We start from the raw sequence: 144179 nt of genomic DNA on the forward strand, positions 1-144179 counted from the left end.
CTAAGGTCCAGATCAGCGAGTGCACCATCTTCTCATGGTCTGCAATACACCAAATAATCCCATAGTTGACCAGACCACTTCTATGGTCCAGATACACATGCGCACCAAAGTTTTATGCGCCGCGATGCACCATATCAATTCACATAAGTTTAATTAATCAAATGGCCCTAATTGGCGTATACACCCTATTATCCTACACCGCGCCGCACTGGATCAATTCTTTATTGTGCCGCCGCTCCACATGCGCCAGTTACCTAGTATATATATATATATATAATTATTTTCCTAACAAATAATAGGAAAATAAATCCTAATAAATTCCTAAAAATATCAGAAAAATTCCAGAAAATTACAGAACAATTCTAGAAAATAAAGAAACCATAATTAACTCTCTTGGGTCACAAATCCACCTATAGATTGATTTTAAAATATACATAACACCTATATATATATCAATTAAAATCCAATAATCTAAAAATCAAATATAATAGTTTATACTTTTTAATTATTCCGATCTAACCATAATTTTTAAACAAATAAATTTAATTAAAGCCTTGATACTCAAGGTGAAATCCTTATGAGTTCTAAGAGGAAAGTTAGAGAAAACTTGCCTGAAGGTTTCGAAACGAAACCGACGCTTTAAGCTTTAATTATCTCTTCCAATTCCGACGTCCTCCTTTTCAGATCCGACCTCCTCCTTGTCAGCCCTTCTTCTTCCTCTCTCTCTGTCTGTTTTATTTTTCTAACGTGTAAAACCTTTAACCCTAAAGCCTTATGTGTATTTTTATACACCTTAAATTCCAAATCCTATTCCAACTAGTATTATGAATTAAAATAATAATCTTTAAATAATTTATATCTATAAACATATATATATATAAATATATATTCCTTCCATAATTAACTCATTAGTTAATTAAATCATATATACTTATAAATATCAATAAATATATATCTATATATATATCTTTCCATAACAATTATTAATTAATTATATTTATATATAATTATATATATATATATATATATATATATATAATTGATACAAAAGTGATCATTTAAATAATTAAATAACTACGGACCTTCATTAATTAACCCAATAAGGTTTCATACAAGCCCAAGACCACATCTTTTGGTCCAACTTTCCTTAAGTCCAATCCAATTAATTTAAATAAATAAGATAATTAATTAAATACAGAAATTAAAATAACTAATTACATGAAGCACATAAACAAACAAGAATTTACAACTAAGTCATATAATACCAATAAAATCAACACACCAATAATTCAATCAATAATCAACCACACAAACAATCAATCATCATACATAATCACGAAATATAACTTAATTAAAATAAGATAATTAATCTAGCACTCAATAAAATAAAATAAATCATTGAAAAATAAAATAAAATAATTAATCCTAATTAATAAATCTTTTAAAATTATCGGGGTATTACAGTTGTTGTCACACATTTCCTCCATTGACTGAAACTAAGCTTTCCTTGTAATCGAAGACTAAAGTGAGAACTGATATTGTATTTCCAATTCCAAGTTCATTAATTTCTTGGGTACCATGATCGTAAAGGAACAACTTGCTAGATCTACATAGGAGAAACAAACCATTCTTCCAAAATCCCAACGGTCTATACAATTCCGGAAAAGGGCCAAAAGATAATAGTCTAGTGCAGGACCCCTCAACACCACCAAATTCATTACTCATCCATATGTCGTATGATTTCTGTTCAGTTAGAGTATACACAATCACTGCAATGGAGTCATGATCGAAAGGCACAATCGCCCTTGTATGCTTATCCTTGAAGAAAAGATCCATATGAGTTGATGGCACTGGTGTGGTAAAGAAGACTTCATCAGAAACATCAAATGAAAGGATCACCCCACCAATGTCTTTTACACGGGCCCACTAGCAAATGATCCTATTGTTGCTACATACTGAGCTCCAGGAATGGTGTCCAATTTTAGCTGGCACATTACTGATATCAAATTTTCTCCAACGATTGGTATTCAAGCTGTAAATCTCAACTTGCCTAGCCTTGATGCCATAATCTTTACAACGCAAGATATGTACAACCCTGAAGTCGTTAGTTTTGGAATCGAAACCAAATCCAACACTGCCTCTCAATTTATGAAAGTGTGGCGGACGAGGTATTTCGGATTTGGGTAGAATCTTGAAATATCTAATTGTAGGGTTCCATAGAACAATGTTATCGGGTGAAGAACCAAACACGCCGGCTGAAGAACCATACAAACAAACTATGCCGGCACTGTTAGGAAACATGCTAGTTTTAAAAACTTTTCGAGAGATTTTAATTCATAGATCTTGATTCATTACATAGAGACAAGTTTTATACAAAAATAAAACATGATGTATCATTCAATTAAAAGATTGAATACTTACATCAAGGTTTGAGTAAACCTTAGATCTCTCCTCTAAAGTGAATGTTCTCACTTATTGTAGATCCCTTTTGCTAGACACCTTTTCCATGGATCTCCATCTTCTTGGTAATGGTCTTGCCTTTAGGAATCACTCATAAGCCTCCATGAATGACCTTGAAAAACTAGGTTTGTGGGAGCCTCCATTAGATGAGAACACTAACCCTAATTTACTAGAGAGAGAAAATTTATTCCTTTTTTTCCTTCTCATAAAAAAATCATCCCCAAAATATACATAGACCATGTATATTTATAGGTAACAAAAAAATAAAGAAAATGAAACAACAAATCCTTCTCAATCTCTAATTCACATGTCTCAAATCTAATATGATTCCAATATCAAGTTGGGCTATGAGTGAGAATCCATTGGGCCTATTATTTTATTGGCTACAATGAATTAATAATTGGCCCGGTCCATGGACCCAATTCAATTAATTCATAAATTAATTTTTACTCCACTAAAAGAAATTAATTGAACTCCAATTAAATAATAAATAACCACTAAGTCAATATTGCACTTTGACCCCTCTATGCATAATTAGTTATCGGATAAATAAAGCCATCAATCCGACTACTTAATTAATATATTTATTTTCGTACCATTGATTATTTCTGACTCGATCACAATAAAAACATTTGTTTGACAAAAATAATAATTTAAATAAATAAATATATAATAAATCATTTTGTCTAAAAACATACGAAGGCTTTCGAATTTACTTTGTGATCAACCATAATCAATACAAAATAAATACAAGTAGTAATGATGCAAATATTGAAAATATAACCCTCTAACTATTAATTACATAACAACCCAAAGTGTCGGTCTAAGGATTCCGAAGAATCCGCCGAATAAATCAAAGTAATTATTAATTAATAAAAGAGTCTATAATTTTCTCATACTTAAGAGTCAAATGCCATGACGATGATAGGGAGCAATTGCATACGACGGCTCTCGCAATATATCTCAACCTAACGTGGATCCAGTTCAAGTCTTAATTAATTATGAGTCCATCCATAATTACCGACTATGAACCATTTATGATTACTATTTATATTCATGTATTGATCGCCATCACATACATATATAAATATCTCTTGTAATCAAGTGGACACTATCAATTCTATAATGAATCGAAATATAATACATTGAATTCACCAATTGTATAAAAACATAAATATTTCAGAAACGTCATGAACTTATGTCACTTTATTCCAAATAGGAATTTGCTATGCCAGGGCATATAAATCCCAACAGCTCCCACTTGCCCTTATAGCCAATTCAAATTGCACCTAACACCAATGTAATCCAGATGATGATTAAAATTGTTGATCAATGACACCTTTGATAATGGATCAACAAAGTTGTGTTCCAATGCAATGTTCTGGCTACAAGTACATTTTCTTGCCAGACAATATCATGTAGAACATGATACTTCCTCTCAGTGTATCTTGTTCCTCTATAGAACCTTGGGTCATTGGTTTGGACTAATTCTGCACTATTGTAGCAACATAGCTCAATAGGCAGGCTAGTATACTCTACAACCTCTAAATCAGTGAGATCAAACCAATAGGCTTCATTTGCCGCCTTTAAGGCTGCAATGTATTCCACCTGCAGGTTTGAGTCAGCAGTTGAAATCTGTTTAACAATCTACCAACTGATTTCCCTTCCATTAAATGAACATACACTGAGTCATAAACCTCATAGTATCTACTTCTAATTGAAAATCAGAACTAGCATACCTGACTAGGACCATATCATCACATCCATAACTGAGTATGATATCCTTGGTCCTCCTTAGATACTTAATGATATTTTTCACAACAGACCAGTTATCAAGTCCAGGATTGGACTGATATCATCTGACTATCCCTACAATGTAGCGGATGTCCTATTTGGTATAGACCATGGCATATATGAGACTCTCATATGCCAAAGCATATAGTTTTAGTCTCATTTGCTCAATCTCCTCTGCTAGTCTTGGAAAACTACTTAATAGAGAGAGCAATCCATATCAATTAAGCAAGAACTCATTCTTTGAGTTATGCATACCAAACTTGGTCAAAACTTTATCATGTAGGATTATTAAGATAAGCCTATTTTCCTTTTAACCTGATCTTGCAAAAGCTTGATCCTAGGAATATAGCTTACATCTTGAGAATCTTTCATTTAAAAGTAATTGAACAACTACTTTTTTATTGATGACAAAACTTCCACGTCATTATAAATGAGTAGGATGTCATCAATATATATAGAATCAGAAAAATAATGACATTCCCTTGTACACTCATGATTTATGCACTAAGAAATTTTCTGGTATCTTTTTGTAGATTAACTTGCCTTCCATAGATATCACCCTACTAGAAAGTTCTACAAAATTCCAAAATTTATTAGAATACATAAATTCTGTGATACCCCTCGGATCCGAGACACGGGTTGATCAGGCCCAGGCCCAAACCCGAGGGAATATCAAACAATTAAAGTATTTTAAAACGAATACAGATGACAAAAAGAACAATAAAGATAGAATAAAACTGCAAGAAATAATAATTATAAAATCCTCCATGTGCAACTGAAAATTGAAACTCCAATCCTTCAAAATTTCAAAGTTACAACTTGGGAATCCGCTGATGGACCCCTAACTAAAAATTCAACTGAGACTGAAACTGAAAATAGATAATACTAGAAACATCGGGGAAAGTCCTACGTAATCCGGTGAAAGTGAGACTGTCCTCGACAAGCACGATCAAGCTCTAAGGCTGGAACCGTCCTGTACCTGAAAAGAATAATAAAGGAGTGGGTCAGACCCACAAGCAAGTTCTAATCTAACTGCAATCCATACAGTGACCCGATACGCAGATACACCGTAGACATCTCACAATATCTATCTAGTCCATACGTATAAATATATCCACACTAAGGGACATTCACTAGTCTATAATAGGGGTCTCAACCTGAATAGAAGGCAACATGCGAATACGCACCCAAAGGTGGGCATGAGTACCTAGACCTAACAGGGTACACCTCAACCTATTATAACCACCTACGCATCCATTGCATATACGCACCCTAACCAACGAGTCTGAGACTCAAGCTCAACTTGTGGTACCATAAACATATATATAAAGTCTGTCCAAATCCAGGGTAAGCAGTTTATCAATTTATTAAACTGACCTACAATAAACCAACTAGTTAGTCACTCAACTTATTCAGTGGATATGACTTAACTACCATCCGTTAATCCAGGAAGTCATCCAACTTGGTTACAGCTGATCTGACTTAGTCACAATTAGGATTCGATATCTTACAATCCATTCCATTAATCCATTAGGTTAGGTCTTAGCGTTTTGAAGCTAAACCATCCCTAGTATGCCACCGTCCCATACCGGTGCATCTAATCCTCCATATCAATGCCAATTACAATATAGAAATCATAATTTAGTAAATTACATTCCAAAACATTATCCAAATAATTGCAGGAAGATATTTGATGTTCTAGCAATTAAAAATCCAAACGATAATCCATATCATTGCAGAAAGTATTTACTATTTCAACAATTAGCCTCCAAAGCATGCATAGGTCAACTTCAATACATCAATGACCCTATAATGTATTTAGAACAATTTATAAACATATTAGATCCCACTGGAATGCTCAAAAATAAGCTTGAGCAATTAAGTCTTCTTCCATCCCTTAATCGTGTACAATGTGCATAAATTTTATACAGTTTGTTCCGTTAATTTAGAGGTAAACTTTAATCAATTAAAAGACCTCTTAATACCCAAAGTTAACTTCTTAATCACCATGGCAAGTCCCAATATTTTTTTTTAAACAGTTCCAACACACAACAGCTTCAAACAGTGCATTAAACACCTTCCGGAAGCAAACTGAGCGAGAACAGGTTATGAACAAAGGTGGAGCCAGCTCCAATTTTTATTGGAGCCTGCTCTACTTGGGTAGAGCCGGCTCTACACCTCCTAGAGCCGGCTCTACACTAGGGGGGAGCCGGCTCCCTCCTCCATGGAGCCGGCTCTCTCCCTCTCTGAGAGCCGTCTGTCCATCTGTGACTTCTGCGACCTTCGTCTTCAACGCCGGCCGCTTCCCATCCATTTTATTTAGTTTTAAACTGTTCCTAAGGGTCCTAACTATGTCCAGTATAATCCCCATGGAGTGTTTACAACAGTTGAAATCAAAAACAAAAACTACAAGTTCCACAGACAAATCATGCTTAGGAAAACAACTACTGTAATGAACTTTAAAAAACCATCACCGAATGTATTCAAGGCAAAGATAAGGTTAAATTGACATATAAAAACATGCTTATTTCAATTATTGATCCATTAGAACCCTAGAGTATGTCTAGGTGCACAGAACACAGGCCAACGGGAAGGAGGAAGAAAAGAACTTGCCTGAAGTTTTGGACTCAAAACTTGTCGCCGTCTTCCCAACGTCCGGTAACCACTGCAATACTGTCTAGCCTCCTAATACCTCTGCCCTTCCCTTCTCCTAGGTCCAACCCTAAAATCCCCGTCGAATCCCACACCAAACAAAAGCTGTTCTCTCAAAACCTCACTCTGTATCTCTCTGTTTTTATGTTACGCGAGTAGAGTCTTTTTTTCCAATCCTTAATACCAAGAAGCATGTATATATATAGGCGTACAAATCCCAAACCCTAATCCTTGTTTAATAGAGACAGAGCCCTCCTTGGCCCATAAACTGACATATGATATACACATTGCCGGCTATAACTGAAACCCTAATATAACTATATGTGTCCCATACAGTCCCGTGAAAACCAAATTAAACAAAACAAATAAATTTACCACTTAAATAATTAACTATAATTAAATAAATTAAATCAAAACAATTAACTCAAATAAATTAAAACAATTAAATCAATTTACTACCACTTAAATAATTAACTAGAATTAAATATATTAAATCAAAACAATTAACGCAAATAAATTAAAACAATTAAATCAATTTACTAATTAAAACACTTAAACAATTAAATAATCAAATTAATTCAACTAATCACACATAATCAAATAAAATGCAATTAACTACTAAATTAAAATCCCCGGGATATCCTTTTTAAAATTAGGGGTATTACAAATTCCAACTCTGATTTCATAGTAACTCGCCAAAACGATCTGTATCCATATCGGTTCACGCTTCCGTGTAGCTTACTGGGTCCAACTCATGTTTAACAGGAATGTCCATAACGGTCTCACCTAAAAACATGATTCTGTCGAATTGGATAATTAGCCTCCCACTACATCAATGTACCGATGAAGAAATCTGTGTACTAGATGATGCTGACGCATCAATAGGGAATTCATCTATAATTCTAAATTTTATACTAAGTGTGTTCATATGTGGTACATCTGGTACTCTTACCATATTCTCTAACACTATGCCACTAGGTATGTGATTCATAATATGATTCTCCTATAGATAAACAGTGAGTGTAAACAATCAAATTTTATCATTGAGATTATAAAATAATCCGTCTTAGTGACATTTTAGAGTAGCTATCAAATCTATCATGCGTATGATTTGTTTCCAACTTACTTGTCCACATCAAGCGCACATGTGCAAGACTATCCCATATGTGCATGTGATTCAAACTAAGATTTAGTCAAAAACATAGCTTAACGGTATCCTTGAGACAGACTAAGATGGAATGCAGTTTATAATACGCATCGATGTCATTAACGCTAAACTCTTAAATGAAAGAGATAATGTGGCATAACTGATCATAGATCTAACCCTGTTAAGTGGAATTCTGTTATTCCTATTTGATACCTAAATTAATTTAGCGTCAATTGCAGAAAACTGGTACACAATACCCTCATTGACCATATAGTCTTTGCACTATCCCAAAAAATACTCATATCTTCGATCAGATCGAAGTGTCTTGATAAGTTTACCTAATCTGTGGTCCAGATCAGTCTTGACCCTCTCAGAATATACCAAAAGTATAAGACTTGTGTCGCAACAGGTAAATTTATCCAAAACGTGAGTAATCTTGATTGGATGTTCATAAGACCACACGTGTCCGTGTGTACCGACTCCAATTGTTCTTTATGTCTATTTCATTTGGCTGATTAAGCCCTTAGAGTTATCTATCATTCAAAACAGGATTCACAAGTTTGGTTTAGGCTCCTCTGCCTCACTAGGTAATAAACCTTCTTTGACCAATCTTTGAATCTCATTTTGATTGATTACAACCCAAAAATAGACACCAAAAAAATACAATGAGTCAGGAATAACAAATTTTCTCTTAACATTTAATCTAGAAGATGCAACATTAGTTTCTACATCCTGCAAATCATAAGAGCTTATGATTATAGTATATTAACCATCTTTCAATACACCAGAAGCAATCGCATATCTATTCAATCTTATAAAACCATTTTTACAAAATAACAATCTAGTTTTTATAAACTACAAGTGAAACAAGAATTAGATAGCGTCTAACTTCTGTGCATAAAGATAGTTCTCTAATACTAATATCATCATACTATCTTATTTCAGATGTAATACTCCCACTGACTTTGCTACAACCTTGGCATCAGGTTAAAAGACAAATATATATCCACATCATCGAGACTTCTGGATTCCTGAAATCCTTGCAACGAATTGCAAACATGTTTAGTGGCTCCAGAATCTATCCATCAGGAATTAATAGATGCAACCACATAACATGGCTCAATGATTAAATATATATTCTCTTATGCCACGTCATTGCTTAGACAGTTCGTTCTTGAGTGTCTTAGTTAACGGCAAAAGAAACAATTTCCTTCGCCATCAACATACACTGCCTTATTCCTTTTAACCTTTTTTGAATACCCATGTTTTGTGCTAGCCTAGTCCTATTATCATCCTTCTTCTTTACTTTACCCTTCCACTTGGGCCTAGAAGAAGATGGTATAGACTAGGTTGATTAATAAGAACACCTATACTTTTGATTATCCCTTTATCTGTTACCAATTCTATAAGAATATCAACGAGTGTAAACTCAAACTGATTCCTTATTTAGTCTACTCTGAAAGAGCCGAACGAATTTGGTAACAAGGCAATAATCATGTCAATTTGAAACTTACCATTCAAGTCAGCCCTATTGACCTCCAGTTCAATTTTTAAATAATAAACAATCATTTTTCAAAATCCGATATCAAACTGGAGATCCTCAGGCTATCTTGATGGTATTTAAATTTGACACAGTACTTAGACATATGCCCTATCTAATCTCACTAAAACATCTCATTAAGTATCTGAAAATAAAGGAATTAGGTATAGGAGTATTAAATACATTTTGTACTCTTACGTTGTGAATAAAATATCTAAGTTCCTTTTCCAGTCATTATAAAAAAGATCCACATACATTGAATATGTAAGCAAGCAGATAAACTGGATTATACATAATTAATCTGAATATAAATGCATTCATACAATATGCAAGGTGAATTATTAATACTATCATGCATATTTAAAATTAAAATGAGTTTGTTAGCCACATAATATAACAAATCTCAAATAGAATAAGAGATCATTATCATTATTGGCAAACAATCCATTTTAATTAATGTGAGTCCCTCAACTTCGTAGCATAATAAATCATCCAATCAATACGTCAATAACTTATCCTGATGGAGGAGTTCATTATTACTATTGTTGGGATTTATTTGTTATTAGGTGAGCACTTCCATTAAAATAATAATATGTGGGTCCCTTAACCACTGCATGAAAAATCAGATAACCAATACGCCAATAACTTATTCGGTTGGCGAAGTTATTATTACTATTGGCGGGCAAATCCCATCATCTCCATAACTTTTAAGACAATGCCTTGTCTATCTATATGAAATGATTCCCAATTATGTTTAGCCTTTCTAAAATTATCTAGTGTAGACCACTCCGTTGGGGAGCTAACACTATTGATTTTAGATTGAGTGTATAACGTTATTAAAACTCTAATGAAAAATAAAAATATTAAATATCTTGTCATTATAATCTAGACTCTTTAAATCATGCGTAGGGCCTTATTTTTAAAGATCTAATTACAATGAACATTTAATATTATTGTTTTCATGAGACAACCATTCTTGTAATATTAAGACTCTTCAAATCATGCGTGGGGCCTTATTTTTGAAGATCTAATTACAATGGTTTTAATAATGAAGGCCATGGGGTAATGTATAAAAATCCCCGCTCCCACTCAATTTTTAATCATTCATAATTAGGGTTTTGAATTTATTTATTTACATGATATAATGCATGCAAAACGTCTTGATTTTAATCCAATTAAATTTAGAAAATATTTGGACTTTAAACGATTCACTAATATTTAATTTGAAGCACACTTTAAAATAATTTACAAAAATAATTTTGCGTTTCCCAATAGGTGCCCTCAAATTAATTAGTAATCAAATCCAATTAATTTTCATAACTTAATTAATATAAATCAAGCCATTTAAATAAATATCATGGATCCAATGCATGAATAATAATTAATTAACAATTATATATTTTATGCATTTCATACATCGCATAAATAAATAAATGACAGATAAAGCAAATAAAATGGCCAATGGATTTAGCTTTTAACATTAAAAACTAAATAATTATTAAGTGTTATAATTATTGCACCCTATTAAACTCCCACTATCTTTAAATAATGGAGAATAATATTAAAATTCACTTTAGGGCAATAATTAACTCCCTAATGAGCGATAACAGCACAAAATAATCATTAAAATAAGCCTGGAGGTCATCTGTAAGTATCTCTACGCCTGAAAAAGACAAAATCCGGTCATATGCAGTCTCACGCACCACCACGCGCGGCTCACGCGCTCTCCACGCTCCTCACGCGCTTAGACGCGCTTGGGAAAGATTGTGGCGCGTGGCACGCGCTGCCACGCGCCAAGTGGCGTTGATTTGGCTTGTCCGGCGCGTGTTCCTCACGCGCCGGAATGGTCGACTTTTCTGGCGCGTGGAACCCACGCGCCAGATTCCATTCTTCACCTACCACTTCTGGCACGTGTTCCTCACGCGCCAAATTCATTATTGGTGCGCTGCACCAGATCCCAGCCTCCTCCAGTAGTTCTTCTCCCCGCCGGTGATGCTCCGGCCACCGGAAAAACGCCGAAAAATCCAGAAAAATTAATAAAAATTTCCAGAAATTAAATTAGGCCTTAAAAAATTCCAGAAAAATTCCGGAAAATTTCTAAAAAATCCCAGAAAATTCCTGAAGCCTAATTTAATCCTCTTGGACCTTCTTGAAGCTTCATAGCACCCTTTGATGAATATTACATGGCTTTAAATAAATTTACAATTTGAAATACAATGGAAAAAATTAAATTACATCATTGAACTTTCAAACGGCTAAATCAAAGCCTTAATTACATTTATCCAAAGATAAAATTACATTCAATTAACCTATAAGCTTCATCCATGGCCCAAACACACATCATCATCCATTCACAATTATACATACATCATCATGTATCAATATATATCAATATATTAATTCATACATCAACATACATTAATAAATAAATATATGCATATCAAAATTGGATCCGTGAATGATGATTTTCATAAAATCATGATCTCTAGTAATGAATCAAACCATGCTCTGATACCACTGTTAGGAAACGTGCTAGTTTTAAAAACTTTTCGAGAAATTTTAATTCATAGATCTTGATTCATTACATAGAGACAAGTTTTATGTAAAAAAAAACATGATGTATCATTCAATTAAAAAATTGAATACTTACATCAAGGTTTGAGTAAACCTTAGATCTCTCCTCTAAAGTGAATGTTCTCACTTATTGTATATCCCTTTTGCTAGACACCTTTTCCATGGATCTCCATCTTTTTGGTAATGGTCTTGCTTTTAGGAATCACTCATAAGCCTCCATGAATGACCTTGAAAAACTAGGCTTGTGGGAGCCTCCATTAGATGAGAACACTAACCCTAATTTACTAGAGAGAGAAAATTTATTCCTTTTTTTCCTTCTCATAAAAATAACATTCCCAAAATATACATAGACCATGTATATTTATAGGCAACAAAAAAATAAAGAAAAGGAAACAACAAATCCTTCTCAATCTCTAATTCACATGTCTCAAATCTAATATGATTCCAATATCAAGTTGGGTTATGAGTGAGAATCCATTGGGCCTATTATTTTATTGGCTACAATGAATTAATAATTGGCCCGGTCCATGGACCCAATTCAATTAATTCATAAATTAATTTCTAATCCACTAAAAGAAATTAATTGAACTCCAATTAAATAATAAATAACCACTAAGTCAATATTTCACTTTGACCCCTCTATGCATAATTAGTTATCGGATAAATAAAGCCATCAATCCGACTACTTAATTAATATATTTATTTTCGTACCATTGATTATTTCTGACTCGATCACAATAAAAACATTTGTTTGACAAAAATAATAATTTAAATAAATAAATATATAATAAATCATTTTGTCTAAAAACATACGAAGGCCTTCGAATTTACTTTGTGATCAACCATAATCAATACAAAATAAATACAAGTAGCAATGATGCAAATATTGAAAATATAACCCTCTAACTATTAATTACATAACAACCCAAAGTGTCGGTCTAAGAATCCCGAAGAATCCGCCGAATAAATTAAAGTAATTATTAATTAATAAAAAAGTCTATAATTTTCTCATACTTAAGAGTCACATGCCATGACGGTGATAGGGCTCCCGCAATATATCTCAACCTAACGTGGATCCAGTTCAAGTCTTAATTAATTATGAGTCCATCCATAATTACCGACTATGAACCATTTATGATTACTATTTATATTCATGTATTGATTGCCATCACATACATATATAAATATCTCTTGTAATCAAGTGGACACTATCAATTCTATAATGAATCGAAACATAATACATTGAATTCACCAATTGTATAAAAACATAAATATTTCAGAAACATCGTGAACTTATGTCACTTTAATCCAAATAGAAATTTGCTATGTCAGGGCATATAAATCCCAACACATGAGCCATACAACACGCCTCTGCGACGTCCCAAGTAGTCGGAGACGTTTAATGACGAGAAATCAAGTTTAACTTTCAGAAATATTCAGAGACATATTATTATCAAAGGAGATCAAAGAGAAGGTGTATTCTTCATCGTCATAGTTGAAGTGCATGGGCCCCACGACTAGTTGACCAAATGAGCTGCTGCTGCGAGTGTAATCGAACTTTGAGATGAAACTAGGGTAACTAGGGTTTGTGATCAGAGTGTTCCATGATTTGGAGACACACTTGAATCTCATGAGAGATTTCGCAGGCAATCTTGATAGAATCTTAATCAACACATCATCAGGTAGCAAACCTATTATTTTTCTTTTTCTTCTTATACTTGCTCTATTGTTCTTTTTTTTACGTTTTCCGTGCTTTTTTTCTTCTTCACAATTTGGATTCGCTTGCAACAATGATGTTTGTTCTTCTTCGACATTGCAAGGCAAAACAGGAGAAGCAGGAGGAGGAGGAGGAGGAGACCACCATGATGAACAGAAGAAGAAGAGCAAGAAACGGGCAATAAGAGTAGTGGTTGAAAGCAATAGCAAAAAATGAGACACCATGGCACGTACGTGTTTTGAAGATAAAACTAAACCTATAATATAAATAATGGTCCTCTCATTCAAGGACCGTGAAATTTGCTACATGAATGAGAATTTTATAAGGATAGTAGCAAATTGAGGGAGTCAAGTCCAATACAAATTGTGATTAGATGAATAGTAGCAATCTATATTGACTTTTAATTCAAGTGTAATTCAACTAGAATTCTTCATGTGAGTTAGCTACGGATGGTATAATCAAAATTGAAATTTTAATTAATCTCTGATTATTTCTTATTTGGATTACTTTTATATAATATGAAAATTTATAACATAACTCCTCTTTTGATACTACTTTATCGAATTTTGGAAAAATAAAGGGCAAATCCAGGGCTCCACCATTGCGAATTGAGGGAAAATGAATTTCAATAAAATAAAATGAAATAAAATAAAAAATTTGATCACTGATTATAAATATGTGTAATATAAATTTTACTAAAATATATTTTAAATATTAAAGTTGATTTAGAGTTAAGTTTTGTCCATTCATTGTTAACTAATGAAATTGAGTAATGGAATTCAGAATTATATACCAATTGCCACATATTAAAGTTAGTTGGTCTTTCTTAATGATCCACCTTCACAAATAATACTTTCTGCGAGATATACATACATTGTTGTTTAATTGTAACTTGGGCGGCCCAACCGAAATCAGTCAAGCCCACTCTGAAAGAGTTTGGGCAAATAGTTTTACAATTTGATCGGGTTCGAGTTGAAAAAAAGTGAAGGCTTCAAATTATTTCAATTGTATAAAAGTGAAGGTGTTTTTATCTTTGTCTTTAGGGTAATTAACGTGCATATTCATAAAGTCAATGTGGCATAGGATGTTTATAAATGTAAACGTGACAATCCAATTCTAATAATTCGACTTACAAACCTGAATTTAATTGGAGCAAACTTAACTCACATATGGGTTGCAATTAATTTGGTTGGCTCGAGTCAAGGTATAATTAGAGGTAATTTAGAGTTCAACATTTATAAAACGGATTGAGTCTAAATTGTTATGCCTAAATGCCTAATCCATGCATCTCTACGTGACTAAAATATTATTATATTTTGAATTAAATCCAATCCAATTAGTATTCTTCCTCTTAGTTAGCACTCAAATCGTTGAATCAGGTTAAGTCCCGTGATAAAATCCAAACTGAAAAATTAATTGATTTCGAAAGAGAATTGAATTGGACATATAGAAAAAATTACTCCCTTCAACTTATTTTACTTGTCCATTTTTAGAAATTTAAATATATTTTTATTGTATTGATTGTAAATAAATGATCAAATGTACTGGTGTTAGGTCCACTGTAATGACTTACTTTTTATAAGAACAAAAACAAGATATCAATTATTACCTGCTATTCATGCTCTTTCTTTTCTTTTTTTTCTTTTTATTTATTTAGTTAATTAGAAAGGAAGGTAAATTCGAATAGGGACCGAAAAGTTAGACACTCCACTAAATCACTAAATAATGCTCAAAATTCGTGACATTTGACCATCCTCTTAATTCAATAATTCCATGAAACTTTCATCATTGGAATACCCATTTATAGGACGCACCCATATATCAAATACTATTTATCAATATATATATCTATATATTAATTATGGTAAGTACTTTACCAAATCAAGTTTGTTACAGGTCTTCCCATCAATCATGTGAGTGGGTGCAAGTACACTATAAGAGTCAACCTAATGTGGCTCTGAGCCTCGCGAAGATGACCGTCAATTGAGCTCAAATCCACGTATTCTTCAAACCATTTTTTTCTTATTCGGAATTTAATAATATTCTTCAAACCATTGCTTTGTTTCTTGCACGCTTGTGTAAATGTATACTTGCACAAATAGATCTGAGACACGCTCTTATAAGAAATTAATAAATATAGGGCATGCTAACTTGAGCACGAGGCGCGACGACCCCTAGCCACATCTCAATAAACTCACGATTCTCAACTCACGTGGGTTTGCCTTTCCGCTCACCATGTGCACGTTAGCATGGATACCTAAAGATTTCCACACGCATAAAATTTTCCCACGTGCGTGGACCACCTATAAATGCAAAGAGACCACCATTTCACAGCTTCAGGAGAGAGAAATCAGTAAAGCTAGCAGAAGCTGGACGTCTCTCTCTTCACCGAGGTTCACTTCCATCCCCTCCTTATATATATATATATATATATATATATATATATACACATCACACTTTTAAGAATCGAAATCAAGGGCTCGATATAGTTGGATTCAAATCTTTACCAAACAGAAGTGGAGCTCTTCAAGAATCCCCTGATTCCACTGTTTTCTGTTACTATCCGACTATTTTCCTCCATTTTCCGGGAAAGTTACAGAGAATGAAGTGGAGCTCTTCACAGATGCTGGTCCTCTCATGCGTAATGTCTTTTTGATTGACTCTCGATCTTCGTTAAAGCTAGTGGTATTGTTTCATTTCTTAGCAATATTTATATTGATAAATTTCTTCTCAATTCGTCGATTTTTCTAAGCATATATACTAATTGAGACTGGTTTGAGATCCTGGGAGAGATATGGCTGGTTTTTCAAGCACTAGAGTTGCACATTTTGTGAATTTGCAAAAGGCAATTTTTTCAAGTGAGGTTCGGAGTCAGAAATTGATGATTGTAAAGCTTGAAGTTATGGATAATGTGAGAAAAAGTAGACATTTTTCATGTAACAAGAAGAAACAGAGTCTTGTGGTCATGAACATGTCGAATCCAGAGGTTGAGCCGCAATCTGCTGTTGTTGTTACCACGGTGTCGGAAGAAGCTGGTGCTACTTCTGTAGGAAAGGATGCTAGGGTTTTGGAAACTAAATATGTATCAAAAGGTGATAGTCAAAGTGGTGGTGGGACATTCAATGGTAATGGTGGTAATGGAAAATTTCTAGGTGGTGGTGGTGGTGGTGGAGGTGGTGGTGATGAAGGTGATGACGGGGAAGAAGACGAGTTTGGGCCAATAATGAAGTTTGAGGAGGTGATTAGAGAGACAGAGGCTCGAGGGGCGAGTCTTCCTTCTGATATGTTAGAGGCAGCCAAGAGTGTGGGAATCCGAAAATTGCTGCTTCTGAGATATTTGGATTTGCAGGTATATTTTTTACCAATGTTCAATCAGTGAACAATGTTAGGTAATTAATTTGTGCAAGACTTGCAAATTTTTTTTTTGGTTACTAGTATGATAACCGGTGTTACTGAATTTCTGATTGCAGGGGTCGGCGTGGCCTCTTGGTTTTGCAATGAGGTCATGCTCTATGCTTCGGAACCGGATGTTGGCTGATCCATCTTTTCTTTTCAAAGTTGGAACGGAGGTTAGTTAAGATTGTTTCTTACTATCATTGTGTAAACACTTAAATCTACAAACAATTAGATACAGTTGCTTGATATTCTAGTCCTATATGAGTAATGACTGCGATCAACTTATGTGTACCAGTGATAATTTATGTAGCATGTTAGTCCACTTTGTGTTTAGCTAACCCAGTTTTGTTCTTATTCCAATAAAATTTCAAGGAAATTAGGTTTGTAAAACTTGAATGACTGAAATTTTATGAGTTGCACTAGACTTATAGAATGCCTAGTGGGGCTTGTTGTTGCCTCTTTGTTCCGTGTTCCTTTGGTGTGTCAATAAAATGCTTGTTTAGGGGAAAAAATGTTATTTGTTAAAATCCAGGGTGTATTGTTTGAAAGTGATTCTGATGTTTTTTGTGCTTGGCATTCATATTTTTTTTATTTTCTTGATGCAGATAGTTATTGATTCTTGCTGTGCAACATTTGCGGAAGTTCAAAAGAGGGGCAAAGACTTCTGGGCTGAATTTGAGTTGTATGCTGCAGATCTTTTGGTTGGGGTGGTTGTTAATGTTGCATTAGTTGGTATGTTAGCACCCTATGCTCGTATCGGACAACTATCTGCCTCTAAAGGGTTCCTTGGGCGTTTGCAACATGCTTATGGTGCTCTTCCTAGCAGGTTGTTAGATCATGCTAGAACATCACATAAGACTTCTCCTGATATATAATTTGAATGAATGTTTTCAACTTTCTTGGATCCTAATATACTGTAATGTGCTTATCCTTACATGAGGTCTACATTTATTGTTGTTTCTTTTTATCTCATTTGCAGTTACATATTATAATCTATCCAGTTTTTGAAATGTTAATCTGATGCAGCGTATTTGAAGCTGAAAGGCCAGGATGCAGATTTACCATAAATCAGAGGGTTGCAACTTATTTTTACAAGGTAAGGTATTTGCATACATCTGTGTAAAACATTCAGATCATATCTTAGAAAAGAAATGTTAGATGTGCTCGCACATTTTCAATTTCTCATGCAGGCATTTGGTTTTTCCATTATCCTTTTGCTGAAATACATTCTTTGGTCACTTAACATTTTTTTGGCTACACAGAACGATATGTATATATAACAGGATTCTAGCGTTGGATTGTTTTTGTATATTTCCTTATGTGACCTATATCTCATTTCCTGTTATTTTCAGGGTCTTCTGTATGGATTAGTTGGGTTCGGATGTGGTCTTATTGGTCAAGGCATTGCAAATTTAATAATGACTGCCAAGCGGTATGATTCTATTTAGACACAATAATGTATGCATTCATGCACAGTATATATGTACTATGTGCTTGTTGTCACATCTTTTTATGGTTTTCTTCATCCCTGAACTATCAGCTCATAAATGAAATTGATACTTGAGAAAATTTGCTTAGTTTTTTTTTCCCCTATAATTCATAAATTATCAGCATTTTTTTCTTATACATGTCAATTGTTCTTCTAGAGATTTGTGTAAATCCCTGAGAAACTGGTTTCAATGCAATGAAGCAGTTGTTACTATAAATTTGTGTTTTGCGGTTAATTTCACAGTTCTTCATTACAGATTGGTTTGCTTGCATTTTCTGTCCCCAATATCTATTTGCCAAAAAGCTTTTGACACCTAATTTTCAAGGTACTCTGATTGATTTGATGCTAAGTCACAAGGACAGCACTCTACGCCTGTTTGTAAAGATAGAACCTGGTTTTTGTCTGGGTTAGACCAGATTGGCAACTAGTGGGGGTGAGAAAATCAACAAAAATTATGTGTGGTGGGATAAAATGTATAGGATAATCATGCAACCAGATCCTTCAAATTGGCTTGCTTTTCAAACATAGGAGCCAGCAAAACTAGTAAATTGTTAATCCATGTCTTTTTCGACCTATCTTTTTGAAAATGAACTTCCCTCTTCTATTATAACATCTCTTCTCGCTGCGTATTGTCTTGGCTTATTATGCTCAGTACTCTGTCCTTGAACTAGTATAAAGTTTTCCTATCTCTTTCCTCACCTGTTACTTAAATTAAACTGTTAGGGCTTCATTGATTATTCTAGAATGTATGCTTTAACACTGCCTCCTAGTTTTTTATGTTAGATTTTTATCTTTCTTGATTCATATTATCATTTTGCAGAAGTATCATAGGGCAATTTCTTTTTTAGTTTTTGTGAATCATCCTGCAGACATGGAATGAATGTAACTTGCTAGGGTTTGGAACAGTGAATTATTTACAGACATCCAGTAAAAAGAAGTGAGCTGAGGATTACTGCACCAAATTTAAGAAAATTAATACAACTTATGCTATGTTCCTTCAACAGCCTAATGTCAAGTCATACTAACCGATTCACACTCTAGCTGCAACTGTTTTCCCTTGTGTTATGTGTGGGCAGTGTAATCAGGAGCTGCAGATTCAATGGGATTTTATGTACGGTATTTGAAATTCTTACACGCGCCACAATTTATGGACTATGCAATTTAATTATGTTCTCTTGCCATGACCATGAAAATGTGATTTATGGACTCTTTGGACTGTGTATGACATGTTTTGTAGTCCTAGAGATTACTTATATTAATAGAAAATATACTGTTATCTTCTATAATATATGAAAAAAGAATGTTTGTGGAATAAGCTGCTCTTCTTTTTATTTTGAGTAATACGGAAAGCATCAGCATCATTAATGTGTTTATCCTTGTGGTGTGTATCATTTCTCATTATATTTCTTTTCTACATATTAGGAGCATAAAGAAATCAGAAGAGGACATACCTGTTCCACCTCTTGTGAAGAGTGCAGCTCTTTGGGGTAAGCCTCCGTTGTTAATGAAATTGCTTTTGGTTGAGCAACTTCTTGTCCTCTGTGCTCTTGCAATAAATTTTGGAATTAGGGGATTGATGGGACATTATCCATTAAACCAATTCGTTGCCAAATAGCATCTGTCGGTTATTCAGTTGTTTCAATACTTTGGGCTCCTGTTTGGTTATATATATGCTATCATTCATGATCTAGAAGTTCAACTCTTGAAAATATTGCCATCTAGTATTTATGGGCGTCTGTATCAGTTGTGGGTGAATACCAGTTTGATTTGATTAATGTCTTTCCCAACTGAATGCTCAGGCAGGCATGTAGGTGGGTGTTCTGTGTACCTGAGAAATACTTTTGAACATATTGGAAAAAAGATCTGTACAAATTGTGTTTTTGTTTGGTAGAGTTGTTTGTTGGGGTTATAAGTCTTTTGCCAGAGGATTGAGGAGAGGTTCATGAAATGTTTGTCATCCAACTAGTCTGCATTGACCTTTGTCCTTAAAGGGCGAGTCTAACTACCAAGCAGTGAATTGAGATATTTTCTACTATATATTTATTTTTCTTTTTAGTGCAGTTGTAGGTGTTATCATTTGACTGTTACTTTTACCTCAGGCATGAAGCATGTATTTACTGTAAAATGCCTCGGTAGTAGGTGTTATAATTACTGTAACTTCTTGATTGGTGACATCTGCTGAACGTTTACATTCATGCTCTGTGTTACCTGTATTTACTGTATATGCGTAGTTCATATGTCTTTTAGTTCAAAGCCTTCAATTTTCACCATAAAGGTTACATTTGAATTAAGTTATTAATTGCAACTGCTCTCCACTTTCCGCTAATTGATATGTTTCTTACCCCAACTTGCAGGAGTTTTCCTTGCAGTTTCTTCCAATACCCGATATCAGGTCGTAAACGGACTGGAACGCCTGGTAGAAGCATCTCCTTTGGCAAAGCAGGTTCCACCCGTAGCAATGGCTTTTACAGTTGGTGTGCGCTTTGCCAACAATATCTATGGTGGGATGCAATTTGTGGACTGGGCGAGGTGGAGTGGTGTGCAATGATTTTGGTGAGGTTTCTCTCTCTTCCGATTGTTCAATTGAAGATGAAACAAATAGTTTTTGGTGAATCATATTCGTAACATTAGCATGATGTGGAGATCTATAACTGTTTCTGCAAAGTTATTAAGGCGACCGGCCGTTTTGCAGTTGTATTTTTAGGGGTGAAATTTCATTTCGCAGACAATAATTCTGGAAAGACAATGACATCAGCTGATATATTAATATTCTAAGCCGAACTTTTACTATTGAGGTTCTCCATTTCATATATCAATGTATCATGAGAAATGGGTGCTTAGATTTTTTCTTGTATTGGCAATATGATATATATATATCACACACATACATATACACACTATTATTCGCCTGTTCCCCATTCCCATCCCTGTTTAGCATAAAAAGATTTTCAACATATCAGACTGGGATCTACGGTGAACACCCTACCCCCATCTGTCCAAAATGGGGCGGGGTGCGGCATGGTGAGGTGGAGTAATTAATTAATTATATTAAGAATCTAACAAAAGTAAATAATGAAATTATTTTTTAACCATGATAATAATTCATTTTTTGTTATGCTACTAAAAACAAAATTTAACTTTTCAATTGAAAGTTGACACTTAATATTGTTATAGCCTGTAAAAATATAAAACATAAAAATTCTCAAATAAAAATGATTTTTTTAATATATAAGAATAAAATTATAATGTATCACTCTATGGTGGGATAAAATTTTCATCATGCGGAATATATGCAATCATAGTAAACAAGGGCTCACATACAAGAGAATAGTTTTGCAATTATTTTGATGAGGTAGAACTGACTAGTCAATAATGAGCATAGACCTACTTTAATGCTGGAAAAGCCCAAATCACGTTGAAAAAGCAGATCTCCTTATCCCTTTTAACAATAGGATCAAAAGTGTCTTTAATCTTAAGACAGGTAAAGCGAATGTCTGTGTCTAACCTAACGTTTGCGACGGGTGCCCCATTTATGCAAAAAGGTGGACTCAAATTATTCACTCAACTAAACCAAATTAAACACCAAAGATATTGAATACAACGAGTTTGGCCACGCAAATGTTTGAGCTGACTATTAGCTACACTCACAAATAAGTTCCTTGTTGGTTGAAATAAAATCTCTCTCTCTCACACACACACACAAGAAGTTGGAATTTAGGTCGTGTATGTTTTTATCATTATACAAATCAATGGTCTCTAGGCCTTAATTCATTTGTGTTTTATTTAAAAATTAAATACAACACTATATCATGTACAAAAATCAATGTACAAGCAAAATGGATCCTTCAGATAGGTGTCTGTGCATACAGTATATATAACATATATATACATTCAGGTAAATTATGTAATTATGTGTTTCTTTTGCTGAAAAGAAAAAACGGTCCAGACGTGAAAATCAAAACAAACTGGAAGAATTTTACTTAAAAGTGCTCAAAACTATATAATAACAAAGAAAAAGAAAACGGAAAGCATGGCAAATACAAGGTCTTGTACTTCCTCAACGAGTGTAATAGGGCTTCCCAAAGAACCTAGTCTAGATTTACAGTGACAAAAAACAAGGAAAAAGTAAAGGATTCCAATTTCGCGACCAAAATGTAAACGTCCTTGCAATAATTTCGATTGTGTACACATCTAGAAAAAGTAGAACACATACGTATATATACCCAAAGAGTGAATTTGGAAAAATTATGACTATACATTCTACCACCAGAGTGGAGCAACCATTTAACTTCATCATGTCTGAAACAGACAGATTGATTTGAGTCCACCAACTGCAGCCCTTCTCATTACGTTATCTAGATTATCTAGAGAAGACAGCCCTAGAAAATGATATCTTCAGCCAACAAAATCATGAAAATGTTGCCCTCCAATAATGTCCCTTCCAAATCGCTGATTCTGTGCTCCAAGATTACCTGTTATATACCGCTCGTTATTTGCATCAAGGCTGAATTGGTGAGCTGCACTAATCGGAGAGTGTTCAGATAAACCAATCCCATTATTCTGATGGAGACCCAGTGTTAAAGAGACACCACTACTTCCACCTGCAGAGCTCAAACCGACACTGACATGTGGATGACGCAACAAATTGTCATAAGATAAATGCATTGGCTCCTCACTCTCCATGGGTGCATCAAGAAATTCAGTTCTGGTGCAGCTAGATGAGAGGTCTTCAGCCCTTTGGATAGAGGTACATGGGTTACCAGACGCACACAGGTTGGCTGTAGGCAAATGATCACTTGGCCTGTCGACAAGTTGTTCTTCCCTTTGCGAAGCTTTTTGATCTTGCCTTGTTTCAAGTGAATGTATTTCTTCCACCATTGGCTTCCAAAGTCTTACTCTTGCGTTTATGAACCAGTTGGAGACCTGGTTTCGACTTGCATTATCAATAAGATCACTCCAATTTGATATAATAAAAACATAAAAATATATTTTAAAATAAAAGCAAATATTGATGTTACTGAAATACTATAAGAAGTGAGTGCCCATGTAAACAATTGTGCAGTGTTGGTGGATTGGGTGCATTTTACTTGAAGTTATTTTGGCTGCAAATTAACCCTAACAATGATGATGCCTGCAAATAAACAGTGGTTCACCTGACTACGTGAGAGACCAGTCTGTTTAGCTAACATTAGCTTGTCCGTGTCCGTAGGGTAGCTGAAACATTAGACAGTAACAATTATGCTAATGTATTCAGACATATCCATGATTTTTCTCGATAAAGATGATACTAGAAAAAAAAATTGAGAGTATATTACTTCAGGAAGTATGATAAAAAAGAATGTCAAAGATTTGTCTATTGATTAAGCAAATAATTTCACTTACGGGTGCAGGAAGTGTTCAAACAACCATGCCCTGAGCACACTGACAGCACGCTCAGGAAGTCCTCTTTGGGGCCGCCAAACAGGTTGCTGTTCAAGAGATCCCAAGTTATGAACTGTTCTTGGGCTATAAAGACCTATATTGGAGTTTCCAAACCTTGTAGTTTCATCTTTTCTATAGCCTACATGACCATGAGCTTTCCTAGTGAACTGGAGCTGGTCAGTGATTGCATCCTTCAAGCACCTGAAGTGTTTAAACATGGCTTTTAAAGCCAAATTCACAAACGGAGCTGCATTGCCAAGCCCAGCAACAGATTCAAATGATGCTACAACTGCCTGCATCTGTTGGCAATAATGCTTGCACCTTTTGTAGACCTGATGAGAATGATGAGAAAGTGGTCAACAAATTATTGCAGATGCCAAAATTCACCAGCGGGACTGATATATCATACTTTACTAAATAACTGCAGTTAGAAAACTAGTTAATGCGCTAATCAATGGTAACTTGGCAAATTCTTTTAATAAATAACTATTAAACTGCCATATGTTGAAAAGTTTGATCCATTAAATCAATGAAATACCATAATATTATCGATATACTACACACTTTTCACAATATCAACCCTTTTCCTTTATTGCTCTACAGAAACATCTACCATCTTAATTTGATTAGAATAAAAATAATTTTAGCTTTACTTTACACGCATAAACAAATTTCTATCAGAATTTGAAGATCGATAATGCTTAGTGCATCATCAACAGTCCTAAAAAGTAAAAGCATCACAACACTAAGAATATCAAGTTAAGATTAAACATTAGTTGGTTATTTTATCAATGAATCTCGCTCTGTGCCTTAAACAAATGAGTAAAAGATGCTTTCATGCTTGAATATAAAACCAAACAAATTATTTTGATGCCAAGATTTTATTAGCGGGAAAGATTTTAGGACATTCTAACAAGGAAGTCTTCAGATGACAAAGGTGATTACTAACATTATTTACAAGTGCTTAGTGCTTACTGTGACATGCCCAGTGAAACCTTTCATTCTATAATCCACACAATAAGCCTTCCTACTGTAAGTATCATGCACACAGCCTTTTTCCATGTAGACGCTATGGAGGCAGCAATGACATCGACCTTCTGTGTCATACTAGGGTCAAGGGGGGCTTCGATACCTCAATATAGCAAGTGATTGCCTTGCCATTTCCACCTCGTGAGTCATTACTTAGCAATTGACTCCCTATCTCGACCTTGCAAGTGATTACCTTGCAGTCCCCCAAGACTGCACCGGTCTGATCTGCAGTTCACCTTCTATACAAATTTTTACTTACCAAAAAATAGGCAAAATTATCTTCTCTCAAATGTTAAACTTCATTAACTCACTAAATCCCAATTCACTCCTCTGTAAAGGCAAAATGCAAATAAAATAGGGGCAGACTAAGCATACATTCCATGCGTACTTTTATGGAGTATAAATCTTTTCAAATGCATTCCTTCAATCACTTTATGCACATTACACCCCCCAGATTACTGACAGACTCACCCACTAGAACTTTTTCCAATGTTGTCAGACACTTTATGGCACCAATCTCTGTGCATATATTCCCTCCTATAACCTTTTTCTCCAAAAGATGATATCTAACACCATACACTCCAAAAACAAAAGCATCTAGTTCACATAGAATACAATTAAGCAAACAATAAATTACAAAGAATTTATCAATCACAAATCACTAAAGTTGGATTGCATTTCTTTTGCCACTCCTTCATGCAACACCACACACTGCATGCTGGAACTAGCAATGAGCCAATGACAAAACCAACACTGGATAAACAATGCTACTCAGTTAATTATATTTTTTTCCCAACTTATTTAATTATATTGGTCACTTGGCTCTAAGGAATCAATAAAGGAGGGAATGCCAAATCACATCAAAGCATTATAATCAAAACAAATATAAGATACTTACACATAGTTTAAGACCCAATGATAAGAAACTCGAGTTTCGAAAAATTAAAAACAAGTAAAAAACTATACCTAAAATTAATACAGTATGAGTGCGAGTGCAGACCCAATATTAATCAGCATCCTATAGCTAAAAAGTAGAACCTAAATTGAACAATTTCATATACAAAAGATCATTTAACTAGAAATGCAAGTGAGAGAACACGCAAGAAGATTGTATAAAGTTAGAGAAGCATTTATACCTCATCCAGCAACGAAATTAGCCTCGATTTCTTCCTCCGGTGCTCGCCCTCATCTTCGAAACTGTGCCAATCATCAGCGATTCCAGTTCCGCTTAAACTTTCCAGTGAAGAATCCACCAAACTCGAGTCCACACTAATCTTTTCTGCGTAAATTCCCCTACCCACATCACAAAAATCCTCTAGCAATTGCTCTGCAGGCTTCAAGAACCTCGAACCCTTCAAAATCGAAGCATAACCAGTAAAGGGACCGAGAGGGACTGAACTCGGTCTCGATATGTCGTTTGAAGACAAACCACCACCACAAATGGTGGCCGGAAAATTATACCCACAACCAGGTGTAAGCTTTTCGTTCAACATTGAAGACTCGTATCTCTGTGGGATCATTTTCAGAGGAAGTTTGCTTTGGTTGGTATGATGTGAAGACAAAGACAGAGACAACCCTTGCCCATTGGTACTAACCGACTCATGAGTCATCAACAAAGCTTCTGGTTTAGACACCACAATTTCACCACCATGAAAGGACTGATCAAGAACTCTAAGGTTTTGAGGGGTGTAGAGAAAAGGGTTGTTGCTCATACTATCTTGAATCGAGTTAGGGTTTATGTGAATAGACGATTGTGGGTCCATATAGAGATGGTGTGAAGTGGAAGCTGATGACGAAGAAGCAACATTGAAGAAATTTCCAACATAACCCATCAAATTCACACCCTCGCCTTTAACAACCCCACAACTACTTGAGCTTGTGGTTTGGTTGGGGAGGCTGGTGCAAGTTAGCAAATCGGATGGATCGTAGAGAGGGGGGTAACCTGTGCACTCTTGGAGGTGTTCTGCGCATCGGGGGTGGTTCTGGACGACCTCTCTGAGTTTCTCTCTCCTGCTCTGTTGTGGGACATGGTAAGGTTCAAATCGCTCCGCCATGACTAAGACTATTCTATATTTAGAGAGAGAGAAAAGTTACGTAGAGAGAGAAAGAAAGTGGAGATGGTGGTTACTAGAGATAGAGAGATGTTTGGCGTTTAGAGAGAGAAAGAGAGAGAACAGTGAAAGTGAAAGTGATGTGGTAGTGATGAAATGAAAGGTTATGATGAACTCCAAACCTGCAAATATGAAATATGACAGGCCTGTGCAGGTTCTAATCAGACCAACAAAGCCAAACACTCTACGTTGAAGAGAGAGTATGTGTGAGATGGGGGTTTACTCCACGCAACTTCACACTCAATTCACTCTCTCTCTCTCACACACTATAACTTCTCTCTCTAGGGTTGAGAGAAACCAGATGACCATCGTAATAATTGAACTAACTGTACTTGTTTCTAGTTTTTGTATGACAAGAATTGGATTTTTGATAATAATAATACTCGTATTTATCTTTCTTTTTCTTTTACTTTTTTTGTCATTATGTATAATACAGTACGATTTTCGTAGAAAACTTTATAAAAATTTGATTTTTATTTTCTTTTACCATAAAATAATTAATTTGTCATATGGAAACGAATGATTTAATTAGAGTAACTATGATTTACAAAGAAATGAATTGATGATTTATATGTTTGTTTGGACAATTAAGTTGTTGATGATCGACTAATTCAATTATCATATATAAGATACTTTTTTTAACTGAGCGGATGCCAATGTTTGTGTGTTGCACTTATAATTAGAAGTGAAGTCTCGGACTAATTTTCCTCCTATTATTATAATTTTAAAGTGCTAATTTCATGTTTTAAATGTAAATGTCAATTATTAAATTTTTTTTTTTTTTTTTTTCATAGGTTCAAAGGCCAAGCTAAAGCGACAATACATAGGCATCAAGTCAAGTAAAAAAAAGGTATATAAATCTTGAAGCAAAGTAAATAAAATGAAGAACAAACTTTAGATTTGTGGAGGAAACAGTGTCCAAAATTCTGCAAACGGAATCATCATGAAAGAACGTAGCAAATAGGAGAAACTCAAAGGTCTAGCTATCGTCACGGTAATCGCTCCAAAATTACAGCCACAAGGCGCTCCAACACACACCCCTCACAAGATCAAATCAAAGAGAAAAAGATCCAATCTAAACGAAAAAACCCAATATCGACCCATATCAAAAATCTAATCGGAGAAAAATAACAGATTCACCCATGCGAGTTAAAAATGAACCAAATATGAGCAAAACTAGCCAAACAAAATAAAAAACGGGATAAAAAAAAATCCACAAAACATACTTATTGAAACATTGTAATCGTGAGAGGCAGCTAGCACCTCGCTACTCTGATGAAAGGGAGCAGCAGAAGGAATAAGACGACGCTGGGTTAGAGAGAGAAAGTTAGAGAGAGAGGGGGACCGTTTTCCGACGGCTGGGCTTTGTTCCAAAAGGTGATACACTATTATAAATGTCTATTAATTTGGTTGAACTATAAATGTCAGACTCTATGTAAAGATGTTAAGAGATGAATAATTGGAAATAGAAATAATCTGACATATTTTATGTTGTGCAAAGGAAAGGACAATACTTAGTTCTGATAGGCGGTACTAAATCAGATAATATGGGAAGAGAATCAGTGTATATATAAAGGGTTGAGATGATTCCAAGTGAATTCTAAGTTTTATAAATAGTGTGACTTCTAATTTAGAAATTAAATAATATGAAAAAATTAAAGGATCTGTGTATATATAAAAGGTATAGATGATTCCATGTGAATTGTGATTTTTATAAATAGTGTGAATTCTAATTTAGATGGAGTGATCTTGTAACAACTTTTAAGGGTGGCAAAATTTGATACGACTCGTCAACACGATTTGAACACGACATGAGTTAAACAAATTTGGATTGACAGTTCGGGTCATAAACAGGTTGACACACTTAACCCATTTAGTTAATCGTATCGTATTTGTGTCGAAGGGTTCAACCTATGTAACTTGTTTATAACCAATTAACTATACGTGTCATAAACAAATTTATATTTAAGTTTCAAAATAACTATCTTTATCTTATAATTTATTCTTTTGTAAATTAGAAATTATTTAGTAATTTGGTTGAATTAAAACTTATATTTTTCTAGTATTTAATATTTGATCGAGTATTATTAATAATTTAAATAATAAAATATTTGATTTTATTAAACGGATCATTAAACAGGTTATACGTATAACCCGTTTAATAAATAGGTCGGGTTAGTGTTAAGAGTTCGTGATACGATTATTAAACGGGTCGTGTTTGGGTTGAGTTGTTTAGTAGAATACCCTTAAATCGACACAACACGACATGATTACGACCCGCGAACACAAATTGACACCCCTAACAACTCCCACCATAGTAAGATAGGATATTGTTTGCTTTTGCCTTTTCCATTCAGAGACATGAGTTCACTTATCTTGGTACTAATTCAGGTTAAGAACACCCCATCCACACCAAGGCGATGTAAGATTCAAGCAACACTTGTCCCATCCACAGAATGCTTGTAGCTCGCCAAACATGGTAGCTTACTGGTATCACCTATACACACCCGTCCACAAAGTGAACATAATCACCCCCTTTTGGGGCCCAACGTCTCCGTTGGCCACATTTTCGATTGAGTCAGGTTCTGATACCATTTGTAGCAACTCCCACCCTAATCAGATACAATATTGAGAGAAACATATCGTGGTACTACTTTAGGTTAAACATGCTTAACTCTGGGGTTTTGTGGATTCACGGATTTAAAACCCGTTATATTATAGAATGTGTTGAATCTATATATAACACTTGCTCTATCCTCACCCAAACAATGTGAGATTATACACCTGTACCTCGCCTCGGTGTGGTAGCTTACTGATACTACTTAATACTACTTATACACACTCACACACACCCGTTCACAAGATCGCCACAAATTTTAACCCTTTCTTGTGCACAAGAGAGGATTCAAGTTCATTAGATTTAGTGAGCCCAAATTCTTCGCACAGTCGATTGTGATTTATATGTCACGAATTTCCATTCCATGCAAAACGTTTGGCATTTTTTAATACAAAATGGATGGAAGGAGAAGAACGAGACGAATAGAAGAGAGTCGGCTTGCTTCCATGATTTATAACGTATCTAAGAACTCTGAAAATAGGAGATAATTTTAAAAATTTACAAGAAAAAAATGTCCTTGGTTTTTTCATATGGTTTACAATTACATGGCACTTGTCATATCTTTATCTTTTATTTATTCTTAACTACTTTAATTTCTAATTCAATAGCCTTGAATCTCGTAATGTTAGTTTCTAATTGAGTTGTCTATAATCATTTAACTTAGTTTAAGTAATTGTAATTTGTCATATCTCATGTATTGCTAATGGAACTAGCCTTTGAATTCTTAGTTTAAGAACAAGAGACAGGAAAAATGACAACACGATTTTTCACATGAGAAGAAAAATCACAGAAGCTATGTGGCCTCCTACAAACTAATTCACTAAATCAAGAAAGAGTAAAAAGAAAATCAATTTTTATAGAAAGAAAAAGAGGAAATTTTCCTCTAAAAAACTTTCAATTGATTCTCTACACAATCTCAGATATTTTTCATGAAAAACGCTGTTTGGGTATCACAAAAAGTCTTTGCTTATGAATTGAAAAAGTCTCCTCAAACATTAGATAACGTTACATCAAACTATATTTCCTCAATGTGAATGTCTTTTAATATGTGAAAATTATTAAATTAGTCTCATATTTCACCAAAATGAGTACTTTTGGGCGTCCCTTTTTTTTGACACGTTTTTCACTAACTGATTTAGACAAATTATTTTGCAGTAAAAAAAAGGCGCTACTTTATATTCACCGGGAAAAAAAGGAAGGGTACAGTACTCCTTTATTCATAGCTTTAAACTAGCATGGATACATTATTTTAGATGTGCCATGCTAAGTGTAGCAATTTTTACAGTATTTTTTTTTTTTTTCAACACTCCGTGGTTATAAAAAGGAGATGATCTAGATGCATTGATTATTGAATTTATATATTAATTTCTTATAATTATCTCATCAAATATATATATATATATATATATATTTTACTAATGTGTAACCACAGAAGTCTCTACCTTATAATCACTATTAACGTGTAATCACTATCTTATAATCACGAGAGTCTCGTACAAATAACTGTAAAATTATGAATATTTTATAATCACTTAAGTCTCGTATAGTCATTCTAATCAAGAAAAACTTGACCCAAAACTGAGGCCTGTTCGGTGTCATATCTGAAATATAAAATTTAATAAAAGTAAAAAATTATTCAAAAAATAAATACATGGAAATAGAAGCAGGGGTTTTCCATAAAATCTTTTGACTGGCTTTCTCAATGATAGAGCAGATTAAACGCTTACAAGAGAATATTGTATATTTTCATGAAGCTTAAATTGCTGATTTGATTCTTCTTTCCCGATCAATCTCATACACATACATACATATATGATTGTGTATTAGTTTGCTTTCACTGTCCTCAATTTCTGAAGAGTAAAAGTTAATTTTTCTGATAAAATGGGCCCCCAACTCCAACCCCTACCCCAATCCTTTTCCCTGTGCACATTCAACTTTGAGATCTACTGTTTGGGCAGCACTGAACGAATCAATCCCACTTTTGTAGAAACGAAACAACGTACCTACTTTACTGCCCTTTGGCTTCCGCTTCTTAATTCACTTCTTCATCATCAACTCATTATTTATTATTTCTATAATTGCGTCTTAACTAAGCTGATATTAAACTCTTTTCCTCCACCCTTCTTTGTAAAGGGTATTTTTTTTATTTTTCAAAATAAAGCTTTAAAGGTTAAGTGTCGCAAATAAAAAAAAGGGTACAAACAATTTCAAATCCAAAGTATTTATTCGGTACTCCCCAGTCCCAATGATAACAATACCCATTTATTCTAAACGTAGAACATGTGCTGCATATAAATAAAGTGTTCATACTTCATACCTAAAATGGAAGTGACTCCTTAGAAGTTCAAGTCGGGTTGAAATCCCCCAAAGAGAGGACAAATGGGTAGGCGAACTTGGAAAACCCAATAAAAAATAAATGAAAGATGGGCCGAGCCCAGATTACAACCTACAGTCAAAGGGAGGGTAACCTACTTAAGTCAGTCAGAAAACAAATTGCGAGCAAGGCTTATGAAGGCCCTGATGCAGGCCCACCATTCATGGAGTAATGTGGACCTAACCATATAAGTAAAAGCCCAATTACATTTGGCCCAAAGTCACATTATTGAGTGGTGGTCTTTTGTGTTTGGGGTGTTTGACCGCATTACCATAATTGATTCCTACTAATCTTCCATTAATTCCAAATTTGTGCATTCTAAAGAAGAAAGGTGCTCTATGAGAATGAAACCAACTACCACTAAATTACAAAGTTTACCTCCAAAATGCATTCCAATGAGGACAACCACTTCGCACTCTTCCCTTATAAATACCCAAGTGGCAACTTCACTAAACTCAGGCAACACCACAAAAATAGAAAAAAAAAAAAAAAAGGAAGAAACCCCATAGTGAGACAGCTTCCAAAAACATGGCCAACTCACTTGCCCTTCTTGCCACCTTTGCCCTACTCTTCATCACCGCCATCCAAGCAGCTGACCCCGAGTTGATCTCCGACTTTGCTGTACCAGAAGGTGCCGATGAGGGCAAAGTTGACGGAGTATTTTTCACCTACACCGGCTTAAGAGGCGGTGCACCCTCTTCCACGACAGGCCTAGGCCGCAAGTCTGTGTCCATCAAGGAATTCCCAGCTCTTAATGGACAAGGTGTCTCATTGGAACTCCTTGAATTTGCACCGGGCTCGGTCAACGTACCCCACACCCACCCACGAGGGGGCGAGGTATTGTTCGTGGTGGAGGGGGCGTTGACGGTGGGCACAGTGGATGGGAATGGGAAGTTGTACAAGAATGTGGTGCAAAAGGGTGACGTGTTTGTGTTCCCCAAGGGGTTGCCTCACTACCAAGCTAATTTCGACAAGAACAACAAGGCTGTGGTTGTTTCCGCATTTGGAAGCTCTAATGCTGGGAATGTGGCTCTTCCTAAGAACTTGTTTGGTTCTAACATTCCCGATGAAGTTCTTGGCAAGGCCTTTAAGATTTCACCTGATACCATTCAACAACTCAGGAATGCCCAAAACTAGTTATACGGACAACAGTGTGCCTGAGACTTCCGTCACGTAACGCAGACTTGACTAAGTGAAATAAGGCTGGTCTAAGCTTTGCTTTGTTTGTTTTTTTCGGTTGTTGATGTTGGTAGTTAACTAGTTATGAAAAGTAAGAGAACCTTATAAAAGTAAAGGTTTTCTTTGTAATGAATGAATAAATAATGAAAATGCTTGTCTTGTGACATGTTGTCTAATGTGCAGGACGGTTTAATATAATTTGAGGTCTTAGACGAAAAATATAAAAGTGGCATTTTAATATCTAGTATATATAGTTAATCCAATTAATCTTTCTTGTTATATAATTGATCTTATCATCTTAGAGGTATACGACTTATATTTAATGAAAAAATGAGAAAAAATATGTTAGAAATACGAAAGAAAGACAAAAAAAAAGAAGATAAAAGTTAAAATAAGAATATGAAAAGTTTTACAAATTCTTGAAAAAAAAAGAAAAAAAAAAGGGTAAGATAAAGATAGAAATATTTTGTCATCTATTAAATTTCTATTGGATAGACTCTAATAATCGATAAAAATAAAAAAAAAAATTGAGATTATAATATAAAGGAAAAAAAAAAACTGAGGCCTTTCTATTGCGTAGAGTTTAATAATAAAAAAAGAAATAACATTTTTAGGAAGGTTATAATATAAAAAAATAAAAAAAAAATTAAAAGTTAAAATATAAGAAAATACAAATTTTGGGACCTTTATATTGACTGGAGTGATGACAAAAAGGAAATAAAAATTTTAAGAAGGATAAAAAAAAAAAAATTTAGAACCTTCTTATTGATTGAGACCTTAAGCAAGCGCTTAAGCCGCCTAAACATCCAGCCGCCCCCCGCCCCTGCTAATGTGTTCTATTGTACTTTGTTCCGATCCTTAGAATTGCAACAATACCACAGAGTAGCGATGATATATACCGAGTCTGATTCATACCAAGCGGAACACTCACAAGGACTTTGTGAGGCCCGCCAAATTTAGTTGCAAAAGTTAGACTTGACCTATCCATGATTCTCTGATCAATATATATGATATGATATAACTTCCAAATATGTGTGTGTATATATATATATATATATATTTCTTTGTAACAAAATTAAAAGTGTCAATTACAATGATACTTAATGAAAAATAATATGTTGTCCAATTTTTTATTCGAAATACCAAAACATTGTTTTTAGAAAAAAAAAAAAAAAAGAAAAAGAAAAAGAAAATTCTATGAGTTGTATTTTTATTTTTGAAAGAGTAATAAATACTAACAATTTTTCTTATTGATAAATATTTTTAGATTAATTAATTTACTATTTTGTTTTCAATTAATGAATATCTATTCTACTCTTAAACAATTAAATTATTTTTAAAAGAATAATATTTATCTTTTATGTGAAAAAAACCCAGAATTTTTTTTTGGGTATTTTTAGAAAATAGAGTTATTATTTAAATAGAAATTGACAAAAAAAAAAAAAAATCCAATTTATAACAAATATTAATTTGCAGATAACCCCTTACAATTTTTTATTTTATTTTGCAAAATGCCCTTGATGTTAAACCATAAGAAAGTTAATGGTGCATCTCTACTTTCCTATGTTTGCACTTCAATTTAAAACAAAAGGACTCTTCTAACCCTAACTTCATAAGTGAATAATTATTTATTTTCTTAGTCATTTAGTCTCTCCGGCCTCCTTCTTCCATCTTTAATATATTTTTTTTTGTCTCTTCGACATCTCGAACCCAAAAAAAAAAAAAAAAAAAATTATAAAAAAATGATCTGATTTAACAGTACCCATAAAAAAAAAAAAAAAAAAGGAACCGGAAAAGTTCTCTCTTAAATAAATTATTATTTTGACGGGACTCAAAAATAAAAAGAGTACAAAAACAACAAAGAACCCAAAAAAAAAAAAAAGGAAAAATTATCTCAATCGAATAAATTTTCTTTTTGCCATAATAAAAAAACACTTTTCTCTTTTGACTAACTTTTAAAATACATATATATATATATATAATACACACAAAAGCAAACCCGAAAAAAGTGTTATTATCTTTTTTGTCAAGGCCCCAAAAATAAGTTTTATGTGTTTAGTAAATTATCTCTTTTAACAAATCCTAAAAAGAAAAAACAAAATTACTAAAGAGAGTAAATATTAAAAAAATGTTAAAGTTTATAATATAAAGAATAATTATGATATTTTAAAATAAGGGGGATCATTAATGAGTTAAGAGATTTTTTTGTAATTTTATTTTAAGGAAAAATGCAAGTGGAGTGCAAGTAGAAATGTTGGGGTGCGTATACCTAGGATAAATTATGATAAAAATAACTTCATGTGGCGATTTCACCCTGCATCCGTTTAAAGTAATATATATTCTTCTATATTTCTCTCCGTAATCTCTGGCTGGGGTTTGGGTTTCGTTACTAGAAGTGAAAGACAAGGTTAGTATTTCTCTAATTTTCTTCTTTTAACAGTAGGGTTTTAAAATGTTAATGATGATTATGCTGCATGAAGTGTATCAATTTGTGAGTTCTCTGTAATTCCTTGATCTATTGGGTTTTAATTAGCCTTTCAGTCAAATGTCACCAAATAAATTTAATAATAAAAATCTAAGACCCGTAATTATAAAATTCTTGTTATTCATCCCACTGAGTTGGTTTGAACTTCAATTGACCATTGATTCTCATCACCATCCTGAGGATAAATAGTTCTGATTTTACTTTGTTTTTCTGTGAAGAATAGGATTTTGTTTAGTTAAGTATTTGGTTTTCCTTTATTTTCAAATCCCTTTGGAATTCGTTTTTGTTTGTTTCTTTGTTTTTGTGTTACTTGGGTCTCGGGAATTTTTATGTGTCCGGTGTTGAATTATGGGGGTGTTCTGGGAGAAGAAAAGGAAAAAAGAAAAATTATGTCATCACTTTCTGTACTTGCAAATTTTCATTTAGGACATATAGTTATATTCACACATACATGAATAGTATTGGGCATGTCATTTGGTTTAGTTGCGCATTGATCAATCATAAAAAGGCATCCTATGGAGCATGTGAATGACAATTTAAATTCTCCAGAAAAGCGTTGAGAATTCCATGCCAATGACAACAAAGCTTACAATCACAAACGTCTGCAAAAACAACCTTCAATTTATTAAACTTTGAGGAGTAACAAACTCTAAGTACACAATTTTGATCAAACGTTTCTGACGTATAATTAATCATTCAACTATCATCACTTTGATAGTTAAATGATTAATTTATCCAAATCGCAGTTGTTTGAACATCAAAATTTACTTTCTCCTCCTAAACAAAGTGGCAATGGGAAAAACCTAAACTCCACAAGAATTTCCGCATAACATGGCATGTCAACAAAAAAGAAACTTTCATTATTACATTGTAATCTAATTCACTTCTGACGTATGTTCGTAGTTCTGTAGGTTAGAACTCATTAGCTCACAATAATACTTCAGTAAAAAATAAAAAACCCTAATTTTGGGCCATTGGATGTCATTCTATTTTGAAAGGTATAATTAATCTAGAATAAGATCATAATGGTATTTTTGTGAATGTATTATAATACTGTATTCATTTGCTAAAGAACTATAAAACACTCTGTTTATAGGAATTCATGTTCAAATATCCTTCAATCCATTGAAGTGTATAAACAATTGATCACAGGTTTATAATTGAAACATTGGCAAATACACAGAACATGCACGCCTGCACACACATATGTATAAATTCAAGCATCATTATATGTGCAACAATACTATAAACTTCATTAATTATTGGATTACAGACATTAAACTGGAGCAGCATTGACATGCCATCTTAATGACAGAAAGACTATAATGTATCAAGCCATTGTCCCTACATTATCACCTTCGTAGCAGTCAGAATGAGCAACAACTGCCCTTCTCTGCACATTTTTGTAAGGGCATCGCCGAGCCAAGAACACATAGAAGCACAAGTTCACTGCAGTAATGCCAGCTAAAAGCCAGTAGAAATTATCCAACCGACTACTATTCAAATCCTTACCAAACCAGCTTCTCCCATGCTTTTCTGTTACGTGATCCACAATTGTTATCAAGAGACTACTAAGGAAGTTTGCAGCCCCCAGCACACTAAGGTAAAACGCTATACCCAAGCTTCTCATTGAATCCGGGACTTGGTCATAGAAGTACTCTTGCAGCCCCACTAGAGCAAATCCATCTCCTACACCAATGATGATAAATTGTGGAGCTAACCAGAACACACTCATTGACATTGAACCCTTCACTGGATCCTCCTTCACAAGAGCTAGTCTCTTTCTTTCAACCAAGGCCGCGACAACCATAGTTGCAACTGAGAAAATCATCCCAATACCAATCCTTTGGAGAATGTTGATGCCTCTTTCATTCTTTGTCATCCTTCTTAGTACAGGTACGAGAATCTTGTCATAAACAGTGACAGAAACTATCATTGCAATGGCAGCCAGAGAGTAGATGGAGGCCGGAGGGATCAGGAAACTGTGAGTGATCTTGCGGTCCAGAGTAGTACCTTGTTTGATGAAGAATGTTGAGGCTTGTGCTACACAAATTCCAAACGGCAATGTTGCTACCCATATGGGAATCATGTTGAGAAGAAGCTTCATTTCCTCAACCCTGGTAACAGTTGCAAGTCTCCATGCATTTTGTTGCTTCTCACCCGAAATTTGATCCTCTTCAAGGACTGCAGCCTTGTCAAGAAATCTAAAACACATGAAGATGCAACACATTAAAACTTTTGAAACTCCAGTCTCTATAACATCATAGTAGGTTTGTCCAAGAACAAAAATCAAAGTGATAGATATACTATAGCGATAAAATGGGAAAATGAGAGTTCACTAGCTTACTTGAGCTTGTCGGTGTGGCATAGAAGCCTTCCCCGAGTCTTCTCTGACTTGGGAACTTCATATAATTCAGCAGGATAGGAAGGATGAGGAAGATTTCTTTTCCTAATGGCTGCTACAAGAACTTGTAGCATTGGGGTTAAGGGACTCCCTGTGGGCATCCTATAGCGATAAAATGGCCTTCCAATTAAGACGATCACTATACTAAAAGCCATTACAGCAGTGAGGATAATGTCTGCAACACCCCAGCTCACATGGTCTTGCACATAAACAATCAGAGTTACACCAAGTAGTAGTCCAGAGCAAAGGCCAAAGTTCCACCAGTTGAAAAATGACATCTTCTTTCTTCTTTCTTCAGAATGATCATCATCGAACTGGTCTGCTCCGAAGCTTTCCAAAGCGGGTTTGTGCCCTCCAGTCCCTATAGAGATGGAGTAGATAGCTAGGAAGAAGACCACTTCATGAATCTTCCTAGTTTCATGACAAAGGCTGGTATCACAAGGCTTCAAGCTTGGGACTAGTCTAGACATGGTCAGGAAGATCAAACCCTGTTTTCCAAAACAATGAAAACACAAATTCACTCATTTATAAATTGACAATCTAACTTGATTAAATTATTCAACAACAATGGTGGTATCAGACTTGTCAAAATACCCCATAATCTACCAGAGAAAATAAAAAGTTGGTAAGAATTACTTATAATAATTGTCTTGAAATTTATATTTTTAAATCATTAATGGAATGCTAGAAAATTGAAATTAAGGTTAATCTTAATTATTATGTTCTCCAAAGTAAAAATTTGAAATTACCAAGAGGTAGACAACGGATGAAGCAAGTACGGTAGAAAAACGGCCCAAGTAAGCATCAGCTAAGAACCCTCCGAGGAGTGGCATCATAGTGGTCACCCCAGACCAGTAGTTGACACTTTTTGCTGCAGTTTTGAGGTCTTGATGGATGACTTTGGTGAGATATATAATTAAACTTGTTGCTAATCCAAAGTAACTCAACCTTTCGCTGAACTCAATTGCTGCAAAAGCATTTCAGAGTCACACGAGGACAGTAAGTGTCCAGAGTAAATAAAATAAAATATTGTGCTAAATATTAGAAACAGTGGAGTAAATCAACAATTTTCAATTTAATTAAGATCCTTTTTGGTTATTATTATTATTATTTTTACCAAATTTTTTGTTAGTCCCCTTCCCCACGCACCAAAGTCGCTTCATAGTATTGTGTGTAAGTGGGATATACATATTGGATTGTGCAAATTTTATTTTTTTATTTTTATTTTTATTTTATTTTTGTGTTTTGTTTTGGCTACATATTGTCAAAAAGTTTAGCAATTTAACCAAAATGTACCCAAAATCTACTTTATTTTATTATTATTATTATTTTTAATTAGGAGGTAAAAAGAAATGATAGGATGATGTTGAGGCATTTGACCATCTCATGTGGACAAACAACCGTGTGCTTTAGACCAAGATAGTAGGATGATCTTGTGTTTTTTGACTTTTGAGGCAATTGACCATCTACTTTTAATTGATAGAGTGTACTATGTCCCGTGGACAAACAACTGTGTACTTTAGAGTATGATAGTGTAGAATGATTGAGGATCTCAGAGTGGAACAAACCATATTGTTGAGTTGGGTGCATTTTCTAAACATTTGTGGCCTCTAATGGTTTTTTATTAATCTGTTCAACTGCAATTATGATATATCACACACAAAATTGTGATATATATACACACACCTTGTCCATATAACCAACAACTTTAGAGTAATGAAAGATGATGTCACACACCCACTTAATAGGCGTGGCCAATGGAATATGGAGATAGAACTAGGAAACAATATGATTGAAGCAAACAAATACCCTGACATGATGGGCATTTTAGTAGGGAGCATTATCACCAGGAACAACAACTAATGAACCATGCAATTGTTTTTGTTCCTGGCCTTGGCTTCATTTAGATGGACCTCTGTTCTGTTCAAGGGGGATTGATGCCTTTTCATTGAAAGAGAGGGATTATGGACAAGGGGATTGTGGATGGGTGGGTGTGTATATATATATATATATATATCCACTCACAAATAATGATTATAGGATTTATAGCGCTAATAATCCAATGGTATATTCCAACAGAGTCGTGTAAAATTGAAAAGACGCTTTCTTTCAATCAACTAGTCACAAGATTGCTTTTTTGTTTTTTGTTTTGGTTCTTGTCTAATGTGAAAAAAAGAAAAAGTAAAACAGGAGAAAATTTTTTTCCACGCAAAAGAATCAAAAAGTAAAAATAGTTTTCTGAAGTTAGAAGATGTTTAATGAATAGTAACACCGCCGCAAAGTTAGTGGAATCAAAAAGTAAAACTAACCTCCACACCTAGTAGATGCGCCCTTTTTTTATTTTTTTTATTTTATTTTTATCAAATATATATATATATATATATATATATATATATATATATTGTTGTTGTTGTAGTATACATAAAACGTCATAAAATAAACTTTAATGGCAAGTGTTATATCTTACACTGACCTTTTGCTCATTAGTTTTTACATTGAAGATGGTTATATCGCAATATCGCAAAACATTGATATACAAAACATATACCATCTTCAATGTAAAAACTAATAAGCAAAGGGTCACAGTGTAAGATATAACACTTACCATTAAAGTTTATTTTATGACGTTTAATGTATACTACAACAACAATAATCAATCTTCTTCTTCTTCTTCTTCTTCTTTTTTTTTTTTTTTTTTTTTTTCTTCTTCTTCTAATTATTTGGAGTCTGCTATATGAATGTTATGTTTTCATTCTTTGTTATTTAAGGTGGCAGCCTCTATGTAATGTACGTGTAATATTTGTTCGTAATCAAAAGTTACCATAAGTTGAAGACAATATATAAATGACATGAACAGAAAGAGCACCATGCAAAGCTTGTATGTGATGCAACATTTCACTCTTTGCTTTATTCATATGCTAAGCAGTTGGTTGAGGAATATTAATTAAGAGAAAAAGGTTAAGCACGAAAACAGCATCCAACAAGTTGACATTTTTATATTGCAAGGGAAAGAAAGAAGCAGGTGTTGGATAAAATTTATTAGTATGCTTTGTTTTGTTGCCTGGAAAGCAAAGGAGAAGTGAGAAAATTTGGAATATCATCAACTTTCTCAACAACCAAACTGAAGATAAAGAAGTGATTATTAATCTTGGACATGCAATGAGTTGAATGATATGTAGATCACAATATAAAAATGCATGAATCCTTACCTATAATAAACAGAGAGGCCTTCCATGCGCCGGTGGAAGCTCGGAGAGGAATGTTTCCTTTATGATCCACAGAAGAATCATAAACCCATTTCTCCTCCTCAACATCTACTGAATCTCCTCTCTTTGTTTGCTCCATCGATTATATGCTCAATAGTTGTCAAGTAGAGGAACAAGTGACAAAGCTCTAAGATAAGCACTGAGGATGGGGATAGAGATGGCAGGTCTGGTTGTACTTCCTTATATAGGGGAGATTTCTTTCTTGGGTCACCAAGTTTGGGAGTCTACAATTCTATTGGAATTGTTGACAAAGGAATGGAGGGAAATTTTCTTGACAATGATAGTGGGAGAGAAATTTGTCATTCCTTCCACTCACAAGTCTCATTGTTGGTCCCTAAAAGGGAATAGCATCCATGCCAATTAGAATTTTTTTACTTTACTTTTTGTTTTTGGTTTTTATTGACTCTGTCCCACAGTAAAAGCACAATCACTCTTTTCACAGATGAAATACATGAATATATAATAGATTCATTGTTTCTGTTTACTTACTGTCCAACATTGAGCACACTTGTGGTTGTGAAAGTGAGGGTGAAGTTGTGGTCCGAATTTTATTTTTCTTTCGGGTTGTGGACCTGAGTTTAGGATTTTCTTGTAACTTAATATACAAGAGGGTGTTTAGGAATTGTAATATGAGAAAAGAGAACATCAAAGTCATTAGAGAGAGAGAAATGGTTTGCCGGCTTAAAACTTGTAATATCCTTTGTTTCTTGTGTGGTGTATTTTTATTTTTTTATTTCTTGATTGTCTACTCATAGCGATCATAAACAGTTGAAGACAATTATTTTTAATTGTTGTTTTAGAAGTCTTTAATCTACAAATTGCCGGAATTTGTCCTAACAGTGATCTTTTAATTCTTATTTGTTGATGTTATACTTATCTACACTAGTTGATACCCTAAAACTAAGTCTTCTGTTCAGATGCGAATCCCAGTTAAAGCATAATATGTTTACGAATCTCTTTGCCACAATGAAAAGATCTAAAAGATACTAATAATGATAACTAAAGTCATTAATCCCTTTACAGCTGCTTTTATCCCCTGTTTTTGCTTTTTTTTTTTTAACTAAAATCTCTCTCCTTTAACTGAATCGGATCCGCTCCGAATAAATATTCGAGTGCGTCCGGCACCGGGTTACTTTGAGCCGCCGTTTGTGATGTGCACGCACTGGCACGTGTTGTGTACAGATAGCTCATATTAGCGGCCCGGTGCACTGGGTGCACCGAATATCTACTCCTATTTAAGGATCCTTACACAACTACATCATAAATTATCTACTCTTGTTTAGGGATTTATAATGCAACACAGTTACATCACAAATTACAATACTAATGCAATAACTTAAAAAAATGTTTTGCAATACATTTATATTGAAGATACATCACTCATGCAATACATTATATCGAGTTATAATGTTATGATATCATTAAATCAGAGAATTTAATACAATAATATCGTTCTTACCTTATCGTTTTAAACTAGTCGCATTTATGATGTCAAATTATTGCATTAGACAGATGACATGCAGATGGCAAAAACGACACACCGTAGGGTTCTGATTTCCATTAACTACCTATCTCGATCCCTCTGCACGGAATTCAACCTATTCCAAAAGCATTTCAAAAGAGGGGAATATATTTAAAACTGAACAACTATTATGGATTTGCTTTATTTTTGTTTAGCATATTGTAGTGGCCTAGTGATATGATCACCACTAATAGGACAAGTAAATCATACTGGCATAGGATAAAATTATGGAGATGGTTAGTGGACCATTTTCCCCCACGTACAATTAAACTAATAACTCTGCATAATCACGTGATTATATATGTTAACAATTGAACATAGAGATAGTGACACTATAACTTCTTGAATCAAAATATAGGCAAACAAGCTCCTAGGTAAAGGATTCAAGCCTCAATCGAGTTATTGTTTTATATATATATATATATATATATATATATATATATATATATGCATATAGGCAATGTGTAGTGTGTAAAATTTAGGGGGTGAATTATTCTTTGGGGTCACAACTGCGGACATAGTTCGAATTTTACTTGATTTGTATAGAAAGGTCACCTTACACGGGTCCCGTGGATTAGTGCCCTGGATTCCCCGATTATCGGAAAAATAAAAATAAAAATTTAGAGGGTGTGAATTATGAGGGCAGCTAATAAAGTTTGTAATGGGGTGAATTCAATGTCAATTTCAAGTATAAATCGTGAAAGTGAAGTTACGTATAGGGTTGGCTGTCTATGATGTGTTCCAGCAGCGAAATAGATCAATCACATATAAGTTGTGCGCTCAAAGTCTATAGGAACTTATTCCATGAAAATGACAACAAACCCTGTAACTTCAATTTCGTTACAGAGACGCGTGCCTGGTGGAGGCAACTTTGAGGAGGAACAAATTCTTCTAAACAAGAAACTATGGATTGAACTTTCCCGCCGAAATTCCTGTGTCATGATCAAGTTTGCAGGTGAAAGTAATATCAACGCGGAAGTAAGTGGTGACTGCACAATCTCCACTCAGAAATGGATAGGTTCAAAAACAAGGCAGGTCAAACACTCAAAGCTAAAAATAATCACTCTAATTGAATTGGAGTTGTATAATAATATTATTATTAATAAAATGATATTTTGCTCTTATGATCTAAAAAATTTGTGGTTAAGCTCTTACTTTTCAACTCTGCAATTAAACAATCAATGGCAATGTAACGGATTACTAATTGGTTGCAATTGTAGGGTTAATTATGGGTTTCAGTGGTTGTGGCTATGAGTTCATAACTTTTTTCATGGTGGTCAGAGCACTCTGTGAGTCTCAGCCATATATCATCATCAACGTTCCAAAATGGGTAAGATGATAGTGGTTATTACCCATTCTTTATATTTTTAATGTTTCCATAGTCAAACTAAATTTTCCTAAGCTATTTGGCAAATTTAGTGGGCAATCATTGTTGTTTTGCAATCGAAGGAATGTGAAAATTTGATGTTGGTGGTAATAACTCAATCTTGTTCAAAGTCATATGTGCTCTTCAATTGCTCTATAGTCTATTATCCTATACTCCTATTGGATTATGATGGTAAACCACTCTGTTCATTGTTGCATGTGTTTTTTATTTTTTGTTTTGTGTTCTTCTTTTTCTTGACAGATCCAATCAATGATATCTGGAAACCATTGCTCAAACAACAGAAGTGACGGATTGGCCAAGGACCAGACCCACCTTAGAGATAAGATTCATGAAGGCAAGAGCTTTGATGAAAAAGCTATTTAGCACATTTTGCTATCGCAGATTGTGGGAGTCCTCAATGTTTCAGCACTATGTTACACAATCCTTCTCAACGGGTGTCGCTTTCACACTCCAAATGCGCTCCCGCTCTCACGCTCTGCTTGCGCTCTGACTTTGTGTGACATAGATTTTGTCGCTCTCGTGCTCCCACTCTCGCTCCCGCCCTGTGTGACTTAGTTCCAACATATTTCATGCATGTTAAATTAGAGAACTTCTGAAAAAGCTATGTTTTCCGGTTCATTAATTGTTTTTTTTTTTTAATTTTTTTAAATTTTTATTCTTTTTGGGAAAATATTCCAACTTATGTAGAAACAGTGAATGTAAGCCTGAAACACATGTTAATGTGATGTCCCTTTTACTTGATTTAGAAGAATATAGTTGGGGTGGTTGAGATTTTGTTCTGTTTTTTACACTTTTGCTCAGTAGTGCAGTGTGTACCATGAAGGTGTTTGATACTATTCAATGTAGCATATTTCCAAGTTCTCGTGGCATAAAATTTTGACTATACAATAAAATCATCAAGAATGAGTCAAAAGATTAATTAGTATTGTTTAGCATATTTCCTTTAGAATAAAAACGCCAGGGTCAAAAGATTTTTTTATTTTATTTTTCAAAAGATTAATTAGTATGGTTGAATTTTCTATTACACGAATAGAAAATTTCATATTATGGTCAAGGACAAAGCCTTCTTTTTTTTACTTTTGATATACGGAGTTCAAACATGTACATGCAATTCATAAATGTTTCCAAAGTTTCCACCACCTTTGATGTCTTTTTACAGTAGGACTTGAACATTCAACTTTTATAAAAAAATATTACTAGGCTATAACATGATTTTACTATTATAATTTTTTTTTTTTTTTCCCTACAAATATAATTTAAAGATGATTGATTTATTTTGTATGTTAATCTATCACGACACTGTTAAATTTGGATGCATCAAGCGTGTTACACTTGCAACACGTTTAAGACGTGCCAGAAAAAATAGGCTGCTTTTAAAAAAAGTAGTGTTGAACCGACCAAGTAAAAAGAATCCAACTGATTCTTCAACTCTGTTCAGGAGCCAAATTCCGTATGAAGTCCATGGACCATGTCGGTAAGCAAAATCTGGGCGGATACTGGTCATATTTATTATTCGGCATGCAGAATCAGCCTACTCTATGTTCCCACCTAAATTTTCTATTTCATTTTGACTATGATTTTAACAATGTTTCGTGCGTCTTGATAAGAGCCGTTTAGAATTGTTCTTGAAAAAATAAAAAAAAACACACACTATTTGTTAACATATTATAATGAGCACTCTTTACAATTAAATTATTTTTTAATATATTTGATAATAATATTTTTTTAAATACTTTTATTATTAATTTTACAATAAAATCTCTTAATAAGATGTTATCATATTTGATAATATTAACTTTATTAATAAATCAACATATTTGTCTTTATAAAAAATAAAAAATAAAAATTTATCTAATGAAAATGAGTTATCTAAAATATTCAACTTTATTCATAATGCAGTTTTGAGAGTTTCATAAACTAAGCTAAATTTGATAACTATTAAAAGCACTTTTAATAATTATCAAACACATCTAAACACAATTTTTTAAAATTAAAGCGTTTTTAAACAGCAGACAGACAATGCTCTAAGATTGAACCACTGTGATCTTAAAATCAAGTTGAGAAAACAAACTCCAAAAATAAAGTTGGGTACATCAAACTTTGCAAAATCCTAGGGTGATGGTATCGTGGAATGCACTATCCCTTGTTTTTCATGTTTCATAGTACAAGTACGTTTAACTTTTGTGTATCTCATAGTACAAGTACGTTTACCCATATAACCATATGAGTGAAATGACAAACAGATATTTCAATTCCCCTATTACAATTATCAATTCCACGTTGACATGCAACACTCGGGAAATTTTTTTACAGAGGAGGCATGCTTCTCAGTTTTGGACAGCTGGGGACTAATCTCTCCCTAACAAATGTTGCTAATAGCCTAATAAATTATGCCTATACAGATTTTGGACTAATCTCTCCCTAACAAATGTTGCTAATAGTAATAATGATGCCAAGGCTTATATATGGAAATGGAGCATTGTGTCCAAAGAGTGTTATGCCTATACAGATTTTGGTTGCTGAGTCAGAATCACTCTTGATCTTGAGGTATCATCAGCAGCTGGTCATTTGGCTGCCTTATGCCACTCACATGATATGCTGATTTATGCTATGCCTTGTATTGGCTTCCTTTACTTATTCACCTTTCACATGAGTTCTGTCTGTCTGTGTCCCTTCTTCAACTATATCATAATGTGCTAATAATGATGCCATGGCTTGGCAATCAACATACACCATTTCCTTTCAACATTCCTTTTACTCCACCTCTGCACTCAATCTTATGATCCCAAAGTCATTCTTCTTTTCTATGATGTTATTTATGACTTCTTTGTCATGCAACTTGATGAGTTGTGGCCTTAATTTTATGACTCGTTGGACCAATTTTCACCTAATTTTTAATTTCTATTGTAACCCGATATGTATTAACGCATTTTATTGTTCACATTGAATTCTAAAAATTTCAAAATAGAGAGAGATAAAGGGTGAGTTGGGGATTAAGGTTTCATAAACTTACTGTTCTTGCAATTTTTGGTCTTACGCCGGTTGATGGACTCTTGCGAGCATGCCATTGTATTTGTATAAAATACTCAAAATTATGAATTAAACACCAGCCTATCCCTTTTCCGTGGCTGACTTCAGGCGAATGTGTGGGAAAGAGAATAGTAAGAACTCCCAGCAAGATTCTTTTTCTGCCTTGTTTGCAAGGATTTTTTTATAAAGGTGTTAAAAGAATAAAAATGCAATTTAAAGTAAATGAACTGGCTGAATTGAAATGGACTAAAAAGTAAACTGGCCGAATTAAAATAGATTGAAAAGTAATTGTAACGACCCTAACTGATGCCAAAATTTTAAAAAAATTCGGCATAATCTCCCCTAAAAATGGACCTTCAACAACCTGTCCCAATACACAAAATACATAAAACATCTAGCATCCCATTCATCCGTTCATTATACCTTAACATAGTTCCTTTCATGGTGGAACATCCACACACCAATTAATCTAAATTATCATAATTACAGTCCCAAAATACAAGATTAATATTTAAAGTCCCTGTCTTACAACGTTACATAATACAATTGCATGGAAACATATACCATAATTCCACTAGTTTCATTTACATCAAACAAAAGATAAGTTCGTTCTTAAGTTACAAGGCCGTGAATACTAACTTAGTTACATTTCCACAACTACGAATATACATAGAACGGTCAAAATACAAAATAGCAAACAACCTTCTAACAACTTTCAAACTTGAGGTGGATTGTCGTCCACCAGTTCATTTCCAAGACCTGAAAAAAATAATATAAATAGTAAGGTGAGCATAAAACTCAGCAGGTGACATTTAAGACACACATCTTGTGTCCTTGTGAATCCAAACAAAGCATAGGCCAATGGGAAATGGGAATCATACAATGTCGGGAAATAATACAGCATAACGATTCAATATCAAGTATATCCAATGCAATGGTATGAGATGCAATGCATGCTAGTGTCGCTCCCCATTTTCATAATCCAAAACATCATTTCCAAACTGTTAATACAGCCCGCCCTTTGGTAGCCCCGCCGCGACACGAGAGGAGGATTGGCTAGTGTCCCTGACCCTTGGTAACCCCGCGGCGTCATTATGGGGCCCAGCTAGCTCAACCACGCTAGGGCGACTCCCTAGTCCCCTCTAGGCTATATTAACCTCCGGCCCGTTGGTAACCTCGCAGCGACCGGGTTTCGCATAAAACCATTTCATCAAAAACACTTCCCTGAAATTCCCCATATTTATTTCAAGAACAATTTCTCCCATTTCATGCAAACCCAATGGTATGTGCATGTATATATGTTCCATACATTCAATGTCATGGAATTTAAAATTCTACACCATAAAATTAAACATTTAACATGTTCAACATCTCCCAAGTAATTATTAACACATTGAGATATAACAAAATACATTTAAGCATGCTTTATACATAAAACAACTCACATTCAAATACATTAATTTCTCTAGACAACATTTAAAATAATCATTGATACAATTAATTTCTAATTAAGCATGCTTGGCACAACAAATGATTATAATTCACAATGGAACAAGAAGGTAGTGGATTAAGGTGTCCCTACCTTAAAAGTGAGCCAAAACCCTTAAAATGGGTCTCTAAATTCGAGCTCCCAAAGAGGATCAAAAGCTGGAATTTCTGGTATGGATGCGTAGAGCTCGTCGTGGGCTTCGTTTTGCCTCAAACGGCACCTTAATCCGATAAGAGATGAGAGAAAAATTAAGCCTTGAAGCTTGAAACCATAAAAAGAAAAAAAAGCCCAGAGAGCTTCTGGAATGAGAGAGAGACTAATACGCAGAGAAGAAGAAATAAGTCATTATATTGGCTTATAAATCATGTGGGCCCCACAGGTGAATAACATTTTATTTAACTTTAACATATATATATATATATATATATATATATATATATATATATATATATATATATATATATATAAAGTTAAAGACATTACAGTAATGTTTGCAATAGAATGGAAAAGGCCGAATTAAAGTGACATAAATCTGATAAAAAATTTGTCATTTGAATCCGTTTGCATAAAATAATTACTAAATTATAAATAGCATAATTAAGCATTGCTAAAAAAATGATAAGTTACTGGAATTCATATTCTTCCAATAAAATTTACCATTTGGACAAAATATTTGAAGATAAGATGACGTTGTCATTTGATGAATTTTGGATTTTTGTGGTTGGTGCTGGACGAATTAAAATAGGATTATAACTTTCTTATTTATAGAATTCTTTCTTAACTTATTTTCTTAATTTTTTGCTAGAAAATCTCTTCTTCTCCTTGATTTTTTTCTTTTTGTAATTCAAACTATGTCAAAACCCAGTGCTCTTCTTCTTCCTTTCTCGTCTTACTTTAGTAGAAAATCCTTGCTGAAAAACCCACCTTGATATAGTCAAATACAAGTTGCCAAAACGTTGTTGAAACAGTCATGGGTCTACCCTTTTTTTGGAATTCCTTCTCCAATTGAATCCCTATTTCATAGGGATTTCATTTTAGCTAAATCCCCTAGTGTTTCTTTCCTAGTCAAACAACCTATTTAAATTAAATCAAATATCAATTACCATATTTCAGCGGCAACCTTATTTGATAAGGTGGCTGAACTCCTAAATTTTCTCATTTTGTTGCTCAACTGGCCGTCTTTCCTTGATACATAAGAAACACTTGTCGGCTCCTCACTAGTACATGTCACCGCTGAGGTGGCTGCCAAGTTTTGGTGCCAACACTTATATATCTCTTTTCTTCTTCGTGTATTGTGGACGTAGTTTATAGTTCCAACCACGTTAAATCTGTGTGCGTTTAGTAAGGTGTTTGATTTTCATTTCATTTACTTCTTAATTGTTTTTTACCTATTTACCAATTCCATTTCCAAGTTTCCATTAACGGTTCCTAGAAGAAATTCTATGCAACAAAAAATGGAGTCGATCTGCAATCATTACACATAAACCTCTTCTTAGGTTGAGCAACACTAGGATTGCGGACATTGCCATGGCAGAAACAGTTCTAGAAGAAAGAGAATTAACCATCAACTACTAATTTTCATCATTTCTTGCACTAGAGGTGGACTAACAACTAGCTACTGACAATTAATAAGATTTTGACCAATAATTTCCTAATAAAAAATTTTAAATTGGCCAAATTATGGTGTTCTATCAGTGATGACTTTCATTATCTTGTCCCCACAAGGATATACAGCTAAGTTTTAGCACAGTAGTACCATTTTCAGGATTAAAGATTAAGCCAGTTCCTCAATGTTTTTGTGATTTCATGGCATAAACGTGATGGATTTCATGAATTTATTTATTAAGAAAATCAATACATCCGTTCTCTATGAACACTTGAATCAGGGTCAGTTCTGGGCCTATGTGGCCTATGCGGTCGCTTAGGGTTTCAAATTGAAGGGCCAAATTTGCCTAGAAAGGGCAAAATTTGTCTAGAATTCTCAAATCCGGACTTAAACCCTCGTCTTTTCACTTTAAAAAGAGAAAAGGTACACAAAACTATAGACCTAACCAAGATGGATTTCATGGATTATAACTCAAGTTCTACAGTTAAAAAAATAGTGACCACAATATAAGTCTCTCAAGCAATTATTCATGTCACTTTTTCTGCTGACGAATTGAAGCATCTTGCAAGTGGAATGCCTGTGAAACATAGAAGATAACCTAAAACTTCCAGCTTCTGCAATTTGGCTCAGTGATTTGAATCCCTTTTATAAATTTAATCTCTACAGTGTAACCAAAACTTCAAAAGTCAGATCAATAAAGGTTGTGCATATGCAATACAACATAAAGTCAACATTGTATCGATTATTACTCCACTGTGATCAGTTTGAGGAGTAGGTGATGAAGTGCATTAACACTGTAGTCAAATTGTGGAGATGAGGTTTGACAGTCAACAACTGGAAAAATGACAAAGAAGAGGTATTTTAGTGCTTAAAGAAATGATTGCCTTGGCGTAGCTGATAAAAGAGAATCTTATGCAAATGGATTGAGGCAGATTTTCTCATCTTTTCCATGACAGTGATGTTGAGAAAATTAACACAAAATTCATCTTAAAAAAATTAGGGTTGCGTTCACGAATTGCAAGAATTTTACTATGTAAGAAAACGAATACACAGATTTTAAGTAATTCATTTAAAAAAAATTAGAGTTATGTTTACGGATTGTAAAAATTTCACTATATGCGAAAATGACACTAAATATGAAGAATTCAAAATGAATAAGTACCATTACACTGGAGCAATATAGCAAGTATGAAATATATGAAAATAATCCCTAAAAATTCGAGCTCAATAACAAAATTAAATTAAAGTGGATAGTATTCATCATCGCCACACTACCCATCAAATGATGGATAGATGGGACATTTTTTTTCAGCCAGCGCATAACCTTGTAAAGGATGATAGAGGCTGCTGATAGAACATAACTATCAACGACAGCAATTCAAATAAATGGTTTGCCTTTTCAGGGATATTTGGGTGCTTAATGCATGAATTATATTAACTACCAATAAATGGCATTTTGTAGTCACCACACATCTTCTGTGACCCTAATTACCCAATAATGAATCCACAACTGGGTACATGAATTCAAATAAATGGTTTGTCTTTTCAGGGATATTTGGGTGCTTAATGCATGGATTATTCACTACCAATCCTTTTAATTAGAAAAATATCTGCATTTTATAGTCAACACAAGTGTTTTAAGAACATAATACCCAACAAAGAATGCATAATTATTTATTACCATAAAACTTCATCTTATAAAGTTTTTTTTTTCAGATAATCATTGACAATCATGTCATGTCATTTAACAAATTTTTATGTGACTAACTAGTTTAACATGGACATGAAATTCAAATAAGAAACAATTTAAACAGATCAGATTTGGTGAAACAATCAAGTATCACCTTATTGAAATGGATAAAGGCCATAAAACCTTTTTTCCTTCATTTTTTTTACATTCAATTGGCATTTTCTTTAATATTTACTTGTGTTAAGCAATTGATTCTTAGTCTTTAAATGAAGAAGAAAATCTGAGAAATAGAACTCTCAGAGCCCAATTAAAAGATGTGAATTTACTCAACTATAAAGAAGCAACTGACTATCAACTTGTGGAACCAAATTAAATCTAACCCAAGTTAAGCAGCACAAGTCAGCCTGTCATCTTATCAAATCTTTTATCTAGATTCAGTGTTCATGCAACAAGCCCACAAAGAGCTTGGCTTGCTCGTTAAACAAAGTGAGCTAACACTAGAACCACTTAATTCTTGACTCAAAGAAGCGTTTCGAGCAACAACTGGCGACTCCATTGAAAACAGTTTAAACCTAAAATATTTTTCATGTTGTGTTGTGTTTTATGACATAGTATTGTCTTCGCCTTTCACAAGATACTAAATGAGAATGATGTTTCTCAAACTGATGAAGAATTACTAATAAAAGGTTCTCTGTTTTTATGATTTTATTTGTTAATGTCTTTAAAATAAATAAATAAAAGGGTCTAATTCGTGGATAATAATTTTCAGATTTCCATGTTTTATGAGGCTTTTCAACTTTTGTACTCACTAGTAGGTGTCATCCAATAATCTCCTCATCATCAAATGTTTATCAATCAAATAAAGAGTTAGGTATGGCTGTTTTAAGAGAATTGGGCTTGTTTGGTTTGTAATTCTGAAAACAGTTTTTCTTATAATTTTTTATTTTTAATTTCTGAGAATAAAAAATTGTTCTCAGAATTACAAACCAAACAAAACATTGAGATCAGACCATTTCACTTTTCAACCCAAGATCATGATATTAAATCATGTGAATTGCATACTTTGGCTTACCATCATGATTCAAAATGCAAATCACATGCTAGTGGATAAAATCATGATTGTGATTCAATATGCTGCAATTCACATGATTAGAGTTAGAGTATAAATCATAAAATCATGATTGTGAATATGCACATGTATATCTTGTGGAAATTACTCGGTCAAATTCCAAATCTTCACCACTCATCTATCTCACATCTCACATCAGACTAAAAATTCTAACACTGACATCTCATGATAGAAATTTGGAATAAATAAAGTAAAACACTCCTGTTGGTCCAACTAATTCCTTTCCACCATCTTCGTAAAACTCGAATGCATGACTCAACTTCAATAAATATTAGTCGACTGCTTATTATACGGGCTTGCAACAATACAAGCTATAATTAATAATTATTTTTTAATAAGTATGATTCATAAAATGAATATAGCAATTTGATAAGATATTTCAACCCTGTATACTTATTATTAAACATTTATTGTATAATGAGTTCACCATTTGATAAGGTGAAAAATGAAATGCGTGACATTCGTATTCAAATAATACAAGGCATTATATGCTGCAGTGTCCTTTTATATTAATTTGTGCGACAAGGACTTCTAATTTTTTTTTTTTTAAGTGAAAGGTACTTTACAATTTTACATCGTAGAAAAATATATTAGCATTTATTTGTCTTCATCTAGCACCAGTGGTCTAGTGGTAGAATAGTACCCTGCCACGGTACAGACCCGGGTTCGATTCCCGGCTGGTGCAAGTTTTATTTTTATTTTTATTGCCCTTTCGTACCCCAACGACCCAACGACCCAACTCCCCTAAAACCCTAATTTGTCTACCCCGTTCGGCCTCTTTAAACCCGTTTACTTTACCGTACTCCAAGACAACCCTAGTTTTCTCTTCTGCAGGTGTTCTCACTTTTCAGAGCTTGGCCGAGATGGTACGCTCTTCTCTCTCTCTCCAAGTTAGAGTTTGATATTCGATACTTTTATTGTTATATATTTTTTTCCTTTGCCAAGTTCTAATTGCTTGATAACTGTAATTGTGTTATATGTGTTTGCCTGTGTGTGTATACTTATATATATACAAATACATATACAGACTGCAGAAGCTGTGAACCCAAAAGCGTATCCACTGGCAGATTCTCAGTTGGCCATAACCATACTGGATCTTATTCAACAGGCTGCAAACTACAAGCAACTCAAAAAGGGTGCTAATGAAGGTATACCCAGTTAATTCGATTTATATATGTGTTGTTTTGCCAATATGGTCTTCTTTATTGCTTTTAATGTCATGGTATTTCCTTAATATAGATTCTGGTTTGAATTTCAGCTACTAAGACTCTGAATAGAGGAATTTCGGAATTTGTTGTAATGGCGGCAGATGCTGAGCCTCTTGAAATCCTCCTTCATCTTCCACTTCTTGCCGAAGATAAGGTAAATTTTGTTATTATATTTTGTCCAGGTATATATTGTACGCAGGGTGTTTGCAAAATTTTGTGTGTGTTTGTTCTTCGGTTTCTTTCTTCTGTTTTATTAAAATTATGTTGAGTAAAGATTAACAAAATGGTGGATGAAGGATATTTTAAATCGTTTTGCTGAAAGATGTTTAGTAAAACTAGAAACAAATATGAGGGAATGAAATTTAGTGGGCAGTGAAGAGATAAATTGGATTTTTGCTCGTGGTTTAGATTGGGATGGATAAATGGAGAAATTTTCTGGAGTATTGTATGATATGCCTTTACAAGTTTACCTAACTACTTAAGGGGTGGATTTTGTGAGATGCTGCAAGAACATTCAAGCTTTGGGGGTTAGTATGTTGCATAGTTTAGGAACATGTCAACAAACTAGATGTTGCTGAAATTTGGAAGTTGATACAATGGTGAGAAATTTGAATTTTCACTAATCCAAGACATGATGAAAGAGAGTAGTTGTAGATGTAGATGATATGACCGTGCACAATGCACACGATTAACTTCACTATTGAGAAGGAGCAAAAGTGCAAAGTGCTACCAGTTGAAAGGGCAGTGAAAAAAGAAAAAAATTCGGAACTAAAATGCATGCTAAGTTTGGTAAAGAAATTTTTCAAACACTTCAAAGCTATGGGAGCCTGAATTTGTCTTTCTTATTTGCCAAAGTCACATTCAGAAAATTCCTCTCCCTCCATTTTCTTATACTCCGTTTGGTAGGAAGGAAGAAAATTGAATAGAAAGGAGAGAAGAAGTGATGGATGAGACATCCTCACATCCCTATGGAAAGGATAATGTCCTTCCTTTTTTTTTTTTTTTTGTCTAGTTGGATGGAAGAGAAGGGAAGGAGGTATAAGAGAAGGGAGGAGAGAGATTGCTAATATTGGGTTTACCTTATAATTATGAAGGGTAATTTTGTAATATAAAATTTCCGTAACAGTCTTGTTTTTCTTCCTTCCTCTCTTCTATCCATATTTGGAGGGATGTAAAATTCGTAAAGCAAGAAGGATGACTCATCCATCCTCTTTTCTCCTCTCCCTGTCTCCTCTCAACCAAACAAAGGAAGTTTGTTTCTTCCTTCCTAACTTCTCTCCACCCCTTTTCCCTTTTCCCTTTTCCTTCCTTCCTACCAAACGAAGCATTAGGGATTGAAAAATAAAAATGAGAATGATTGTTAAATTAGCCTGAAACAGAAAATAAAGTGTTGCAATGACAAATTACTAAAAAGTTAAAGCAGAAGGGCATTTATTATTAACAGAACCAGAAACGCTGGTCGGTCAACTAATTTGCTCACAAGTTGATTGCATTTAGATGAGTTAGACTGTTGAAGATTCATCAAGTTATATAGTTTCTTTCTCTACTTAAGTTGTAACAGAATTCACAGATTATTCTTTGATCATGCGGACAATGTAAATGGACACGAAAGATGGAAGTATGCATTCTAGATGAATTTTAGTAGGGTGCTTCTTAATATATTTCTTAGTAACGTGGGTATTTAAATATCAGTGATGCATTGGTGTGAAATACTTCATTTGTGGCAGTAAATGGAATGAGAAAAATTAACCAATTCTGTAATTTAGTTTTTCTTTTATTTTTAATTTTTTCTGCAAGTAATTTAGTTGTTTTCCAGTGTCCTCACTTTTAACTTTTAGACACATGCAACAGCTGTCACACAAATTCAATTTTGTTTAAAACAAAAACTGAAGAGCTTGAGAAAATACCTACTCTCAATTGTCAGGAATCATTAATCTTTAAAATTCAATTTTTGCAGAATGTGCCCTATGTTTTTGTTCCTTCAAAACAAGCTCTTGGTCGAGCATGTGGTGTTACGAGACCAGTTATTGCTTGTTCAGTGACAAGTAACGAGGGAAGCCAGTTGAGAACTCAAATTCAGCAACTTAAGGTAACTTTTCTTTGATCTCATTTTCTGCAGCATTTTCCTTCTGTAATCATATTCAAAACCTGAACTCCAATCTTTTGAAATGCAGGATGCCATTGAGAAGCTACTGATCTAAGAATGTGTGTAAAATCTTTCCATCATGATGGGCCGCTGCATTTTGGAACTGGATTCATCTGAGGCTTTGACTGAAGAAGTTTTAGGGAATTGACTACCTGTTTCTGGCAATTTCCACATCTTTTTCAAGATGCTTTTATGTGTGCTTTAGTAGAAGGAAAACATAATCTATGGAACTCCTAATTAGTTTGTTTTGAGTGATTAGACAGCTCTTGAGAACAGAGTGAAGAAACTATTTCATAGCTATGTTGAGTTGTTCTATTCAACAGAGTGAAGAAACTATTTCATAGCTATAAGTTATAACTTTGTTGAGCTTGCTGTTTAATTATTATTATTATTATTTTTGGATGCTTACTAACAGAAATTAGCACCAACCATTTACTGGGCATTCTGATAACCCGTCTTTGCCTTTTGCCATGTTGCCTCTCTTATTTGGCAATTGGCAGAGAAGGATTGACTATCTGCAGGTGAGTTGTCTATTTCCAGAGAACTTGGATGTTTATCTGGTTGTGTATGCCTTTTAGTAGTGAACTGAAATTACTATGCTCTTTATATTTACCTCTTCAAATGTTTGTTCTTATTGTTTAACCCAAGCAAAAAATTGGGGGCATTAGAAGTAGCAAAGGGTCAGAATTATCAAATGTGAGCTACCAACATTTGAAGCGTTGAATTGGTATAAAATTATCATATTTCAGTAATAGAGTGGCTGAATGTTTCACTAGGTTTTGTTTAGTTAAAATAATGTAGAGAGTAAAGGCATTCTGTTTAGTGCAGCTGAAAGATAAATGTCTGCAAATTTTTGATATTTTGTGCAATAATAAAAATTCGGAACTGACAAACGCGATGAAGCAAGTTGAAATCTGAGAGCAGACATTTTTTTTTTTCATTGTGCCTAGGCTAGACCAATATTAAATAATGACCTTCCAACTAAATAATGATCTTCTGTTTCAATGTTCATGGTTGAGTCAGGATCCTCTATTTTAACACGCTATGGTTGAGTCGGGAGGATCTATTATAACAAGCTATAGCAAAGAATGGAGATGAATTTTATACAATACTAAAATGTGACAAGTGGTTGCTTCATTGCACGTGCAAATGTGCTAGTGACCAGCATACTGTCCCACTGGTTTGACCATCAAGGATACATAAGCTGGCACAGCATTGCCAGCAATTAGTTTGTGTTTAAAATGAATTAGCAACCTAATTCAATCACAATCCCATAATGCAATAGACAGTAACTGACAGAAACCCTATCATTAAATTAGGGTTCAGTTATGGTCTCCACTCCAAGATGTTGAAAACTTGTATTGTTTCCCAATTAATAGGCATTCTGCTTATTCAAATACTAGTATTTCCTAATGAATGACATCACAGCAGCTTCCTTGCTTAAGAAATACTTAAATCTACACCATGTTCCTGATTTCCAAAGCACTACCATTAATGTAGGTTATAGCTAACATATAAATATTATACAATATGATCATATAATACTCCTACATTCCACTTAATTATGCTGATATATAGGCTTACATCACCTATAACCCATCCATGCACATGCACACATGCTCTGCAACCTCCAGATCATCTAAAAATTTCAGAACCAACCATTAAGATTAGATACAGATAGATAAATTTCTGCATACATAATAATTGAAGCATATATATATCTTGGTAGGTACTTGGTTCTTGGTCTTTCTATAAATAAAGCATTAGAAATTTATTGTCTAGTGAGACTTGTAGGTTACATTTTTTGCCTCAGATGTTTACAGACAAGAGATAACCCTGTCATTTTTTATCTCCACATTGTGTTGGTATGATAAACAAGTTCAATTGATTCTTCCATTTTCTTCACAACCAAACAGACTATAGTGGAAACATTTAGTTGTTTAAACAGCCAAATGTTTCTGAAGTTAAAAAATTGTTTATTGAAGTGATTAGGAAATAAGCACCACTTAGTGAAGTGTTGGAAATTGAATAACTTCAGATACCACCTGCACTTGGTGTACTGGTGAAATTTTTGAGTGTTCGAATTTGAGGGATTCAGTTTGCATTCACAATATGAAAAAAAAATAGATCTATATCCATTTTAGCGTCCCATCAATTAACGAAAAATTATAATGAGTACGCCTTTAAATGAGTTTTAATGAATGACTAGTAACCTCATTACAATATTAAAATTTTTGGGTTTGATCAAAATCCCAAGTTGTTTAACATTCCCAATGATCTTTGGCGGTGATGGCTCGAGTTTATGAAATGGTTCAGTGCAGTGAATGGTTCTGCCTCCAAATGCCATGTAAATTTGAACCTAGTGATGGAATGAATTACTATGGCCGGTCACACATTTTCCAAATACTAACCTCTCATCATCTTCCTGTATATGAGTGTGCATTAATAGCTAACAGAGCGTTCATTTTTTAATTTAATTTTTCTAATGATTCAACTTTTAAGTTAAATTGTACAAATAAACATAGTAGAGATCTTGTTCCCTTAATTGTAATCACAGTTGTATTTCGAATATTCTAATGCTTACACGTGTAATCTTCATTGATTTTTCCTACTTTGCCGACAACCCAATAAAAGCTACTAAAGAAACTGCAAAAACAATTCCTGCAATTAACAAAGGGAAGTTTCCATCAAACCACGCGGTTTTGGGATCATTCTAATGCTAACCCCTATATATATAACCTGCATTGAAACACACAAACACAAAGCAGTTTCAAACTCCAATTAATTTCTCATAATGGCTCATTTTTTTGCAATTTGCTTAATCCTAGCCATGGCTAGTGAAATGGTTCATGGCATGGTGGAGCATAATGTGGCATCTTTCACAAGCACACCGGCAATTAGGCCATCACACGAGAGAAAACTGAGCATAGCAGAAGCACCAGCAATTCGAAAGCTTGGGAGGCACCAGCCAGCCTTGGCTGCACCGTGTTTGAGCCCATCCGAGGGGCCTCAAACTGAGGAGAAGATGCATTCTAGGGAGGATTTCAGTTCTTTGGATCAAGAAAATGGAGCTGTTCCGGGGCAGGAGATGCATATACTTGAGAAGCATCATCATTCAGTGGACAAGTCAATTGCAGGGGGTGGGGTGATCCTTGGGGGCCTTGCAACCACGTTTCTGGTGGCGGTTTTCTGTTATATTCGAGCTACTGGAAGGAAAAATTCAGAGACTAGTGGCTGAATTACTGGTTAATTTTGTTGTAAGCTAGGCTTTTGGTAGATGCTGTACAGAAATGATTACAGAATATGTGATTTTTGCATGGCTCGATCACTATTAAAATTGAAAGAGAAAATTTATCAGTTATTTTTAGTTGCAGTCTTGCTTGGATTATGAATTGAAATGTGGGAATGGTTTGTGTGTGTGGGCGCCCAGGTTGGGCTTGTGTCTTTTCCAAGTTTTGGACTGTCTTGGCCAAAGGCCCATTCTATGCAATTATCTTTATTTATATATCAGTTGCTTTATTCTCAGGGAAAAAAAATGTTGAACTAGGAGATTTAGGACTCAGGACTTCACCGTTCACACTCACTATGGCCTTCCAATGAGTCTGTGAGCTCATTTTACTCTTTACTCAGCTTTTGAACAATGGCAAGGCTACAAATAGTCCATCTTCATCGTACACTTATCTTAGAGTTGTAATGTGAATCTCTTTATTGGTCATTAAAAATTTGACGTTAAAACTTAAAATGTGAAAGGGGGGTTAAACACCAGTAAGGGTAAACTATACCTTTTCTTAACACACATATTTAATTAATAGGAGTGAATCCAGCCTATAAAAACCGGGTTGTACGTCAATATAGACACTAGACTTGACGATTGCCCTGTAAATTTGTTCATGGAGAGCTTTGGGGCTGTATTTTGAAGCCTTTAATCCGACAGAATGACAAGTTGGGAGATTGCAATGGCTTACGAAACGTTGTTTGCCTCTCCATTATACAAGTCGGAAGTTTCTTTACTCTCTCTTAATCTCATATTTTCTTTTTATTGAATGTGTCTTAATATATAACCAAATAACAGCCTATATTAACTGTTTCAGCCTAAAATCCTAGACCAACATAGAAGATCATGCAATGAGCCCTCATAAAAAGTAGTCCTGCTTATATTTTCTAGACCTTAACTCTGGTGCCTAGCTATTTCAATTTTGTAATACTTACCAAATTCATCTTTGCAGAACCCCCTTTCCATCTTTTTAAAACCCCCAAGTACCCTTAATAATCAGTGTTTTTTTATTTTATCTTAAAGACATTTTAGATATTTTAGTTTTCAAATTGACAAAATATCCTTATTTGCTGAATTTGAAAGATATAGGATTTTATTTTTTTATTTTTATTTTTAAAAAAGTATTTGCTCATTCAGTATATAATTTAGGGCAAAGTACAGAAAACCCTCCTTGACTTGTAACCTTTTCCAGTAAACCCCACTCATCTAATTTTTTTACCAAAGAACCCCCCTCAACTTGTAATCCTTTCCAATAAATCACCCTTGTATAATTTTTTACCAAAGAACCCCCCTCAATTATCTAAAGGGGGTAAAAGAGTTGATATTTGGACCAAAATGCATTTTCATTTAAATCTTGATTTTTTCAAATTTCAAAAATTCATATCTCACAAACCGTATATCCAAATATTGCAAATAATATATGCACGAAAATCTTATAAAACAAGGATTCCAGAAATATAAGATTTGTTTAACAAAACCTCAAAACTAGAGGGAAATAGACAATAAAAAAATCTACTACGGTAATTTTATTTTATTTTATTTTTTATAAAATACTCGGGTTATTTGCAAGAAATTTTTTAGAACTATTCATTTTCATATTGAGCATAGCATATAAAGTTTTATCCCCAATAGAGACCGAATATTTATTTTTATTTTATTTTTAAATGGTGAGTCAATAAAAGAATGAAAATACTTTGACGCAAAATATGATATTGATCTCTGTTGGGGTTAATTTTTTTTATATATTCGGCTCTATATTTAAATGAATAATTCTAAAAATTTTCTTACAAATATCTCCAGTATTTTTAAAAAAATAAAATAAGATTGTTAGAGTAGATTTTTAGATTACCTATTATCTGCTTATGAAGATTTGTTATACAAATTTTATATTTTTGGAATCCTTATTTCATAAGATTTCTGTGCATATATTATTTGCAATTTTTAAGTATACGGTTTGTGTGATATGAATTTTTGAATTTCGGAAGAATTAAGATTTAAATAAAAGGGTATTTTGGTCCAAATATTAACTCTTTTACCCCCTTTAGATAATTGAGGCGAGGAGGGTTCTTTGGTAAAAAAATAGACAAGGGGGTTTGTAACGATCCCAAAACTAATGCCAAGAATTTTTTTTTTAAAAAAAATTTGGCATAACCTCCCCTAAAAATGGACCTACCGCAACCTGTTTAAATGCATATTTAACCTGTCATGCAACGAATTTCCGAATTCACGGCAACAAAAGATAATGATACAACCTACTAATCTAGACAATGCTTCAAGCTAGGATTATCCTTCCATTCATCAACAAGTTACATATCATCAAGTTCGCATCCCATATGTCATCAAGTATCATAAGTGTATTACATGATCATGGTTCTTCAAAAGAAATTTACATCATTACACCTTTGGAATTTTACAAAAAATGAGGGATGAACAAAGGAGTAGTCTATTACAAAATAACAAGGAAAATGCTCCTCTAGCATCTTTCAAAGTTGTGGTGGATTGTCATCCACCGGTTCTTTTCCAAGACCTGAAAAAAAACATATAGATATAGGGGTGAGCATATAGCTCAGCAGAGACACTTAAGACACAAATCTTGTGTCCTTGTGAATTCAAGCAAAGCATAGGCCAATGGGAGATAGGGATTATACAACGTAGGGGATCAAATACAACATACCATTCAATTCCAATCATAAACAATGCAATGCAATGAAATGCAATGCATGTCAGTGACACTCCCCATTTTCATTCTCAAAACCATCACTTTCAAACGTTGATACAGCCCGCCCTTTGGTAACCCCGCCGCGACACGAGAGGAGGATTGGCTAGTGTCCCTGACCCTTGGTAACCCCGCGGCGTCATTATAGGGCCCAGCTAGCTCAACCACACTAGGGCGACTCCTTAGTCCCCTCTAGGCTATATTAACCTCCGGCCCGTTGGTAACCCCGCAGCGACCGGGTTTCGCATAAAATCATTTCATCAAAAACACTTTCCCGAAATTTCCCCTTTTTGAAGTAAATCAATTCTTTCCCTTTTCCTGCCCAATGTTAATGCATGAATACCTCAATGACATACACAAGTTCATCATTTCATACTTTATCCAATTTAAGCAACATGGCATAATTCGCAAGAATGATCAAGAAAGTCATAACATGCTTATACATAACAAGTTCTAGCACAATGAACATATATAATCAAGTCCTAAACATGCTTCACATAGAACCATCAACAAATATAGTCACACAACTAACATATATGCATACATATCAACAATTCTCTAGATCTTAAACAACTAATCAAATTAAACAACAATTAGAGGCAATTAACTCACTAAGGTACAAGATTTCATAAATTAAGGGCCCCTACCTCAAGATTGCACCAAAACCCTAGAAAATGGGTCCTCAAATTCGAGCTCAAAGGAAGACTCAAAACTGAAAATTGATGGTATGGATGTATAGAGCTTGACACGAGCTTCGTTTTGCCTCAAACGGAACCTAATTCCAACAAGAAATGAGTGAGAAATCTAACCTCAAAGTTGAAACCAAAAAATAAGAGAAAAATGAGCTTACGGGTTGAGAGAGAGATGTACGAAGAGAGAGAAAGGGAATCAGGAAAATGAGACCAACTTTATGGTCTTAACCCTTTTCTAAAGTGCCTTGTGGGCCCCACCATTAAATTATTTTTCTTTTACTTTTATTTTACATTACACATACACAATAAATACATAGCCATCACATTCTCCCCAACTTATAAGGATTTCGTCCCCGAAATCAAGACATACCTGAGGAAGAAAACAACGCTGGGTACTTGGACCGAACCTCCTGTTCGAGCTCCCAAATAGCTTCCTCGACTCCGTGGTGTCTCCAAATGACTTTCACCATTGGTATCGTCTTGTTCCTCAACACCTTCTGTTGTGTGTCAAGAATCTGAACTGGTCCTTCCTCGTAGGAAACATCCTCATCAATGTCCACATCTACCCAACTCAAAATGTGAGATGGATCCGGTTCGTACTTCCGTAACATCGATACATGGAAAACATTGTGGACCCTATCCAACTGTGGTGGCAAAGCAAGCCTGTAGGCAACCTCTCCTACTCGGTCCAAAATCTCAAACGGTCCAATAAATCGTGGCGACAACTTGCCACTTTTTCCGAATCTCATCAATCCCTTCCGTGGAGAAACCCATAGAAAAACGTGGTCTCCCACCTCAAAGGATAACGGTCGTCTCCGCTTATCCGCATAACTCTTCTGTCGGCTCTGAGCTGTAAGTAACCTCTGTTTTATCAACTTAATCTTCTCAGTAGTCTCGAGTACAATGTCGGGTCCTAAGGCGGCTGTCTCACTTACCTCAGTCCAATAAATAGGAGACCTACAAGGTCTACCATACAACGCCTCAAATGGAGCCATCTGGATACTCGCTTGATAACTGTTGTTGTAGGCAAACTCAATAAGTGGAAGGTGATCCTCCCAACTACCACCCAAGTCAAGCACACATGCCCGAAGCATATCCTTCAAAATCTGGATAGTACGCTCCGACTGACCGTCCGTCTGTGGATGGAATGCCGTACTAAGATGCAACGCTGAACCAAACGCTACTTGAAGTCCTTCCCAGAACTTCGAAGTGAACTTAGCATCCCTATCTGACACAATGGTTACAGGAACTCCATGCAACCTTACAATCTCCTTCACATAAAGAACACCAAGCTTCTCTGCATCATCTGTTGCCTTAATAGGCAAAAAGTGAGCCGTCTTGGTCAATCTGTCAATGATGACCCATACGGCCTCATTGCCCCTTCTTGACCTTAGAAAACCTGTCACAAAATCCATAGCAATATGCTCCCATTTCCATTGCGCTACAGGTAATGGTTGCAACAAACCTGCTGGCTTCTGATGCTCCGCCTTCACCTGCTGAAAGGTAAGGCATCTAGCCACAAACTGTGCAACATCATTCTTTATCCCGCTCCACCAATACTGACGTCTCAAATTGTGATACATTTTAGTACCACCTGGATGAACTGCAAAGCGGGAAGTGTGAAACTCCCGTAGGACGTCCTCACGACAACATGTGGGAACCACCAACAAACCCCTGAACCGTAGACCCCCATCTGCATGCAAGGCCCAATCTTTCACTGTCTCACCACTAGAGATCAAAGCGTGGATGGCATCTAAGTCCGGGTCCTGTCTTTGTGACTCAATCACTCGTACAACAAGAGTAGGCTGAGCCACAAGACTAAATAAGAATGCCGACTCACTGCAAGCATCATCATCACAACACTGTAATCCCATCTCTGCCAGATCTTCAAGCATCTTCCACTTCCGAATAGCTAAACTGGCCAAAGTTCCACGAGATTTCTGGCTTAAGGCATCCGCTACCACATTCGCCTTGCCCGGATGATACTGCAAGTCAAAATTGTAGTCCTCCAAGAATTCGACCCATCGCCTCTGTCTGTTGTTCAAGTCCTTTTGGGAGAAAAGGTACTTGAGACTTTTGTGATCTGAAAATACCTCGAATCTCTTACCATACAAGTAATGTCTCCAACACTTCAAGGCAAATACAACTGCCCCTAACTCCAGGTCATGAGTAAGGTAGTTGTACTCGTGAGTTTTCAACTGTCGAGACCCATAAGCCACTACTCTACCATCATGCATCAACACACATCCCAACCCGTCACGTGAAGCATCACAATAGATCACATAACCCAAGCCACGCTCAGGTATCACCAACACTGGAGCTGTAGTCAATCTCGTCTTCAACTCATGAAAAGATGAATCACAGGCCTCATTCCAGACAAACTTGACCCCTTTCCGGGTCAAACGGGTCATAGGAGCTGCCAAACGGGAGAAATCATTCACAAATCTCCGATAGTAACCCGCTAAACCAAGGAAACTGTGGATCTCAAACACATTCTTGGGTCACTCCCAAGTCAAAACTGCTTCAACCTTTGATGGATCAACTGATACTCCACCTTCTGAAACAACATGCCCCAAAAACTTCACCTCCTGTAGCCAAAACTCACATTTCTCGTATTTGGCATACAATCGGTGCTCCCGCAAAATCTGTAAAACAATACTCAAATGGACCTCGTGATCTTCCCGAGTTCGTGAGTACACAAGAATGTCATCCACGAAAACTACCACAAATTGGTCCAAGTAATCGTGAAAGACGCGGTTCATCAAGTCCATGAATGCCGCTGGCGCATTAGTCAAGCCAAAAGGCATAACAAGGAACTCATAGTGTCCATACCGTGTACGAAATGCTGTCTTCGGGATATCCTCATCCCTAACCCGCAACTGATAATAGCCAGACCTCAAGTCAATCTTCGAAAAACAATTGGCTCCCCTCAACTGATCAAATAAATCATCTATCCTTGGCAAAGGATACTTGTTCTTGATGGTGGCATGATTCAACTTCCGATAATCAATGCACAACCTCAACGAACCATCTTTTTTCTTAGCAAACAAGACCGGTGCGCCCCACGGTGACACACTCGGTCGAATGAAACCTTTCATCCTCAAATTATCAAGCTGCCTCTTCAATTCTTCCAATTCAATTGGTGCCATACGATACGGTGCCATAGAAATCGGCGCAGTACCATGCATCAAATCAATAGTGAACTCCACTTCTCGGTGTGGAGGCAACTCTGTCAAATCTTCTGGAAAAACATCCAAGAAGTCATAAACAATCGCCGGATAAACTTCTCCCACGACATCATCTTCTTCGGCTAGAAGACTAGCTAAGAAATAATCACCATAACTTCGTCCACGAACTCCATAAAACGATGAAATGTGGGAATCACTCCGATCTCCCACGAAAAAGAAATAGTCTCCCTCGGGAGTGCAAACTGTAACCCTTCCTCTGTAACAGTCGATCGTGGCATGAAATGAAGCCAACCAATCCATCCCGAGAATGACATCAAAGCTAGTCATCTCCAGGAGGATAAGGTCAAACACAAAGGTCCGCGCGGCTATCACAATAGAGCAATCCCGCACAACTCGGCTCAATGACACTGAAACCCCAACTGGTGTATCAACACATAACGCCCGATCCATAAAACTAACCTCTAACCCCGATGCAAGTGCAAATGATAAAGATGCACCAGAGTCAAACAAAACACGGGCCCAACAACCAAACACTGGAAATATACCTCGAAGAATTGACGGTCCAGAAGATGCATCGGTCTGTGCCAATGCAAAAACACGTCCCTGTGGTACCTGTGCCTGAGGACTGCCAACCTGAACACCTGACTGCTGCACTGACATAGTAAGAGTATCCCTCCTAACTGATCATGAACCCGGTGAAGACATAGTAGGCTGTGGTGGTGGTGGTCTGAAACCTGACTGAACTGTAGCCGATTGTAACAGCCTCTGCTGTGACCCTCTGCCACTAATGGTTCCTGCTCTCTAACTTGGACAATCACGAATCAAGTGACCCTGCTGGCCACACCCATAACAAGCCTTCGGAGCTGACGAAACTGAAGACGATCTCATCGGACAACTGGACTTGTAATGTCCGGGCTGCTGACACTGATAACAAACAACTGCACTCCTGTCAGGTCCAGCTAGCATAGGAGTGGTAGGAGCAGATCTTGTAGACTGTTGCCCCTGAAACTGAGATGGACTGCCCCTGTTCCTTTTCCAAGAAGATCCCTCTGAGGATGGCCCTGCACCCCTCTTTTGCTTCAATTGCTCTCTTCTTGCATCCTTCTCTCTATTGTCAGCCTTCAGCATCAAAGCCCTTTCCACTGCTTCAGAGTAAACCTTAATAAACTGTGCCGTGATCAACGGCCTCATTTGATCATTAAGACCCGAGACAAACTTCCGAGTCTTGTTAGCTTCATCTCTCACCAATTCTGGAGCAAAACGGGAGAGTGAGGTGAACTTGTTCTCATACTCTGCCACTGACATGTTCCCTTGAATAAGATTATGAAACTGGTCTTGTAACTCCCATCTTTTGGAAAGTGGAAAGTACTTCTCATAAAACAGTTCCTTGAACCTGTCCCAACTCATCTCTTCAATCTTGTACTGGTTAGTGATCGACTTCCACCAAACCTTGGCATCCATAGCAAACTTGTAAGTTGCTAGGATGATCTTCAAGTGATCCTCTGTCACATCCATTGAGGTCAACTGAGTTTCGACTTGATCCATATAGTTGTCGGCTACCATTGGGTCCGCACCGCCCTCAAACATAACCGGCATCAGTTGAGAAAACCCCTTAATGATCTTGAGACGCTTCTGAGCTGGAGTCTCCTCAACTCGAACTGTAAGTTGTGGTACCAACTGCGGCTGAGTAACAATAGTTGCTCTCACGGCATTTTGCAACAATCGATTCAACTCTAGTGCCACAGAACCTTCACCCACTTCTACGGGTACAGGTGTTTCAACATTCTCTCTTCTTGGGGGAACAACTCTTGGGGGAATCAAGTCCCTAAGAGGCATGTTCTCATCAACTGGCTCCACCGGATTGGAGCTAGAGCTCTCACCAACATCGCCCCTTGTTGGCCTAGGGCCAACTTCTCTAGGTTCCTCACGCCGTGATATCGTGCTATAAAACGAGAAAACGATTCAGAAACATGACACTAAGGTCCACTGTGGACGACTCAACAAGAATTAATACCGTACAACACTTAGCATGCAAGACTATGCAAGAAACATTTTAACATAAATAAGTAAGCAAGTAAGCACATAGGCAGTTAAGCATGCTCATTTAAATAAGATACCAGGTAGCAAGTAGTCAAGTAAACAATACAAACAACATCCCATGCGACTCTATGTAGGCCTCTACCCGTCGTCCTAAAGGTTTTCGAACCTTGGCTCTGATACCAAATTTGTAACGATCCCAAAACTAATGCCAAGAATTTTTAAAAAAAAAAAAAATTCGGCATAACCTCCCCTAAAATGGAGCTACCGCAACCTGTTTAAATGCATATTTAACCTGTCATGTAACTAATTTCCGAATTTACGGCAACAAAAGATAATGATACAACCTACTAATCTAGACAATGCTTCAAGCTAGGATTATCCTTCCATTTATCAACAAGTTACATATCATCAAGTTCGCATCCTATATGTCATCAAGTATCATAAGTGTATTACATGATCATGGTTCTTCAAAAGAAATTTACATCATTACACCTTTGGAATTTTACAAAAAATGAGGGATGAACAAAGGAGTAGTCTATTACAAAATAACAAGGAAAATGCTCCTCTAGTAACTTTCAAAGTTGGGGTGGATTGTCGTCCACCGGTTCTTTTCCAAGACCTGAAAAAAAAAATATAGATATAGGGGTGAGCATATAGCTTAGCAGAGACACTTAAGACACAAATCTTGTGTCCTTGTGAATTCAAGCAAAGCATAGGCCAATGGGAGATAGGGATCATACAACGTAGGGGATCAAATACAACATACCATTCAATTCCAATTATAAACAATGCAATGCAATGCAATGAAATGCAATGCATGTCAATGACACTCCCCATTTTCATTCTCAAAACCATCACTTTCAAACGTTAATACAGCCCGCCCTTTGGTAACCCCGCCGCGACACGAGAGGAGAATTGGCTAGTGTCCCTGACCCTTGGTAACCCCGCGGCGTCATTATGGGGCCCAGCTAGCTCAACCACACTAGGGCGACTCCCTAGTCCCCTCTAGGCTATATTAACCTCCGGCCCGTTGGTAAACCCGCAGCGACCGGGTTTCGCATAAAATCATTTCATCAAAAACACTTTCTTGAAATTTCCCCTTTTTGAAGTAAATCAATTCTTTCCCTTTTCCTGCCCAATGTTAATGCATGAATACCTCAATGACATACACAAATTCATCATTCCATACTTTATCCAATTTAAGCAACATGGCATAATTCGCAAGAATAATCAAGAAAGTCATAACATGCTTATACATAACAAGTTCTAGCACAATGAACATATATAATCAAGTCCTAAACATGTTTCACATAGAACCATCAACAAATATAGTCACACAACTAACATATATGCATACATATCAACAATTCTCTAGATTTTAAACAACTAATCAAATTAAACAACAATTAGAGGCAATTAACTCACTAAGGTACAAGATTTCATGAATTAAGGGCCCCTACCTCAAGATTGCACCAAAACCCTAGAAAATGGGTCCTCAAATTCGAGCTCCAAGGAAGACTCAAAACTGGAAATTGATGGTATGGATGTATAGAGCTTGACACGAGCTTCGTTTTGCCTCAAACGGAACCTAATTCCAACAAGAAATGAGTAAGAAATCTAACCTTAAAGTTGAAACCAAAAAATAAGAGAAAAATGAGCTTACGGGTTGAGAGAGAGATGCACAAAGAGAGAGAAAGGGAATCAGGAAAATGAGACCAACTTTATGGTCTTGACCCTTTTCTAAAGTGCCTTGTGGGCCCCACCATTAAATTATTTTTCTTTTACTTTTATTTTACACTACACACACACAATAAATACACAGACATCACAGGGTTTACTAAAAAATGTTACAAGACGAGTGGGACTTTTTGTACTTTGCCCCTTTTTTTATATACAATAATAATAATAATTACCCTTTCAAATACATAGTGAATAATTTGCAGATGTCTCGATAGTTCAGTGGGTCAGTGTCTCCGCTGGACTTTGGAGAGCCATGTTTCAACTCTCTACATCTACTAATCTAACTTTTAACACTTCTTGCTTTGTTAAAAAAAATATATAAATACATAGGGAATAATTTGGTCATGTATAAGCTTTTCAATTTTAGGCATGACTTTGTAGGTATATGTTTTCTTCTGCAACTCACCAGTAAACCGAAATCCCAATCCTGTTTATATGCAACTAGTGACTTTTTTGTGTGTAATTTATGTGTGAATATGACAACATCAAGAATCAAGAAAGCTGTCAAAGCCCTGTATGCGGTCCTGTCAAATTCTCTAACCTCCAAATTTGGTGGTGAGTCGGAGTCGATTAAAATGAATCTAATGTGAACATAAGATCTTAATTTATTAGAGTGTTTGGGTGAGAGTTTGTTGATGGTGATCAGGTGGGGACTGGGGAAGTTTAACAACCAAAACCTTAATTTTAATTTTTACATATACAACCTCAAGTTTCTAGATGGAAGACTTGGATCTAAATTTTTAATTTTTAATTAGGGTTATTTTTTATAATTATTTATGTGGTTTCCACCAGGGATGGAAGACTTGGACTTAAAATATGATATCGATCTCTGTTGGGGTTAATTTTTTTATATATTCGACTCTATATGTAAATGAATAATTCTAAAAATTTTCTTATAAATACCTCCAGTATTTTATTTTTTTAAAATAACATAAGATTGTTAGAGTAGATTTTTAGATTACCTATTTCTCTTTGGTTATGAAGATTTGTTATACAAATTTTATATTTCTGGAATCCTTATTTCATAACTTTTCTGTGCATATATTATTTGCAATTTTTAAGTATACGGTTTGTGAGATATGAATTTTTGAATTTCGGAAGAATTAAGATTTAAATATAAGGGTATTTTGGTACAAATAACTCTTTTACCCCCTTTAGATAGTTGAGGCGAGGGGGGTTCTTTGGTAAAAAAAAATAGGCAAGGAGAGTTTACTGAAAAATGTTACAAGTCGAGTGGGATTTTCTGAACTTTGCCCCCTTTTTTTATATAGTAATAATTACCCTTTCAAATACATAGTGAATAATTTGTAAATGTGTCGATAGTCCAGTGGGTCAGTGCCTCCGGTAGACTTTGGAGAGCCAGGTTTCGAACCTCTGCATCTACTAATTTAACTTCTAACACTTCTTACCTTGTTAAAAAAAATTATAAATACATTGGGAATAATTTGGTCATGTATAAGCTTTCCAATTTTAGGCATATGTTTTCTTCTGCAACTCACTAGTATACCGAAATCCCATTCCTGTTTATATGCAACTAGTGACTTTTTTGCGTGTAATTTATTTGTGAATATGATGACAACATCAAGAATCAAGAAAGCTGTCAAAGCCCTTTTCTTCCACCCTATGCGGTCCTGTCAAATTCTCTAACCTCCACATTTGGTGGTGAGTCGGAGTTGATTAAAATGAATCTAATGCGAACACAAGCTCTTACTTTATTAGAAAGACAGTGAAAATTGTTTGGGTGAGAGTTTGTTGATGGTGATCTGGTGGGGACTGGGGAAGTTTAACAACCAAAACCTTAATTTTAATTTTTACATATACAACCTCAAGTTTCTAGATGGAAGACTTGGATCAAAGTCGCTTAAACTAGAACATAGTTATTTACTTAATATTATTAATAATAATATTTCTATTTATATTATCACTTACATCATTGACTAAAACCACTCCTAACTGAACCTACAGGGACATGTGATGGTGTGGTTGCCTTGATTTTTTTTTTTTGTTAATTTACTTACTGTTATCCCAAGTCCATATATGTTACCACAGTTTTGCTTCTCATCAATTTGTAAGGAATTGATGAAAACTTTGGCTTTGTATTAATAAAATTGTAGTAAAAAGATAAATTTTGAGAAGAAATTTGGACAAATTTTACTTACTTCTCATGAAATTTGTCAATATCTTATATAGACCTCTTTACATTTAATAATTCTAAATTTTTACTATTTCTAGTAATTTTTTTACCATTTCGTCTATTAAATGTTTGATGTCATATTAGGTATTAGAAAGACAAAATGATCAAATAAGGAAAAATTTATTACATAAATAAGAATATGAGGGAAAATAAGTGAGACCGTGAGATTATGAAACGTAAGTGAAACTTATTTTCTTATTTTCTTTCTAGCACTCTCTGATTAACAAAAACTAAATTAAAAAGTGACTTCTTTTTATCTTAATTAATAAAATAAAATAAAGGCTAGCCCCACCTCCAATTGAGGAATAATTTTACGGTTGTGCCTAAACCATCCCTCATTTTCGTATCAATTAAATGCTTTATAAAAAACTATTATACTGCAGATTTATAGTACCTGGAATATACATAATTCTTATAAACCCAAGCCAAAAAAGCAAGAAAAAAATCCTCGTCTGAATAGAGAAATAAAAACCATAAGTTTCTAGATGGAAGACTTGGATCAAAGTCGCTTAAACAAGAACATAGTTAATTTTCTTAATATTGTTAATTATAATATTTCTATTTATATTATCACTTACATCATTGACTAAAACCATTGCTAACTGAACCTACAGGGACATGTGATGGTGTCGTTGGCTTAAATATTTTGAATTAAAATCCTCTTCGGTCCGAAAAAACGTTGAGCACATTACCAATGGCAATGACCGGATTCACATGGTCCATGTAGTCTCCATTCTCACCATAAATTTACATATTGAGAATTTTTTATTTTTTATTTTTTTGTTAATTTACTTATTATTAGTAGATAAAGAGAGTCCCTTCAAATTTTACTAGAAGTACTAATTCACTAAGCTAACGAGAGAGCTGCTTATTATTATTATTATTCAAAGTCTATATATGTTACCACAGTTTTGCATCTTTTCAATTTGTAAGGACTTTAAGAAAACTTTCGCTTTGTATTAATAAATTTGTAGTAAAAAGATTAATTTTGAGCATATATATATATAAAAAAATTTCTTCTTAGGTACGTGTATTAGACTTATAACGTACGTACCATCTAAATTAGGAGTGCGATTCAAAAACGAAATCTTAAGAACTTACTTCCTAAATCTCTGTCAATACGATTACGTCACTGAGAATTTTTTAAACAAATTTTACTTACTATTCTTGAGATTTGTTAATATTTTATATAAACATCTCTACGTTTCACAATTTTACTAATCTCTTGTAACTTTTTTTTTATCATTTAGCCCATAAAATATTTGATGTCATATTAAAAAGGCAAAATGGTTAAACAAGAATAAATTTGTTATACAAACGAGAACCTAAATGAGATTATGAAATGTAAGCATGACCTATTTTCTTATTTCTAACACTTTCAGTTTTTTCATCTTAAAAAAAAAAATAACTGTGGGGGAATAGCCCCACCTCGAATTGAGGAGTAATTTTACGGTTGTTCCAAAAACGTCCCTCATTTTCATCTCAATAATATGCTTTATAAAAAACTATTGTACTACAGACTTATAGTACCTGGAATATACATAGACTTAGAGTTGAAGATTCTTATAATGCCAAGCCAAAAAAGCAATATAAAAATCTTAGTCTGAATAGAAGAATAAAAACCATCTTTAGAATATGGTGAGAGTGTGAACAAGTTGAAATATTGTTGGGCAAATGAACAAAAATCAAAATAATTGTACTGGAAAGTGGTCCCACCACATCACCACTATAATTGAAAGGAAACTTCCAATAAGCCCACCCAAGACGTAAAAGAAAATGAAAACGTGTGGCTTGTGATGTGTGTTTGATCTAGAAGCTCTTTTAAACAGAAAGCTAGAGCCAAGACAAAATATTAAAAACAGCCTACCCTTCTAGATTAACAACTTAAACTTCTTTCTGATTATATGTATATCGATTGCTATCATCTTATATATATATAGACATGCTTGCCTACTCCTTGTTTATGCAGAGATATATTACTCTTATCTATCTTCCCCAAATCAAAACTCTGTTCAAATCAAACAGAAGAGAAATGGGTTGTTCTAGGCATGCTCTGTTTCTGATGTTGCTTCTGGTAATTGGTTTTACACTTGAGGAAGCGAGTACTGCAGAAGCCAGACCATTCTCTCTTTCATTTCAACAAGGTAAGGATAACTAATTAATCTCTCTCTCACTCTCTCTCTCTCTCTATATATATATATACGTATATATTTATAAATCTCACTATGTGTGTGTGTGTGTAGTGATTTTATTCTGATGAATGGTCTGCTAAAATGATTTACAGGACAGTCGAATATTTTTGGAACTCTTGGACTGGTTTGCAAGTGTTGTGATGGTGATGGTGATGGAGGAGAATGCACAAGTACATGGTCTGGATCTTGCTCTAAGCTCCAGTGCGAGCCTTGGAAGCTTCATTGATTTATGTGTGTGTGTGTGTGTGTGTATATATAGCTTTTAATTTTGTTGTACATACTAATTACTACATACCAATATTAAATGAAATCAATTGGGTTCCAACCCAATTTCGAGGTTTCATTTCTCTCCAATTCTCTACTAGTAGTCTGAGTGTTCTTTAAAATGGATGTCAAAAATTGAATTTTCTAGGTGTAATGCATATATTCAAACTAAAGCAACACTAGACATATTTACTTTTCTTTTTCACCCCAAGTCACAAAATTTTCATTATAAAAACAGTATATGTCAAAAAAAAAAAGAATCTGAAGTTTTTTTTTAAAAAAACTCATTTAGAATTCGTCAAATCTTATTGGTCTATTACCAAAATAAATATTACTTGTATTTGAAAGCACGAAATTAATAATATGGAATTAGAAAAAATTTTGTTCATTGATCATAATTGACAAGAAGCTTTACCGACTAAAAATAGATTACTGTGTCTAAAAGACTACATGAAAATGACAAAAATTTTCTAGGTGTAATGCATATATTCAAACTAAAGCAACACTAGACATAAATCACTTTTTTTTTTCACCACAAGTCACAAAATTTTCATTATAAAAACAGTATATGTCCAAAAAAAAATCTGAAGTCTTAAAAAAAAACTCATTTAGAATTCGTCAAATCTTATTGGTCTTTTACCAAAATAAATATTCCTTGTATTTGAAAGCACGAAATTAATATTATGAAATTAAAAAAAATTTAGTTCATTGATCATAATTGACAAGAAGCTTTACCGACTAAAAGTAGATTACAGTGTCTAAAAGATGAATTGGGTTCTTGACAAAAATGGCCAATTTATTCCGAAAAGCATCCTCTGCAGAAGACTTGATTCTCTTCATCTGGGACAAGTCGACAAAACTTTGCCAATTTTCTTTGTACTCTATCAATCATGTATTATCTAGACCCTACAAAGGTCCCCGAAGACTTGGACCCAGTCAATGAAAATGTTATTTTATACATGTAAGAATCAACACCATTCAATTAATTAACTATTTTTAAAACAAATTTCATTCATTGAGATTGGCATGATTTAATACTCTTAAAAAAAATGGGTTACCTTAAAATATTGTTGAAAATGTTACTCAGTGTTCCTCTTTACAAAAAATAGTGTGAAGAAGACTCAGAAAGACCAAACAGTTGCAGGTATTAATTTATACAAAATATTGTTGCTCTCAAAATAAGTTAAATAACTCATGTCTTGATGCTTCCCAACAATGCTTAGCTTTTTACCATATTATTAATTAATACCTCCTTTGAAGATTGATGTGCTTGAATAATTTTATTGAAAAGCGTAAAAGTAAGAAAATAATAAAATATAAATTACAGAGAGTGAAAATACGTGAGTTTCTTGCGCTGGTTTAAAAGAATTGTGAGATTTAGTACAACCACGCATAATGCCCTCAAATTTTTGATGCATTACCTGCACTACAACTTTGATACAAAAATTATTGTCTGCAAGACCACCCCACTGACCAGAGCTTTGATGTTGATGAGATATGTCATTTGTGCTGGAAATGGGAATGTCAAAAAGGGCTATGGGCCTGAAGCCCATTTTGCCCTGTAAATGCAAAAGAGCCCAACAGTCTTGGCTTACCCTTTGCCGTCTTACATGATTACATCCCAGTTACAAATAAATACCATGTTCCAGGTCTAGGGTGAGCCCTACGACGTCATTGATATGCTCAATCACAGGCATACTTGTTGGAGGAGTTGGACGTTCTACTAACTAGACTATTGGGTAATGTTTTTAACGGATTCTCTACTATAACATGTCGTACATTTTCAATGCAATTAAATCATATTTGAACACTATCACTTCTAGTGTTGAATATATCCACAGCATGGTGTAGTGCAATGCCAGGGGCGGCTCAATATAATTTGAGGCGCGAAAAAAATAAAGTGATCTTTTAATTAAATCTACTTATATATTTATGCTAGTAATATGCTCATTGTTTGTTTTGTCATGTTTAAACTTACCACTAAAAATTTTTCAATCTCTAGTTTCATCACTAGTTTATTGGCTATGTGCTTTTTAATAGACACATTCAGTAATATAAATAAAAAATTATAAACAAAATATATAATTTATGATAACAGAATATATAAGTTATAGAATAATGGAAACTGATTTTGAAAATTTTGGTCCAATGGTTTAATGATTTCACATGTCACTTGTAAAATTTTGTTCCAAAATATTATAATTCAACCGCCTAACCCGTCTAAGGGTCCAGACAGACGGTCATGTGCACCGCAAAGATCTTGACTTCAGATAATAATCAAATAGTGAATTAGTGATGGCCAAGAAGATAACCTAACTGGGCAAAGCTTAAACTTGTGGCATCAACTTTTTGGGCCATAAAAATTTTAAGTTGGGCTCCGACAAACGTGGAAAGTTCAAACTTCAAACAACTAATGCGGCCCAAGCAACATGTGAATTGCTTCTTCACGCTGTGCTTTGGAATAAATTGCAATTACACCAAACACGTCGTTAACATGATCAAACCAAGACCAAAATATTACATCATATTCAATCAAACCACCACCACCACCACCACCGACGATTGAACTTTCAACATAAAACAGTAATCCAAGTTTAGGGTTATTGTCGAATCTAGGTCATACAATCAACAATTGTTAGAGCTGAACTAGTGATTGAGTTGAACACTACTATATTATTATTGGAATTTGACTTTGTTTACTTGTTAGATTTATCAAAATCAATCCATTGATTTGCCAACTTTTGATAACCTCCTCAATAAACCTCTGCCTTATGGTTGTAAGAAGGCCACAGAATATATGCAGATATGTGGAGGAGACCCAGAAGGCAGCAGCACATAACAAGTGGGGGTTGATTAGCTGTCATTTTCTAATACGTTTTTGTCAGTTTCTTGTGGTTTTTTGCGTGGAATTTGTATGCCCATTTCTTTGACTCTACCATCTGTCTGTTTGTTTAATTCAACAGTAGAGGTGTTGCATTCTCATCCACAATATAATCTTTTTCAACCAAATTGTCCCATTTTTAGATTAGTCCATCACACACATAAATAGAATAAACAAAATGTAATGTTAGCCATTCATTTGGATAGTGTCACATGATGATCCTATTATTGTAATTTAATAGTTAATTGCCTGATATTTAGATAAGGATAACGATTCTCAATTATAAACTCTGACGGTGAACGACTCTATCCAATCAATTACAGAGATATTTGGGGTAAAATGCTAAGTGTAAATAACATTGTCAACAATAGTACTATTTTTTTTTTTTTTTTTTTTTTTTTTTTTTTTTTCAGTTAAGGTCAAGAATCGTACTGTTGCTACACTGAAGAGGATATCACTTTCATTACAATTAGGTCATACTGTCATAGAACCATCGACTCACATGATATGCAGGGCCTATATATAGGTCAGAAATGTCCTTCCATTAATGGCCCTAGTGTGTGTATTATACACACACTAGGGGCAGATCCTTTGCATTATATTGATGGAAGTACTGGGAGTAGAGTGACAGGATTGATTGAGTGAGAGAGAATGTGACCCCCCATGTGGCCAAAAACTTGACACACGTCCTAGAAGAGAACATGCGGCGACTCTCAGTGGTAAAATGATAAGTTGCCTCTCGTGTTTGTGGACCCTTAAATCGTCCCCAATTGCATGTGTCACCCCATCACCATCATTATCTCTTAATCTTCTTTCCTTACTTTTCTCTCTTACTTTCTTTGCCATCAACACATCAAAGATGCACTTGAAATTAAAGTGAAATAAAAATCCAATTAATTTTTAACAATCTCATCATCTTTCTGAAGAGGTTACAAAGTGAAGGGACACAACTTTTGGACAAACCCTAGTGAAAGATATTTATTAATGTGTTGCATATAGTATACAATATCATGATTGCATAATGACTTGTGGTGTCACTGTTTCTTTACTATTAAATAAGCCGTCCTAATTTATTAGGCTGCAACACAAAAATAGAAAAAATTGTTTATTTATCGGTGATGGTCATTTTTTTTTAAAATTTGAAAAATGATAAATAAAGGAATTAGAGAACGTGATTGAATTTATTAAAAAAACAGTTATTATTCTTATTTATCACAGTCTCATCTTGCAATTAGTGTTATCGAATCATATCAGTGATTTGTAAGAATAATCTATTCATTGATGGGTAGGTAAGTCTTGTCAATAAGAACTCAATCTGATTGCGGTGAATACATGTTACGTAGATATTTGTGAGCTTACCATGTGTAGACTCCACTTCCAAAAGGGTTATAGATTTGGATTTATTTATTTATTTATTTGGACTTATTTATTAATAAAATAGGTAATAAATATAATGAATTTTAAAAAAGGGTAGTTTAGATTGACTTCTTCGGTTTTGATGACTTGTGCAAGTAGAATTACTGATGGATTGACTAGCTTCTTTGGTTTAGATGACATGTGCAAGTAGAATTACTGAAATCACCTCACTCTTTTACCTTAACTAAATTATAAGCATTGATAGAATGGTGGAGTTTTAAACGTTAAATGATGAATGGTGAGTTTCTAGTTCTAAATTTTTTTTTTTAATTAAAATTGTAAATTTCATTATGCTTGCCCATAAACTAGTTTGCTTAGTTCACGAGAATAGTAAGAGAGTGCTCAAGACTGAAACAATCTCATTTGAGACTGACAGGAGTAGGACAACTTTAACTCTAATTTAAAAAACTTAAAAATTTATAGAAGAAAAAATATAGACAAAAACATGGCTTCGACTAAAGCCCTTAGAAGCCATCTAAATATTATAGAATTTATAGATGATTGCATCTTTAATAAAATAGAAAGTTCTCAAATATAATAATTCTATTAGAATTTATTCTTCTTTAGGGCACCTGTTTGGTTAGATGGAAATAAGTAAGAAATGAAATGAAATAGAAAGTGAAGTGAATGAAAAGAAAAGAAATTTTTTAGCATGTATTTGGTTAGTATAAAAATTTATTCAAAAAAATTGTAGAAAAATATTAGTTTGTTAATTTGAATAATATAAAAGTGAAAAGAAAGTGATTATACATACTAAAACTACCCTTATGAAGTAAAATAATGGATTATTAATTCAAATATATAATTATTTATATTCATTTCTATTATTTATATTTAGAATAAGGTTTCATAATATTTTCTTAGGTAAAACTAATTATTAGTTTAAAATAATTAATTTTAAAAATTAGAAATGATGAAGCAATATTGCTGTTTCGGATAAAAATCAAATATTTCACCATTTATATATATATATATATATATATATATATATATATATCCAAACGGGATTATGAGTGGCTAAAATTACAACATAAAACAAACCATTTAAAAAAATAAAAATTCTACTTAGAAGCAAGATATATTCTGACCAATTTTACTTAAATTATATTTGATATTCTGTACATATAACTGTATAATTTGCTTTGCTAACTTATCTCATAATAGAAATTGTTTTAAAGACTATTTACCTCAAAATAGAAGTTGTTTTGGAGAGAACTTTGACGGAAATTTTTTTGAAGGAAAATATGAAGGGAATCTAAATTTTAGATTAGGTTTCTCTTTTTATCTATCTAAACTTTTAAAAAATTTAAAAATTTCTCTTTCCTTTCTTTTCTAATTGTTTTCACCGAACCAAGCAAAACCTAGATTACTCTCTAACATAAGAAATATTATAATTTCTCTAGAATCTGTTTCTCCTTAAATTTAAAATTAGAAAAAAATTAATTAAAATTTTAAATTAAATTTCCTTCAATTGCTCCCAATTTCTTCAATTTGGGACCTTTAATGTGCATAGGAAAGGAAACTACGAGGAAGGTTCTTGGGCTTGGCCTTTTTGACAGTGTCGTAAAGTGGCTATGACAATTGATGATAAATCCTCCACTTATCCATAATTTCATCGCAGATGTGAGCCTCCTCTTCCAACATATTCCAATCAGTTCAGTTCATATTTGGAGAGAGATGGTGTTTGAGGTCCACAACGATTGTTCTTTTTTTCAATTTTATTCTGGCAAATTAAGAAAAAGTTTTTTTTTCATAAATTTATAACAGCAATATGATAAATCATAAAAATATTTGATATAAAATTTAATTTAAAGATATTAGTTGCAGAAGTTAAATACTAGTAGTAACTAAATGTACAAGAATGGTTTGCAATAACAACCCGATTGAATTTATAATTTAAGTTTTTAAGTTAGTCACAAGTGTGATATGATTCCAAACTACATACATACATGGAGAAATGAGTTGAGATTGACCAGTCTTCGACTTGACTCCGCTTAATGTGCAGTTCTAGATTTCTTAAACTCTATTATTTACCATCTAAACTGATAAGTGAGAGAAAAGAACAACACCCACTCCGATCCCCTTGGCTGCCAAAGGATAAAAAGATAAGGTTACGCCCTTAGGGCCCTCTTTCTCTCTCTAAAATACACACACACTCTCTCTCTCTCTCTCTCTTTATATTTTATACACATACAGACTCACTGTTTATATATGTATTCAAACGCGTCAAAAAAAAGGGTCAAACAGGTTTGGGATAGAGAGGGACAGGGATGGGTAGGGTAGGGTAGGGTAGGGTAGTTATGTTATTATCCGCTAGGTATACGTGGCAGTAATAGGTTGGAAGTTTGTAAACGGGGCCCACTTGGAAGTTGCTATTTTACACGTGGCATAATTCCGTACATTTAACACAGGTGGAATTCAAAAAGGAGCAAAAAAAACGGTGAGTAACGGAAACTGAAGAAACAAACAGATTTGAGAGAGAGAGAGAACGTCGGCGAGAGTATAGATTTTAGATTATGGAGAGACAGTGGGTTAATAAATATAGAGAGAGTAGGGCGGTTGAAGTGACGGCAAATGGACGGCATCCCGAGGGCCGTTCTTTTGAGGCTTATAAATCGGTGAGGCAACGGTTTTGTTTCTGATATCCTCTCTCTCATCACGTGTCTCCCTCTCTTTCTCTCTCTATAATTTTATTTTTCCCCTTTTTGTTCCTTCTTTTCTTTGTTTTCATCTGCACTTTCTGTTTGTTTCTCTCCATATCTCTCTGCCGTTACGTTGGTATCCGAGTCATCTTTGACGGTGGGTCTTGGTTATATAAACCGCTATCTCCAGGTGTTTTCATTTGTGGGTTTAGACATACAGAGATATATAGAGGGAGAGAGAGAGAGAAAATACAGAGAGAAATGGAAGGAAGAAAGGAATTAGGTTCTTCATCATCTTCCTCCTTCACTTCTGATCTTTTTGGTTCAAAGGACTCATCTGCTTCTTCATCTTCTGGGATTTTCGGCTCTATCTTTGCACCTTCGTCCCAGGTATTGCCTTTTTTTAACAATCTGTTGATTATTATTCCTCCTGAATTTTGGAATTTTCAAAAAAAAAAAAAAAATATTATATTGTTTATCAGATTTAGGGTTGTCATTTCTGATTATTCAATGGAGCTGTTGTGTTTCTGTTGATAGATTTTAGAGTTTCATTTATTGTTTTCTTCTTTTGGGCGTCTAATCTTGAAGGTCTTTTTTTAAAAATAAAAAAAAATTAAATTAAATTTGGAAACCATTTCTGGACTGGATGTGGTGAATTTTATTTTATAGTGTTTCACTTGAGGATGAGGTACACCAATTTGGGGAACAAGTAAAACCCATATGGTGCAATGAAAAGGATTTTATAAAATGACAACTGTTTTGATTTTATTTTATTGAAGTTCAATAATTAAATTTGTTACACACCCAGAAAGATTATAGAGAGATTTTTGAGTCAGTTAATAGAAGAAATGGAAGGAGAAATAAAAGTAAATATGGAGTTTCCAAGACCTTTTTTTTTTTTTTGAGATTCAAAATAATGTCTTTATCCGCGTAGCTCCCTTTCCAACGTCATGTTTGGTTAAATTTACCTTGGTTTTTTGAGTCATCAAATTCAATTTGAAAGCTCTGAATTTTGGATAAATTGGTGTAATTTCAGGTGGTGGGTAGAGAGTCCGTGCGCTCAGGGTTGGTTGAAAAGAAGCAGGACTCTGCAAGTCAGGTTTGGAATGACAAACTTGGACCTCCAGGTAAGTGAAATGATTTTAGTTGTGTTTTAATCAACCTTTTCTGACATCTGAGTATATCTTTTGTTATATAAAGACGACAAATGATATATTTACAATATGGCAGCTGATTTGCATGTTTAGGCCAAACGTACATCATGTTCTTCCACTGCTATATATTCTATTTTGCCTTGTTTGGCTGAAGATTACTCAAAAAAGTGCTCCCTCTTATTTTCCCCCCTACTTCTTAAGGAACAGTTTAGGAACTTTGTTCCCCATCTACCCCTCACCCAAACAGATGAGGCTTAAGCCACTCTAACATCCAAAATTTTCTCTGCTTTTGTGTATGTTGTTGAATTTTATATATAAAAAAAAAAATCTTTTTATCTAGTTTTTCTGCTTCAATTATTTTAGACCAACCTGACTAATTCTTGAATTCTAGGACTATTCCTATTTGAGACCAAATTCATTTTTCTAATCTATCTGGGAAAAAATAAAATTAAAACACATTATAATTTACATTTGGAAGTCATGAGTAGTTGAAGTTAAAATCAAAGAAAAAAAAAGAAGTCCCAAGTACCTACCTTGTACACGGACAAGTAACAAAAGAACAACAACAGTGGAAACGAAAAAGAGGAGAGAATCCCACCCTAATGTTAAAATCAAATTCCCAAAAACAAAACGTGAGATGAGAATGGACATTTAATAATCATTCTGAATTCTCTGATTTACTAATCTTGGAAGGGAGAAAATCTTGTATTTATCATTAAAATAAATGTCTGTGTGTGGCCCTTAATCCTAAATAATTGTGATTTGAGAAGATTTTTTGTACCCTTTATTTAGTACTTAAGAGGATTAATTACCTACATTAATCGTATATCTTAATTAGGCAGATTTAGAAGATATTACCAAAGACCTCATTTATGAAGATAGCTTAATATGTAAATGAAGGGTTACATTTCACAATTTAGACCATTGCTTCCATTACATTAATTAAACTCCGAATTTCTTAACTGGGAAGATTTAGAAGATATTACTCAAGTACCTCATTTATGAAGATATTACATTAATTCATAAGTTGCGCCTTCAATACGGTTGAATTTTATATAAAAGAATCTTTTTATCTAGTGCTAGGCTTCAATTAGTACTTTAAACTAACCTAACTAAATCTTGAATTCTAGTACTATTTTTGGTCTACTTTGTAAAGTTTAACCCTTTAATATACAGACTGAGCTATCTTAATAATTTCTACTACTCTACTTGCTCAAAAACAGTGTATATAAACATTTTCTACACCAATCAATCATAAGTTGCACCTTCAATAATGGTAACACTTTGGGGTCGAACTGCTTAATTACCTACCAGGCTACCCCTTTGAGCAGGAGAGCTCGATCTACCTTGGCCAATGACCCAGTGTTTTTAACTTATTTTCTGTTGTAGCTTAAATCCTCAACCTCTTCTTTGAGGAATGGAGCTGACACTCAAGTTAATGCTTGGAGGTTATATTATATTTTCTTACTATGGATTCTTCTAAGAGTTAATCCTGCGCTCTTTTCAGTGACAAACCGTAACAGCAGTGAAGGTGAAGGTCAAAGCACGCCAAATAGGGACATGAACTTTTATCAGGAAGAAAAAGTACAACCATGTCATCTCAGCTCGTCCATATATTATGGTGGTCAAGATATCTATTCTTACCCTAAGAGTTCCCAGAGTTCTGGGCTCACAACTGTGAGTATTGTTTATCATGCCTAATATAAATGAATACTTCATTGCACACCAATTCGAGCACACTTGACTGATCTTTTATGCAGAATAATATTCGGATGCGGAGAATGATTTTTCTGTGTCATTAGGAGGTTCCATGATTCAGTTTGAAATGTTTTGACTTATTGCACCATTTCCCATATCTATAATTAGAAAAACAAATGTTTGGCACCCAATTTAATGCACTCTTCAGAGTATTTTATGACCATGCTAACTATTTTTTGTGATCTAATCAGTTCAACAAAGAAGGGGGAGAAGATGATTCTGGCAGTGCTTCTAGAGGAAATTGGTGGAAGGGTATGAAAAGCTGTGATTGTTATAAATGTTTATGAGAAGATTTTTTAACTCTGTACTCTACTAACATTTAATTGTTATCTAAAATATTTGTTTCTGCAGGGTCTCTCTATTACTAAAAGGTTCCTTATACTCTCCTAGGTATTTTGGTTATGAAATCTATTTTCTTTTCTTTTTTATCATTCTGTGTAATGTTCCGTGTTCTTTGTTCTAAATTGATATCTTTCTTTGCAGGAAGTTATGAAGATAGGGTAACAGCTATATTCTACCTTTTTGATATGGAAAAAGAGGATAGGCGTTCGATGCAGGCAGCTAGCCGCTTGTCGTAGCTTCCTCCATAGTGAATAGTTACATGCACTCTTTTTTTCTATATAGATATTACATAGTACTAGTATATAAATGTAAAAGGATGATGAACTGGATGGTCCAGTGTAAAGGATGGTTAGTATAGGGACTTCATTTAAAATGTTAAGCTCTGCTTTTGTGGGGTTTAACTATGAATATGAAGTCACCTCAAGTATCTTTTTATGTATGGTTGAATGATGGATCTTTACTGGTTTCTAGCTGTTAATATATATGTTTTATATATTTATGTTTGCAATTTATATGAGGTCATGAAAATCTCTTCTCTATGACCATTTTCAATGGCCTGAGTAAAGCACAAACAATATATATGGAAGGAAAATGCATAAAAGATGGAGATTCAACCTATTCCATATTTGAGCTTCAGATCATTAGTTGAGTGTCTTCTATAATTAACCCACATGCAATGTCAACCACTGATAGAAAAACAGTCCAAGTCCCGAGTCCCAGTGGTTGTTAAGTTTCGGTTGTAAAAGATTAATGAAGGGCAATGGCAACACACAATTCAGACTCATATTACAATCTTTATCAAGAAAGGTATATACATAGTGCTGGTTCTTAATATTTTCCTAAAAAGTCACAGCAGTAACTACTAATACCAGTAGCTGTTTGTTTCTTTAAGTAATTCGTGCTTGGTTTCGATGATCATATTGTTCATAGCAGTCCATCAAGGGACTGTATAAGCTGCAAAACAAGCATTTGAGATTCAGGAGATGATAAAAGAAGAAAACAAAAGGAAAAGAAGAAAATGAAGGTTGGAGAAACTACTTACGTCCACACAGGATGCTTAGGGAGGTTGCAGCGCTTGGGGATGGTCATAGCAACTTCTGGCTTGATTCCAGAACTCTTGGCCGTGTCAGAAAGCGTAACAGCACAGAGGCAGCTCAGATTCTGGCCTATTTTCTTAACCTGAAGGCAGCAATTGCCTGAAACAGTGGCTTTCTCATCTTGTGCTGCCATCGCACAAGGTGCCATCTTCATGGCCTCCTCGTCTGGAGAAGCTCTCCCACATGGTCCTGCCCCATCAGCCCCTACAGTGACAACAACAACGACGACAACCAAGCTTAAAATGCAGATGACCTAATTCATTGAAGCCTTGATTTCTCTATCCCAATGCACAAATTATGCTCTCCTGGTAATCCTTTTTTTTACTGCAAAAAGGCCTAAAAAATATGGTAGTCTGACAAAGCACTAAATCCTAATGGAGCAAGCACTAAAGCAAGACATGAATTACTTATTGCAGTATCCATTTAATTAGCTCCATATATTATATTATGCCTTACACAGATGCAACAATCTCAGTGACATTTTCCACCTCAGAGTGTAGATTTCCTTACACAGATGCAACAAATCTCAGTGACATTATATGATTCCTCTACCATATAATATAATTAAGTGGCATCCTCCTGTGAAAGCCATCTTTTCTTTGTGAAAATTTATATTTCTCTTTTAAGGCAACAAATGCAAATCTCATCCATTAACAATGAAAAACCCATAACCTTTTTTGGTTTAACAAAAATCAACCTTCTATCTATTTGTAATTTTAAGCTGACTAACATAAATTAGTTATTTCATTAATAATAAAATGTAAGCTAACTAACCAGAAGTCATCCTAAAATTAATGAAATCTTGTTCCAAGTTTCATGGGATAATGTTAATAGCTTTGCCTTCACTACATCTTGTCAGTGACTACAATGGTCATGCTTTATTTAATTGATAACATCAACTGTTCGTTGAGTTACAAAAATTAAAAATCGCCGTTGCCGGGGATCGAACCCGGGTCATCCGCGTGACAGGCGGATATACTCACCACTATACTACAACGACTTGTTGACGTCTGTATCTTCAACTATTGTAACTTAACGGAAGTTCATAACGTACTTTTTGTTCTTCACCTCTGGGAGGAAATAGTCATATATATATATATATACATAAACTACTGAAGATTCAAGTCTCAGTGAGGGAAAGTGAGTAATTATAAACACACACAGATCAATAATTCTATTACACACGTATTACATACAGGGCAAGATAATAGATTGTTATATATCTTCAAATGTGAGAAAATTTGAAAAAAAAAAAAAAAGCAAAGCAAATTTTAGAAACCCATTTTTCACAAGTTGATTTATTTAAGGAGAAGAAATTAGAAATGTATAATTGATGGGAGAGAGAATATTTCTCCCATGCCCACATATTGTACCATAAGGTAAATTAGACAAAGTATACCTTTTTAACCAACTTAATTAGTAGAAAGCTTTGGGGAGACTCACATACCTTTCACTTTTCTCAATTTCGTCTTGTTTGGTGACCCAACTAAGACAATGAAACTTGTATTTCTTCTCTCAACTCTCCATTGAGGATGATATTTCCTCATTATTAAATTATTAATAGAACTTTTATCAGTTAAGAAATAGCTATGCTTTTTAAAATCAAAATTATGATTTAACAAGAAAACATTAACCGTGGAATTGACTTAAATTTGTATTCCATTCAATCAAATATACTGATTGGTGATTACAGAAACTAGATGGCTAAACTAATTATCAAAATTAAATTGGCAACTGACAATGAAGAGCTTATACAACTCAGAAAAGAGAACCTGTCTGGTGAATGAAACAATTTTGAAATGCATATCCTTTATAAAGACAATACAAATCAGTCTAAATCAACTGCTTGAAAAGTGCTATCCATGCATTTAGATAGCCTTCTATTATCTAGACCGAATTGTTCCAATTTTTCCAATAGGTCTACATATCTGTTCTTTGCTGTAGAAAAATTTGCCTCTATATATGTTGTTCACCTGTATATTTTCTAAGGATTTCACATGTCGCGTGGATTTTGTATGCAAAAGCGAATTGCAATTAGCAAAATCCTAACCTGTCCATACTCCAATAACTGCATATTTGTGCTGTCAAAAATACAAGGAGAGTTGTAAAAGTCTTATGCAAAAGGACCTGTCATATCCATGAATCAGCTTAGCATGTGGAAATTTTGTTGGGAAAACTTCTTGAACTTCCTCAACAGGAAGGGTAAAACAATTCCAAGTTTGCTAACAGGTTGCATTGCCATTTGTTTCAGTTGAAATTAAAATGCACCGCGAAAATATAAATGGACGTCATCTATAGAATCCAAGAACATATCTAATATATATTCATTACCATTCACTTTTGTGTCAGTTCAATCAGTTGATATATGAGAACTCAAATGACAAAATCTCTCACTGCCATCTAAAAACATTTCAGTACAAGAAGAATGGAGTAAATTGATAAAATTTGCAGGTAAACTTTTTACATGTATGGATAACGTACATGAAGGAGATGGCTGAAGAGGCCAATTCTCAATAAAGTGGCTCAAAGCCTCAAGGTTCATTCTTCCACAGCTAAATTTTGTTTCAGAAAGCTGCCTTCTTTTGAATTCTCAATAGATTCTACTCCAGCTTTAGATGCTGATGCTTCTCGAGTGGTGCTTGAAAATGATTCTGATCTTTCAACTCGATTGGTGCTTGAAAATAATTCTGATCTCTCAGCTTGATTGGTGTAGTCCTTCCCTTTTGTATCAATACTAAGATAATCTGTCAAAACCTTTTTCACCCCAAACCCACGATGGAGAAGCTTGTTGCTAGTGAGGGATGGCGAATTTCCTCCCTTTGCAGGGCTAACTAGCAGTGAAGGTGAAAAGCTTGGGGTGGTAAAAGCTGTTTTATATGGAGTGCTCGAGACAGGCACTGAGTATGGAATTGCAACTCTTTTATGAGCGACTGCACCAACTTGAGAGAGTGACAAGAATTGATCTGAATGCTTCGTCATGTCATCCATGTAAAGTAGATCATCAATCCGTGCAACAATATTAAAAGCCAAGCTCTCCAAGACTCTTGAGTAGCTCTCCAAAATGGATTTGCCAACATCCTACAGAAACAGAGTTATTTCAGTAGCCGGGTAGTGAATTCCAACTAGAAGGCATGCGGAGAAAATAGAAGGAAAAAAAAACATAAGAGTTCGGTGAAAATCAAGACCTTGTTGTATTGGATTTTGCTCATATCTAAGGTTGTCTGAGGCAGGCCTGGGAATCGCTGCTTCAAGCAAAGCAAAAGGCTTTCAGCTCTTTCTGCAAGCAATTCCCTCTTGTGATCTACATCAATTACCAAATCCTTGACCATTTCCCACGATGATTTTGAATTGGAGCGGTTTGTTAGTGGTTTTGAGTTGGTTCTTCGGCGCCACACATACATTGAGGACTCTACTCGGTTTGCAATCTCTAGAGCATGATGTTCAGAAGACAAATCAAGGCAGTCAAGAAGACATTCAGATGAAAACTGATCTGATGTGATATATCGATGAATAAGATCACCCAAGGAGGCTCTTCCATTCTGCAACCAAGACAAATCAATATGAATCAACAACTTAGTCTCATTGATCTCATAAAATTATGTTATTCCCTGGAACTTCTATACCTTGGGAAGAGAATCATAGTATGATTCAGGGACATCCATGTCAGCTAAAGTAATACTGTTAATAGCCATAGAAGCTTTTAGTATTTGGTTTGTGCAATCACGTTTGTGCTGCAACTGCTTTCTTGAAATGTCACTTAGACCACCAGGAGGGACTCGCGGAACTGGTAGCCACCATTTATCCTCTTGGTGTGGAAGGGGTCGTCGGAAAGATGATGATCCATCAGCATCTGGGGCTAGAATACCTTGATCGACATACCAGAATTCTGTGTTTTCAAAACTGTCCAATATTTCCTGTGGAAAGAGGCTCAAATTTAGAATGACCTCTCAAGCCTCCAGCAATAAATTTAGAAATAATTGTTATTGAACCTTACCAGAACCATGTTATCTAGTTTACGCAGAGCTGGGAGATTAACATAAAGATCCGATCGGGGTCTACAGGTCATAACCTGAATCATTGCACAAAAAGGAAATGTTTTGAAGACAAATTTCAAAGACTCATTCAAATATTTAGCCACATGACCGATAATTTCTACTCTTGGTATTGCCCGCATTTCATTTCGGATCACATACATGTTCAAGCACTCAATACTTTGAAAATATTTTACCATGCCATGGGAAAGTTGATTAGTTTGCCTTACAAAATTTAAATGTAAAATTAATTCATGATTTGAAACTAATAAACTTAAATTTCGATTTAATGAAATTTAGATTTACCTCAAGCTTGCTTCCATCTGGAAAGGTCTGCCAAGAGGGTATCAACTCAACAATGTGATCACTAACACAAAGAAGCCACTCCATCTCCCTCCGCCACATCAATTTCTTTTCAGGTGCTAGAGGTTCCAATCTCCAGAGTTGCCCAAACAGTGTAGCTAAAAATTGGGTATTGGTATATAATAACCATCAAAAGACAGGCCAATGAAGGAATTGCATACTAACCCTAGCCAAATTCTCATCAAATAAAAGAAAATTAATTAATTTCAGGCAAACAAACACACAGATATCATACCACACAGATTAGTAATTGCATTTGAGATGGCCAATGCTGTACAAACCCCATTTCCACATCCAGACATATCTTCTCCAAGCAGCAATTTAGAAAACCTTTCCTTCATCATCTCAGTCTCTATTTAAAACCCAGTTAAACAAAATAAAATTATCAGACAAATAGGTAAAAATGCATACATAGACATACACACAAACACATAAGGAGAAAGAGAGATGATACACTTAGAACCTGGCATTGATGACCCTTGTTTCTCCAACTTTCTATCATCCCGTTGGGGCTTCTCTACCTCTTCAGAAACATCAGAACTGGCACAATGTGGCACTTCAGTCTTCTGAATAGGCCAACCCATTGAAGGTGGAGAAGATGAGTCCTCAGAGCTACTATGACTCTGTTCTTCATTCACAGTTGCCTCTGATGCCAAAAAATCAGAACTTGAACTACATTCTCCAGCCTCCTCTTCAATCTCACCCACAAAATCCTCAATCTCATGCCCATTTTCACTAAACCCATCTTGTCTTTCTTCCATTTCTTCCCTTTTCTCAACTAATCCTTCCATTTTAGCCTCTATCAAACAAGGTGAAGCACAATATACAGTGTTGTTCACTACCATACCAGTGAAGTGTAACCTTCTGAAGCAATACCCATTTGATACTCTAGCTCTACTGTACAAACTTCTAAGTGATTTTAATACCCAAAAGCTTAGTAGAGAAAATGGGTTTGGGTTATTGGAGCTTTTGAGATTTACCAGTGGAAGACAAAGCTTGAGCTGTTGGTGGTTTTGTTGGTGGTGTTGTCTTTGTCCTTGGTTTGAAAGGGCACTATCCATAAGGCTTCAACCATCTCTAAATTTTTAAGAGTAGAAGTGAAAATGACAAAAATATATATTTATGCAAGAAGAGTAAAGATGTGTCATGATAACCTGAAGGCTGTTCACTCTTAGCACATGATATATGTTGTACAGAGCCAAGGGGAGCGTAGCTTTGCTTAAATCAGGCGCCTCTCTCTCTCTCTCTTAAAAAATGTCTTTTTTGTTTTGTTTTGCTTTGCTTAAACATGACCTCATAGCATAATCAATTACTACCTCCGTCCCACAGTATAGGTTCATTAATAGTAATTGAAGTTTTTAAGATGATTTGTAATTAATGCATTATTTTTTAAAAAAAATTATTAAATTATTTTTTTTAATTTAAATATATATAATTACAAAATTTGAAATTTTTTTAAAAAATAAAGGATAATGATGAAAATATAAAAAAGAAAAATATTTTGTCTTTTAAAAAAAAATCACTAATTTGAGACATATATAAATAAAATAATAAACTATTAACATGAAAAGGAGGGGTATATTACGGACTTGTGATATTATTATAAAATATGTTTAAAATTAGTTGTATATGATAAAGTAAGGTCCCGGGAGTTGTGCTAGGGCGGAACTTCCGATTATGTCCCCCATATATCCTTCATATTGTTTGTTACTTGCTAATTTCCTAGGCCATGTGTTAAATTACCGGATTACCCTTTTTCTAAATTACTAAATTACCCTTCACAGCAACTGAATGATCTTCTTGTTCATGAGCATCATCATGCCATGAGGCATCCATTAATCCAGTCTAGCTTCCTTTTGAAGAAAAATGTAATGATGGGGATTTACTTGCACAATCATACTGAAGGTTAATTTTGCTATTCTCATCATCACTTGAATTTTAGGAAACAACATAAACTGCTCTAATTATGATTTTTTTTTTTTTCCCCCTTAATTTTTAATGCATCTGTTGTACTATGAGCCAAGTTTTAGTACAGTAATTATGTACTCACACACAGTGGTCAAAATTTTGTTCTACTGGGGACACTTCTGTTGTAATTTAAACACTTAAATGCTATCACTTGTCAAGTTGTGACTTTCTGGAAGTTTTAAATGCTAGTTACACTTCATTTTTATCGCTCAAACAAGGCTAGACATATATGCCAAACTGTCGTTGCCAAAGGATGTTTTGTCAATTTCCGACAAGAAAAAAAAATGGATGTTTTGTCCATGGGACGAAAGCCAGGCATGAGAATCAAGACATCAGAAGACTATTTTAGTAATTTCGCATTAGCCCCCGTGGTTTAGGGTAAAGGGGTAAATTGAAGATTACTGTACCCTAGCTAAATCCAACTTCTATCCCCAAAGTCCCAAACCCTATTGTGCCCTCTAAATCCAAACCCAAAAAGGTCAATTGAAGACTCCCTCTGAGGCATTTTGGGATGCATAAAGTAATAACATTTTCATTTTTAATTGGTATGAAAAATGTGTGCACATTTGAGCTAGCCCTAATTAATAATATAAGCCTAAGCATGAGGTCATGCTTGAATGAGAAAAAAAGTCTATTTAGAAAGCATTCAGGTTTTTTTAACAAGAGATGACATAGAAAAATGACTTTTAGTTTTGGAAGAAAAGTGAAGAAGTTGGGATCTCATTATAATCATAAAACACCTTAAGATATACTACTTCCCCCCACTATTTTGTAACTTTCCTTGTAAGCTAGTCTTCATTTTTTTTATGTGTTATTTAGTTACTTCAATTTTGATCATATTGCCGGTTGTTCCAACTGAAAAAGAATGCAAAGATAGGCTCCTCCCAACGGCTAGTAAGTTGTGTTGGTTGATGTTGATAGTTCATTTGAACAACCTTAGAGGGAAAGAGAAAGTTGTTACTCTCTCTAGTACTTTGTGCAGTGTTTAATAATGATTTATACACGTTACACACATACTTTGGCATTTGAACTACTACTGATTTCCTTAGTCTTTTAATAATGTTTTTATATGGTACATGTCACAACACAAGCTTGACTTCGTTTTAAATTTTTGAATAGGAACCTTTTAGGGGAGAAAATTATTATTGTTAAGGAATTGTGTATAAACATTAGTAAAATATGTCTAGTGAAGATTTAGAATTGCCTCGGAATCAAAGCAAGTATACACAATTATTCTTTTGTATTCGGCACTAACGAGTACCATTCACCTTGTTGAAATATTTTCATAATAATATCAAATTTGTTGGTATTTTAAAGATTATTATAAAATGTGATTCATATAAATCAATGGTATCGAGTGTCATTGTGTCAACTAAAGATACTTGTGATAAATAAATCACAAAAATTAGTCTCATATAGGTAATACCATATGATCGTGTCAACTTTTTCCAATGGCTTTAAAACTTGGAATACAATTATGGTGATACACCATATTGATCATTTGTATATTTGGTGAGATACTATCACCAATTAATTAACTAAATATTTACCAAAATAACTTGATGCATTGGTACCACCATGAGTATATGGGTGGCCAAGATGGGGATGGGAATGGGAATGGGAATACAAAAGGCGATAGGCACAAAAAGTTGCAATCACTTACTGCACAGATGACAATGCTCTGCTTCTTCATTACCAAAAACAAACGCAATAAAAGTTTTGAAATGTAAACCCTAAGTAGACTCCCAAGTTCTTTTCTTTCCATGAATTCAAACAAAAACATAATGTTTACATAATATCTTTTAGAAGATTAACTGGAATGGAATAGTCTTCTTTTTTCTTTTTCTTTTATTAATGTTTTAGAGCATGGAGATACATTCAATGTGAAAAGCGCCTTGAAAGTTGAGAGGACATACAGGCGCACACATATATTGTTTTTTATAAAAATAAAACTAAAATAACCTTGTACATTGAGCTTGAGTTCATTTGTCTTCAAAATCTTCCTGTGAATCTCAAACTTAGAGCAACTAAGAAAAATCAAATATCAACCGCATAGAAATTTGATATAATATTTATAATCAAATTAGTTATTTTACTCTATTTATAATGACAAAAAAAAAAAAAAAAAAAAAAAAAAAAAAAAAAAAACCAACCTAAATTATAAGAAAACAAACAGCATAGAAAAATCGTATAACGTAAAGAAATATAAAAATCAACGTTCAATAAAATAAAATCACCATAAACAATAAAATATAAACGTTCAAAATAAACAAATACCTTCGTAACCCGACTAGATTGGTCCCTATTATTTTTTAGAGCCCGATTCTAAACTTTCGCACCTTTAACTTTTAATCTAACACACTTGTCCTAGAAGAAATAAATAAATAGATATCAGAACAATCCAGATTTATTTAGACTACGAACAAAATTTTTGCAATAATCAACAAACCTCCTATGAAACACAAAAAGGGGATTTTGGATTAGATTTTGCTTAATGGATCATGCAAAAAACACTCATTTCGGGTAAAAATGGACTTACCGAATTGATGAAAATTCTGTCTTACATCAAAACACTCATTAGGCTTCAATTTGTTTTAGAAGTTTTTTGTAATAAAAAATCAACCCACCCACTAATCATTTTAAATTCTCAAATGATTCCTAAATTCATTAGGCTTCAATTTAGTCATAGTTTGTAACGAAATTTATATTATATTTGTTCTTAGCACAAGTTTTAATTAGATATCACAATCAAGACTGAGAACACGGTTATGAATCTCAGTATAATTAATTTGTATAAATAATAATAGAAGGATATAGACCTTCTAAACACTGATCACACTCTCACTTGACAAGAATTATACTAACCTATAGTCTATATTTATGGCACAATCCCACTTTATATGGCAATTATGAAAAAATTGGCAAGCAAAATTGAAACTTCAATCCTGTCCACTAATATTTTCAAACCTAAATTTAGCAGTTATAAAAACACAATATTATCATTTTTGCTTGAATTAAGCTATTTGTGAAACCAAACATGATGAGTAGTTACACAGATGATGATGTGGCATGATTTTGATCATTGAATTGAAGCTTGGAGAAATTGGAAAGAAATAATACTTGGAGATAAGTTGGGGGTATTTTTCCGAGTCCTTTGGAACTTATAGATTATCTAAAAGCTGATTTTAGGAATGGACGTTTAGTGTGTGATGAGATGGAAATGAATAAGTTTAAACTATTAACATCACCAGCGGCCTTTATTTCTCAAAAAGATACCATGATACATTTTAAAAAAATTTAGAAATTCGGACATCGGTGGAGGGTGAGTGAATTGCTTAGCAGTTAGCAATAAAGATCACAAATGACTTGTATCACGAGGAAATGGGGGAGAACCAACATATTCAACATCACAATCGAGAGAGCCCCGCAATTGAGGAGTATTTGGGCCAAGTTCTTTGACAACTTTAGAATGATGTGTTAAAAACCTTAGGAACCCAGTATTGGCAAAAAGAAAAACTAAATTAAATACTAGTAGTATTATACCTATTTGAGCCAAGTTAAAAAAAGCGGCTAACTTTGCGAACAGAATGGCTATGGTTAGGGCATTAGTCACAATGTGATGTTAGAAGAAATTGGTCTCATTTTGCAGGCTCATCCTGGTTTCAATCTAGTTTGGGCCCCAAAAGCTGCAAACAAATCAGCCCACCTCCTACGAAATTGGGCTTTTAACAACTCATCTTTGGATTTAGAAATATAATATCTGGCCCAACTGGCTTCGTCAAGCTTTGGATGCAGATCTTGTTGTTGCCGGACCATAAAAATAAAAAGTATTATGAGATTGTTGCTATAAATTTGCCACAGAAGAGAGCTTGTAATGCACTGAAGTTAAGTTGTTGGTGTTGGGCGTTACAACTTAGAATTCATTATGTCAAATGGATGATAATTCAGGATGATGTGATAAAAGCAAACGACATCATTTTGACATCAACGAAAAGTCTTAATATACCAGGAATCAGGACGACTGTTGCCCATAAAGAGATTTTATTTTTCTTTCTCATCTTATGTTTAGGTTGAATGATAAGGTGGGTGAGTCACCCAATAGGTCACTTCTTATGAACTATATCATTCATGAATCATGTATCCTATCCTCGGGGGCGGCTCCAGCCTAGACTACTTAGGTGTTGCCTACAGCTCAAGTCAATAACAAAGCTTTAAAATACTATAATTCATTTATATAAGTTATATTGTAAATGTTTCTTAAGAATATTAAATATTAATACCAAATAATTTATCTCTCAAAATAAATTCTTCTTTCTTTTTATTTTCTGTCTCCTCATCATCATTCACACTTTTTTTATTAAACTTTAACTAAGTTTATCTCCTAATATAAGTCCTTTTTTCTCCGAGTTTCTCTCTCTCCTCCTCATTCATAGTTGTTTGGTAAGTCCTAACTAATAGATACTTAATATGGGGCCAAATATTCAATTTTCGATAATCGATGCACAACCTCAAAGAACCATCTTTCTTCTTAGCAAACAAGACCGGTGCACCCCATGGTGACACACTCGGTCGGATGAAACATTTCATCCTCAAATCATTAAGCTGCCTTTTTTAATTCTTCCAATTCAACTGGTGCCATACGATACGGTGCCATAGAAATCGGCGCGGTACCTGGCATTAACTCAATAGAGAACTCCACTTCTCGGTGTGGAGGCAACTCTGTCAAATCCTCCGGAAACACATCCAGAAAATCGCGAACAACTATAGGATAATCTTCTTCCACAACGTCATCCTCTTCGACTATAAGACTAGCCAAGAAGTAATCACCACGACTCCATCCACGAACTCCATAAAATGATGAAATGTGGGAATCACTCCGATCTCCCACAAAAAAGAAACAGTCTCCCTCAGAAGTGCAAACTGTGACTCTTCCTCTAAAACAGTCGATCGTGGCATGAAAGGAAGTTAACCAATCCATCCCAAGAATGACATCAAAGCTAGTCATATCCAGGAGGATAAGGTCAAACACAAAAGTCCATCCAGCTATTACAATGGAACAATCCCTCATAACTCAGCTCAAAGACACTGAAACCTCAATTGGTGTATCAACACACAATGCCCGATCTATGAAACTGACCTCTAACCCTGATACAAGTGCAAATGATGATGATATAAAGGAATGAGATGCACCAGAGTCAAACAAAACACAAGCCCAACAGCCAAACACTGCAAATATACCTCGAAGAACTGAAGATTCAGGAGATGCATCAGTCGGTGCAAGTGCAAAGACACATCCCTGCGGTGCATGTGCCTGTGAACTACTAATCTGAACACCAGACTGTTGTGCCGACACAGTAGGAGTATCCCTCCTTGCTGGTCGTGAACCTTGAGAAGACACGGCAGGCTGTAGTGGTGGCGGTGCTCTGAAACCTGACTAAACTGTAGTCGATTGTGACGGCCTCTGATGTGACCCTCTGCCATTACCGGTGCCTGCTTCTCAAGTAGGACAATCCCGGATCAGATGGCCCTGGCCACACCCATAACAAGCTCTTGATGGTGCAGAAACTATGGTCGAGTTCATAGGACATCTGGACTTGTAATGTCCAGGCTGCTGGCACTGAAAATAAACGACTCCACTCCTATCAGACCCAGCTGGCAAAGGAGTGGTGGGAGCGGATCATATAGACTGCTGCCCCTGAAACTGAAATGAACTACTCTTGTTCTTCTTCTAAGAAACTCCCTCTGAAGATGGCCCTGCACCCCTCTTTTGCTTCAACTGCTCTCTTCTTGCATCCTTCTCTTTATTATCAGCCTCCAGCATCAAAGCCCTTTCCACTGCTTCAGAATAAACCTTAATGAACTGTGACGTGATCAACGGCCTCATCCGATCATTAAAACCAGAAACAAACTTCCGAGTCTTGTTAACTTCATTTCTCACCATTTCTGGAGCAAAGCGAGAAAGTAAAGTGAACTTGTTCTCATATTCCGCCACTGAAATGCTTCCTTGAATAAGGTTATGAAATTGGTCTTGTAACTCCCATCTTTTTGAAAGCGGAAAGTACTTTTCATAAAACAATTCCTTGAACTTGTCCCAACTCATCTCCTCCACCTTGTACCGGTTCGTAACCGACTTCCACCATAGTTTGGCATCTTTAGCAAACTTATAAGTAGCTAGGATGATCTTCAAATGATCCTCCGTCACATCCATTGAAATTAGTTGAGTCTCAACTTGATCTAGGTAGTCATCTGCTGCCATTGGATCCGCACCGCCCTCAAACATAACCAGCATCAGCTGAAAAAACCCCTTAATGATCTTGAGACGCTTCTGAGCTGTCGTTTCCTTAACTTGAACTGTAGGTTGTGGTGCCGACTGCGACTAAGCAGCAATCGTTGCCCTCACGGCATTTTGCAATAAACGATTCAACTCCAGTGCCACAGAACCTTCACCCACTTGTACGGGTGCTTCAACAATATCTGTAATACCCCTAATTTTAAACAGGATAGTGTTGGAATTTATTTAAATGTTTAATTGTGTTTTTAGTTTATTTAGTTGGTTATTTGTAGTTGTTGTGTTTGTTTGTTTATTTAAATTGTTATTTAGTTGAATTTTTGTTTTGCTTTAATTATTTAAATTGATTATTTGTTTTATTTTAAATTGTTTTATTTTAAATTGATTGTTTATGTTAGTTAGTATTTATTTGAATTAAGTTAAATGTTTTATTTATTAAATTAGGGTTTTATCAGTTTAGGGAAGCCACGTATTTAGCCGACTTATTTTTCTATCTAGTAATAGGATTAGGGTTTAATTGCACCTAGGTTTAGTTGGCCTATATATATATCTGTATAAGACTGCCAAGGGTTTAGAACCTTAACCACACGTATTGGAGGCAGAAGTATCAGGGGAGTCAGGAGAAGGTAGTTCGCCGGAAAACTTAGAAGAAAGACATTGAGATTTTTGAACCGAATCTCACAGGCAAGTTTTATTACTAACTCTATCTCTTTGGCCTGTGTTCTTTGCATCTCTAATTCAGTTCCAGGAAGAAATAAAGCTAAATTAATTTGGTTGTAATTATTTGTTTCAAACAGTATGGGTTCTTGTATGTATTTTCCGTTCGTGATGAAACTGTTTGTGCTTGTTCTTGTTTTAATTGAATTTGATTAACAAGTAATGAACTTAAATAACTTTAGAGCACTTTGGGACTTAGTTTTAATCCATAGGAAACTTGGGTTGGAGGAACAAAGTTGCCGGAGTTGGAGAAGAAGTTGAACAGCATGTTTCCTTGTAGGTGCATGTTAACCGTTTTTAAATTATTTTGTTTAATTCTTGTTCCCACTGAATGTGATTATTAATCAAGGAAGTTAATTAACTTTTGAACACCCAAGGACTTAATTTAAATCAGCAAGAAATTTGGTTTGGAAGACCAACACAGCCGGACACCGCCGGAATTGGAAAAACGACGCACAGGGGAAGGAGCCTGCTCTATTTCAAGTAGAGCAGGCTCAATTTAAAAGTGGAGCAGGCTCTACTTTGTAGTGGAGGCGGCTCTACTTGGTAGTGGAGGCGGCTCCACTTTGGGTGGAGCCGGCTCCTTTGTGGGTTTTCATTTTTTTTGGTTTTCTGCGAGACTGCTAGCTACTGTGCTTGGGTTAATGGGTTTCCAGGAGCAATTGAGAGTTTAGTTAGAGGTTCTCAGTGATGTTCTAATTCTACTAAAATTTCAGAAGGCATGAAAATACATATTATACCATAGAAGGTTAGTAGAAGGGACGTTATGAAACTGTTAAGAAAGTTTACATGGCTGCCTTGTGCGGATGATTCAAATTGTTTAAATTTTAATTTAGCAATTGAATTAGGAGTTTGATATGTAAATCATATATCAGTGGTATGGGATTAAACCTATTAACTAATATAAATTCAGTTAATACTTAATATGAAACCAGTTAATGTTACCAAGAATTTATTTATGTCAACTTGTGGGATGCTGTGGAATAATTACAAGTAAGCATGTATATACTATTGTTATTATAATGATGCTTATTGTGAGTTACAGGATGGTTATATTTCTTCTCTGCATTTAAAAAAAAATTGTCAGAGAATCAGGTACTAAATGTATGGAAAAAGCATGCTAATTAAACATTCTTGTTATGCTTATGATTGGATATGTTGATATTGATATGTTATGTTATCATATATATATTATCAATACTGGATGGATGGTTTGTATGCACCGGTATGGGACGGTGTCATATTAGGGGGATTAGCTCAAAAATGTTAAGTCCTACCTACTCTGGATTAAGGGTTGGGTTAACTACAAAAGTTAAGTCCTACCTGTCTTCTGTGTCAGATCAATAAATAATTGAGTGACACTTTGGTTTGGAATGGAATTTAAATATATTTTTATGATGCCACGATATGAGCCTAAGTCTCAGAGTCGTTGGTTAGGGAGCGTATATGCATTGGGATGCATAGCTGGCTATGATGGTTGGATGTGTACCCTACTAGGACTAGGTAATCATGCCCACCTTTGGGTGCGTTTTCGCATGGTGCCTACTAGTCAGGTTGAGATAGGCTTGTAGTCCAGTGAAAGTCCTGTAGTGTGATTATATATATATATATATTTATCTATGGACTATTAGCTATTGTTGGATTGGTTAGGATGTACATGCATATCGGGTCTCTGCTTGGGTAGTAGTAGTATAGAACTTGCATGTGGGCCTGACCCACTCATCATTTTTCAGGTATCGGACATTTCCAGTCTAGAGCTTGTTCATGCTGAGCAGGGACGATCTTCCATTCTACCGACGACGTAGGACTTCTTTCCAAATATTAGATTTGGATTTTATTTTCAGTTTTACTTTCATTCAGTTTGGGATTTTTATTAGGGGTCCACTAGAGATGGATTCCCGAGTTGTTAATGTAAAGTTTTTGACTTATCTATATATATAAGTAGTATGATGACTTTTCAACTATGGGGCCCACCTGAGATATAAGGGTCATTGCAGACCCATTTAATTCCAATTTGCTTTCTCTCTTGGGCAGCTCATATCTCTCTCTCTCGCTGCTTCTGTTTTTTTTCTTTTCTTTTTTCTTTTTCAACTTCAATCCTTGATTTCTCTCTCAATTATTGGCAGATTTAGGTGCCGTTTGAGGCAAAACGACGAGCACGACGAGCTCTACGTGCTAGTACCAGAAATTCCAGCTTTTGGTCCTCTTTGGGAGCCCGAATTTAAGGACCCATTTTAAGGGTTTTGTGCAATCTTGAGGTAGGGGCCCTTAACTCATGATGTTCTTGCTCTTTTGTGAATTATACCTCCTAAATTGTTGAAAAGCATGCTTATTTTTGAATTAATTGTAGTAAAGATGATGGAAGTGTTATATGTGAGGTTATGATTAAATGTGTTACTTGAGTTATATGAGAACATGTTTATTTGACTAATTTCCTTGTCTGATAAATTGATTTACCATGCTTATATTGTTGTAAAACTTGCTAGAATAATATGGGATGGCATGTGTAGTTTTCCTAGAGTACTTGTAATGTATGCACAATTTTATAATGTGAAAGCCTTCACTTCCATGGCATTAAGAACATGATGTACATGCATACCATGAGACATGATTGGGAAGATTGTTTTTGAAATGAAAATAGGGAGTTTTGGGGAAAAGTATTTTGATGAAAGTGTTTTTGGAAAACCCGGTCGCCGCGGGGGTACCAAAGGGCCGGAGTGTTAATATAGCCTAGAGGGGACTAGGGAGTCGCCCTAGCATGGTTGAGCTAGCTGGGCCCCATAATGACGCCGCGGGGTTACCAAGGGTCAGGGACACTAGCCAATCCTCCTCTCGTGTCGCTTACCAAAGGGCGGGTTATATTAATAGTTTGAAAGTGATGGATTTTAAATGTGAAAACGGGGAGCGACATTGGCATGCATTCGCATTTCATGGCATTGCATTGTTTGTACTTGAGTTTGATTGGAATGTTGTATTATCCCGATATTGTATGATCCCCATTCCCATTGACCTATTCTATGTTTGGATTCACGGGGACACAAGATGCGTGTCATAAGTGTCACCTACTGAGCATATAGCTCACCCTGCATACTTATTATTTTTTTCAGGTCATGGCAAAGAAACGGCGGATGACAATCCTCCGCAAACTTGAAAGTTGTTAGAAGGTTGTTTGCTATTTTGTATTTTGACCATTCTTTGTATATTCATAGTTGTGGAAATATAACTAAGTTAGTATTCATGGCCTTGTAATTTAAGAACGAATTTATCTTTTGTTTAATGTAAATGAAACTAATGGAATCATGGTATATATATTTCCATGTAATTGTATCATGTAACGTTGTAAGACACGGACTTTAGATCTTAACCATGTATTTTGGGACTGTAATTATGATAACTTGGATTAATTGGTGTGTGCATATTCTACCATGAGAGGAACTATGTTGAGGTGTGATGAATAGGATGCTGGAGTATATTTTTTTGTTTTGTGTATTGGGACAGGTTGTTGAAGGCCCATTTTTATGGTAGGTTATGCCGAATTTTTTTAAAATTTTGGCATCAGCTAGGGTCGTTACAAATTTGGTATCAGAGCAATGGTTCGAATACTATTAGGACGACAGGTAGAGGCTTGCCTAGGGTTGTCTGGGAAGTCATTTGCATTGTTATTTCCTTGTTTGGAAAAGTGTTTTGCTATGTGAAAAAGCATGTTTAACTGCTTACTTGCTTACGTGCTTATGTGTTTATATGCTTACATTAATGTGTTCATTGCATAGTATTACATGCTAAATGTTTGTATAGTATGTTTTTGCGTTGGGTTGTTCACTGTTGGACCTTAGTGTTATTGTTATTGAATTGTTTCCTTTGTTTTATAGAACGATGTCACGGCGTGAGGAAATCAGGGAAGTTGGCCCTAGACCGACTAGGGGTGATGTTGGTGAGAGCTCCAGCTCCAATCCAGAGGAGCTAAATGATGAGGACACACTTCTTAGGGACTTGATTCCCCCGAGAACTGTCCCCACAAGGAGGGATAATGTTGAAGCACCCGTAGAAGTGGGTGAAAGTTCTGTGGCACAGGAGTTTAATCGTTTGTTACAAAATGTCGTGAGGGCAACGATTGCTGCTCAGTCGCAGTCGGCACCACAACCTACAGTTCAAGTTGAGGAGACGCCAGCTCAGAAGCGTCTCAAGATTATTAAGGGGTTTTCTCAGCTGATGCCGGTTATGTTTGAGGGCGGTGCGGATCCAATGATAGCAGATGACTACATGGAGCAAGTTGAAACTCAATTGACTTCTATGGATGTGACAGAGGATCATTTGAAGATCATCCTAGCTACTTATAAGTTTGCTAAGGATGCTAAATTATGGTGAAAGTCGGTTACGAGCCGATACAAGGTGGAAGAGATGAGTTGGGACAATTTCAAGGAATTGTTTTATGAAAAGTACTTTCCGCTTTCCAAAAGATGGGAGTTACAAGACCAGTTTCATAACCTTATCCAAGGGAGCATGTCAGTGGCAGAATATGAAAAAAAGTTCGCTTCACTTTCTCATTTTGCTCCAGAAATGGTGAGAGATGAAGTTAACAAGACTCGGAAGTTTGTTTCTTGTCTTAATGACCGAATGAGGCTGTTGATCACAGCACAGTTCATTAAGGTTTACTCTGAAGCAGTGGAAAGGGCTTTGATGCTGGAAGCTGATAATAAAGAGAAGGATGCAAGAAGAGAACAGTTGAAGCAAAAGAGGGGTGCAGGGCCATCTTCAGAAGGATCTTCTTGGAAAAGGAACAGGGGCGGTCCATCTCAGTTTCAGGGACAGCAGTCTACACGATCTGCTCCTACCACTCCGTTGCGAGCTGGGTCTGATAGGAGTGCAGTTGTTTGCTTTCAATGTCAGCAGCCTGGGCATTACAAGTCCAGTTGTCCCATGAGATTGACTTCAGTTTCTTCAGCTCCGAAGGCTTGTTATGGGTGTGGCCAGCAAGGCCATTTGATTCGGGACTGTCCGAGTCAGGGAGCAGGCACCACTAGTGGCAGAGGGTCACGACAGAGGCCATTACAGTCGGCTACAGTTCAATCAGGTTTCAGACCACCGCCACCACCACAGCCTGCCTTGTCTTCTCAGGGTTCACGACCAGCTAGGAGGGATATTCCTACTGTATCGGCACAACAGTCTGGTGTTCAGATTAGTAGCTCACAGGCACAGGCACCGCAGGGGCGTGTCTTTGCCCTTGCACCAACTGATGCATCTCCTGGATCTTCAGTTCTCCGAGGTATTTTTCCAGTGTTTAGTTCTTGGGCCTGTGTTTTATTTGATTCTGGTGCATCTCATTCTTTCATTTCATCATCATTTGCACTTGCATCGGGGTTAGAGGTCAGTTTTATGGATCGGGCGTTATGTGTTGATACACCAATTGGAGTTTCAGTGTCTTTGAGCCGAGTCGTGAGGGACTATTCCATTGTGATAGCCGGGCGGACTTTTGTGTTTGACCTTATCCTCCTAGAAATGATTAGCTTTGATGTCATTCTCGGGATGGATTGGTTAGCTTCTTTTCATGCCACGATCGACTGTTTCAAAGGAAGGGTTATAGTTTGTACTCCCGAGGGAGACTGTTTCTTTTTCGTGGGAGATCGGAGTGATTCCCACATTTCATCGTTTTATGGAATTCGTGGACAGAGTCGTGGTGATTACTTTTTGGCTACCCTTATAGCCGAAGAGGATGATGTTGTGGAAGAATATTATCCTGCAGTTGTTCGTGATTTTCTGGATGTGTTTCCGGAGGATTTGACAGAGTTGCCTCCACACCGAGAAGTGGAGTTCTCTATTGAGTTAATGCCAGGTACCGCGCCGATTTCTATGACACCGTATCGTATGGCACCAGTTGAATTAGAGTAATTAAAAAGACAGTTTGATGATTTAAGGATGAAAGGTTTCATCCGACCGAGTGTGTCACTATGGGGCGCACCGGTCTTGTTTGCTAAGGAGAAAGATGGTTCTTTGAGATTGTGCATCGATTATCGGAAGTTGAATCGCGCCACCATCAAGAACAAGTATCCTTTGCCAAGGATAGATGATTTATTTGATCAGTTGAGGGGAGCCAGTTGTTTCTCCAAGATTGACTTAAGGTCTGGCTATTATCAGTTGCGGGTTAGGGATGAGGATATCCCGAAGACAACATTCCGTACACGGTATGGACACTATGAGTTCCTTGTTATGCCTTTTGGCTTGACTAATGCTCCAGCGGCATTCATGGACTTAATGAACCGCGTTTTTCACGATTACTTGGACCAGTTTGTGGTAGTTTTAGTGGATGACATTCTTGTGTATTCACGATCTCGGGAGGAACACGAGATCCATTTAAGTATTGTTTTACAGATTTTGCAGGAGCACCGGTTGTATGCCAGATATGGGAAATGTGAGTTTTGGCTACAAGAGGTGAAGTTTTTGGGACATGTTGTTTCAGAAGGCAGAGTGTCAGTTGATCCATCAAAGATTGAAGCTGTTTTGAATTGGGAGCAACCTAAGAATGTGTTTGAGATCCGTAGTTTTCTTGGTCTAGCGGGTTACTACCGGAGATTTGTGAAAGATTTCTTCCGTTTGGCAACGTCTATGACCCGTTTAACCCGGAAAGCGATTAAGTTTGCATGGAATGAAGCCTGTGAGTCATCTTTCTAGGAATTGAAGACAAGATTGACTACGGCTCCAGTGTTGGTGATACCTGAGCGTGGCTTGTGTTATGTGATCTATTGTGATGCTTCACGTGATGGTTTAGGGTGTGTGTTGATGCAGGATGGTAGAGTAGTGGCTTATGGGTCTCGACAGTTGAAGACTCACGAGTACAACTACCCTACTCATGATTTAGAGTTGGCGGCAGTTGTGTTTGCTTTGAAGTGTTGGAGACACTACTTGTATGGTGAAAGATTCGAGGTGTACTCGGATCATAAAAGTCTCAAGTACCTTTTCTCCCAAAAGGACTTGAACAATAGACAGAGAAGATGGGTTGAATTCTTGGAAGATTATAATTTTGACTTGCAGTATCATCCGGGCAAGGCAAATGTGGTAGCAGATGCCTTAAGCCGGAAATCTCGTGGAACTTTGGCCTGTCTGGTTATTCGGATGTGGAAGATGCTTAAGGATTTGGCAAAGATGGGATTGTATTGTTTTGATGACGATGTTGACAGCGAGCCGGCATTCTTGTTTAGTCTTATGGCTCAGCCTACTCTTGTTGTACGAGTGATTGAGTCACAGAGATAGGACCTGGATTTAGATGCCATTCATGCTTTAATCTCCAGTGGTGAGACAGTGAAAGATTGGGCTTTGTATACAGATGGGGGTCTACGGTTCAGGGGTTTGTTGGTGGTTCCTACTGTTTGTCGTGAGGACGTCTTACGGGAGTTTCACACTTCCCGCTTTGCAGTTCATCCAGGTGGTACCAAGATGTATCACAATTTGAGACGTCAGTATTGGTGGAACGGGATGAAAAAAGATGTTGCACAGTTTTTGGCTAGATGCCTTACCTGTCAGCAGGTGAAGGCCGAGCATCAGAGACCAGTCGGTTTGTTACAACCATTACCTGTAGCGCAATGGAAATGGGAGCATATTGCTATGGATTTTGTGACACGTCTTCCAAGGTCATGAAGGGGCAATGAGTCCGTATGGGTCATCATTGACAGATTGACCGAGACGGCTCACTTTTTGCCTATTAAGGCAATAGATGATGCAGAGAAGCTTGGTATTCTTTATGTGAAGGAGATTGTAAGGTTACATGGAGTTCTAGTAACCATTATTTCAGATAGGGATGCTAAGTTCACTTCGAAGTTTTGGGAAGGACTTCAAGCAGCGTTTGGCTCAGCGTTGCACCTGAGTACGGCATTCCATCCACAGACTGACGGTCAATCGGAGCGTACTATCCAGATTTTGGAGGATATGCTTCGGGCATGTGTGCTTAACTTGGGTGGTAGTTGGGAGGATCACCTTCCACTTATTGAATTTGCCTACAACAACAGTTATCAAGCGAGCATTCAGATGGCTCCATTTGAGGCGTTGTATGGTAGACCTTGTAGGTCTCCTATTTGTTGGACTGAGGTAGGCGAGACAGCCGCCTTAGGACCTGACATTGTACTCGAAACTACTGAGAAGATTAAGTTGATAAGACAAAGGTTACTTACAGCTCAGAGCTGACAAAAGAGTTATGCGGATAAGCGGAGACGGTCGTTATCCTTTGAGGTGGGAGACCACGTTTTTCTTCGGGTTTCTTCACGGAAGGGATTGATGAGATTCGGGAAAAGTGGCAAGTTGTCTCCACGATTCATTGGACCATTTGAGATTTTGGACCGTGTAGGAGAGGTTGCATACAGACTTGCTTTGCCACCACAGTTAGATAGGGTCCACAATGTTTTCCATGAATCGATGTTACGAAAGTACGAGCCAGATCCATCTCACATTTTGAGTTGGGTTGATGTAGACATTGATGAGGATGTTTCCTACGAGGAAGGACCAGTTCAGATTCTTGACACACAACAAAAAGTGTTGAGGAACAAGATGATACCAATGGTGAAAGTCCTTTGGAGACACCACGGAGTCAAGGAGGCTACTTGGGAGCTCGAACAGGAGGTTCGCTCCAAGTATCCAGAGTTGTTTTCTTCTCCAGGTATGCCTTGATTTCGGGGACGAAATCTTTTAAAGTTGGGGAGAATGTAAAGTTTTTGACTTATCTATATATATAAGTAGTATGATGACTTTTCAATTGTGGGGCCCACCTGAGATATAAGGGTCATTGCAGACCCATTTAATTCCAATTTGCTTTCTCTCTCGGGCAGCTCATATCTCTCTCTCTCACTACTTCTATTTTTTTTCTTTTCTTTTTTCTTTTTCAACTTCAATCCTTGATTTCTCTCTCAATTCTTGGCGGATTTAGGTGCCGTTTGAGGCAAAACGACGAGCTCTACGTGCTAGTACCAGAAATTTCAGCTTTTGGTCCTCTTTGGGAGCTCGAATTTAAGGACCCATTTTAAGGGTTTTGTGCAATCTTGAGGTAGGGGCCCTTAACTCATGATGTTCTTGCTCTTTTGTGAATTATACCTCCTAAATTGTTGAAAAGCATGCTTATTTTTGAATTAATTGTATTAAAGATGATGTAAATGTTATATGTGAGGTTATGATTAAATGTGTTACTTGAGTTGTATGAGAACATGTTTATTTGACTAATTTCCTTGTCTGATAAATTGATTTACCATGCTTATATTGTTGTAAAACTTGCTAGAACGATATGGGATGGCATGTGTAATTTTTCTAGAGTACTTGTAATGTATGCACAATTGTATAATGTGAAAGCCTTCACTTCCATGGCATTAAGAACATGATGTACATGCATACCATGAGACATGATTGGGAAGATTGTTTTTGAAATGAAAATAGGGAGTTTTGGGGAAAAGTATTTTGATGAAAGTATTTTTGAAAAACCCGGTCGCCGCGGGGGTACCAAAGGGCCGGAGTGTTAATATAGCCTAAAGGGGACTAGGAAGTCGCCCTAGCGTGGTTGAGCTAGCTGGGCCCCATAATGACGCCGCGGGGTTACCAAGGGTCAGGGACACTAGCCAATCCTCCTCTCGTGTCGCTCACCAAAGGGCGGGTTATATTAATAGTTTGAAAGTGATGGATTTTAAATGTGAAAACGAGGAGCGACATCGGCATGCATTCGCATTTCATGGCATTGCATTGTTTGTACTTGAGTTTGATTGGAATGTTGTATTATCCCGATATTGTATGATCCCCATTCCCATTGACCTATTTTATGTTTGGATTCACGGGGACACAAGATGCGTGTCTTAAGTGTCACCTACTGAGCATATAGCTCACCCTGCATACTTATTATTTTTTTCAGGTCATGGCAAAGAAACGGCGGATGACAATCCTCCGCAAACTTGAAATTTGTTAGAAGGTTGTTTGCTATTTTGTATTTTGACCATTCTAGGTATATTCATAGTTGTGGAAATGTAACTAAGTTAGTATTTATGGCCTTGTAATTTAAGAACGAACTTATCTTTTGTTTAATGTAAATGAAACTAATGGAATCATGGTATATATATTTCCATGTAATTGTATCATGTAACGTTGTAAGACACGGACTTTAGATCTTAACCATGTATTTTGGGACTGTAACTATGATAACTTGGATTAATTAATGTGTGCATGTTCTACCATGAGAGGAACTATGTTGAGGTGTGATGAATGGGATGCTGGAGTATATTTTTTTGTTTTGTGTATTGGGACAGGTTGTTGAAGGCCCATTTTTAGGGGAGGTTATGCCGAATTTTTTTTTAAATTTTGGCATCAGCTAGGGTCGTTACAGTTAAACTGATGGAGTTTTGGATTATCAGATTCTAAGTATTTAATTATAATGGATTTTACTTTTAGTTTCTTCCAGCTTAAACTTTATTTATTAAATTCTTTTTGTCATCTGTGTTCGATTAATTATTAATTGTTTGATATCCTTCGGATCTGTGCTCGGACTTGATCACCCGTGGCTCTAGAATCGAGGGGTATCACATTATCCCTCCTTGTGGGGACAACTTTCGGGGGAATCAAGTCCCTAAGAAGTGTGTCCTCATCATTTAGCTCCTTCGGATTGGAGCTGGAGCTCTTGCCAACATCACCCCAAGTCGATCTAAGGCCAACTTCCCTAGTTTCCTCACGCCGTGACATCGTTCTATAAAAAAAAGAAAACAAATCAAATATTATAACACTAAGGTCCAACCGTGAACATCCCAACGCAAAAAGATATTGTACAAACATTTAGCATGTTATGCAATGAACACATTAATATAAGCATATAAGCACCTAAGCACGTAAACAAGAAAGCAGTTAAGCATGCTTTTTCACATAGCAAAACACTTTTGCAAATAAGGAAATAACAATGCACATGACTTCCCAGACAACCCTAGGTAAGCCTCTACCCGTCGTCCTAATGGTATTCGAACCATCACTCTGATACCAAATTTGTAACGACCCTAGCTGATGCCAAATTTTATAAAAAAAATTCGGCATAACCTCCCCTAAAAATGGGCCTACCACAACCTGTTTAAATGCATTTTTAACCTGTCCCAACACAATAAACATATAATACATTCCAACATCCCTTTCATCCATTCATCATGCCTTAACTTAGTTCATTCCATAGTGGTACAACCACATACAATATCATCCAGATAACATAGTTACAGTCCCAACATACAAGATTAATATCAAATGTCCATATTTTACAACATTTAGACAGCTCATACAAAAGTTACACCCCATAGATATAATTATAATAACAAGAGTCCACAAACCTTTATACCGAATATAACAAATTAAGATTTTACAAAAATATGGGACTTAATACAAAAATAGCAAAAAAAAGTCTTCTAATCCAAATTAGGCCTGTGGTGGAAAGTAATCCGCCACTTCTTTCCCGTTACCTGAAAAAAATTATTAAATAATAGGGTGAGTATAAAGCTCAGTAGGTAGCACTTAAGACACGCATCTTGTGTCCTTGTGAATTCAACCAAAGAATAGAGCAATGGGAATGGGGGTCATACTATGCCGGGATCATATAACTTAACAATCAACTCAAATATAAACAATATAATGTAATGTAATGGGAATGCAATGCAATGCATGTCGATGTCGCTCCCCATTTCCACATCTCAAAAATCATCACTTTCAAACTGTTAATACAACCCGCCCTTTGGTGACCCCGCAGCGACACGAGAAAAAGATTGGCTAGTGTCCCTGACCCTTAGTACCCCCGCGGTGACCGGGTTTTCATAAAACACTTTTCATCAAACACTTTCCCAAAATCCCCCTTTTTCATTTCAAAACAATCTTCCCAATCATGACCCATGGTATGCATGTATGTCTTACTTTCACAATGCCATAGAATTAAGGGATTTTATATTTCACATTTGAACATACTCTACATATATTGAGGAAAAATTACACATGCCATCACATATCATTTCTAACAAATTTTACAACAATATAGGCATGTTATATCAACTATTAGATAAGAAATTAACCAAATAAACACGTTCACCTACAATTCACACAGCCTATTTAATCACAACTTCTCATATAACATCTACATCATCCACAAGACAATTAATTCATAATCAAGCATGCTTTACAACAATTTAGGAGGAGTAATTCACATAGGAGCAAGAAAAACGGGAATTAAGAGCCCCTACCTCCCTTTTGCACAAAACCCTTAAAATGGGTCTTGAATTTCGAACTCCAAGGAGGGCACCAAATCTGGAATTGTTCGTATGGATGTGTAGAGCTCGTAGTGGGCTTCATTTTGCCTCAAACGGCACCTTAATCCGCCAAGAAATGAGGGAGAAATCAAGAGATGAAGATTGAACCAAAAAAGAAAAGAAAAAAAAGAAGCTTAAGGAACGAGAGAGAGAGAGAGAGAGAGAGAGAGAGAGAGAGAGAGATGAAGATTGAACCAAAAAAGAAAAGAAAAAAAAGAAGCTTAAGGAACGAGAGAGAGAGAGAGAGAGAGAGAGAGAGAGCGCCTTACGGGAAAATGAGAGAAAGCAAAAAAACAAAAGCGGTCTCATGACCATTTTAAGTGTCTGTGAGTCTGTGAGTCCCGCCCATTTATATAACTTTTCTCTTTTTCTTTTTCTTTTACCTTTAAATTACACCTCACACACACAAATATGTACACATATGCACACATAAATATAAGACAGACATTACCTAAAAAAAAAAAAACTCTTAAGTTGTGTTTGGTGTTAGGAACTAAACCAGGTGTTGTAATGGCAGATGAAGTGAAGTTGCTTGGGGTTTGTCGAAGCCCTGCTAGTTGCAGAGTTGAGATTGCTCTGAAACTAAAAGGTGTCCCATATGAATTCATAGAAGAAGAAGATCTGTTTGGGAAGAAGAGTGATTTGCTCCTCAAGTCCAACCCTGTCCACAAGAAAATCCCTGTGCTCTTGCACAATGAAAAGCCCTTTGCCGAGTCCGTCCTTATTCTCGAATACATCGACGACACCTGGAAAGGCGGCCATCCCATCTTGCCCAAACATCCTTATGACAGAGCCATGGCACGTTTCTGGGCCAAGTTCATAGATGACAAGGTATGTTCTGTCTTCAATCTCTATGTACGCATCTTACTTTCGAACACTATATATTGTAATCATTGTATATATGGTTGCAGTTTTTGTCATTTTCAACCTTGGTTTTGGAATTAACAACTTGGCTCATTTGGCTCATGGTTAGAAGGCATGACTTATAAATGCATTATTGTGTACACCTGACCCCACAATAACGGGAGCCGCCTTTCTTAATCATGTAGCATCTGTCAAATTTTTTGCTGCCATCTCTAGAATCAATACATGATGGTGTTTGCCCACTGATTAGAAGTAAACTAAGACACCATAGTTTTCAAGAAGTTTGGAATCAATTTCATGTTCAAAGTAGAATTTTTATATGGACTTTTGTAGAAAGGACTGTTGGCTACTTATAATTTTCTAGAAAATCAATATATATATATACATTGTGTTGAACCAAAACACAATGTATATAAGATTCTCATGAATAACTCAATTCAACTCAACAAAAATACCTGTCTAACCATTTCGATCGTCTATAGTCATAGTTTTAGTTTTTTTAAAAATAAAACATTAAAAATTTAATTTTGATACTTCCCTTCTCCTAACATTACACTCTATTGTAAGATTTTTTATACATATTGCACAAAACTAAATTTTGTACTGTTTGTTTTAGTGCTACACTACAATATGGAAGGCGAATTGGAGCAAAGACAAGGAGAAAGAGGAAGCCATGGCAGAGGGATATGAGCTCCTGAAAACCCTTGAAAATGAGCTCAACGGTAAGAGGTTCTTTGGTGGAGACGATATCAGATTGGTTGACATTATGGCTAATGTCTTCTCTCTCTGGGCTAGTTTGTTGCTGGAAGTAAGTGGAACTGAATTGCTGACAAGGGAGAAATTTCCTGTTTTATTTAAATGGATCGATGAGTTTGTTAATTGCAGTGTTATCAAGGAAAGTCTGCCTCCCAGAGATACACTAGTAGACCTTTTCCGAGCTCACTTTGGTGGTGATTCCAAATAAGTAGTTTACTGATGCTGTTTTTGCTGGTCATAGTCTGTGAAAATTGTGACAAATAAGCACTACACTGTCACAAATAAAACCCTGTCTAGTGTAGTGTGTAGTATTTATGTCAGTACTGTTTTGTGTTTGTTTGAAAGTTTTAGTACTTTTCTTTGTTACCATGCAAGTTTATTATTTCGTACTCTTGTTTCATTTCATTATAGATCAAAGTGATGTGTTCTGTTGGCAAGGTTGTTCAATAATATCCCAAGTAACTTTTGTATTAGTTTGTGCTATTTAAAGCTGATTTATTAGATCAAGTGAGCATCTGAATGACTGAACTTGAGATATATTAACTGAATTATTTTAATCCTGGCTCAAATACTCCTTCCCAATTGAGCAAATAGTCCTTCGCAATCCTGTCCACAAGACATCATAAGACTATATTAGTAATTTAGCAGTAGCCCGAATTCCGTGGCTTAGGGTAAACGGGTAAATTGAAAACTACTGTGCCCTAAATCCAAGTTCTATCCCCAAAATCCCAAACCTTATTGTGCCTTAAATCCAAACCCGAAAAAGTCAATTGAAGACTCTCTCTGAGACATTTTGGGATGCATAAAGTAAGAACATTTTCCTTTTTAATTGGTATCAGAAATGTGTGCACATTTGAGCTAGTCCTAAGTAATAATAGTGAAGAAGTTGGGATTGGTAGATATTTGAGAATAATGTGATGTCAACACTTTCCAATGGTTTTGAAACTTGGCATACAATTATGGTGATACCATATTGATCATTTGTATATTTGGTGAGATACTATCACCATTTAATTAATTAAATATTTACCAAAATAACATGTTGCCATTGGTACCACCATGAGTATGTGGGTGGCCAAGATGGGAATGGGAATGGGAATACATAAGGCGATGGCACAAAAAGTTGCAATCACTTACTGCACAATGTGGGAGACAAGCCAGATGACAAATGCTCTGCTTCTTCCTGACTTTCGAATGTTGGAAAAAAGCAGCTAACTGGTTACGGTATTACAATGTGAAGTTAGAAGATATTGGTCTCATTTTGCAAACAAATCAGCCTACCTTCTATGTAATTGGGCTTTTAACAACCCATCTTTGGTTTTAGAATGGAGAATATTTGGCCCAACTGGTTTTGTCAAGCTCTGTATGCTGAGAACCATTTTGCCACAAAAGAGACGTTGTAATGAGCGAAGTTGGTGGTGTTGAACGTTAGAACTTGGAATCCCATTTAAAGTCAAATGGATAATTCAGGATGATGTCGTTTTGACACCAACGAAAAGTCTTAATATACTAGGAATCAGAAGGAACTAGAAGGACAATTGCCCATAAATTTCTTGTCTTTTGTTTACGTTTGAACAATAAAATTTATAATGTTATCAGTACTTTAATATTTCAAGGATTAAATATATATATATTAGGATTAGGTTGAAGGATAAAGTGGGTGAGGTCACCCAATAGGTCAGTTCTTTAGGAAATATATCATTAATGAAGTATGTATCCTCTGACTAATTAAAGCTGCGTAGTCTTCTGCAAGTGAAATTATACATCATAGGACACATAATTCTTCTCAATCAGCCCGTTTTTACTTTAACGTTCTACACACAAATAAAAATTTAATTTTACGGTTCTCACGTTCTCATTTTTGAATTCACTCTCCTCTTATTCCCACTTCACTTAGTATACACCTTTAACCTTATCCTGCATTTAATAACATAACATGTAATTCAATTTTTTTATTAACAATTTTTATTACTGTTAATAATTTGGATCATGTTTTCAAGTCTTTCTCCAATCATCTCCTCTCAACCTCTATATATATATATATATATATATATATATATATATATATATATATAGTTGTTAACTTTTATACAAAATTTTATTGATAGATCCGCGGCATTTACTCCCAAAGTTATACGAAATCAGTTTTCTAAAATGATGGATTAAAGGGTTCACAGTGAAGATTTACTTTACCCTCTCTCTCTCTCTCTCTCTCTCTCTCTCTCTCTCTCTTGTTTCCCATCTTTCCATATTAATTTCAAAGTGTAGAAGTCTCCAACCAACAATTTCATAAGATTTTACTAATGAATGGGCTTGGTCAAAATATTCATATTATATTATTATACAAATAGACAATCTTGGTGGCTAAGTAACCAAATGCTCTGCTCCCTCTATAAAAACTTAGCAATCCCAGAATCAAAACCCACATCAGAATTGGAAAATATAGTAGTCTTAAGTTGTGTTTGGTGTTAGGAAACTAAACCTAGTGCTGTAATGGCAGATGAAGTGAAGTTGCTTGGGGTTTGTGGAAGCCCTTTTAGCTGCAGAGTTGAGATTGCTCTGAAGCTAAAGGGTGTCCAATATGAATTCATAGAAGAAAAAGAAATCTATGGTAAGAAGAGTGATTTGCTTCTCAAGTCCAACCCTGTTCACAAGAAAATTCCAGTGCTCATTCACAATGGAAAGCCCATTTGTGAGTCAGTCGTTATTCTTGAATACATCGACGAGACCTGGAAAGGCCATCCCATTTTGCCCAAAGATCCTTATGACAGAGCCATGGCACGTTTCTGGGCTAAGTTCATAGATGACAAGGTATGTTCTGTCTTCGATCTCTATAGACACATGATACTTTCAAACACTATAGATTGTATAGTTGTAGTTTATGTCATTTTCAACCTTAGGTTTTGGAACAACTTGGCTTATTTAGCCGAAGGTTTAGATGGCATGACTTCTACGGCATCATTGCGTACATCTGAACCTCCTCATAATATTCCACAATAGTAGATCTTTTTTAATTATAATTATAATTTTGATACTTCCCCTCTCCTAACATAACACTCTATTGTAAGTCTTTTTATGCATATTGCACCAAACTAAATTTTGTACTCTCTGCTTTAGTGCTTCACTACAGTATGGAAGGCGAATTGCAGCAAAGACAAGGAGAAAGAGGAAGCCATGGCAGAGGGATATGAGCTCCTGAAAACCCTTGAAAATGACCTCAAGGGTAAGAGGTTCTTTGGCGGAGACGATATCGGATTGGTTGACATTGTGGCTAATGTCTTATCTCTCTGGGCTGTTTTGATCCAGGAAGTAAGTGGAACTGAATTGCTGACAAGGGAGAAATTTCCTGTTTTATTTAAATGGATCGATGAGTTTGTTAATTGCAGTGTTATCAAGGAAAGTCTGCCTCCCAGAGAGATACTAGTAGGCTTTTTCCGAGCTCGCTATGGTGGTGGTTCCAAATAAGTAGTTTACTGATGCTGCATTTGCTGCTCATAGTCTGTGAAAACTGTGTGACAAATAAGCACTACACTATCACAAATAAAACTCTACCTTGTGTAGTGTCTAGTATTTATGTCAGTACTGTTGTGTGTTTGTTTGAAAAGTCTAGTACTTTTCTTTGTTAGTATGCATGTTTATTATTAATATTATTACTCTTGTTTCATTTCATTATAAATCAAAGTGACATGTTCTGTTGGCAAGGTGGTTCAATAATATCCCAAGTACTTTTTGTATTAGTTTGTGCTATTTAAAGCTAATTTATTAGCTCAAGTGAGCATCAGAATGACAGAACTTGAGATATATTGAATGAATTATTTTAATCCTGGCTCAAAGAGTCCTTCACAGTTGAGCGAAAAGGGTAATATATGACAATTCCCATATTTTTTGGCATCCGATAGGATATGTAATGAGTACAATGTAAAAAGGATTTAATTAAAAACAAGTCCTTCAAAGGTTTTATCAATCGAAATAAATAAAATTACTTGAATGTTTTGCAGTCATGGTTGTGAAAAAAGGCAAGGGAAAAAAAAGTTGCTATCAGTTATTGCAGAATGTGGGAGACAAACCAGATGACAAAGCTAGGATTTTTAATGCTCTGCTTAATTACCAAAAACAAATGTAAGAAAACTTTTGAAACCTTGGGAACCCATTTAATGTGAAATAAATGGATAATTCAGGATGATCAATGTCATAATAGCAAACGACATCAATTTGACTCTAATGGAAAGTCGGCTTTGTACTACTGTAGAAGTTAACTGGTGTTAAATACTGAAATCAGAAGGAAAATTGCCATGTGTGAGTGAAACTATACACCTTGACCTTGCTCTGCATTTAATAGCTTAACATGTGATTGCATTACCTTATTGACCATTTTAATCACTGTTTATAGTTTGGATCATGGCTTCAAGTGTTTCTCCAATCATCTCTCGCCAAATAAACAAATGCAAGCAGCATGATAACTTTGATACAAAAATTTCACGATAGATCCGCGATGTTGACTCCCAAAAAGTCAATAAATCACTATATATGCTCCCTCTATAAAAACTTAAAACAATCCCAGAATGTAAAACCCACTTCATAATTGGACAACATAGTACTCTTAATGTGTGTTTGGTGTTAGGAGACTAAACCATGTGTTGTAATGGCAGACGAAGTGAAGTTGCTTGGGTTTCATGGAAGCCCTTTTACCTGCAGAGTTGAGATTGGTCTGAAGCTAAAGAGTGTCCAATATGAATTCATAGAAGAAGACATCTTGAACAAGAGTGATTTGCTTCTCAAGCCCAATCCTGTCCACAAGAAAATTCCTGTGCTCTTGCACGATGGAAAGCCCATTGCCGAGTCTCTCCTTATTCTTGAATACATCGACGAGACCTGGAAAGGCACTCCCATCTTGCCCAAAGATCCTTATGAGAGAGCCATGGCACGTTTTTGGGCTAAGTTCATTGATGACAAGGTATGTCATGTCTTCTCTATATACTTGAACCAATATAGATTTGGAAGTTGTAATTTATACCATTTCTAACTAGGTTTTCAGATCCACTTAGACCTTTTTCATCTAAGGCATATATGACTGGACGTAGAAATAAGACTGCGTATATCTGACTCTCCCAGATTCCAGAAAAGGGGGACCTTCTATGCTAGACTAGTCTTTTTATAATTAGAAGTTGTTTGAACATGTTAAATCAGGTTGCTCTGTCAAATTTTTTGCTAGACCATCTCTAGAATTAATACATGGGTTAGTGTTTGCCGACTGATTAGAAGTCAACTAAGTCAGCATAGTTTTCATTATACTGTGTGTTTTAGTATGTGACTACAATATGGAAGGCTAATTGGAGCAAAGACAAGGAGAAATAGGAGGCCATGGAAGAGGCACGAGCTCCTAAAAACCCTTGAAAATGAGCTCAAGAGCAAGAGGTTCTTTGGTGGAGACAGTATCGATCGGATTGGTTGACATTGTGGCGAACTTCATAGCTTACTGGGTTGGTGTGATCCAGGAAGTTAGTGGAATCGAATTGCTGACAAGAGAAAATTTTCCAATTTTATTTAAATGGATGAATGAGTATGTTAATTGCAGTGTAATCAAGAAGAATCTGCTAGCAGGCCTTTTCCAAGCCCACTTTGGTGATGCTTCCAATTAAGTGGTTTACAATGCTGCATTTCATTTTAGATCGAAGTGATGTTTTCAGTTGACAATGTTGTTCAATAATATCCTAAGTACTTTTTGTATTAGTTTGTGCTATTTAAAACGGATTTATTAGCTCAAATGAGTCATCAAAATCAATGACGGACTCAGAAAATTTTGTGAGGGGGTGGACTTTTAATTTGTGGAGACAAACTTATATAGTGTTTCTATTTTATAATTTCAATTGGGTTTTTCATAAATTTTTAAAAATATAAAGTACAAAATCCAAAAAATAAAAATAAAAAATTAATGGGCCGAATTGTAATTTTATTGGGGGAATTTTCATAAACTTTTAAAAATTTAAAGTATAAAATGCCAAAAAAAGAATTCAGTGAGGCAAATTATAATTTTAGTAGGAGCATCTTTATAAATTTTAAAAAAATTAAAATTTAAAATGAAAATATAAAAAATCCAGTGGAGACGGATGCCCCCACTAGTCCCACATTGGGTCTGAGCCTGATCAAAATGATTAGAACTTGAGATTGACTGAATTATTTGAATCCTGTCTCAAATAATCCTTCCTTTTTATTTTCTTTTTTAAATTTCAAGTAGTCCTTCCCAATTGAACAAAAATGATAATATGATATTTCCCATAATTTTTTTGGCATCAAATAGCATATGTTATGAGTATCATGCAAAGAGGATTTAAATAAATAAAGGTCTAGGCACCAAAAATTCATCCTACAATCTAAACGTCCCAAGGGCATTCAGTATGCATATTTAAGATTATATATCCGCATTTTGAAAAGTGAATGGTCAGATCACCACGTTTTAACATCATTATTACACATTAATAAAGTATGGTAACTTGTTTTTATCAATCATGTCGCTATTTACTTTATTATTTTAATCTATTTATTAAAAAATTAAATAAATAAACTAATATAAAACAAATAAAAATAGATAGAAACTTAGCAGCAACTTTGTACTTTTATCATTATTTACTTCATTATATATAATATATATATATATATATATATATAATGAAGTAAATAATGATAAAATATAAGTGGAGTTGGGTGTAAATAATGGGACGTGGGGCCGTCAAGATGCTACTTGTCCCATATTGTATCTGGATGGAAAGTGACATGGTATAAATCAGTTTGAGTTTTTGAATAAATGAACAAGCGACTTACTTGTTATAATTGACATCAGAGTCAGATAATTCGGTATCACACCAAACACACAACACAAAAAAACGTCCTAATCTTTACCTCAAATAAGTAAGGTGGTCGAATCTCAATGAAAACATTGCCTAAGCTAGGGTGTTAAAAAATATTACAAGGGCACCTGTTCATTTCACCTAACTACGTGAGAAAAATTGTAATACAACAAAATCGCGTTGAGCGACAGGAGTTAGAGCCCAATTCAATGTGAAATGGACAAATTCGGGATGATGTCGTAATAGCAAACGACATTATTTGGACTTATACACCCAGTACGTCAGTCAGTTCTTTAGGATATATATCATTAATGAAGCATCTAACCTGTGATGACTATTCAAGCCTTAGCCATGTGTGAGTGAAAACTATATACACCTTTACCTACATTTAATTGAATTTTTTTATTACCCATTTTAATCACTGTTGTTAATTTATACCATGGATTTATCCAGTCATTTCCTCTCAACAAATATATTTTTATATTTATTTTTATCATTTTTCCGCATCTTTACATATTTAGAGTGCAGAAGTCTCCAACCACCAATTTCATAAAATCTCATAAAATTAATGGGTTTTGGTCAACATATTCATATTATAATAGACACACAGTCTTGGTGGCTTAAGTAACCAGCTGCTATGCTCCCTCTATAAGAAGCTTAACAATCCCAGATTGAAAAACCCAGATCAGAATTGGTCTAACATATAGTGTACTCGTAAGTTGTGTTTGGTGTTATGTTAAGAAACTAAAAAGTAATGGCAGAGGAAGTGAAGTTGATTGGGGTTTGGGGAAGTCCTTTTAGCCGCAGAGTTGAGATAGCTCTGAATCTAAAGGGTGTCCAGTACGAATTCATAGAAGAAGAAGACCTGTTTGGGAAGAAGAGTGATTTGCTCCTCAAGTACAACCCTGTCCACAAGAAAATCCCTGTGCTCTTGCACAATGAAAAGCCCATTGCCGAGTCCGTCGTTATTCTCGAATACATCGACGACACCTGGAAAGGCGGCCATCCCATCTTGCCCAAACATCCTTATGACAGAGCCATGGCACGTTTCTGGGCTAAGTTCATTGATGACAAGGTGTTTGTCATGTCGATCTATATCAATTTAATTTGTTTTACTGTTCTCCTAGCATATATCACACTCTCTATTATAACTAAATTTATACTGTGTGTTTTAGTGTGTGCCTGCAATATGGAAGGCAAATTGGAGCAAAGACAAGGAGAAAGAGGAGGCCATGGAAGAGGCGCATGAGCTGCTAAAAATCCTTGAAAATGAGCTTAAGGGTAAGAGGTTCTTCGGTGGAGACGATATCGGATTAGTTGACATTGTGGCTAATTTCATAGCTTTCTGGGCTGGTTTGATCCAGGAAGTAAGTGGAACCGAATTGCTGACAAGGGAGAAATTTCCTGTTTTATTTAAATGGATCGACGAATATGTTAATTGCAGTGTTATCAAGGAAAATCTGCCTCCCAGAGATAAACTAGCAGCCTTTTTCCGAGCTCGATTTGGTGGTGATTCCAAATAAGCAGTTCACTGATGCTGCATTTGCTGCTCAAACTCTATGGCGAATAAGCACTAGTGTCTAGTAGTTGTTATGTCCAGTATTGTTGTGTGTTTGTTTGACAAGTTTGGTACTGTTCTTTGTTATAATGTATGATGAGTTTGTTATTTTTTACTCCTGTTTCATTTCATTTTAGATCAAAATGGTGTGTTCTGTTGACAAGGTTGTTCAATAATATCCTTGCACTACTTTCTGTATTAGTTTTGGCTGTCTAAAGCTGATTTGTTAGCTCAATTTGGTCATCTGTTGTGTCACTGAATTTTTTTTTTTTTAAATTACTCATTTTAGTCGTCGTTAATAATTTGGATCATGGCTCAAGTCTTTCTGCAATCACTCAATATCTACTCAATAATGGATATTGATATTGACCTCTTTTTTAATAAATTAGATTAGGTATGAATATGATATTCAATATCATTTATATAAATAAAATTCAGTTTTTACAGGTGAAACATACATTGGTAAGTGTTTCGTGTTAGTAAACTAAATGAATTAGTGTTGTAATAACAGAGGAAGTGAAGTTTTTTGGGGTTTGGGGAAGCAATTTTAGCCGTATGGTTGAGATTGGCCTGAAGCTAAGGGTCGTCCAATATGAATTCATAGAAGAAGACATCTTTAACAAGACTGATTTGCTTCTCAACTACTACAACCCTGTCCACAATAAAATCCCTATGCTCTTGCACAAGGTAGCCATAGAAGAGGCATGTGAACACCTGAAAACCCTTGAAAATGAGCTCAAGGATAGGAGGTTCTTGGGTGGAGACACTATCGGTTTGGTTGACATTGTGGCTAATTTCGTAGCTTTCTGGATTGAATATTTCTAAAATGATGGATTAAACAAAGACTTCACAGTGAAGATTTATTTTACCCTCTTTCTTTTTCTCTCTCTCTCTCCCCATCTTTCCATATTGTTAAATACTGAAATCAGAAGGAAAATTGCCATGTGCGAGTGAAACTATACACCTTGACCTTGCTCTGCATTTAATAGCATAACATGTCTTTGCATTATTTTTATTGACCATTTTAATCACTGTTTATAGTTTGGATCATGCCTTCAAGTGTTTCTCCAATCATCTCCTCTCGCCAAATAAACAAATGCAAGCAGCATGTTAACTTTGATACAAAAATTTCACGATGGACCCACGACGTTTACTCCCAAAAAGTCAATAAATCACTATATATGTCTCCTTCTATGAATTCATAATTGGACAACATAGTATTCTAAAGGTGTGTTTGGTGTTAGGAAACTAAACCAAGTGTTGTAATGGCAAACGAAGTGAAGTTGCTTGGGTTTCGTGGAAGCCCTTTTACCTGCAGAGTTGAGATTGGTCTGAAGCTAAAGGGTGTCCAATATGAATTCATATAAGAAGACATCTTGAACAAGAGTGATTTGCTTCTCAAGTCCAATCCTGTCCACAAGAAAATTCCTGTGCTCTTGCACAATGGAAAGCCCATTGCCGAGTCTCTCCTTATTCTTGAATACATCGACGAGACCTGGAAAGGCACTCCCATCTTGCCCAAACATCCTTATGAGAGAGCCATGGCACGTTTTTGGGCTAAGTTCATTGATGACAAAGGTGTGTCTTCTCTATATACTAGAACCACTATAGATTTAGAAGTTGTAATTTATACCATTTCTAACTAGGTTTTCGGATCAACTTAGATCTTTTTCACCCAAGGCAAATATGACTGGATGTAGAAATAAGATTGCGTATATCTGACTCTCCCCAGATTTCAAAATAAGGAGACCTTCTATACTAGACTGGTCTTTTTATAATTAGATGTTGTTCGAACATGTAAAATCAGGTTCCTCCATCGAATTTTTTGTTAGACCGTCTCTAGAATTGATACATGTGATAGTGTTTGCCCACTGATTAGAAGTCAACTAAGTCAGCATAGTTTTCATTATACTGTGTGTTTTTGTGTGTGACTACAATATGGAAGGCTAATTGGAGCAAAGATAAGGAGAAAGAGGAGGCCATGGAAGAGGCACACGAGCTCCTAAAAACCCTTGATAATGAGGTCAAGAGCAAGAGGTTCTTTGGTGGAGACAGTATCGGTTCTTTGGTCATAGCTTACTGGGTTTGTGTGATCCGGGAAGTAAGTGGAACCGAATTGCTGACAAGAGAGAAATTTCCTGTTTCATTTAAGTGGATGGAAGAGTACGTTAATTTTATCAAGGAAAATCTGCTTCCCAGAGATAAACTAGATGGCCTTTTCCAAGCCCACTTTGGTGGTGCTTCCAAATAAGTGCAATGCTGCATTTCATTTTAGATCAAAGTGATGTTTTCAGTTGACAATGTTGTTCAATAATATCCTAAGTACTTTTTGTATTAGTTTGTGCTATTTAAAACGGATTTAGTAGCTCAAGTGAGTCATCAGAATCACTGACAGATCCAGAAAAATTTGTGATGGAGGGCGGACTTTTAATTTGTGGGGACAAACTTATATAGTGGTTCTATTTTTATAATTTTAATTGGGTTTTTTCATAAATTTTTAAAAATTTAAACTATAATTTTTAATGGGCCGAATTGTAATTTTATTGGGGGAATTTTCATAAATTCTTAGAAATTTAAAGTATATATATATATATATATATAATTCAGTGGAGCAAATTATAATTTTAGTAGAGGCATCTTTATAAATTCTAAAAAAATTAAGATATAAAATGAAAATATAAAAAATCCAGTGGGGATGGTTGCCTCCACTAGTCCCACATCAAGTCCGTGTGCCTGAATGAATAGAACTTGAGATTAAATGAATTATTTGAATCCAGTCTCAAATAATCCTTCCTTTTTATTTTCTTTTTTAAATTTCAAGTAGCCCTTCCCAATTAAGCAAAAATGATCATATGATATTTCCCATATATTTTTTTAGCTTCAAATAACATATGTTATGAGTATCATACAAAGAGGATTTAAATAAATAAAGGTTTAGGCACCAAAAAATCAACCTACAATCTAACTGCAATATGTCCTAAGGGCAATGTATCCACTTTTTGAAAAGTGAATGGTCAGGTCATCGTGTTTTAACATCATTACAGTTTAACAAATTGTGGTAACTTGTTTTTTTCAATTATGTCTATATTCACTTTATTATTTTAATTTATTTATTAAAAAAATAAATTAATTAATTAATGTGAAACAAATAAAAAGGACTCATCAGCAACTTTTTACTTTTATCATTATCTACTTCATTATATATGTATTATATGTAAGTGGAGTTTGGTGTAAATAATGGGATGTGGGGCTGTTAACGTGGTAAAAAACAAAAAGTGGTCTTTTCATATCAGAATATATTAAGTATTAAATAATAATTAATTAAAAATTATTTTTCTTGCTTTTTGAGATGCAAAATTACTAATTAAATTCTAATATTCAAGCGTAGTTAAAATATTTTCTTAATAGACAATATAGTCAATTCATTTAATCTTTCATGTGACATAGTTGATCGTAGATATGATTTTATCAACTTTTTGTTAGGTTTGGATTATTAGTCGTAATAAATTTATCAATAGCTCCCTTTTGAGATTTAATTAGTTTATCTATTCTTTTTTTTTAAAAAAAAGTTTTTCAAATTCGGATTCATACTTTCTAGCAGACATATTCTACCGTACAATATGGCTAAAAATAGTCACAACTCACAAACAAATATACAAATATATGCAAAATATAAATGTATACAAATTTATATTTACAAAAGTTAATAAAAATAAAAAAATAATTAAAGAAAAAGAACAATATACCCTGATTTAGAAAGCACCAATTCAATGCTACTGCAAATTCTTCAATACAAGAAAAGTGTGTTCAAATTAAGACTAATGAATATTGAGTTGAAAAGAAAGAAAATTGCAAAGTTGTAATGAGAGAGAACTGAAGAGGGAGATGACTTGTAACTTTTGAGTTTGTTAAGAGATGAGAGAATGAACATGAAGAATAAGAAAATAATAAATAAATAAAATAAAAACTAGAAAAAGAGAAAATAATAAATAAATAAATAAATAAAAACTAGAAAAAGAGAATATGTAAAGCTTCTTCACTTCCCCGTACAACGGCTAACATCTTAAATATTTACTGCCGTGCAACTTACCGAATATAACATCTTAAATATTTACCGAATGTTTCTAATTGGTTATTTATGCATAGTATATGTAAGTGGAGGGTCTCACTTCTTTATTTATGTGATTTATTTATGTACTATGCATAAATAACCCATCAGAAACATTTGGTACAACAAATATGTGCAACAAATCGGTACAAATATCATTACTCATAAATAAATATATGGTCCTGGTGTAAAAAAACGTGTATAAAAAAAAGTGTACAAGATAAAGAAAGAAAAAAATATATATTATTATTTAATAATATAAATATTTGGGTCCATATTAAGTGTGTGTATTGGTTAGGGTTTACTAAACAATCATGAATGAAGAGGAGAGAGAGAAATTGAGAGAAAAAAGAGCTATTTTAGGAGATAAATTTGATTAAAGTTTAATTAAAAAGTGTAAATGATAATGAGGAGAGAGAAAGAAAAAAAAATAGTTATTCTAAGAGATAAATTCTTTGGAATTAGTGTTTAATAATGTTAGGAAACAATTACAATATAAGAATTGTAATATTTTGGGGCCTTCTTATTGGCTGGGGCCTTAAGCGGCCGCCTAAGTCACCTAAGGTGTAACGACCCAAAATGATACCAATCATAAAAAATTTGGCATGACCTCTGCTAAAAAGGGTTCTACCACAACCTGTTGAAATGCATAAAAAAATGTAATGGCCTCACTAAGCCATAAACTAATTTATCATGTCCCAACGCATAATGCAAATAATAGAAAACATTCCCAAAATAACAATATACATATAAAAAGAGTCTCGTTCCTCAAACTCCTTCAAAAACATGGAAACGCCAGTCCACTACCTAGTCCCATACTCCTTTACAAGGAACATACTCTAATTACGTCAATTTATAGTCCATAAAATACAGCTAAAATTGAAAGTCCATAATTTACAATATTATACAAATTATACTAAAATTTTACAGAATAGTTAAAATTTACATTTACAAAATTTTAAAGTTCTAAAACAAAAATAGCAAAATATAAATCTCCAATCCCGTCTAAACTTGTGGTGAATGGTCGTCCGCCACCTCCTTTCCGTGTCCTAAAAAAAATTGATAATAAAGGGGTGAGCAAAATTGCTCAGCAGGTGATGCCTAAGACACACCTTTTGTGAAACCGTGAATCCAAACAATGAATAAAAATAAAGGGAACGGGATCATACTATACCGAGGAAGAATACAACACAATTTCAAGGCTAAAAACCAAATAATTTCGTGCCATGAAATGCAATGTCGTGCTATGTCGCTCCCCATTTCAAAATCACTTTCATTCATCATTTTTCAAACTGTTAACGTAACCATGTCCCTCGGTACCCCCTTGGCGACATAAAAGAAGGATTGGCCACTGTCCCTAACCCTTGGTAACCCCGCGGCGTCATTTGGGCCCAGATAGCTCAACCACACTAAGGGTTTCCCTAATTCCCTCTAGGTCACATTAATGCCATGGACCCTCGGTACCCCCTTAGCATCCGGGTTTTCACAAAATCCTTTTATCAAATCATTTTTTCAAAATTATTTTCTTTCCTTTTTAAATCATTTTCCCATTTTTTTCCAATACTTATGCATGAATGCATCATACCATTTCATGCCATGTCAATTCTCATAATCATACATTTAATTCAAGTCCAAACCACTTAGCATGCTTTACAAGAATTTCCAAAAAATATATATATATATATATACAACATACTTACATTCATCATAGTCAAGCATAGTAAACATCTAGAACATGAAATTAATTCATACAAGCATGGTATTTCATGTAATTTCAACTAACACATGGTCACATACTTTGTTTACAACAATTTAATCTTTTTAAAAGAAAAATCAACACAATTAACATGTTAAACAACAATTCAAGAAGGAAAATTCACAAAGGAGCAAGAAATTGCACATTATAAACCCCTACCTCTTAAGATGCAAAAACCCCCAATTTTGTGCCATAATTTCGAAATTCCTAAGGTTGGCTAAATGAGATATCGCTTACATCAATGTATAAATCTCAACGAGCCCTCTGATTTGCCGTAAACGGCTCCAACAAACTCTCAAAAATGAGGGAGAAATCAAAGCTTGAAGCTTTGAAAAAAAAAAATAGAAAGAGGGAGAGAAAGAGTTCCAGTCCCTGTGCCGACTCTCGGCTGTCTACTCTATCTGTCCTCAAATTTTTCTTTCCTTTTCTATATCTCTAATTCACTTTCTCTGTCCTCGATATTTCATTGTAACATTGTACCTCAATTAGTGCACAAGACACTTACTACATAGGCAATTGTCCACTGACAAAACAACTCTCACCACACAAGTATTTATCTTTACATCATCTATATACACAATACAAAACTATGTGCAAGTATCAAAGTAAAAAAGGTGATGTGCCAAAAGGTCGTGGACCCCGCCACTATCCATCAAAATATTTACTTTTCATCTCTCACCTTTATTCCTCTAAATCGGCTGGCAGTCTTTTTTTTTTTTTTTTTAATCTCATCAGACCAACATTTTCTTTTTTATCTCCTTATATATATATATATATATATATATATATATATATATATATATATATATATATATAAGTAACCAAACTAAATCAAGTCATAGGACTCGCCAAAAACCAATTTTCCATTCTTTTCTTCTAATTTCGTCTGGCAATGCAACTCCTTTGCATCACATTTGCATAAAATATATATATATATATATATACACAATTGCATAATAACCCAATCAAATAAATTGTCCCCAATTGATAAGCCTCCAATCATATTTAAAAATAAAGAAATCAATTAAAATCTTAAAAATCCGGGTTGTCACATAAGGCTCGAGCCACCCCTGTGTAGTACTATCCAAGAGTTTGAGTTTTTGGATAAATTGACAAGCGCCTACTCATTACAATTGGTATCAGAGCCAAACCCAGTCTTTGATCTGGTGTCACGCCAAGCACCCGACCCAGAGGGCATCTTGGTCTTCACCCCAAGTAGACAGGGTGGTCCGACCGTAACGAGAACGTTACATGAGTTCGAATGGAAGAAAATATTACAAGGGAAGAATAAATAAGCAAAAACCTACTCGTTACACCGAACTACGTCACCTAAGGCTTGAGCCGCCTACGTATAGTATTATCCAACAGCTTGAGTTTTTGGGTAAATTAAACAAGCCTACTCATTATAATTGGTATTAGAGCCAAACCCAGTCTTTGATCTGGTGTCACGCCAAGCACCCGACCCGAAGGGCATCCCGGTCTTCACCCCGAGTAGACAATGTGGTCTGATCGTAACGAGAACGTTATATGAGTTCGAACGGAAGAAAATATTACAAGGGGAGAATAAATGAGCAAAAACCTACTCGTTACACCGAACTACGTGAGAAAAACTGTAATGCACCAAAGTCCGTATTGAGCGTTAGAAGTTAGAATCCATTCAATGTGAAATGGACAAATTTAGGATGATGTCGTAATAGCAAACAACATTATTTGGACTTAGCCATGTGTGATTGAAAAGTAAAAACTATACACCCAATACGTCAATTAGTTCTTTAGGATATATATCATTAATAAAGCATCTATCCTATTATGACTATTCAAGCCTTAGCCATGTGTGAGTGAAAACTATATACACCTTTACCCTACATTTAATTGAATTTTTTTATTACCCATTTTAATCACTGTTATTAATTTATATCATGTCTTTATCAGTCATTTCCTCTCAACAAATATATTTTTATATATAATATATATATATATATATATGTGTGTGTGTGTGTATATATATATATATAGTGGGATTAAGAGAGAAAGAAAGCAAAGGAAAAAATTCATTTATAAGCCTTTTGAGATAGATACACAGATCAGTTACATACATGCCTATTTATAGGCTTAAACCGAGGCTTCCCCTGTAAGCCACTCTTGCAATCTTTTTTCTCACGCCAAATTGGTGTCATCATTGATGACTTACTTTATTATGGACCCCACATAGATATATATATATATATATATATATAACATTCCCCTTTAGGGTCCACAATACTACACTAAGAATATACCTCGTTAAAACCTTGCTAAGGAAAACCCAATGGGATAAAACCGTAACGAAAGAAAAAGAGTACAATATTCTTATGTATCTGAAAATGGTATTGCATATATTAAAACTGCCTCATTAAAATCTTGCCAGGAAAACCGGGACAAAACCTGGACGAAGGAAAAAGAGTACAGCATTCTAATACATTTTTAATCAATTACTCCCCCTCATTAGTTTAACCCTGAAGATCCTTTAGTTGAAGCATCCCGATGTTGTGCACCAGCTTCTTGAATGTTGTAGTTGGAAGCGTTTTAGCGAATATATCTGCTAAATTTTCATATGAACGTATCTTTTGAATATCAATATCACCCTTTTTCTGGAGTTCATGCACATAAAAGAATTTTGGTGAGATGTGCTTGGTCCTATCACTTTTAATATACCCTTCTTTCATCTGTGCAATGTATGCCGCATTATCTTCATATAATACTGTTGGGCTATCTTTAATTGATGAGAGACCACATGTTGTTCGAATATATTGGATCATTGATCTCAACCAAATGCATTCCCTGTTTGCCTTAAGAATTGCGAGTATCTCATAATGATTTGAAGAAGTTGCAATCATTGTATGTTTCATAGATCGCCATGATATAGCAGTGCCGCCACAGGTAAACACATATCCTGTTTATGAATAAGTTTTATGTGGATCAGAGAGATAGCCAGCATCTACATATCCAATTAATTGAGAATTTGGTGCCTTTGAATAAAACAATCACATATTAGTTGTGCCACGAAGATATCGCAATATGTATTTGATTCCATTCCAATGTCTGTGAGTTCGTGTAGAACTGTACCTTGCTAATAAATTGACTGGAAAAATTATTTCAGGTCTTGTGCAATTTGCAAGATACAAAAGAGCACCAATCGCGCTAATATAGGGCACTTCAGGACCAAGGAGTTCTTCATCATCCTCTGAAGGACGAAAATGATTTTTCTTGATGTCAAGTGATCGGACAACCATTGGAGAGCTCAATGAATGGGCTTTATCCATATGAAAACGTTTCAGAATCTTTTCTGTATATGTTGATTGATGGATAATAATACCGCTTGAAAAATGTTCAACCTGCAGCCCAAGGCAGAATTTTGTCCTTCTGAGAACTTTCATTCCGAATTCTTTCTTTAAATAAGTTGCCGTCTTTTCGATCTCGTCCAATGTTCCCATAAGATTCAGATCATCAACATATACTGTAACAATAACAAAACCAGATTCTGATTTGTTAATAAAAATGTATGAACAAATATGATTGTTCACATACCCTTCTTTGAGTAAGTAATCGCTAAGGCGATTGTACCACATTTGTCTTGATTGCTTCAATCCATATAAGGATCGTTGCAAGTTTATTGAGTACATATTACGTGGTATTATTTCAGCATTTTAAATCCTTCTAGAATTTTCATATAAATATCACTATTTAGTGATCCATATAAATATGTTGTAACCACGTCCATTAGATGCATATGCAATCTTTCTGTGACTGTCAAATGTATTATGAATCTAAATGTGGGTGCATCGATCACAGTGGAGTATGTTTCCTCATAATCAATACCAGGTCTCTGTGAGAAACCTTAAGCTACCAATTGGGCTTTGTATTACGTTTTCGTACAAACACCCATTTATACCCAACAGGATTAACACCCTCAGGTGTCTAGACTACTGGTCCAAATACTTCACGTTTAGCTAATGAATTTAGCTCTACTTGTATCGCTTCTTCCCATTTTGGCCAATCATTTCTTCGTCGACATTCTTCGACATTTTGAGATTTCAAATCCCCATTATCAATATCAAGAGCAACGACATATGAGAATATGTTATCAACAATAATTTCATTTCTATTCCATCTCGTTTCATAATTTAGTGAGATCTCATCATTTTTAGGTACCTTTTTCTCATCAAGGGCATGTGCCTCATCAAGGGCCATCTCATCATCTGTTGCCTTTGCCTCATCAATATTTATTATTTCATCATTTTTAGGTACTTGAGACTCATCAAGAGCCTCTGCCTTATCAAATTCTATTATCTCAAATTGATCAATAATATCTGTTGCTCCTTTTGTGGCCTCTTCAAGAGTGCCAGCTTTTTTTTGTAATTTCTTCTTACGAGAAACAATATCTTTTGCATCGACTGGTCTACCACGCTTCAGACGTGTTTTAGATGCATTTACTGCATTACTGACAGAAGGTCCCTCAGGGACAGCAATTCGTGCTGGAACATTTGCAGCTGGTGTATGTGATTTTATTACTTTCTTTATATTAGTAAATGCCTCAAGTAATTGATTTGCAACATTTTGCAAGTGAATAATCTTCATAATTTCTCGTTCACATTGATTTGTACGAGGATCAAAATGAGACAATTTCAGGGCATTTCAAGTAAGGTCACGTTGCTGCTGTGCCTTTTCTCCCCCTAATAGTGGGAAAATAGTCTCATCAAAATGACAGTCAGCAATTCGTGCTTTAAAAACATCACCTATCAGGGGTTCAATATATCTAATAATAGATGGAGAATCAAAACCAATATAAATTTCAAGTCTACGTTGAGGACCCATTTTAGTGTGTTGGGGTGGTACAATTGGAACATATACAGTACAACCAAAAACTCGTATTTGAGAGATATTTGGTTGTTGACCAAAAATAAGTTGCAATGGTGAGTACTTATGATAAGCAGTTGGTCGTATACGAACCAATGATGCAACATGTAATATGGCATGTCCCCAGGCAGAAACAAGTAATTTTGTTCGCATAAGCAAATGACGACCAATTAACTGAAATCTTTTAATAAAAGATTCGGCCATACCATTTTGAGTATGAGTGTGTATAACAGGGTGTTCAATATTAATTCCAACTGACATACAATAATCATCAAAAGTTTGAGAAGAAAATTCAGCGGCATTATCAAGACGGATTGTCTTAATTGGATAATTAGAAAAGTGTGCCTGTAATTTAATGATTTGGGCAAGAAGTCTAACAAATGCAACATTACGAATAGAAAGTAGACAAACATGTGACCATCGTGTTGAGGCATCAATTAAAACTATAAAATAACAAAATAGTCCACAGGGTGGATGAATTGGCCCATATATATCCCCGTGAATCCGTTATAAAAATGGGGGAGATTCAACAATGACTTTTGAAGGGGATGGTCTGATAATCAACTTACCTTGTGAGCAAACTGTGCATAGATGATTATTTGGTAAGATAATTTTTTATCCTTTAGTGGGTGTCCATGTAAATTTTCAATAATTCGACGCATCATTATACTCCTCGGGTGACCAAGTCGATCATGCCAAAGCATAAAAAGTTTTGGGTCATACGATTTTTTATGTATCACAGCATTTGACTCAATTGTCCTAATAGTTGTAAAGTATAATTCAGAAGAGAAAATAGGGAGTTTTTCTAATATCTGCTTCTTGCATGAGGTAATGGAAGTAATGTAGAGATATTTCACATTTCTTTCATTTGCGGTCTCAATATGATACCCATTACGACGTAAGTCTTTAAAACTCAACAGATTTCTCCGAGATCTTGTAAAATATAAGGCATTATTGATTTGTAATCTTGTTCCATGTGGTAAAATGATGTTAACTCGTTCGGAGCCTTCAATCAAGTCGATGGGACCTGATATTGTATTGACACTAGCGTCTGTCAGAGTTAGGTGAGAAAAATATTTTTAATCTCGAAGGATTGTATGTGTTGTTTCACTATCTGCAAGACATATATCTTCTCCATTTATTTTGGAACTAGTCAGATCCATTCCTATTCATACAAATTTCTTTATCAGAAAAGAAACTTTTATAACAAAAGAAATTTTAATACAAACTAGAAAATAAAAACTTTAATACAAAGAAAATAAAAACATAGTAGACAGAAAATGAAAAAAAAAAAAAAAAGGATTAATTGGTGTGGACATTTCCATCACCAATCAGAAAGTCTATCTTTCCATCACGGTCCTCAAAAAAATCTAATACATCCAGATTTATGATGTCAACTGGCTCATCATGATCAATAAAATTCATTTCTTTTTGTTTCCCCTTTTCTTTCATTGAGACTTGGTAAAGTTTAGACAGATGCTTAGGTGTATTACAAATACTTTGCCAGTGCCCTATCATTCCACACTGATAACAAGTATTATCATTTGCCTTGGGAGGTTGAGCCACATCCTTCCCTTTTACTTGTTTCATTTCATTATAATCTCACCTTTGGGGATATAGTGTGAATCTCTTATTACAAAAATTTGAGGATTGATATCCTTCATGGTAATAGGAGTGATTTCTACCACGACCATATTCATTATTGTGGTAGTTATTTTTACCACGACCATATTCATTATTATGGTAGTTATTTTTAACACGACCATATTCATTATAATAGTCATTTCTACCACCACGACCACGGGATGAGGCAACATATGTTTTAGGAATCGATGTCGATCCAGTTGAACGAGACTGGTGGTTTCTTAACAGAAGCTCGTTATTTTGCTCTGCCACAAGTAAACATGATATCAGCTCTGAATATTTTTCAAATTTACGCTTTCGATATTGTTGTTGTAAAAGTACATTCGAGGGGTGAAATGTGGTGAATGTTTTTTCCAGCAAAAGTTCATCAGTAATGGTATCACCACACAATTTCAATGTAGAGCTGATTTTAAATAGGACAGAGTTATATTCAGACACAGTTTTAAAATCTTGCAACCGCAGTTGCTACCAATCAGCCTAAGCCTTTGGGAGGATAACTGTTTTTTGATGATCATATCTTTCTTTCAAATTTTTTCACAGACACAGTAGATTTCTTTCAATAAGATATTCAGTTTTTAACTCCTCACTAATATGGCGTTGAAGGAAAATCATGGCCTTCATTTTATCTTATAATGATGCATCATTCTCTTCTTTAATTGTGTTTTCTAGGCCCATGGCATCTAAATGGATCTGAGCATCTAAAATCTAAGATAAATAATTTTTGCTAGAAATATCCAAGGCCACGAATTCCAGCTTTGTCAAGTTTGATATTTTCAGAATAACTACATGTGATAACAATATAAAAATATAATTTAGCATAGTATATAAATAAATAAAATGGCTTTAAGTAAAACAATAACATAATATGAATAATTTAAATAACAAAGGTGGTAAAACCAGCCATAGTGAATAAATTATTTAACAATAAAGGCGGTAAAAACCGGTCATAAATCATTAAATAATAAAGGTGGTAAGACCAACCATAATTAGTAAATCATTAAATAATAAGGGTGGTAAAATCAACCATAGTGTGAGCACATATATCATTTAAGTGAACAAATTTATTTAATGAATAATAATCAATAATAAAAAATTTCTTACCCTTTGGAGTCAAAATACAATTTTTTTCAATAAAGTAAATAAACCCAACAATCTATCAAAACTAATACCACAAAAGAGATATATAGTTGACATAAAGAAAGGGAGAGAGAGTTTCTTCTTCAAATCTTAGATGGATAGAACTCATATTGATAACGTATAATAAATATGTGTGTGTGTATACATATATATAGTGAGATTAAGAGAGAAAGAAAGCAAAAGAAAAAATTCATTTATAAGCCTTTTGAGATAGATATACAGATCAGTTACATACATGCCTATTTATAGGTTTAAACTGAGGCTTCCCCTGCAAGCCACTCTTACAATCTTCCTTCTCAAGCCAAATTGGTGTCATCATTGATGACTTACTTTATTATTGACCCCACATAGATATATATATAAATATAACATTATATTTATTTTTGTCATTTTTTCCCCATCTTTACATATTTAAAATGCAGAAGTCTCCAACCACCAATTTCATAAAAGCTCACTAAAATTAATGGGGTTTGGTCAACATATTCATATTATAATAGACACAGTCTTGGTGGCTTAAAAGTAACTAAATGCTACGCTCCCTCTATAAAAAGCTTAACAATCCGAGATTGAAAAGCCCAGATCAGAATTGGTCTAACATATTAAGTACTCTTAAGTTGAGTTTGGTGTTAAGAAACTAAAAAGGAATGGCAGAGGAAGTGAAGTTGCTTGGGGTTTGGCGAAGTCCTTTTAGCCGCAGAGTTGAGATAGGTCTGAAGCTAAAGGGTGTCCCATATGAATTCATAGAAGAAGAAGACCTGTTTGGGAAGAAGAGTGATTTGCTCCTCAAGTACAACCCTGTCCACAAGAAAATCCCTGTGCTCTTGCACAATGGAAAGCCCATTGCCGAGTCCGTCGTTATTCTCGAATACATCGACGACACCTGGAAAGGCGGCCATCCCATCTTGCCCAAACATCCTTATGACAGAGCCATGGCACGTTTCTGGGCTAAATTCATTGATGACAAGGTGTTTGTCATGTCGACCTATATCAATTTAATTTAATTTACTATTCTCCTAGCATATATCGCACTCTCTATTAACACTAAATTTATACTGTGTGTTTTAGTGTGCGCCTGCAATATGGAAGGCTAATTGGAGCAAAGACAAGGAGAAAGAGGAGGCCATGGAAGAGGCGCATGAGCTGCTAAAAACACTTGAAAGTGAGCTCAAGGGTAAGAGGTTCTTCGGTGGAGACGATATCGGATTGGTTGACATTGTGGCTAATTTCATAGCTTTCTGGGCTGGTTTGATCCAGGAAGTAAGTGGAACCGAATTGCTGACAAGGGAGAAATTTCCTGTTTTATTTAAATGGATCGACGAATATGTTAATTGCAGTGTCATCAAGGAAAATCTGCCTCCCAGAGATAAACTAACAGCCTTTTTCCGAGCTCGATTTGGTGGTGATTCCAAATAAGCAGTTCACTGATGCTGCATTTGCTGCTCAAACTCTTTGGCAAATAAGCACTAGTGTCTAGTAGTTGTTATGTCCAGTATTGTTGTGTGTTTGTTTGACAAGTTTGGTACTGTTCTTTGTTATAATGTATGATGTGTTTGTTTATTACTCCTGTTTCATTTCAATCATTTTAGATCAAAATGGTGTGTTCTGTTGACAAGGTGGTTCAATAGTATCCTTATAAAAAACTTTCTGTATTAGTTTTTGGACTTGGATTTTTCAATCTGTTGTGTCACTGATTTTACTTTTTTTATTACTCATTTTAATCGTTGTTAAAAATTTGGATCATGGTTCAAGTCTTTCTGCAATCATCTCCTGTCCAGAAATCCACTCAATAATGGATATTGATATTGACCTCCTTTTTAATAAATTAGATTAAGTATGAATATGATCTTCAATATCATTTATATAAATAAAATTCAGTCTTATTCATATTGTACAGCTGAACATACATTGGTAAGTGAAAATTTTAGTATGTGTTAAAAATAAAAATAAATAGTTCATGGTAAGGATATATTGTTAACCCCACTCCCTTTTTTTCATTTTTTTTTTTTTATTTTTATTTTTTCAGAGTAAGCAAATAACCAAATGTTATAGCAATGGACGCAGTTTTGTTGAGCAAGTGACCAAATGTTATGGTCCCTCTATAAGAACTGATCAGCAATCCCAGAATGAAAAACCCACATCAGAATTGGACCACACACTACTTTAAGTTGCGTTTGGTGTTAGTAAACTAAATGAATTAGTGTAGTAATAACAGAGGAAATATAGTTTTTTTGGGGTTTGAGGAAGCAATTTTAGCCGTATGGTTGAGATTGGTCTGAAGCTAAAGGGCGTCCAATATGAATTCATAGAAGAAGACATCTTTAACAAGAAAATCCCTATGCTCTTGCATAATGGAAAGGCTTTCCCACTTGCCTAAAGATCCTTATGAGAGAGTCATGGCTTGTTTCTGGGCTAAGTTCGTCGATGACAAGGTATGTCTTCTCTATATACCCATGTTACCTTGAAACACTATAGATTGTATAGTTGCGGTTTATGTCATTTTCAACTGTGCTTTTTAGTGTGTGACTACAATATGGAAGGCTTATTGGAGCAGAGACAAGGAGCAAGAGGTGGCCATAGAAGAGGCATGTGAACACCTGAAAACCCTTGAAAATGAGGTGAAGGATAAGAGGTTCTTCGGTGGAGACACTATCGGTTTGGTTCACATTGTGGCTAATTTCGTAGCTTTCTGGATTGGTGTGACATCCAGGAACACCAATCCAGAAAGTAATTGGAATTGAATTGGAGTATTATCAAGGAAAATCTGCCTCCCAGTGCCTATTTCCGAGATCACTATGCTTCCAAATAAGTACTAGTTTACTTGAGAAGTTCTATAGTACTCCGCGGATCCCAACTTTTGAATCATCCATCAGGTGACCCTACCACCACATCCAACAACTGAGACGCGGCCGGTATTTACCGATGCTACATTTGTTGCTTATGGTCTGAAACTTAATGGCAAATAAGCACTTCACGGTCACAAATATAACTCTACCTTATTATGTAGTGTCTAATAGTTGTTACGTCCAGTACTAATCACAGTTTGCTTGAGAAGCGTGGTGCTTTTCTTTGTTACTATGTATGACGATGATGATTTTTTACCGAAATTTTTTACCTGCTTTTAAACATCAATCCCAGAGGTTTATTTACAAACTTCATATTAGATAAAGAAGGTTGAGGACTTTGGTTCAAAAATACTAGAACATAATTTTTGGAGAATCACGAAAACTATTATTTGAAATTAGGTATTACGTTTAATTGAATTTTCAAAGAACAGTTATTTTAAAGAAGGCGTCAATGGAAATAAATTTCCGAAAAAGAAAACAAAAAGAAAAAAAAAAAAAAAAAAATAGAATCAAACAACTTGTTAAATATAATCATCCTGCATGATTATAGTTTATCCCTAAAAACTAGAATTAAAAACCTTAAATAAAGGTTAAGAAAGTTGATTTATGACCTAATCCATATACATATGTATGGATTTTGTGAATTTCCTTGGCAAACAACCATGCGAAGTATTTGGGCTTACCACCTGAAATAGGGCAATCTAAAAAGTAAATTTTTTAGTTCCTTGAAGATAAATGGAAGCTAAGATTCAAAGTTGGAGGCATTCTTACTTTTCAACTGGGGGGAAAACAGTTCTCCTTAAGGCTGTTCTCCAAGCCATTCCAACCTTCACTATGAGTTGCTTCAAAATTCCGTTGGGTGTTTGTCAAAAATTACGAAGCAAATTTATTCAATGTTGGTGGTCAGGATAAAATGATCATAAAGGTGTTTGCTGACTAAGTGGGACATCATGTGCAAAAACAAAGAAGTGGGTGGCCTTGTATTTCGAGACTTAGGAAGTTTTAATTTGGCTCTCTTGGCCAAACAGGGATGGAGGTTGGAAGTGAAAGAAAATTCTTTGTTCTCCAAGGTGTTCAAAGCTAAATGTTTTCCCGATTCTTCTTTTTTGCAGTCTAGTATGAAGAGAGGGGCTTCTTAGGCATGGCGAAGTATCTTTTCAAGTAAAGAAATCCTTCTTAAAGGTTTTAGGTGGACTGTGGGTAATGGTCGAAGTATTAATATATGGACAGATCCTTGGATTCCAGAATCTATGGATTTCAAAGTTCAAACTCCTTGTCCTGTGGGTTGGGAAATTCAAATGGTCCATGATCTTATTGATCCTCATACCAAGAGTTGGAATTGTTCTCTATTGTATCACTTTTTTGTTTTGAAGATTGCAAGCTTATCCAAAGAATTTCTATTAGTGAATTTGCTAGTTCGGATAAAAAGAGATGGGCATTCTTTAGTATCGGTTCTTTCTCTGTCAAATCAACCTATTACGTCGCTTTACACATTAAGGAAGGTAGTCCCATTCATTCTTTCCATGTTTCTCCATCTAACCAAGATACTAGGTCTCAAGTGTGGAAAAGTCTTTGGAATATTCGAGCAAAGGAAAAAATATTGCATTTTTTGTGGGCTGCTTGCCATGGTCATATTCAAGTTTTCTCCAATATGAAATGCAGGAGCATAGTGGAAGATGCGTGTTGCAAAAGATATGGGCTTGACATTGAAAGTGTCGACCATTTGTTGTTGTTTTGCCCTTTTGCTCAAAACGTGTGGCAATTAAGTCCTTTAAGGGTGTTGGTTGATCAAATTCCTTACTCTACATAGTTTTCATGGTTTTCAAATATTGTTGTAGTGCTTCAACACTCTAAATTGAGGATGGATATATTAAGTTTAATTGCTGACATTGTTTGGTATTTGTGGAAAGCTAGAAATGCTTATATTTATGAAGCTCATGTCATGACGGAGCACGAGGTTCTTTTTCTTTCTTTAAAGCAATGGGATGAGTTTAAACAAATTATGAATGATCCATCTATGCGTTGTAACGGACCGCTTGCAAGTAGAACAGAGGCGTGGCAACCTCCACCCATTGGTGTATATAAGTTGAATTTTGATGCTTCTTTTATTACTCATTCTGGAGAAGCTGCCGGAGGATTTGTTGTTCAAATTTCAGAAGGGTGAATTGTCAAAGCTGCCATCTGTTCATTACCAAACATGTCATCTACTCTAATGGCTGAAGCTACTACTGCTAGGAAAGCACTTAGATGGAGTTTGGAGTGGGACTTTACTGACTTAATTATCAAGGGTGATTGTAAAGTGCTCCTTGATTCAAAGAGTCCTCAAAGCTACATCGCTGCTATTTGGGAAGATATTAGCTTTTTGTTTTCCCAGTTCCAATGGGCATCCTTGAATTGGGTTGATAGAAATGCTAATTCTATTGCTCATGTATTGAGTCACCTGGGTTTAAAAGAGAAGAGTGATATAATGTTTGATCTTGCTGTCCCTAGAGCGATTCAAGGGGAAGCAGCCTTGGTGGACTGCCAAAATATGTACTGTGTTTTCCTTTGAATCAATGAAATCATCTTTTTTGCCTTTGAGAAAAAGAAAAAATATATATATATATATGTATGCTTGGAAATATATATTCATACATATGTATGAATATATATATATATATATATATATATAACACAACAATAATACTCTCGTGGGTCCTTACCATTTGGGTGTCATATTCAAGATCCAACAATACCCCCGTGGGTGACCTACCATTTAATTGAGGAAGGTAGTCCCATTCATTCTTTCCATGTTTCTCCATCTAACCAAGATACTAAGTCTCAAGTGTGGAAAAGTCTTTGGAATATTCGAGCAAAAGAAAAAATATTGCATTTTTTGTGGGTTGCTTGCCATGGTCATATTCAAGTTTTCTCCAATATGAAATGCAGGAGCATAGTGGAAGATGCTTGTTGCAAAAGATATGGGCTTGACATTGAAAGTGTCGACCATTTGTTGTTGTTTTGCCCTTTTGCTCAAAACGTGTGGCAATTAAGTCCTTTAAGGGTGTTGGTTGATCAAATTCCTTACTCTACATGGTTTTCATGGTTTTCAAATATTGTTGTAGTGCTTCAACACTCTAAATTGAGGATGGATATATTAAGTTTAATTGCTAACATTGTTTGGTATTTGTGGAAAGCTAGAAATGCTTATATTTATGAAGCTCATGTTATGACGGAGCACGAGGTTCTTTTTCTTTCTTTGAACCAATGGGATGAGTTTAAACAAATTATGAATGATCCATCTATGCGTTGTAACGGACCGCTTGCAAGTAGAACAGAGGCGTGGCAACCTCCACCCATTGGTGTATATAAGTTGAATTTTGATGCTTCTTTTATTACTCATTCTGGAGAAGCTGCCGGAGGATTTGTTGTTCAAATTTCAGAAGGGTGAATTGTCAAAGCTGCCATCTGTTCATTACCAAACATGTCATCTACTCTAATGGCTGAAGCTACTACTGCTAGGAAAGCACTTAGATGGAGTTTGGAGTGGGACTTTACTGACTTAATTATCAAGGGTGATTGTAAAGTGCTCCTTGATTCAAAGAGTCCTCAAAGCTACATCGCTGCTATTTGGGAAGATATTAGCTTTCTGTTTTCCCAGTTCCAATGGGCATCCTTGAATTGGGTTGATAGAAATGCTAATTCTATTGCTCATGTATTGAGTCACCTGGGTTTAAAAGAGAAGAGTGATATAATGTTTGATCTTGCTGTCCCTAGAGCGATTCAAGGGGAAGCAGCCTTGGTGGACTGCCAAAATATGTACTGTGTTTTCTTTTGAATCAATGAAATCATCTTTTTTGCCTTTGAGAAAAAGAAAAAGAAAAAAAAAAAAAAAAATATATATATATATATATATATATGTATGTATGAATAGATATGTATGAATATATATATAGATATGTATGAATATATGAATACATATCTATTCATACATACATACATATATATATATATATATGTTCATACATATGTATGAATCATACATATGTATGAATATATGAATACATATGTATGAATATATATATATATATATATATATATATATATATATATAGAACACAACAATAATACTCTCGTGGGTCCTTACCATTTGGGTGTCATATTCAAGATCCAACAATACCCCTGTGGGTGACCTACCATTTAATTGAGGAAGGTAGTCCCATTCATTCTTTCCATGTATGTATGTATGAATAGATATGTATTCATATATTCATACATATCTATATATATATTCATACATATCTATTCATACATACATATATATATATATATATATATATGTTCATACATATGTATGAATATATATGTATGAACATATATATATATATATATATATATATATATATATATAGAACACAACAATAATACTCTCGTGGGTCCTTACCATTTGGGTGTCATATTCAAGATCCAACAATACCCCCGTGGGTGACCTACCATTTAATTGAGGAAGGTAGTCCCATTCATTCTTTCCATGTTTCTCCATCTAACCAAGATACTAGGTCTCAAGTGTGGAAAAGTCTTTGGAATATTCGAGCAAAGGAAAAAATATTGCATTTTTTGTGGGTTGCTTGCCATGGTCATATTCAAGTTTTCTCCAATATGAAATGCAGGAGCATAGTGGAAGATGCTTGTTGCAAAAGATATGGGCTTGACATTGAAAGTGTCGACCATTTGTTGTTGTTTTGCCCTTTTGCTCAAAACGTGTGGCAATTAAGTCCTTTAAGGGTGTTGGTTGATCAAATTCCTTACTCTACATGGTTTTCATGGTTTTCAAATATTGTTGTAGTGCTTCAACACTCTAAATTGAGGATGGATATATTAAGTTTAATTGCTGACATTGTTTGGTATTTATGAAAAGCTAGAAATGCTTATATTTATGAAGCTCATGTCATAACGGAGCACGAGGTTCTTTTTCTTTCTTTGAAGCAATGGGATGAGTTTAAACAAATTATGAATGATCCATCTATGCGTTGTAACGGACCGCTTGCAAGTAGAACAGAGGCGTGGCAACCTCCACCCATTGGTGTATATAAGTTGAATTTTGATGCTTCTTTTATTGCTCATTCTGGAGAAGCTGCCGGAGGATTTGTTGTTCAAATTTCAGAAGGGTGAATTGTCAAAGCTGCCATCTGTTCACTACCAAACATGTCATCTACTCTAATGGCTGAAGCTACTACTGCTAGGAAAGCACTTAGATGGAGTTTGGAGTGGGACTTTACTGACTTAATTATCAAGGGTGATTGTAAAGTGCTCCTTGATTCAAAGAGTCCTCAAAGCTACATCGCTGCTATTTGGGAAGATATTAGCTTTCTGTTTTCCCAGTTCCAATGGGCATCCTTGAATTGGATTGATAGAAATGCTAATTCTATTGCTCATGTATTGAGTCACCTGGGTTTAAAAGAGAAGAGTGATATAATGTTTGATCTTGCTGTCCCTAGAGCGATTCAAGGGGAAGCAGCCTTGGTGGACTGCCAAAATATGTACTGTGCTTTCCTTTGAATCAATGAAATCATCTTTTTTGCCTTTGAGAAAAAAAAAAAATATATATATATATATATATGTATGAATAGATATGTATGAATATATATATATATTTCCAAGCATATATATATATATAGAACACAACAAT

At 35.1% G+C, this 144179-nt stretch overlaps 13 protein-coding genes, 3 long non-coding RNA genes, 2 other non-coding genes and 3 pseudogenes across 18 annotated transcripts; 14 read left to right on the top strand and 7 right to left on the bottom strand.

The window, feature by feature from the left end:
- The first annotated feature begins 16208 nt into the window (after window positions 1-16208).
- LOC132313200 (protein RETICULATA, chloroplastic-like) lies at window positions 16209-21559 on the top strand. Its single transcript, XM_059811883.1, has 7 exons — window positions 16209-17233; window positions 17355-17453; window positions 17886-18106; window positions 18307-18376; window positions 18633-18712; window positions 20192-20256; window positions 21124-21559. The coding sequence occupies exons 1-7, from the start codon at window positions 16679-16681 to the stop codon at window positions 21315-21317; spliced, it is 1284 nt and encodes a 427-aa protein (XP_059667866.1). The 5' UTR covers window positions 16209-16678; the 3' UTR covers window positions 21318-21559.
- A 1327-nt stretch (window positions 21560-22886) lies between these two features.
- LOC132313201 (BEL1-like homeodomain protein 9) lies at window positions 22887-27654 on the bottom strand. The gene is made up of 4 exons (XM_059811884.1): window positions 26356-27654; window positions 24152-24522; window positions 23923-23983; window positions 22887-23692 (listed from the first exon to the last, which is right to left on the bottom strand). Exons 1-4 carry the CDS (start codon window positions 27271-27273, stop codon window positions 23165-23167), a joined length of 1878 nt encoding a protein of 625 aa, XP_059667867.1. The 5' UTR covers window positions 27274-27654; the 3' UTR covers window positions 22887-23164.
- Window positions 27655-32849: 5195 nt separating this feature from the next.
- Window positions 32850-33458, top strand: LOC132314681 (germin-like protein 9-3). The gene has a single exon (XM_059813512.1). The coding sequence runs from the start codon at window positions 32850-32852 to the stop codon at window positions 33456-33458; it is 609 nt and encodes a 202-aa protein (XP_059669495.1).
- Window positions 33459-37211: 3753 nt separating this feature from the next.
- Window positions 37212-41898, bottom strand: LOC132313202 (protein NRT1/ PTR FAMILY 5.6-like). Its single transcript, XM_059811885.1, has 4 exons — window positions 41599-41898; window positions 39139-39356; window positions 38333-38877; window positions 37212-38189 (listed from the first exon to the last, which is right to left on the bottom strand). The coding sequence occupies exons 1-4, from the start codon at window positions 41732-41734 to the stop codon at window positions 37316-37318; spliced, it is 1773 nt and encodes a 590-aa protein (XP_059667868.1). The 5' UTR covers window positions 41735-41898; the 3' UTR covers window positions 37212-37315.
- Window positions 41899-48077: 6179 nt separating this feature from the next.
- On the bottom strand, window positions 48078-49395 carry LOC132315057 (uncharacterized). The gene is made up of 2 exons (XR_009483568.1): window positions 49177-49395; window positions 48078-48353 (listed from the first exon to the last, which is right to left on the bottom strand). It is a non-coding gene; the product is annotated as an uncharacterized LOC132315057 (long non-coding RNA).
- Window positions 49396-54122: 4727 nt separating this feature from the next.
- TRNAG-GCC (transfer RNA glycine (anticodon GCC)) lies at window positions 54123-54193 on the top strand. Its single transcript has one exon. It is a non-coding gene; the product is annotated as a tRNA-Gly (tRNA).
- Window positions 54194-54230: 37 nt separating this feature from the next.
- LOC132313203 (uncharacterized) lies at window positions 54231-57280 on the top strand. Its single transcript, XM_059811886.1, has 5 exons — window positions 54231-54374; window positions 54536-54656; window positions 54767-54870; window positions 56674-56805; window positions 56891-57280. The coding sequence occupies exons 1-5, from the start codon at window positions 54372-54374 to the stop codon at window positions 56915-56917; spliced, it is 387 nt and encodes a 128-aa protein (XP_059667869.1). The 5' UTR covers window positions 54231-54371; the 3' UTR covers window positions 56918-57280.
- Window positions 57281-59643: 2363 nt separating this feature from the next.
- On the top strand, window positions 59644-60168 carry LOC132315059 (uncharacterized). Its single transcript, XM_059813816.1, has one exon. The coding sequence runs from the start codon at window positions 59657-59659 to the stop codon at window positions 60098-60100; it is 444 nt and encodes a 147-aa protein (XP_059669799.1). The 5' UTR covers window positions 59644-59656; the 3' UTR covers window positions 60101-60168.
- Window positions 60169-73988: 13820 nt separating this feature from the next.
- On the top strand, window positions 73989-75252 carry LOC132313204 (uncharacterized). Its single transcript, XR_009483398.1, has 2 exons — window positions 73989-74850; window positions 74991-75252. It is a non-coding gene; the product is annotated as an uncharacterized LOC132313204 (long non-coding RNA).
- Window positions 75253-81961: 6709 nt separating this feature from the next.
- LOC132313207 (uncharacterized) lies at window positions 81962-85850 on the top strand. Its single transcript, XM_059811888.1, has 6 exons — window positions 81962-82491; window positions 83138-83228; window positions 84763-84932; window positions 85205-85265; window positions 85365-85403; window positions 85497-85850. Exons 1-5 carry the CDS (start codon window positions 82363-82365, stop codon window positions 85379-85381), a joined length of 468 nt encoding a protein of 155 aa, XP_059667871.1. The 5' UTR covers window positions 81962-82362; the 3' UTR covers window positions 85382-85403; window positions 85497-85850.
- Window positions 85851-86242: 392 nt separating this feature from the next.
- Window positions 86243-87999, bottom strand: LOC132314682 (uncharacterized). The gene is made up of 3 exons (XM_059813513.1): window positions 87900-87999; window positions 86398-86656; window positions 86243-86309 (listed from the first exon to the last, which is right to left on the bottom strand). Exons 1-3 carry the CDS (start codon window positions 87997-87999, stop codon window positions 86243-86245), a joined length of 426 nt encoding a protein of 141 aa, XP_059669496.1.
- TRNAD-GUC (transfer RNA aspartic acid (anticodon GUC)) lies at window positions 87381-87452 on the bottom strand. The gene has a single exon. It is a non-coding gene; the product is annotated as a tRNA-Asp (tRNA).
- Window positions 88000-88878: 879 nt separating the features above from the next.
- LOC132313205 (rop guanine nucleotide exchange factor 7-like) lies at window positions 88879-92059 on the bottom strand. The gene is made up of 7 exons (XM_059811887.1): window positions 91310-92059; window positions 91082-91198; window positions 90790-90944; window positions 90447-90521; window positions 90076-90366; window positions 89638-89991; window positions 88879-89530 (listed from the first exon to the last, which is right to left on the bottom strand). Exons 1-7 carry the CDS (start codon window positions 91905-91907, stop codon window positions 88991-88993), a joined length of 2130 nt encoding a protein of 709 aa, XP_059667870.1. The 5' UTR covers window positions 91908-92059; the 3' UTR covers window positions 88879-88990.
- Window positions 92060-110965: 18906 nt separating this feature from the next.
- LOC132313209 (uncharacterized) lies at window positions 110966-112281 on the bottom strand. The gene is made up of 2 exons (XR_009483399.1): window positions 112039-112281; window positions 110966-111270 (listed from the first exon to the last, which is right to left on the bottom strand). It is a non-coding gene; the product is annotated as an uncharacterized LOC132313209 (long non-coding RNA).
- A 135-nt stretch (window positions 112282-112416) lies between these two features.
- Window positions 112417-114197, top strand: LOC132313208 (probable glutathione S-transferase). Its single transcript, XM_059811889.1, has 2 exons — window positions 112417-112935; window positions 113585-114197. The coding sequence occupies exons 1-2, from the start codon at window positions 112516-112518 to the stop codon at window positions 113930-113932; spliced, it is 768 nt and encodes a 255-aa protein (XP_059667872.1). The 5' UTR covers window positions 112417-112515; the 3' UTR covers window positions 113933-114197.
- Window positions 114198-116123: 1926 nt separating this feature from the next.
- LOC132315060 (probable glutathione S-transferase) lies at window positions 116124-117437 on the top strand. The gene is made up of 2 exons (XM_059813817.1): window positions 116124-116535; window positions 116842-117437. Exons 1-2 carry the CDS (start codon window positions 116218-116220, stop codon window positions 117187-117189), a joined length of 666 nt encoding a protein of 221 aa, XP_059669800.1. The 5' UTR covers window positions 116124-116217; the 3' UTR covers window positions 117190-117437.
- Window positions 117438-118366: 929 nt separating this feature from the next.
- On the top strand, window positions 118367-119363 carry LOC132314683 (probable glutathione S-transferase; annotated as a pseudogene).
- Window positions 119364-121141: 1778 nt separating this feature from the next.
- Window positions 121142-122328, top strand: LOC132313210 (probable glutathione S-transferase). Its single transcript, XM_059811892.1, has 2 exons — window positions 121142-121644; window positions 121745-122328. The coding sequence occupies exons 1-2, from the start codon at window positions 121324-121326 to the stop codon at window positions 122090-122092; spliced, it is 669 nt and encodes a 222-aa protein (XP_059667875.1). The 5' UTR covers window positions 121142-121323; the 3' UTR covers window positions 122093-122328.
- Window positions 122329-123392: 1064 nt separating this feature from the next.
- Window positions 123393-124378, top strand: LOC132314684 (probable glutathione S-transferase; annotated as a pseudogene).
- Window positions 124379-136100: 11722 nt separating this feature from the next.
- LOC132313211 (glutathione S-transferase U8-like) lies at window positions 136101-137329 on the top strand. The gene is made up of 2 exons (XM_059811893.1): window positions 136101-136633; window positions 136734-137329. Exons 1-2 carry the CDS (start codon window positions 136313-136315, stop codon window positions 137079-137081), a joined length of 669 nt encoding a protein of 222 aa, XP_059667876.1. The 5' UTR covers window positions 136101-136312; the 3' UTR covers window positions 137082-137329.
- Window positions 137330-137719: 390 nt separating this feature from the next.
- LOC132314685 (glutathione S-transferase U8-like) lies at window positions 137720-138448 on the top strand (annotated as a pseudogene).
- The last annotated feature ends 5731 nt before the right edge of the window (window positions 138449-144179 follow it).

Source organism: Cornus florida, unplaced genomic scaffold (assembly GCF_030987335.1).
Source record: "Cornus florida cultivar Cherokee Brave unplaced genomic scaffold, ASM3098733v1 CherokeeBrave_3.0.0_Hap2_Chr06, whole genome shotgun sequence".
Lineage (NCBI taxonomy): Eukaryota > Viridiplantae > Streptophyta > Magnoliopsida > Cornales > Cornaceae > Cornus > Cornus florida.

Bases quoted from the DNA above. Each gene is read 5' to 3' on its own strand.
- LOC132313200 (XM_059811883.1), top strand. From the start codon at position 16,679: ATGGCTGGTTTTTCAAGCACTAGAGTTGCACATTTTGTGAATTTGCAA. The intron at 17,234-17,354 runs GTATATTTTTTA...TTCTGATTGCAG, and splicing joins TGAGATATTTGGATTTGCAG to GGGTCGGCGTGGCCTCTTGG. The intron at 18,377-18,632 runs GTAAGGTATTTG...TGTTATTTTCAG, and splicing joins TTGCAACTTATTTTTACAAG to GGTCTTCTGTATGGATTAGT.
- LOC132313201 (XM_059811884.1), bottom strand. From the start codon at position 27,273: ATGGCGGAGCGATTTGAACCTTACCATGTCCCACAACAGAGCAGGAGA. The intron at 24,523-26,355 runs GTATAAATGCTT...CATTCTCATCAG, and splicing joins TAATTTCGTTGCTGGATGAG to GTCTACAAAAGGTGCAAGCA. The intron at 23,984-24,151 runs GTAAGTGAAATT...CTAATGTTTCAG, and splicing joins TTTGAACACTTCCTGCACCC to CTACCCTACGGACACGGACA.
- LOC132314681 (XM_059813512.1), top strand. From the start codon at position 32,850: ATGGCCAACTCACTTGCCCTTCTTGCCACCTTTGCCCTACTCTTCATC.
- LOC132313202 (XM_059811885.1), bottom strand. From the start codon at position 41,734: ATGGAGCAAACAAAGAGAGGAGATTCAGTAGATGTTGAGGAGGAGAAA. The intron at 39,357-41,598 runs GTAAGGATTCAT...ATGCTTTTGCAG, and splicing joins GGCCTCTCTGTTTATTATAG to CAATTGAGTTCAGCGAAAGG. The intron at 38,878-39,138 runs GTAATTTCAAAT...TTTGGAAAACAG, and splicing joins CATCCGTTGTCTACCTCTTG to GGTTTGATCTTCCTGACCAT.
- LOC132313203 (XM_059811886.1), top strand. The intron at 54,871-56,673 runs GTAAATTTTGTT...CAATTTTTGCAG, and splicing joins CACTTCTTGCCGAAGATAAG to AATGTGCCCTATGTTTTTGT. The intron at 56,806-56,890 runs GTAACTTTTCTT...TTTGAAATGCAG, and splicing joins CTCAAATTCAGCAACTTAAG to GATGCCATTGAGAAGCTACT.
- LOC132315059 (XM_059813816.1), top strand. From the start codon at position 59,657: ATGGCTCATTTTTTTGCAATTTGCTTAATCCTAGCCATGGCTAGTGAA.
- LOC132313207 (XM_059811888.1), top strand. From the start codon at position 82,363: ATGGAAGGAAGAAAGGAATTAGGTTCTTCATCATCTTCCTCCTTCACT. The intron at 82,492-83,137 runs GTATTGCCTTTT...GTGTAATTTCAG, and splicing joins TCTTTGCACCTTCGTCCCAG to GTGGTGGGTAGAGAGTCCGT. The intron at 84,933-85,204 runs GTGAGTATTGTT...TGATCTAATCAG, and splicing joins AGAGTTCTGGGCTCACAACT to TTCAACAAAGAAGGGGGAGA.
- LOC132314682 (XM_059813513.1), bottom strand. From the start codon at position 87,999: ATGAGGAAATATCATCCTCAATGGAGAGTTGAGAGAAGAAATACAAGT. The intron at 86,657-87,899 runs GTATGTGAGTCT...TTGTCACTGTAG, and splicing joins GAAATTGAGAAAAGTGAAAG to GGGCTGATGGGGCAGGACCA. The intron at 86,310-86,397 runs GTAAGTAGTTTC...CTTGTTTTGCAG, and splicing joins CCTAAGCATCCTGTGTGGAC to CTTATACAGTCCCTTGATGG.
- LOC132313205 (XM_059811887.1), bottom strand. From the start codon at position 91,907: ATGGATAGTGCCCTTTCAAACCAAGGACAAAGACAACACCACCAACAA. The intron at 90,945-91,081 runs GTATGATATCTG...CCCAATTTTTAG, and splicing joins TGCAATTACTAATCTGTGTG to CTACACTGTTTGGGCAACTC. The intron at 90,367-90,446 runs GTAAGGTTCAAT...CTCTTTCCACAG, and splicing joins AACTAGATAACATGGTTCTG to GAAATATTGGACAGTTTTGA.
- LOC132313208 (XM_059811889.1), top strand. From the start codon at position 112,516: ATGTACACATATGCACACATAAATATAAGACAGACATTACCTAAAAAA. The intron at 112,936-113,584 runs GTATGTTCTGTC...TGTTTGTTTTAG, and splicing joins CCAAGTTCATAGATGACAAG to TGCTACACTACAATATGGAA.
- LOC132315060 (XM_059813817.1), top strand. From the start codon at position 116,218: ATGGCAGATGAAGTGAAGTTGCTTGGGGTTTGTGGAAGCCCTTTTAGC. The intron at 116,536-116,841 runs GTATGTTCTGTC...TCTCTGCTTTAG, and splicing joins CTAAGTTCATAGATGACAAG to TGCTTCACTACAGTATGGAA.
- LOC132313210 (XM_059811892.1), top strand. From the start codon at position 121,324: ATGGCAGAGGAAGTGAAGTTGATTGGGGTTTGGGGAAGTCCTTTTAGC. The intron at 121,645-121,744 runs GTGTTTGTCATG...TGTGTGTTTTAG, and splicing joins CTAAGTTCATTGATGACAAG to TGTGTGCCTGCAATATGGAA.
- LOC132313211 (XM_059811893.1), top strand. From the start codon at position 136,313: ATGGCAGAGGAAGTGAAGTTGCTTGGGGTTTGGCGAAGTCCTTTTAGC. The intron at 136,634-136,733 runs GTGTTTGTCATG...TGTGTGTTTTAG, and splicing joins CTAAATTCATTGATGACAAG to TGTGCGCCTGCAATATGGAA.